General features: G+C 39.0%; 2 protein-coding genes across 4 annotated transcripts; both read right to left on the bottom strand.

Annotated features, from left to right (window-relative positions):
* Positions 1–11246: 11246 nt before the first annotated feature.
* LOC120542690 (structural maintenance of chromosomes protein 5-like) lies at positions 11247–12704 on the bottom strand. The gene is made up of 4 exons (XM_039775303.1): positions 12388–12704; positions 11995–12039; positions 11729–11789; positions 11247–11636 (listed from the first exon to the last, which is right to left on the bottom strand). The coding sequence occupies exons 2-4, from the start codon at positions 12036–12038 to the stop codon at positions 11358–11360; spliced, it is 384 nt and encodes a 127-aa protein (XP_039631237.1). The 5' UTR covers position 12039; positions 12388–12704; the 3' UTR covers positions 11247–11357.
* Positions 12705–38029: 25325 nt separating this feature from the next.
* nucb1 (nucleobindin 1) lies at positions 38030–121085 on the bottom strand. 3 transcript variants are annotated; one of them, XM_039774562.1, is made up of 13 exons: positions 120933–121085; positions 108603–108729; positions 108414–108521; positions 108012–108144; positions 107825–107928; positions 107560–107745; positions 107290–107380; positions 72874–72932; positions 72670–72762; positions 41017–41106; positions 40718–40888; positions 40480–40582; positions 38030–38819 (listed from the first exon to the last, which is right to left on the bottom strand). In XM_039774562.1, the coding sequence occupies exons 2-13, from the start codon at positions 108726–108728 to the stop codon at positions 38731–38733; spliced, it is 1353 nt and encodes a 450-aa protein (XP_039630496.1). In that variant the 5' UTR covers position 108729; positions 120933–121085; the 3' UTR covers positions 38030–38730. The 3 variants fall into 3 exon arrangements, with proteins under 3 accessions (XP_039630496.1, XP_039630495.1, XP_039630494.1); XM_039774561.1 differs by lacking the exon at positions 120933–121085 and adding an exon at positions 120254–120356; XM_039774560.1 differs by lacking the exon at positions 120933–121085 and adding an exon at positions 119614–119698.
* Between the last annotated feature and the right edge of the window lie 23094 nt (positions 121086–144179).

The following is a 144179-nucleotide window of genomic DNA, read 5'->3' as shown; positions in this document are numbered from 1 at the left end:
ATAAAAAGCAAAGCAACATTTGAGAAAAGAAATGTTGGGACCAGACACTCTAAAATACAGGCAGGGTCTAAAATACTCACAACCTTCTACATATTTAATAGAATCTTGAAATCAATTCTATGTAAGACAGGAAGCCAGTGTAATGAGACCAAGACAGTTTTCAGAAGAAAAAAAAAAAACTGAAAGGCCAATACCTCGTGATCACTTGGCAAAGACACAGCAGATCAGAGCAGTGATTGAGATGGAGGATTCTAGAAGTGCCGGGCAGGAGGGGTAGCCACTACTTCAACATGGCACACATCTCTCCATCCTTCTTCTTTAACTGCTGCCCCATAACACGACCGGACTCATCTACTTCAGTGTAACTGTTAAAAACATAAACACAGTAGATATTCACTCACAGAGTTCAAACATTAATAAAGTGTACCCTTACTTCTTATTCTGCCTTCTTTCTTGGTTCACCTGTAGATCAATTATTACCAAAGTAAACCATCACAAAAGATAAAGTTCTGCTTAGAGTAAAGTCTAACTAATAATATTTTTTTTTAATTACTGTGGTTTATTGTTGGATTTTGAAAGAACCCCAATTTAACTGTCATTATATGTAGCATCATTTTTTTCCTTTTACATTACACAAACAGTAGACATTGTGTTATAATCTGTATATCTGAACTTCTAATGTGATGTGCTCAGGTGTCGGTACTTACATGAAAACATTTTGTTTTTCTCTCCTGCCATAGTTTTGTTTTAAGTTAAAATTAATTCTCAGCTCTTTTAAATTTCCAACAACAAAAACACAGTAACTTAAGAAAATAAAAGTTATTTTGCAAAACAGATCAATATCCCTGTTTAGTGACTGCTGAGACTGATGAGCCTCAGTCTCTGTGTTTGTGAGGATTCACACTCTGAGGCTTTCCTGTCTAAAATTAAAAAGCCATGTTAGTTACTGGACAGAGTGAGCAGACATACAGTACAGTATTCAAGGCAGCAAAATATTACCAATCAAACAATAAATATGGGGAGGCTTTGCAGGAATTGTGCACAAATTACTTCTGAAACTGGAAGCCTCAGTAGTCTTACCTGTAGAAATAGCAAATTTAACATGAACTGCACATCATCTCGAACTGGAAATCTTAAAAGCAGAAGAAAAGAACAACCAGTTGTGTCTCAGAATTCAGGTACACTGGCATCTGTTCAGCCACATGGAAGGCTGGTTACCACCGGGCATCCTGTAGGGTCAAGAAAAAAAATACAATAAAGGGGCATTGTACTTCTAACTGCAGCAATAAGAATTAAGTTCTCTCTAAGGAGCAAGGCTCCTCCATTATATTCAGTTAAATGTATGTATGTGTACTTCTATAAGCTTATAACACATGACAACAGCAAGTGCCCAGCCTGTCACTGTGCCACACCAGACGCACACCACACTTCTCTGATGGCTTTGGATATAAATTTTAAAATTGCCTGTTTTCAACCATGCATTTTTTTCTACTAAATAAGGTTAAAGAAATCCATTAACAATTTGTAATGCTATTATCTGCATCCTGCTTTCTTGTAATAACTTAGTTGTTGCTACGCTTGTATGTAATATATCCTTCATCGTTGTATTTTATTAACTTGATTATGGAAAAACTATTGCATTGATGTAATCTGATATCAACATAATAAAAAATACCGATGGCTTTGGAGGGTACACTTTACACCGGTCGAGTGTCAGTCGTGCTCTCCTAATTCTATTCCTGATTCGACACCTCGATTACATTGTTTTGCTTAACAATTAGCATGCTGTTCGCTCTTTAAGCTAAAAAATGTGGACAAATGATAAAAGAAACACACCACCAAATGCTAATTGGATGTTACGAAATAAATGACATACATGTATTAATCCATAAACCCAAACATGGAAAATGCTGTGATTTTTACGATTAAATCACGAGATTACGATGCCCGATTTGTTCTGCGCATGTCTAATGTTTTACGACACACGTCACTCGTCAGGTTTGAATTGCACTTGCGAGTCATTTTTGTGTTGACGTTTATCTCTGTCTGTAAGTGGACTTCTTACTGGAAAAGATGACAACTTTTGAATTGTATATATGTATAAAGTCTTGGAAGAATATTTGTCGACTGAAAATTTTAACTCCATTCGAATGAAAATGGAGCGAAATGAAATGCGACGTATGTCTGTGAACCTTTTAGTTGCTATACGACATTCGTAATCTCGTGGTTTAAATGTGAAAGTCGCAGCATTTTCCGTATTTGGGTTAATGGATGCATTTAATTTATTTCGCAAGACCCTATTAACATTTGGTGGTGTGTTTCTTTTAACATTTGTTCACATTTTTCATCTTATAGAGTGAACGGCATGCTAATAATCAAGCAAAACTATATAATCGAGGTGTCAAATTAGGAATAGAATTAGGAGTGCACGTCTGACACTCGACGGGTGTAAAGTGTGCCCACCAAAGCCATCAGTATTTTTTATTATGTTGATATCAGATTACATTGTTACAATAGTTTTTCCATAATAAAGTTAACAAATATATAATAATGAAGGCTAAATTACATACAAGAGTAGCAACAGCTAAGTTATTACAAGAAAGTGAGATGCAGATAATAGCGTTACAAATTGTTAATGAAGCAGATCAGAATCTTACACGTTTTAATTATTTTAGTGTGTTTTCCGCTTTTAAAAGCTATTTCTAGCATATTAATGTCCATACAGAAAGATGTAACAGAGGGTCTAACGTTCTGTACTTTACACTTCTGAATATGAAATTTATGAAGCAAGGAAACCACAGTTACTCCATTTTCTAACATTTAGTCTTCAAAATTGTGTACAGTATAAGAACAATAATTAAACAGTGAGATATTGGTTTGTCATTCAAGAAAGTAACAGAACTAAATCTTTCTAAAACATTTTGGAATAGGAGTAAAAATAAAAGAAATCTGAGGGAATTGTTTTTCATTTGTACATAAACTACATTTTGGCGATATATTAATGTCATACTTATGAATTTGTTAGTTGGGTACTATTTATTCATAATTTTGAAATGGATTTCTTTAACCTTGTTTGGTAGAAAAAAATTCTATGGCAAAAAACAGGCAATTTTAAAATTTATATCCAAAGCCATCAGAGAAGTGTGGTGTGCGTCTGATGTGTCACTATGACAGGCTGGGCACCAGCTGTTGTCATTTGTCATTGGCATATCATTTAAGCTGTTGGTTTAGGAGGAGTACACACACATTTTGCTGAATATATTGGAGAAGGCTTGCTCCTTAGAAATAACTTCTTTCTTATTACTGCAGTTAGAAAAACAATGCTCCTTCATAGTATTTTTTTTCTTGACCCTACAGGATGCCCGGTGGTAACCAGCCTTCCAAGTGGCTGAACAGATGCCAGTGTATCCGAATTCTGAGACACAACTGGATGTCCTTTTCTTCTGCTTTTAAGAGTCCAAATTCGAGATGATGTGCAGTTCATGTTAGATTTGCTATTTCTAGAGGTAAGACTACAGAGGCTTTGTTTCAAAAGTAATTTGTGCACAATTTCTGCAAAGCCTCCCCATATTTATTATTTGATCTGTAATATTTTGCTGCCTTGAATACTGTACTGGGGCAGCATGGTGGCGCAGGGGTAGCGCTGCTGCCTCGCAGTTAGGAGACCCGGGTTCGCTTCCTGGGTTCTGCCTGTGTGGAGTTTGCATGTTGTGTGTCTGAGTGGGTTTCCTCTGGGCGCTCCGGTTTCCTCCCATAGTCCAAAGACATGCAGGTTAGGTGGATTGGCGATTCTAAATTGTGCTTGGTGTGTGGGTCTGTTTGTGTGTGTCCTGTGGTGGGTTGGCACCCTGCCCAGGATTGGTTCCTGCCTTGTGCCCTGTGTTGGCTGGGATTGGCTCCAGCAGACCCCCGTGACCCTGTGCTCGGATTCAGCGGATTGGAAAATGGATGGATGGATGGAATATTGTACTGTATGTCTGCTCACTCTGTCCAGTAACTAACACACCTTTTTAATTTTAGACAGGAAAGCCTCAGAGTGTGAATCCTCGCAAACACAGAGACTGACGTGCATCAGTCCTAACAGTCACTGAACAGGGATATTGTTCTATTTTGCAAAATAACATTTATTTTCTTAAGTTACTGTGCTTTTGTTGTCGGATTTTGAAAGAGTTGAGACTTAATTTTAACTTAAAACAAAACTAAGGTAGGAGAGAAAAACAGAAGATGTTTTCATGTAAGTACCGACACCTGAGCACATCACATTAGAATTTCAGATATACAGATTATAACACAATGTCTACTGTATGTGTAATGTAAAGGGAAAAAAATTATGCTACATATAATGATAGTTAAATTGGGGTTCTTTCAACATCCAACAAAAAACCACAGTAATTAAAAAAAAATATTAATTAGACTTTACTCTAAGCAGAACTTTATCTTTTGTGATGGTTTACTTCAGTAATAATTGATCTACAGGTGAACCAAGGAAGGAGGCAGAACAAGAAGTAAGGGTACACTTTATTAATGTTTGAACTCTGTGAGTGAATATCTACTGTGTTTATGTTTTTAACAGTTACACTGAAGTAGAAGAGTCCGGTTGTGTTATGGGGCAGCAGTTCAACAAGAAGGACGGAGAGATGTGTGCCATTTTGAAGTAGTGGCTACCCCTCCTGCCCGGCACTTCTAGAATCCTCCATCTCAATCACTGCTCTGATCTGCTGTGTCTTTGCCAAGTGATCACAAGGTATTGGCCTTTTTGTCTCGGTCACATTACACTGACTGCCTGTCTCACATAGAATTGATTTCAAGGTTCTATTAAATAATTAGAAGGCTGTGAGTATTTTAGACCCTGCCTGTATTCTGGAGTGTCTGGTCCCAACATCTCTTTTCTAAAGCGTTGCTTTGCTTTTTATTCCAAGATCAACCATAAAAACTGGCAGCTTTCTGTACTCTGGAATGCTTTGCCAATAGAGGACTGCCAGGCTACAAATATCAAGCATTTTGAAAAACTTCAATAAGCCCACTTTTCTAATTTGGCTTTTTCTTAATTACTTTCATTGGTTGTAATAGTTTAGAAATGGTACTGTGTACATTTTGTAAGCTCTGCACTGGGCACTAACCTCTGTGGTTTTTCTCTGTTGTTTTTTTCCATTTTATTGCAATGGTGCCCCCTCCGTCTCCAACGTCTGTTAAATCAACTCTAACTGCCTGTGACAGAAGAAAAGTTCACAAGAAATCCTGAAATGGAATTCTGATTGGAGTGAGACGGCCACAATTATGTATGCGGTGATGTGCAAATGGGGTCTGCATGGGCTATGGCTTGGGACCCCCAGAGGTTTATTATCTCCAGTATCCTTGAAGGCTGCAAGTTTGTCTTTGTCCCCAGCAATTTGACCAGGCAGTATATTTATTAGAAAGGACAAGGACCCCTCCATTTGCTTCTTATTTACTTTTATAATACCTTCCATTTTCTTTGTAAGTGTATATTTGTGTAGAGCAATTTGAGCTACACTTGTAAGCAAAGGTGATGTAAAAATATTATTAGTGAACAAATATTAAAGGACAGATCAGGAAAAATATCAGTTTAAATAGAACACATTTTTTATGGAATATTGCTGGATAATAACTCTGACTCTGAGTAGCATCTTGTTCAAAAAGCTAAAATAGCATTTTTCCTTTTTTATCAAATTTAGTGATTCACTTTTATTGTGTTCAAAACCTTGGCTAACATTTTTTTAAATACTAAGGTAAAAATCTGTAAATATATTTGTGTTCTCCGTCCCTAATAGTTTTTAACACCACCCCTTGTTTGCCATTTTCATTGTAGTTGTGTTCTAGTTAAATGCATTTACCATTTATACATCTTTGTGATTACTGAATTTTCTACTCATAATATACATACAGTATATATACATATAAATATGGGTGTGTATAATTTTTTTTTGAGAACGTTTGTTCACAATCTTTTACTTTTATTTTTAAAAATACCATTTATTTCTTCAATAAAAGATGTATGAATAAGTGTATTGTATTTCCTTTTTTTAAAGTTATAAAAATGAACTGGCTCTGTATCAATATGGGTGAATAAAACCATTCACATGAGATGAGGAGTCTGCACACAAACAGGGAGTGCATCACGTTAACAATGCATTCTGTCCTAAATGATGGCGCACATGCTTTTTTATATTTCCTAAAGGCTAATGTGTCTCAATTTGCTCATTAATGTATTTTAGTGAGAATGATTATAAACATATTACCCATGTTCATTTCCCATGTAGATATGTAACGTTTGGTGAGAATAAATAAAAAGTAACAACACATATAATAGTTATGTTGCATTGTTTATGATTAACAAAATTCAGTTTATCTGAAAATGTTCTACTTATACAGTCGATTTATTCCACTTCTGAAGGTGTACATTGTCGGTATTCTCCATTGCATTTGCCCCCGAGTGTAACGTGTGCAAGTGCAAGTGCAACTGAGGGGTGGCAGACGAGCTCACGTGATGGGTAAAAAGGGATACTGACCCTGATGCCGAGGCTCTTGTCATGAATATTCTCATCTTGTGCGTTTTCTCATTCTTGCCAGTTTACTATTATTATTGGACACGTATGTAGAGGTGTCTTATTTTATGTCTATGAAAGGAAGGGCGGTAAAGCCTTGAATGAAACTGAGTGTTGATGCTTTGGGTAACAAGACAGATTAAGGAGCAGGAAACTTTAAATGTGACAGTGACTGCAGGGATTGTGTAACTGCGGTTTAAGAATACAGAAACGACAAAAGCTTAGTCTTTCAATAATTCTATTTACATCAATGATTTACTATTGTGTTGCAATTTGGAAGATTACTTATTTACCCCCCAGCGCAGCCTTTGATAAGATGCATTCAGAAGAAAAGGATGTTGCTGACAAAGTCAGGTGCTTTTTTGAAAGTTTGAGTCTAGCTGTGCTTATTCAGGTGCTCCTTCTTGTCAGTACTTGAGTGATCTTTATGTTCACCTCAGGATGAATTCGCAAAGTTTCTTTACAACTTTTTTGTCTCATTAACAGCAGAAATCCCGAGGCTTTCCTAAAATTGCAGAAGACACCATTGATGGCACTGATTCTGTTTTAAAGACAGTTGTGATTAGTTATGCAGCACACGCTTTTACTCACATTGCTTTTTGGAAATCAATAATACAAATCAGCTATAGATCTGGGAATCACTGAATAGTAAAAACATTTAATGAGGAGTGTCTTGCGCATATATACTGGTGTAATGACCAGAGGCCTCATGTATAAACGGTGCGTACGCACAGACATGTTGTGTAAGAACTTTTCCACGTTCAAATCGTGATGTATAAAACCTACACTTGGCGTAAAGCCGCGCACTTTTCCACGGTACCTCATGCCTTGTCGTACGCAAGTTCTCCGCTCGGTTTTGCAGACTGGTGGCACCCAGCGTCAAAGCAATGGTAGTGTTCCTGTGTGGTTACTCTTTATTTTCCTGACGCGGCTTTATAAATACACTGAAACTAACCACATATTGTTTATTAGTGTAACGCATCTGATTGTAATTAACTTGTAACAATATAATGGTCCAGGGAATAGCCATAGTATTCCAAATACCATAACTGCTTTAGCGTTGTTACTCTAACTGCACCTTCTTCTTGTTTCAGCTGCTCCCATTAGGAGTTGCCACAGCGGATCATCTTTTTCCATATTACTCTCACTGCACCACTCGGAGTATTTATATTACTGTATCTGAGTGTGAATCACAGCAGCAGCTGATCGGAAAGAGAATTATCAGTATACAGCTTCAAGGACACGCTGTCTCAGCCACGGCAAAACGTTTCAAAGCCTTTCCTGTACGGACCTCGCGGTTCAGAAACAGTTTCATCCCAAGAACTATAAACGCACTCAATCAATTGCTCCTTGTAGAACTGTTTGTACTTATAAGTACAATTACCCCACTGTAAACTTGCACTACAGTTATAATATCGCACAACCTGAGCCACTTTATAAAGCGCGTATTTACATATGATGACAATATCATTTTTAAGGTGAAATGCAGGAAAATATGTTTATTATATTATACAGATAAAACTTTAACTTCATTTAAATAATCTATATTCTTCACTGGGACTGGCATGAAGGATAGAATAATTAAACATGTACTACGAAGATATTTCAATGTTCCTTAAACGTTTTGAAGAATCGGCGCTCTAAGCTTACAGATGGCTTAACTTCTATTACAGAGCTGATTGTGTGGCAATCGGTTACTTGGAGAAAGAAAAGCAAGGACTGCAAGAGCGGCCATGCCAATATATCTATACTAATAAAAGGCAAAGCCCGCCCTCCCTCCCTCCCTCCCTCCCTCCCTCCCTCACTCACTCACTCACTCACTCACTCACTCACTCACTCACTCACTCACTCACTCACTTACTCACTTACTTACTTACTTACTTAATTACTTACTTAATTCTCCAACTTCCCATGTAGGTAGAAGGCTGAAATGTGGCAGGCTCATTCCTTACAGCTAACTTACAAAAGTTGGGCAGGTTTCATTTCGAAATTCTACGCCTAATGGTCATAACTGGAAGGTATTTTTCTCCATTAACTGTAATGGAGTTGAGCTGGAAAGACGTGGGGGGCGGAGTTTCGTGTGACATCATCACGCCTCCCATGTAATCACGTGAACTGACTGTCAACGCAGTGCGTAGAAACGCAGGAAGACCTCCAAAAAGCGCTTAAGAAAACATGCATTATATAATTGAGAAGGCAGTGAAACAATAAGAAGCGAGCGAGTGACATATACTACCATATTCATGAGTGCTGCTACCTCGGAAAGAAACCAAGGTGTAAACCTAAACTTTAAATTAAGTTCATAGACAGGCTACCGCTGGTGTTTCACATGCCCACAGGTAATGCAGGATACAAGTTTAATGAGAGGACGCAGGATATAAATGAGAGTTTTGATCACTTTGTAACTAAGTTAAAATTGTAGGTGAAGGGGTGTGCTTATGCAAATTCCGAGAGACTGTGTTTGTGGGGATTGACAGTTAAGGCGGTGGGGAGTCACGTCATCATCTCCCTCCCATTCATCTCATTTCGCTCTGAGCTGAGCTCACGGCTAACGCCGTCTTCCGAAGCAACTTCGTCAGACTGCCACCAAATACTCACAGAAAAATCCACAAGTTAATACACACGCTGTCTCTAGAGTTTCTCCACACTGAATCCTCCAGGCACTACTTACAAAAGGTCACATTGACAATCGTGTTACGTTATTTTTAAAATGTTTCCTTTCTTAGCACAAGCACAGCTGAGAAGCTTCGATGCATGTGCTCCATAACGCGTTTAAAAATAATGCATTTAATCACACTTTGCATTACAAGCAAAGGGGAGCTTTGTCAATGCATGATTTCCTGGTACACCGATTACATTGATCAGCATCCCGATTCATTTTACCCTCGCACCACCTTAGTTTGAGAAGAAGTATGAAAAAATATGAGGTTAACACAGAAAAACAGATCACCAATTCAAGCTTTATGAATAATCGATTCACCATCAATAATTGTTTTGGTAAAGCCATCCTCCTTCCATTTTATAATTTTTCCGCCACTAGCCAAGATTAAATGAACGGTAAAAAGTAAGAGCAAAGCGAGGGTGACTTATTTAGGCAGGCATATATATGACAGCAACACTCATGATAATGTCAATCATGTTATGTTATTATTAAAATGTTTCCTTTTCTTTTCATTACTTCTTTAACACACTACTTCTCCGCTGGGGCGGTATTTTGCTATATATATAATATATGAATGACCTCCAAAGAGCGCTGAGACTTTTGATATCATGAACGTGTCTGCAAAACTGGGGTCTCCTGCCCAGCAAAAGTCGAGCAGCCAGCGCGCGTGCATAGCTGTGCTGGCCTTTGAGACGCTGACTGCGCTTCTGCCTTAAGTCAAAGTGAGCACTTTTAATTTTTTTCATCCTCCCCTGCGCTATAGCCCAGACAAGTGCAAACACGGGACCCCTTTTCTACACCACGGCAAAATAATATTAAGGCGATTCACACTTTCTTTTGCACGATATCGATTATGAGGTCCTCAGCTCGGATTATGAAGACACGCACACGAGTGGAGGACTGACAGTGCCATCACAGCCGATTAATGGCAGGGACATCTCACCAGTCTACACAAGACCCATCGCGACTGTCCCCAAAAGGCGATCATAACGCCAGCGAACACATCTCTATACTATATAAAAGAAAAAGGCAACTTTCCTTTCTTTACACCTTTTTTCCTTTTATCCCAAACTAAAGCCTTTCTCTCTTAACACTGCAGAGGACACAAAACTAATTTTCTTTAAATGCCGGTAAGGCACATTACCAGAGGCACAAATTTGAACGTTCACATAGAAAATGTAATTTCAATGTACCTGTACTTCTTAAAACGTTAATGTTTTACTGTTTAATAACTTATAGACTATAATTTATTATTTTTGTGTTGATTCAACAGTCCAATCTACAGAGGAACCAATGATGGTACCTGTAGTGTGTATGCATAGTGAGTGTGTTTGTGTGTCTCACTGAGTGAACTGTACAGATATTACAGTATTGTGTAGAAAATGAAAATATTCACTTCTGCTTGATAAACACACAGAATGTGATCTGAGGGTAAAGAGTAAACAGGTTATTTACATTTCTTGTTTAAAATAAAGTGACCATCTGATTTAAAAAAAAAAGTCCCTCAATAGTACATACGTAGAAAAAATGTAATCATAAGTTGAGATTCAACACAATTATATTTCAAGCTTCTCAAAGAGAAATTAAAATACGGTTTGTAAACTACTGTATTTGTGAAGGACTGAAGTGTGAGGCGATCTAAAACTATCATTGAATGTATTTCAGTAATGTGTGTTGTGTAGTGTAGAAAACCACAATATTACATTATTGCACAGCAGCATCTTCATAATGCCCAAGACCTCAAATCTTTCACTGCTGTACCAAAATAATGTTCTGTCCTCCAAGGAAACCCTCAAAAAAACACTACATTATTTCCAAAAGGAGACATTTTTACTAATTTTTGTGTTTGTTCTGTGATGAAATATTTTTTAAAATTATTTTAAAAGAGCCTTTAGATAGCACTAAGTGGGCTTAAAAAATACTAACATAAGTAAATAGAACGAATATCAATATTTTAAAATGAGCAGCAGACCCAAAAAAAGACTTGTAGTTAAATTGTTTATTTTCAAAAACTACCCACCATCAAAGGAAAACAGAAAAATCAAAGTATTATAAACTGAAATCAACAGAGCATTAACGCACAATACAATACAAGTAACAATCAGTGTAGCAACAGACAATAATTATACTGATTAATTATATATGTAGTTTACTTTAAGTTTCATTTTATCCCGACATTCCTGAGTGAAAAGTTCCATATCATCCCTAAACTGAAAAATAAATAAAAAGGGTTCTTTTGCCAAAATTAAATCTTCAGTTTCGACTGCATCGATGATGTCCTGGAGAGCTCGGCTTTGGTCCTCCTCCTCCATCTCCAGAAAATGGGGCTCAGACACGGCACCTCTGAACAACTGTCTATGTTGGCGCAACCATTTTACTGCAGTGTGGAGGTCCTTTTTTATTCGTGGTTCCTTTAGATAAAGACCACAAAGAGAATTAAACAAAACATGTATTTCTACATGCCTATTTAAATAATATTAGATATTACATATATACTTTGTACCTCCTCACTGCTCTGGGTCTCATTCACACTCTTCAGTGCCCCTTTAGTGAACGCCTTTGTCCTGTAAGAAATATTCACACGTTTGCCACACAGAGAGAGAGAGAGAGAGAGAGACCTTCCAACAGCAAAATACTCCAATAGAATGAAGCACCACCACCTCCTGATCAAGGATAAATCACACTGACATGCAGAGAGGGTAAAAACAAAGAACATTAAAACCAGTAACAGATATTAACAAATAATCAGAGACATAAGTGAAAGCTTACAGCTGTGAAGTCAAATGGCGTATCCAAGACAAGATGCAGAGCATACTGTGGAGCACACAAAAGAATTATTTCAAATTAATATTTAATCTGCATACAGTACAGTGAACACTCTGCTTATTGCAATTTATTTATAGTGGTTCTTTGGTGGTTGAAAAAGCATTCTGTTTGTGTTTACAAACAAGTAAGTGATTTTCAAAGTCACTTCTCCTAAATATTGTAGTCTGGCAGTAGGGCAGTGATAATGCTGTGATGGCCTGCAGTCTAAACCACATCTGTGGATGGCGAAACCTTAAATGTGTAACAGTATAAATTGTTATAATGTAGAATACCGAGTTAAAAGTATATGTACCAGTACTGCACATACATTAAAAATAAACTCTCAAATGAACTTACCTTCATGGAGAACTGCCTTCTTGAAATGACTCTTCAAATTTTTTTTTTTAATTTTTCCAGTTTGGAGGACTTAAAAACTACCACTACAAAAAGGACAATGGAACAAGGTGCACCATCTGTTGCATTGAGTCAGCAGTGATCCTGACTCTCCCAGTTGAATAGTTATGTGTTTCTATAAAAATGACAAAAAAGGAGGATGGCTTTAGCAAGTTTAAATTCTGTATCTACAGTAATCACTCACAATACTAAACAACTGTTTTGATCAAGCAATCAAATTTGAATATTTTATGCATTTTACAATTAGTATTGTCACAAAGCAACTTTAAATATTTCCAGGCCATAAACCTGGAGACAAAAATCTTGGTGTCAGTACCAGATTATTATTGAACAAAATAAAAAATGGTCTGTTTTGTTTTACACAAATTAAAAATAATATAGCAAGTTTAAAAAGAAAAGACAAATAGGAATGTAGTTTTATTGTACATTTTACTTATTGGACTGACTAAACAAATATATTTTTATCCTAGATTTGAAGGCTGACAGACTGTCAGAATCTCATACCACTTTGGGAGGGTTGTTCCTAAAACAGTATGCTTTACAAAGTACTGTTTTATTTCCAGCTACAGAGTTTTTTATTCTAGAGACAACACGATATCCCACTTCCTGTAAGAGTGACTGTAAGGAATTAAAAGGTAACTCAAATATTGAGATCCTTAACTATGCAAAGTGATACAGGTGATCACCAGTACCTAATAATTCAATACGAAGTAACACAAAATTTGCAGACAGAAATTGTAAAGAAAGCATAACAGAGGTGATATATACTGTTCACATTTCCTGGCTCTTGTAAGCTCTTCAGCCACTGTATTTTGAATTAAATTAGGTCTGTTATCTGCCACAAAGCCTTACGGTGATCCATGTAGAAGTAATAAAAGCATGGATATGTTATTTAGCATCATGGAATGCTAACATAATCTAAGTTTTGCAATATTTCTTAAGTAAAATGAAGGCTACTCTAGATACATGTTTAGTATGTGTATCAAATGAAAGATCATCATTTTCACTGTAGATATACCCAAGTTTAGAATTAGTGTATTGTGAGTGATAGAGGTGCCATCTACAGATATGTTACATTCAGATTGACATTTTTAGCAGCTTTTGAAACAATGACTAGCACTTCTGTTTTGTTACAATTCAACAAATGAAAATTTCAAGGAATCTACTTTCTAACAGGCAACCCTCTATTTTTGAACACTGAGATGGTTCATGTAGTTGATCAAATGAATATCATGGTCTATAATATCAAATGTGGCACTTACTGTAGATGGAATACTATCGGCCTAAAAATGCAACCTTGGTCAGTGGAGAGCAAATCATTGAATACTTTGACTAAAGCAGTACCTGAGTAAAAATGTTACAAGAGATTACTTTTATTTGCATAAACATAGAGAACTGCTTACCTACACCTTTCTCTAAATTTTTAGAAATACAAGAAAGATTAGAAAAACGGTCTATAATTTGATAGATCACAATTTTTTTTTTTTTTACCTTAAGAGGTTATTAGCCAGTATAAATAATGTAGGTACATATACAAGATTTAAAAATTAATTTATAATACTTAAATGTGGCTTACTAAAGAGAAAGTGAAAGATCTTTCACAAATGTAGTAAGAAAATGAAGGAAGATTTAGACTTGTTAACTAATGCACCAAATTCTGAACATTCAATCTGGGCAAAGGATTTTAATTTCTCAGCTTTCTTAAAAGCAACATCATTTGACACTACTTCACCGGCTAAATAAGAAAACATAATTTATTATAAAGTGGTGTAGAATTTTGAAGCTTATCCCTAGATTACTTTCTCATTAACCGAACAGGAATATGTCTATTGTTTCATTTTCATTAAAAAGTCCCGCCCACCTCTGAAAAAAGAAAAGAATTAAAAGTTAAATAAACACTACGTTAACATTCGTTAGGAAATGAATGGATGGATGGATGGCTGGATTAATACAATTTATAAAATATATAACAAACAATAAAACGGAACTTAAAAGATCTTAATTTAAGTTAAATATCGTCTTAAAGTACTGGCAATTTTCCATTCATCAAGAACGGAATGACTGAACTTTGTGCAAAATGCATTTTTATCGTATTTTGATGACAATGCAACATTAAGTGTCGATTTCCACAGTTTTTATGAGGCAAACCACCGTAACCAGTGTTGCAGTCATTAACAATTAGCTCGCCAGCCAAAGATTACATACATGTAAACGTGACGTTAACTTTTCAAACTGTTTTGAATGTAGTTTTAGAATTATAGTTAAGAATAACAGTAACAATAACAATAATAATAATGATAACAATACTGTGTTGTTTTCTGTCATATTTTGTTTGTGCTTGAAAATGCTGCGCTTGTGCTAAAAACTGAGACTTGTTGTGTTCGATAAAAGGAGGTGTTGTGTTCGCCTTGCCTAGAGATGGTAACGTTACTTCCAGGTCTAAAACTGTGGCTCTACAACTGCGGGTCTGAAACTGCAATGACATATGGTGCTGTGGCTCTGCAAGTGGATGCTTCTCCTTCTCATGGGCTCACCACCTATGGGGGGGCCAAGGAGGTCGGGTGCAGTGTGAGTTGGGTGGTTGCCGAAGTCGGGGACCTTGGTGGTCCGATCCTCGACTACAGAAGCTGGCTCTTGGGACATGGAATCTCACCTCTCTGCAGGGGAAGGAGCCTGAGCTAGTGCGCGAGGTCAAGAGGTTCCGGCTAGATATAGTCGGGTTCACCTCACCGCACAGCTTGGACTCTGGAACCAATCTCCTTGAGAGGTGCTGGACTCTCTACCACTCTGGAGTTGCCACCGGTGAGAGGCGCAAGCGAGTGTGGGCATACTTATTGCCCCCCAGCTTGGAGCCTGTACATTGGGGTTTACCCCAGTGGACGAGAAGGTAGCCTCCCTCCGCCTTCGGGTGGGGGGGACGGGTCCTGACTGTTGTTTGTGCATATGCGCCGAACAGCAGTTTGGAGTACCCACCCTTTTTGGAGTCCCTGGAGGAGGTGCTAGAGGGCATACCTTCTGGGGACTCCCTCGTACTGGTGGGAGACTTTAATGCTTACGTGGGCAATGACAGTGAGACCTGGAAGGGCGTGATTGGGAGGAATGGCCCCCCCGATCTGAACCCGAGTGGTGTTTTGTTATTGGACTTCTGTGCTCGTCACGGATTGTCCATAACGAACACCATGTTCAAGCATAGGGGTGTTCATATATGCACTTGATACCAGAACACCCTAGGCCTCAGTTCAATGATTGACTTTGTGGTTGTGTCTTTGGACTTGTGGCCACATGTCTTGGACACTTGGGTGAAGAGAGGGGCGGAGCTGTCAACTGATCACCACCTGGGGGAGGATGCTGGTTAGGCCTGGTAGACCCAAACGTTTTGTGAGGGTCTGTTGGGAACGTCTGGCAGAGTACTCTGTCAGAAGTAGCTTCAACTCCCACCTCCAGCAGAATTTTCGACCACATCCCGAGGGAGGTGGGGGACATTGAGTCCGAATGGGCCATGTTCCGTGCCTCTATTGTTGAGGCGGCTGACCGGAGCTGTGGCCGTAAGATGGTTGGTGCCTGTCGTGGCGGCAATCCCCGAACCCGTTGGTGGAGACCGGCAGTGAGGGATGCCCTCAAGCTAAAGAAGGAGTCCTACCGGACCCTTTTATCCTGTGGGACTCTGGAGGCAGCTAATAGGTACTGACGGCCAAGTGGAATGCGGCTTCGGTGGTTGCTGAGGCAAAATCTCGGGCATGGGAAGAGTTTGGGGAGGCCATGAAGAACAACTTTTTGACAGCTTCGAGGAGATTCTGGTCCACCGTCCAGCGTCTCAGGAGGGGGAAGCTGTGCAGCATCAACACTGTATATAGTGGGGATGGTGCGCTGCTGACCTCGACTTGGGATGTTGTGGGTCGGTGGGGGGAGTAATTCGAAGGCCTCCTCAATCCCACTAACATGCCTTACAATGAGGAAGCAGAGCCTGGGGACTCGGAGGTGGGCTCCCCCATCTCTGGGACTGAGGTCACCGAGGTGGTCAAAAAAACTCCTTGGTGGCAGGGCCCCGGGGGTGGATGAGATACAGTGGCTCTGGATGTTGAAGGACGGTCTTGGTTGACACATCTCTGCAACATCGCATGGACATCGGGGACAGTGCCTCTGGATTGGCAGACCAGGGTGGTGGTCCCCCACTTTAAAAAGGAGGACCAGAGGGTGTGTTCCAACTACAGAAGGATTACACACCTCAGCCTCCCTGGAAAAGTCTATTCGGGGGTTCTGGAGAGGAGGGTCCGTCGGATAGTGAAACCTCTGATTCAGGAGGAACAGTGTGGTTTTCGTCCTGGTCGCGGAACAGTGGACCAGCTCTACAACCTTAGCAGAATCCTGGAGGGTTCATGGGAGTTTGCCCAACTAGTCTACATGTGTTTTGTGGACTTGGAAAAGGCATTCGACCGTGTCCCTCGGGGAATACTGTGGGGCGTGCTCGGGAGTATGGGGTACCGGACCCCCTGATAAGAGCTGTTCGGTCCCTGTACAACCAGTGTCAGAGCTTGGTCCGCATTGCCGGCAGTAAGTCGAGCCCGTTTCCAGTGAGAGTTGGACTCCACCAGGGTTGCCCTTTGTCACCGATTCTGCTCATAACTTTTATGGACAGAATTTCTAGGTGCAGCCAGGGTGTTGAGGGGGTCCGGTTTAATGGATTCAGGATTGGGTCACTGCTTTTTGCAGATGATGTTGTCCTGTTTGCTTCATCAGGCCGTGATCTTCAGCTCTCTCTGGATCGGTTCGCAGCTGAGTGTGAAGAGGCTGGGATGAGAATCAGCACCTCCAAATCCAAGACCATGGTCCTCAGCCGGAAAAGGGTGGAATGCCCTCTCAGGGTTGGGGGAGAGATCCTGCCCCAAGTGGAGGAGTTCAAGTATCTCGGGGTCTTGTTCACGAGTGAGGGAAGAATGCAGCGTGAGATCGACAGGCGGATCGGTGTGGTGTCTGCACTGTTGCGGGCTCTGCATCGGTCTGTCGTGGTTAAAAAGGAGCTGAGCCATAAGGCAAAGCTCTCAATTTACCAGTCGATCTACGTTCCTACCCTCACCCATGGTCATGAGCTATGAGTAGTGACTGAAAGAACGAGATCGCGAATACAAGCGTCTGAAATGAGTTTCCTCCACAGGGTGTCTGGTCTTTCCCTTAAAGATAGGGTGAGAAGCTCAGTCATCCGGGAGGGGCTCAGAGTAGAGCCGCTGCTCTTCCGCATTGAGAGGAGTCAGATGAGGTGGCTTGGGCATCTGATCAGGATGCCTCTTAGACGCCTCACTGGTGAGGTGTTCCGGGCATGTCCAACTGGGAGAAGACCCTGGGGAAGACCTAGGACATGCTGGAGGGACTATGTCTCCCGGCTGGTCAGGGAACACCTTGGGATTCTCCCGGAAGAGCTAGACGAAGTGGCCGGGGAGAGGGAAGTCTGGGCCTCTCTGCTCAAGCTGCTGCCCCTGCGACCCAACCTCAGATAAGCGGAAGAGGATGGATGGATGGATGGAATTCAAGATTTCATTATTTATAGCTAATATTGTTAACAAGTGGTCGCTGTTTTTGCCTGTTGTATACAATCTATCTAGTGCCTTTCACATCTATTGCCACTCTCACTGCCCGCTTGCCTGCGTGCAGCATGTGTCAATTGATATATGATTTAATGTATTTCTTTTTGACATAATTCTCTGAGTTGTAAAATACATATGCATTATAGTATATAAAACAAAACTATTCTATAGTTAATACAGTTATCTATCTGTCTAGTGCCTTCTCTGTCTGCCTATTATATAGTGCCTTTCCTGTTGATATCTGTTGTACAGAGCCTTCTCTATCTGTCTATCTAGTGTTTTTCAAGTCTATCTGTACTCTCATTGCCTGCTTGCCTACCTGCAACGTCTGATGATTAATTGCAGAGATTAAAAAAAATGTATATTTGTGTGATACTGTTATCTGTCTGTTGCCTTGTCTGTCTGCTATTATACAATGAATTCCCTGTCTGCCTATTATATAAGTGCCTTCCCTATCTATTCATTTATCTAGTGCCTTTCACATGTGAATGTACTCTTACTGCCTGCTTGCCTTTCTGCAGCATCAGTCATATACTGCCTTTCACATCTATCTATTTATTATATAGTGCCTTTCACATCTATTTATCTGTATGTCTGTTTATTTATATATCTAGTGACTTCTCTGTCTGTCTGTTATGCAGTGCTCTGTCTGTGTATGTCTTATGGATTTTAAAAATATCAGTTATAAAGACACCTGTTCATGTTAATTGCAGTCTCAAATGTTAAAAATATTTTAAAAGGAGCATCCCACATGAAAATACAATGATCTGACTGACTGACAGTGCATAACGTTTTATGTGGTTAAAAAGAAAAAACAACACTTTCTCCCCAGCGGGGAATCGAACTCTTGCCTCAGAGGAGCAACGGGCCTGCTGTGCACTGATTGGCTGAGCAGTCTGTGTCAACTATCCGCAACTGGCCCCCGCGCAGTTAACCAGAAATAATAAACTGACTGCAGGGGTTACTTTCCGTACGTCGCTTAAATCATCCGAGATCAGATGCCTCATCTTGGATGACTTAATGCCGGTGAAGCTCATCCAGGATAAGTCGGTTTTTCAAACGCAGCCGTGTAGTAGATTAGTCTAGCTGGATCTAATCATCCGAGATGAATGCGCGCGCGCGCCCGCGCTGATCGAAAAGCCAATACTGTATATAGTCTTTGATAGGCTGCAACAAAATGACTAAAGAACGGGCGCATTTTTTTTCACACAAGCTGTTCGTGTGTGTGTTACTCGAAGGATTTCAAAGTTTTAATATGCACAAGGGGTAACACTGCAAAAGCAGCCCAAACCAGAAAAGACGGCTGGCAAAAAGTGGCCGACAGATGAAACGCGTGTGCATTGAAAGCAGAGTTTCATTTCCTATGTGTCAGATTAATTATCATTTAATATGTCATAATTCCAGATCAAACGTCAGCACAAGGAGAACATGGGGACAGGTTAAAGTGAAGTACAAGAATATACTTCAAACTAGTAAATACTGATATATAACTATTTAAAGAATTGTTGACAAAGAATCATATATAATATAAAAAAAATTAATTTTAAAGCTAATAAGAAGGCATACAAGCAAAAAACAGGTGGAGGTCCACGCGGTCCAGACCTAATCCCTGCAGAAGAGTTGGCTCTCTAGCAAAATGCCCATCGCCCTGTTTCTGAGGGTATTCCAGGGGGAAGCTCCTCCTCAGAAACAGTGGCAGGATGCAGTGGTCACTTCATTTCAGGTAAAGGATGGTCATTGCATATATTTGTCCTCAATGTATGCTATAGGTAGGTTCCATATAGCCCTCTTTTTTGTTGGGTCAGTTGCAGTGAATGTCATATCCCTAGAACTTGTGTCTGACCAACGAGATGTTGACGGAGGTCAAATATTTGATGAAGACGCTGTATCTGATTATTCATCAGGAGGAGAGATACATTTTCCAAATAATGTTTGATCAAACTCCACTCTGATCAGTCCCATGTGCCCCAATCACATTTGGAAATCCTGGGTAATGAGAATGGTAGGCGGATTGTGAGATTCTTTACGGAATTGTGTGTGTGTTTTGCCTGTGTACCTGCAATGGCATGAAACACCTCTTTTACTGCACACGCAGGTATCCAGGAAACACTATGACAACCCGAAGGAAATATTTCAGAGCCAAACAGAGTTTATGAATTGCCTGGCAAACTGCACTTTTAGATAGATTTTCCGCATAGCCTACAGTATATAAAAAAAAGTGCCGCTTGCAAAAAACCTCAAAGCAATGCATACTGTTTGTGTGGTTGTGAGAGCCCGACTACGCCTAGTTTGACTTCGAATATAAGGTGCTAATAAATCAGGGTACAATATTCCCACCCGGCTAAAGCGGTATCTTTCGAAAATAATTTCATCCGGGAACAATAAAGGGTCTTGCCAATCGCACAAAACCCTCAAGCATTGAGGGTTGCCATGGCGACTGAAAATAGATATTAAAAAAGCAACTACAGCTGAAGCGGTAATTTGGGACGTAAACCCAACTTCAGGCCATTTTGAATAATAGTCAATTAGTGTGAAGGCAAAGCGACAGTCTGCAGGTACGATTTCAAACGGCCCTATCACATCAATGGCAACTTTCTGCCATGGCCCGTCTGGCTAAGGTACGGGTTGTAACGGCACAGCACACACCTTTGCGGTCTTATCATTGGATTGGCAAGGCTGACAGGACTTGATTGCTGTCGTGACAAGATCATCCATTTTCGGCCACCAGTACAGGTCACGAAGCCTCTGTTTTGTGCGGACAATTCCTTGATGACCCTCGTGTGCTAGGTCCACAATTACCTGTCGCAATTTAACCGGCACAACTAATCGATCCGATCCTCTGAATACAAAATCATCTATAACAAATGGTTCGTGCCGTATGCGAAAGTACGGTACAAGCTCATTTAGTACAAGTGAAATATTTGCAGGCCATCCAGAATAAATATACGATCCCGTACGGCACTCAGTTCTGGGCATGATGCAGAAGCAGCTTCGAATTCTGCATGGCTTACTGCCTTCACGGCCGAGGACAGATGGGCAACATACTCCGGCTCTAATTCAGATGGCACATTTGGAGCAGTTATAGGGAGTCCGCAGTCGAATTTTGCGCTCCCGGGCAATACAACACGTCATAATTAAAGCAAAGGAGACGTGCCGACCATCGGGCAATATGCAAACCAGTTCTCCCCATACCTTTCGTAGTAAGAAGTGATGTGAGGGCCTGGGCCCTCATGTATAACGCCGTGCATAGAACTCGCACTATGACATGGCGTAAGCACAAAAGCCAAAATGTGCTTACGCACAGAAAAATCCAGATGCAGGAATCTGTGCGTACTCCAACTTCCACGTTCTTCCGCTACATAAATCCCAATCAGCGTGAAAAGCAACGCTCGTGCACGCGCTTTATGTAATGCCCCAACTCCTCCCAGAATTACGCCTCTTTGAATATGCAAATAAATATAAATCGCCCTTAAGCTCAGCCTTATATGAAAAGACAATGGGAAAAGCACGGGGGAAAATATAAGAATTTCAGTGAATACCAAGTGGAGGCAAAGGAAAAACATACTATTTGTTCAAATAAACCGTGGTATAATCAACAAAAGGAAGTTGATCGAGTGACATAGCGTGTTGGAGAAACTTGAAAGCTCACATTCACAAAATCGCACAGTGCCAGAAATAAAAAAGAAGTCACATATCAAAGTCGCCGTGAAAAGGCGAGTTGTAGCCCACTGTCTGAGTGTCATATGAAAGCTTATTAGGTACAGAGAAAAAAGGCACACAGTGGGGAAAAAGCACGAAATGTCAACTTCAATCTCGACATTTCCACTTTAATCACGTAGTTTATTTTGTCATTAAAGTAGAACATCATAAACTTCATCTTAAAATCGTTTAATTAACCAGTTTCTCAAATCACATCGTAATTAAAGTAGCACGTTAAATGCTTTGTTTTGTATTTGATCTTGTATGTGCTCTGTGTGTGTGAATTACTACTTGCTTCTTAAACCGGCTCTCTTCCTCCAACTGGACACAGAATCCATTACATTCATGATATTACAGTTCTCTGAATAACTAAAATACTGAGATGTATACGTGATATCATTTTCATGATGATAGGAGTTAAAGCATGTTATTAAACATGAGTTTCACGGCACATTGATTGTGTGCGACCTTCGATTAAATAATTTATTGCAGCAGTACTCAGGGGCGGCTCTAGGCTTGTGGTGGCACTGGGCAGAGGAAGAATCGGTGGCTCCTTCGCCCGCCAATGTCAGTAAGGTAGCTTATGCACGGTGGATGGCCACGCCCATTGCAGACACTGCATAGCCGCCTCGTGCTCATGACACAAGCATTTAACTTTTGCTGAAATTTGTCGCTACGTTTTTAGCTGGGTTGTTATTTTCTCTTTCTGTTTTATATTCAATATATATTGGTGTAGCCGCCACTGCAGTCCTTGCTTTTCTTTCCCCAAATACTCAATCAGAATTGGGGAGCGCCGATTCTTCAAAACGTTTAAGGAACATTGAAATATCTTTGTAGTACCTGTTTAATTATTCTATCCTTCACGACACTCCCAGTGAAGAATATAGATTATTTAAATGAAGTTAAAGTTTTATCTGTATAATATAATAAACATATTTTGCTGCATTTCATCTTAAAAATGATATCGTCATCATATGTAAATACGCGCTTTATAAAGTGGCTCAGGTTGTGCGATATTATAACTGTGTAGTGCAAGTTTACAGTGGGGTGATTGTACTTATAAGTACAAACTGTTCTACAAGGAGCAATTGATTGAGTGCGTTTATAGTTCTTGGGATGAAACTGTTTCTGAACCGCGAGGTCCGTACAAGAAAGGCTTTGAAACGTTTTGCCATGGCTGAGACAGCGTGTACTTGAAGCTGTATACCAATAATTCTCTTTCCGATCAGCTGCTGCTGTGATTCACACTCAGATACAGTGATATAAATACTCTGAGTGGTGCAGTGAGAGTAATATGGAAAAAGATGATACGCTGTGGCAACTCCTAACGGGAGCAGTTGAAAGAAGAAGGTGCAGTGATTGTAACAACACTAAAGCAGTTATGGTATTTTGGAATACTATGGCTATTCCCTGGACAATTATATTGTTACAAGTTAATTACAATCAGATGCGTTACACTAATAAACAATATGCGGTTAGTTTCAGTGTATTTATAAAGCCGCGTCAGGAAAATAAAGAGTAACCACACAGGAACACTACCATTGCTTTGACACTGGGTGCCGCCAGTCTGTAAAACCGAGCGGAGAACTTGCAAACGACAAGGTATGAGGTACCGTGGAAAAGTGCTTGGCTTTACGCCAAGTGTAGGTTTTATACATCACGATTTGAACGTAGAAAAGTTCTTACGCAACATTTCTGTGCGTACGCACCGTTTATACATGAGGCCCCAGGACTGGTCAGAATTAATTCCTTGACCCTATAGAAGCTACGCTGTGCGTCCTCTGTGAAGTCAAAGTTGGATTGCCCACGTAAGCAAGCACGCATAGGTTCTACTATCGTGCCGTAATGCGGTATAAACTTTGCATGCCATGATTTTAGCCGTAAAAATGAACGTTACAGCTGAAGCATCTGTGGGAAGGGGTGCGTTAAGGAAGGCATCTATATGCTCTGTGTCAGACGAAATACCTTCCGCAGAAATGACATGCCCCAAAAAACGAAGGGAGGTCTGCTTGAAATGACATTTATCCTTGTTTAATTGTAGCCCTGTCTTCTCCAAGCATTCTAAAACAGCTGAGAGGTGACGATCATGTTCAGCAGCCGTGGATCCATAGATAATAATATCATCAAGGTAATTCTGGACACCTGGAAGATGACAGAGAAGTTTTGACAGTAACTTTTGAAACGCGGCTGGAGCGGACGCCAGCCCAAAGGGAACACGGCAAAAAGAATACAAAATATCATCCATCCATCCATCCATCACCGATTCCATCTAATCTGGTAATTCTTGACATGAAACCGGTCCAAAGTAGGGCCCACTCTCTACTCGTGTAAGAGCACTTGATGGTACACGTTTGCAAGATCTATAGTGGAGAAGACAGTAGCACCTCGTAATTGAGACAGCAGTTCCTCAATATGTGGCATTGGAAAAGAATCAACAATAACTGCCTTGTGAGGCTCACGAAGGTCCACACATAAGCGTATGCCACCAGTTTTCTTTTGTGTGACTACTATTGGTGATACCCACGGAGAAGCATCCACTGACTCAATAATTCCTGCATCTAGCAAGTGGCGCAGTTCAGCAGAAACAGCAGTCCGTACCGATATTGGCAAGCGCCTCAATCTCTGCTGCACCGGTGAAACTTCTGGCCGGATTCTTACCTTATGTACAAACCTTTTTGCACATCCTAGGCCTCTAAATGGAGTGGAAGACAACTGTAGCACTGGGGCTGGTGGGGCAAGTAGCCTACTGTATTACCTTCGATGTGCAATTTCAAAGATGTAACTAACTCCATGCCTAGTAAAGGGGCACCGGTTTCCACGATGAAGAAAGTAGCCGGTACCATGACAGCTCCACATGAAACTCGGGCTTGGAGGCATACTGTGACCGGTAGTTCAGTTTTGGAATAACAGAGCAGGTGTACGGGAGGTGCAGATAAATTACAAGTACCATATTACCGGTTACATAACCCGCTGGGTAAAATGGATACAGATGAGCCCGTGTCTACGTGGAGACGCATCGAATACGATTTAGAAGCGTTTGCTTTAATTATAACCAACATGAAATTTTTCCAGGCCGGTTTGTACCATCATTCACACACAAAATGGTAGTTTCTGGAATCTCAATACCTCGAACTCGGCCGCCAGGATCCCCGCTTGGTTTTTAGCAGCTTCAATTTGCGAAGCGAGCATCACCGCTTTTTCAAGAGTTAGGTCATGTTCAAATAATAACTTCTCGCGGACACGTGGACAGGCTGCCTTTTCTACCAACTGGTCCCGTAACATTTCATCAGTTTTATCTTTAAAGTCGCAGGTAGATACAAGATCTCGTAATGCAGAAATATACTGAGCCACAGTTTCGTCATGTCGTTGGGCTCTACTACGAAATTTATGGCGTTCAACAACCACATTGCACTTGGGCAGAAAATGCGCTTTCAAAGCTGCTACGGCCTACGTGTATGTGTTACCTGTATTTGGTAATGTATTGAAAAGTCTGTGTCCTTCAGTGCCCAAACAGTGCAGAATCAACGCTTGTTTCCTGGCTTCTGTCCAGTTGCCTCCATCTGCCCGAATAACAAGCAAATAATTTTCAAATATTTTCATCCACGTATCAAACGGAAGCGTGGGCTCTCCTGGACAGGGAAGAAAAGCAGCTGGTAGTGGAACAGTAGAGGCGTCCATCATTGCTTAGAAACTTTCTCGTCGCCAATTTTGTTATAAATTGATTAGTACACAAAGAAATCTCCAAATACCTTCTTTATTATTGAAAAGCCTCTCTCATACAATCTCCTTCCGGGAACTCTTCCCCATCCCTCGCCCAGTTCTATTTATTAAATTTATTAAAAATAAAAAAACTGAGAAATCACATGTACATAAGTATTCACAGCCTTTGCTCAATATTTTGTCGATACACCTTTGGCAGCAATTACAGCCTCAAGTCTTTTTGAATATGATGCCACAAGCTTGGCACACCTATCCTTGGCCAGTTTCGCCCATTCCTCTTTGCAGCACCTCTCAAGCTCCATCAGGTTGGATGGGAAGCATCGGTGCACAGCCATTTTAAGATCTTTCCAGAGATGTTCAATCGGATTCAAGTCTAGGCTCTGGCTGGGCCACTCAAAGATATTCACAGAGTTGTCCTGAAGCCACTCCTTTGATATCTTGGCTGTGTGCTTAGGGTCATTGTCCTGCTGAAAGATGAACCGTCACCCCAGTCTGAGGTTGAGAGCACCCTGGAGCAGGCTTTCATCCAGGATGTCTCTGTACATCGCTGCAGTCATCTTTCCCTTTATCCTGACTAGTCTCCCAGTTCCTGCTGCTGAAAAACATCCGCACAGCATGATGCTGCCACCACCATGCTTCACTGTAGGGATGGTATTGGCCTGGTGATGAGCGGTGCCTGCTTTCCTCCAAATGTGACGCCTGGCATTCATACCAAAGAGTTCAATCTTTGTCTCTTCAGACCAGAGAATTTTGTTTCTCATGGTCTGAGAATCCTTCAGGTGTCTTTTGGCAAACTCCAGACGGGCTGCCATGTGCCTTTTACTAAGGAGTGGCTTCCGTCTGGCCACTCTACCGTACAGGCCTGATTGGTGAATTGCTGCAGAGATGGTTGTCCTTCTGGAAGGTTCTCCTCTCTCCACAGAGGACCTCTGGAGCTCTGACAGAGTGACCATCAGGTTCTTGGTCACCTCCCGGACTAAGGCCCTTCTCCACCGATCGCTCAGGTTAGATGGCCGGCCAGCTCTAGGAAGAGTCCTGGTGGTTTCAAACTTCTTCCACTTACGGATGATGGAGCCCACTGTGCTCATTGGGACCTTCAAAGCAGCAGAACTTTTTCTGTAACCTTCCCCAGATTTGTGCCTCGAGATAATCCTGCCTTGGAGGTCTACAGACAATTCCTTTGACTTCTTGCTTGGTTTGTGCTCTGACATGAACTGTCAACTGTGGGACCTTATATAGAAAGGTGAGTGCCTTTCCAAATCATGTCCAATCAACTGAATTTACCACAGGTGGACTCCAATTAAGCTGCAGAATCATCTCAAGGATGATCAGGGGAAACACGATGCACCTGAGCTCAATTCTGAGCTTCATGGCAAAGGCTGTGAATACTTATGTACATGAGCTTTCTCAGTTTATTTTTAATAAATTTGCAAAAATCTCAAGTAAACTTTTTTTTCACGTTGTCATTATGAGGTGTTGTGTGTAGAATTCTGAGGAAAAAAATGAATTTAATTCATTTTGGAATAAGGCTGTAACATAACAAAATGTGGCAAAAGTGATGCGCTGTGAATAATTTCTGGATGAACTGTATGGACGCATTCTGCTGGCATTTTATTCACTCCCAGCTACTCCCAGTATAAGCTTGCAGTCAGCTACTTATTCACACAGCTTTTGCAAAGCAGCTTCTTATTTTATTATAACAGCAAGGCAAAATATTCTACATTGTGTACATTAATCGGCATCATTACAGACTGATCCATTATTTGAAAAAATAAATATTCCACATTTTGGTCCTGCACGGGTCAAAATTGTTAAACTCTAATTTAACAAATGAATCTGTCCTAGACAAGTTTAATTATTCCAATGTCACAAAACTATTAAAATTAAGGTGGCCCAACATCATTTAATACTTTACAGTGCCCTTTAAATATCACAGTAAATTCCATTTATCTGATATTGAAGTGGGAATACATTGTCAGTTTCACCCTGATACTCGCACTGGGCAGAGCAAAACTCCATTGCATCTTAAAAAAACGCATCTGTCTTTTCACAAAACTGTGAAAGGTAAGGTGGCCCAATATGATGTAACTGACCCATGCAGGTCCTAAATGTTAAATGTTTAGCTTTTCAAAGAATTGACACGTTTACTCAATTAATATACACGTTATAGCTGTGCAAGCATTGCGGTTAGGGCTTTGCACTTTCAACTCTTTGTTCGTGGGTTCAAGTCCCGAGTCTGACACTGTGTGACCCTGAGCAATGTCTGTGTGGCGCGGTGCGGGGTCGCCGGGCATAATAAATCTAACTAGTAGTAACTAAATGTTATGTTGCATAAAGACGTCAATCGTAAATGTTGAATATTTTGCCTTTAGAATAAGTAACAATTTTGCAAATACTGTGTGAACAAGTACAGCTGTGGGTTGCAAGCAAACATGTAGATAGGAAATAATAGGAAGACGGCCGAATACGTACCTAACTTCAGCCTTGCATTCATTACAGACTCAAGGGTAGATTCTGTTAAATAGTAATAACTACCACCAAGTCCTTTCGCAAACGTATTGTGCAGAAAAAAATATACAGTGCCGTTTAAACGCAGATGTGTCTCCTAGACACATCTCTTTACACTCCATGACTCTACCGGCCTTTGAGTTCCTGTTTCTTGCCCCGCCCATTTCAACTGAAGATCACGTGAACAACCAATATAGTTCATACGCGAAACCGACAAAGTGCACTCATACAACCAATAGAGTTCAAGCGCAAAATCGACAGGTTACCCACATGAAACCAGTATAAGACGTGCATGAAACCAATATAGTGCATACGCAAATCCATTGTTAGACCGACACAGAACACAAGCCAATATATTTCATACGCAAACCGATAACATTCAACCGACAACCAATGCAGTTCACTCGCAAACCAATAACAAACGTACTGGAACCAGTGATATACACACGCAAATCAATATAGTTTATATGCAAACCAGTGGTATGCATGTACAAAGGGATATAGTTCACGCACAAACCGATAATATACGGACACGAACCAATATAGTGCATATGAATGAAACCAGTATTGTACGCAGCCAAACCATTTAAGTATGCACGCAAACCGATAGTAAATATTCATAAACCAATAGTGTTCACACGTAAACCAATAGATTACACACAGAAATATATGATTTATGGCCTATTTGGCCCCTCATACATCACTACCCTTCGTTGTATCTTATTAATGACAATTAAAAATGAGCAGAGCAGACACGCTGGCGAACAACTGAATAATCAAAGTCTGTAAGTAATTTAGCATCAGACTAATTAGTAAATAATGGATTAATTAAACAATTAGAACACATAGAAAAGTAGAATAAAATAAAGATGAAAATATTTCTAAAAAGAAAAAAATACATTATTCCCATATAACTGCTTGGTACATTTTAATATATCTATATATTATATATCTATCTATCTATCTATATCTATATATATATATATATATATATATATTTTTAGCAAACTTAGTTTCTAATTTCTATATTGTTCCCAAAACACAGAACTTGGGAAATAACATCACTTAATTAGCCCAGAAGTCCAATTAAAAAAAGCTGGTGGGAACAAAAACCTGCAGCCACAGTGTGCCCCCAGGAGCGAGGTTGGGTAACACTGCTCTAAACAGTGATTTCTTTACAGGAGGATACTGTTTTTATTTAAGAAGCTTTTTTTTTTTTTAATACATTAAATTGCCTTTGAGTTTAACCCTGTCGTACCAGAACTGTATTTTTCTGGGCTTTAATACACTGTGTATTATAATAGAGTTCCTTTTACCTCAGTAACTGGTTTTTCAGTAAGGAATTCCAACAGGACTGTACTATTCCTTTTAACAGAAACTGTTTTTGTAATCTCACATTAAGTGGCCTTTAGTTATACTTGGTCGTATCAGAACTGTTATTTCAGGCTTTAAAAAACATGCAGTTAAGTACCTTCAGCTAAGCAGTTGTTCTTTCAACAAGTAATTGCTACTCATGTAAACAGTGATTTCCTAGCTGGAGGGTACTATTCTCACTATTTGTAAGTTGTTTTACAAGTAATGTTATGAGGTTCGTTGTGCTATATGCAATTGTTCTAGTCTACAATGTACATGCCTGAAATACACAATAAAGTGGAATATGGTCAATTTAGTTATGTAGCTCTTCTGTACAAAAAGAAATTGCTCTAAGCAGTTACTTCCTGGTAGGAAAAGAACTTTTTCTAGTATTAGAAAGTGGTTTTACATTTTATACTCAATTGTACATTTTTACTGGCTTGAAGTACACTATACAGTTCAATACAATATCTTTAAACATGCAGCTGGTTCTTTAGTAAGGAAATGCTCTAAACAGTGATTTCTCAGGAGGACACATGTATACGAAATCTGAGTTATATTCAATTATACTAAATCTGTGTTTATAGGCTTGAAATATGCTATACAGTTAAAAACAGTAGGTTTAGTCATGCAATTTGAGTTTCAGTATGCAGTTGCTCTAAACAGAGACTTCCTAATTGTAAAGACATATCTCTATTATTAGAAGTTTGTTTTGTAATGATAATTAAGAGGTCATGAAGTTATATTCAATTATACCAAAACTGCATTTACATGTCTGAAAAACAACTGACAGAGCGATACATTACCTTTGTCATGTAGCTAGCATTTAAGCAAGTAATTGCATTCAACAGTGATTTCCTAGCAGGAGCATACTATTTCTTCTAACAGAAATTGCTTTTGTAATAATACATCAAGTGACCTGAATTGTACCAAACCTGCATTTACAGTATAGGCTTGAAATACTCTACACTGTGCAGTAGAGTACATTTAGCCATGTACCTGATCTTTCAGTAAGAAATTGCTCTAAACCAGGGGTGGCAAACTCCAGGCCTGGAGAGCCGCAGTGGCTACAGGTTTTCATCCTAAACCTTTTCCTAATCAGTGACCAGTTTTCACTGCTATTTAACTTTTTTCCCCATCACTTTAGAAGAGTTCAACCCTCTGAATTGATTCCTTTCTTCATTAAATGACAGCCAAGCAGAAATGAGATGTGAAATGAGCTAACAGATAACCAGCTAAACTGGTTCAAACTCCACCAATTTCATTCCAATCACCTTATTAATGAAAAGCTAATTCTTGTTGTTAATTAAACCCGTTATTTAATTCTGTGGCTTGTTGCTGCTCTCATTCTTTCACAGCGCACATTCCGAAAACTGTTTTCTGTTCTTTCTAAGAGCACCGTCAAAATGTTTTGGTGACCTGAGAGATCAACCTTACCAAGACCATCACCTCTCTTTAATTTCAAATATTGTGTAATGGGCACAGGGGAGCTGGTCATGTGGTGGCTTGTTTTGTGTCTCATAATTGTTTGGCTGCTAATTAAAGAAAAAGAAACAACTATGGGGCCTGAGTCAAGTTAATTAAAAGAAGTAATCAGCAGCAAAAAACGGTCACTAATTAAGAAGATGGTAAGAATGAAAACCTACAGCCACTGGGGCTCTCCAGGATTGGAGTTTGCCAACCCTGCTCTAAACTTTCTAGATTTCTAGTATTTAATCATGTTTCAGTCTAGTAAATAATACTAGACTTGTGTTTATCAGTTTAAAATACACTACACTGAGCAAAAGAGTTCCTTTACCCATGCAGCTGGTCTTTCAACAAGGAATTGCTCTAAAATGATTTCCTAGAAGGAGGGTACCATTTTTACTATTAGACAGTGGTTTTACAATAATACATTAAGAGGCTGTTGAGGTACAGTGGGAACGGAAAGTATTCAGACCCCCTTCAGTTTTTCACTCTTTGTTATATTGCAGCCATTTGCTAAAATCATTTAAATTAATTTTTTCCTCATTAATGTACACACAGCACCCCATATTGACAGACAAAAAAAGAATTTTTGAAATTGTTGCAGATTTATTAAAAAAGAAAAACTGAAATATCACATGGTCCTAAGTATTCAGGCCCTTTGCTCAGTATTTAGTAGAAGCACCCTTTTGAGCTAATACAGCCATAAGTCTTTTGGGAAAGATGCAACAAGTTTTTCACACCTGGATTTGGGGATCCTCTGCCATTCCTCCTTGCAGATCCTTTCCAGTTCTGTCAGGTTGGATGGTAAACGTTGGTGGACAGCCATTTTTAGGTCTCTCCAGAGATGCTCAATTGGGTTTAAGTCAGGGCTCTGGCTGAGCCATTCAAGAACAGTCACAGAGTTGTTGTGAAGCCACTCCTTCGTTATTTTAGCTGTGTGCTTAGGGTCATTGTCTTGTTGGAAGGTAAACCTTCGGCCCAGTCTGAGGTCCTTAGCACTCTGGAGAAGGTTTTTGTCCAGGATATCCCTGTACTTGGCCGCATTCATCTTTCCCTCGATTTGCAACCAGTCATTCTGTCCCTGCAGCTGAAAAACACCCCCACAGCATGATGTTGCCACCGCCATGCGGGACTGTATTGGACAAGTGATGAGCAGTGCCTGGTTGTCTCCACACATACCGCTTAGAATTAAGGCCAAAAAGTTCTATCTTGGTCTCATCAGACCAGAGAATCTTATTTCTCACAATCTCAGAGTCCTTCAGGTGTCTTTTAGCAAACTCCATGTGGGCTGTCATGTGTCTTGCACTGAGGAGAGGCTTCCGACAGGCCACTCTGCCATAAAGCCCTGACTGGTGGAGGGCTGCAGTGATGGTTGACTTTCTACAACTTTCTTCCATCTCCTGACTGCATCTCTGGAGCTCAGCCAAAGTGATCTTTGGGTTCTTCTTTACCTCTCTCACCAAGGCTCTTCTTCCCCGGTAGCTCAGCTTGGCTGGGCGGCCAGATCTAGGAAGGGTTCTGGTCGTCCCAAACGTCTTCCATTTAAGGATTATAGAGGCCACTGTGCTCTTGGGAACCTTAAGTGCAGCAGAAATTTTTTTGTAACCTTGGCCAGATCTGTGCCTTGCCACAATTCTGTCTCTGAGCTCTTCAGGCAGTTCCTTTGACCTCATGATTCTCATTTGCTCTGACATGCATTGTGAGCTGTAAGGTCTTATATAGACAGGTGTGTGGCTTTCCTAATCAAGTCCAATCAGTATAATCAAACACAGCTGGACTCAAATGAAGGTGATCTCAAGGATGATCAGAAGAAATGGAAAGCACTTGAGTTAAATATATGAGTGTCACAGCAAAGGGTCTGAATACTTAGGACCATGTGATATTTCAGTTTTTCTTTTTTAATAAATCTGCAACAATTTCAAAATTTCTTTTTTTTTGTCTGTCAATATGGGGTGCTGTGTGTACATTAATGAGGGAAAAAATCAATTTAAATGATTTTAGCAAATGGCTGCAATATAACAAAGAGTGAAAAATTGAAGGGGGTCTGAATACTTTCCGTACCCACTGTATATGCATTTGTATTAAACTAGTGTGTACAGTCCTGAAATTCACTACAAATTGAAGTGTAGTATCTTTAATAAGTAGCTACAGTTTTAGTACCATTAACTCAGTAACTGGTTTTCAATGACGAAATGTCCTAAACCTATACTATGTATTTATTTATTAAACATTTTAGCATATTTCAAAGTTTTTTGTGAATGATGTAATAAACCAACAAAAGCCAATCAAAAGAAATAATAGTATTTTTACATACCCATCAATATCTTTTTTCAAATAAATCAGAAGTTTTCATGTTGTCAGCTCTCTTTCATTATTAAAATATGCAATTTGCACGTGTTTATCCCGGAGGCAAGCAGCGCATCACAGCCGAGTTAGTCTGCATACATCAAATAACAAACCTATGTTGAGTCACATACAGTGAAAGGCTCATTACTGTTAGATAGCTGAGGTTCAGACCATTCCAATGATGTATAGTTATTTATGAATGGTCACTTGTACTAAAGACACTGATGTGCATAAATGGCAACGAATATAATGCCTATGTAACAGATCATCTTCATAAACTATTATACATTGTTACGAACAAAGCTTTGAGTACGATTGAAATGAAAATGTATGTATGTACTTAGTCCAGATGTGAAATGCATGAAAAAAGCAAAATCCATCCATTATCCAACCCGCTATATCCTAACTACAGGGTCATGGGGGTCTGCTGGAGCCAATCCCTGCCAACACAGGGCGCAAGGCAGGAAACAAACCCCGGGCAGGGCGCCAGCCCACCACAGAAAAGCAAAAACAACAACAAAAATAAATAAACAATGCACTGATCTTCTGTAGGGCAACTGCAACAGACAGCATGAGATGATGGAGTAACTGCAGCTCAGAAACCCTAATTATTGTACAAAATGCAAGCTTCTTCTGTGTCTACTAGTAAACGAAATTGTTTAAAGGACTGGCACGAAAAATAATTTTGTAGTTAAAGGTTTGAATGAGCAAATAGTTATATGTACAGTATATAGTTACAAATTATTTACTTGTTGCTTCAGAATGAAGTGTGTGTATGTATAATTTTTTTTTTAAGTATATAACTACAACTGAAATACGTCTTTTGAGAAATTGTTTAGGTTCAAGAAACTAGATGTTTCAAAAATAAAAAAGGGGACACCTTGTGCCAAACAGTATAACTTTACAATTCTATGGAATATGACTACAGCTGAGAGAATGGATCACAATAAAAACTTGATTCCTGGCTTGTGCATCATAAAAGGTCTTGGTTATAGGCTATAAAATGCAGTTTTTCTTGAGAGAAATCAATAAAAATTTTGCATGTTATATTTAGTTGATATTGGTGTAAATAATATTTTTTTAAATATTATAAATACATCATTTTAAAAATCAGAAGTGTTTTACTCACTACTCTTCGGTCATTTGCTGTTCCTTTATTACAATAAAAGAGTAATGGCTGATTATTTTTGAGTATGTACTCAATGTCAAACCCCTTAGTGCATAAGCAGTTAATGCATATTTGAAATGTACCATATCTAAAGTTCAAATAAAATACTTACAATTATTTGACAAAATTAAGTTCCTTTACAATCCACTGGTAACATTTAAACTAATGCTTCTGTTACTATTAAAGTTCTGTAGTCACAATAGTAGCCTCCATAGCGTTAGTCCTGAGCATTACTTGGGCTGTGAAAACCGTGCTAAAAGCATTAGACCTGAGTGACATATGGGCAACTGTACAGATCTGTGTTGCGTAAGCGTTAGAACCAAGAATTACTCTGGCTGTAAAAGTGCTGTCAGTGCTGCCGTACTTTGGAGAAATTATGTCTAAATGCAGATTTTTTTAGTAAATATGAAATATCTGCACTTGACCAACAATGAAGACTTTGGTGAGAATACCCATCCAGCACCCAAACTGAAAAAAATTTGGGAGATATACCAGGCCATTGTAGCAAAACTTCAGAGCTTTACATTCTGGACTGTGATGTCAGCAATGATGAAAATCTCATGGCTTATAAGGGCAGACTGTCAGGGATACAGTACATTGCGTCAAAAAGAGCAGGATTTGGCATAAAGTTTGACAAGCTTTATGAATCTAAAACAGGATACATTTAGAATTTGGTTCTGTGCACATGGAAAGGAACAATGTTTGATCTTAAATACAATCAGTCATCTGTGCTGACTTTGATATACTGTATGCTCTGCTAGATCAAGGTTACTGTGTGACCATGGACAATTTTTATACTTCGCCAGAGCTATTTCACATCTTGTTGCAAAGAAAGACTGATGCACATGGAACAGCGGGTCCCAACTGTCATGGGATATCTGAAGACTTTGGGAGAGCCAAATTACAGCAAGGTGTGCTAGTAGCTTGGTGAAAGGGCAAAGTGCTTGCGCTGAACTGGAAAGGCAAGAAAGACGTTTGTCTTCTTAGCACTGTACATAATGCAGCTATGGTCACTGTACAGGAAGAAGGCAACAAGCAGTTTATGAAGTGTTGTGTTGTGGTTGACTACAATAGCACGATGGGAGGCACAGATCAAGAATCAACTTTCAATCCCATTATGTGGGGGCAACAAAAGGAGCAATGCATTTTGAATGCATTTGTCTTATACAAACAAAAAGCTGCCGATACTGTATCTCATGCAAACTTTACATGCCAGCTTGTAGAACATATCATTGCCACACATCTACTATCCACACTACCGCTAAAGAGACGCGGTTGACCCAGCAAGTCTCGAATCAATCCAGAGCGTCTTATTGGAAGACATGTTATTGATTATATACCTCCAACAGGAAAAAAATAGAATCCAACTCGTACCTGTGCAGTGTGCTGTTCAAAAACTGATAAATCTGGAGATAAAATTCAAAAAGAAACACGCTAATATTGTCCCGACTGTGATGCTGGATTGTGGCTTTTAGCCTGGCTTAAGATTTAAGATTTAACACACAGGACTGATTTTGAGATTATGTACTGTTTTGGCATCATTAGTAGTAGTATTATTACTGTTCATTTCATATTATTTTTATTCATCATTACTATTACAGTAGACCCCTGCAAAGTCATGGTTCAGGGTTCGCGGATTCAGTTGTTCGCAAATTTTTTTTTAGAACCTAACTATTAATTTTTAGCAGAAAGCGCAAATATCCTCCGCAATTTTTTATGGCAGTTCTGAGCTGTGGAAAGAACAGGAAGCAACCACTGAGGAAAATGCGGTTTGGGATGGTGAAAGTACAGTAGCTAATTCGAGAGTGTTACTCATTTCTCCTTGCTGATGATTGGCTGCTGCTTTGTGACACGTCTCCAGCTGAGTGTCCTTGTGTTTTCCATTTTGTTATTCTTAAACGCACACGATGTCGTTGAATCGCCCTGCACCTTCTAAGGCTTCTGGAACTGAGCCTAAACGTCAGAAGAAGTTTAAAACACTCCAGGAGAAGGATGAACTACAGGATTTCCTCTGGGAACTAAAAAGTTATGCTGCAGTAGCGCGCCACTATGGCATTAATGAAAGCACTGTATGCTACATAAAGAAGAACGAAGCAGCGATCTGGAGTACCGTATCTAAGTTTCTGTGATAGTGCAGAAAAGGTAACGACCGTAAGGAATAAAAATATCGCGAGCATGGAATCTGCCTTGGTATTGTGGATCACTGATTGCAGGAAGAACATCCCCTTGGACAGTAACATCATCCATGAGAAAGCATGAAAATTTCACCAGCAGTTCGCTATAGGAGACAATGTAGCAACTTCCTATCACAATGTTCCTGAAACCTATGAAGAAAAGCCAGCACAAAACCCCACCAGAAGAGACCCGCACAAAGATACGACTCCTCCTGAAGAAGAGGCGCCACCCGAGGAGTTTTACATCCTGTGCATTGTTCTGCACAGCTACTTCATCATCATCAATATCATTCATCATTGGTGAGTACCCGTACATTTGACTGTATTTTAATTAAATGAAATTATGTATTTACTCTACTTATAACAAAGAAAACTACAGCGCATTCCAAAGAAAACTTGCTTGCATGAATTACAGTACGTATAGCAGTAACATCTGTATTTTACATTCTAGCACCACGGGAGACATAACAGTACAGTACAGTACAGTACAGTATACGGGTTTACCTTTACATTGTTTTTAGGTAATGTATTAAGGTAATTTTTTAAGGAATGTATTAATTTATTAAGTTGAGTTTGTAAGGAAATTAAAGTGCTTTGGGGTAATACTGTATTTAGGGTTGAAAATATATAAAAATAGGCATTTAAAAGGCATTTTTCAACCACATCCAAAAGTCGCGTTTTTTCACAATTTGCGGGTGCTCTAAGAACGTAACCCCCGCGAATTCTGGGGGTGTATTGTATTATTTGTATCATTATTATACTTTTGAGATTTAATAAACATGTCATTTTTCATGCCTTAAAATGCAATGCTTTTACATGTTTTTTGGAATAAAATGCAATTGTAAGGAGGCTAACTAAAAAGATCTGACATCAGAAATTGTATTGAACCCAAAGCAGTATGCTTCTTGTCAAGCTTTACTATATTCAAGCCACAGTGAAATTTCGGGTTCTGTTGCCAGAATGGAATCTTGCTGTAGATCAATAGTAAGAAATGTTTTGTAAGCTCTTTTATAATGTCTTAACTTACTCTAATTATCTTTTATATGCCACACCATCTAAACCAACTACTCAACCACTCAATCAATCATTTTTTAATTTCACTTATACAATACAGAGTTACAAGATGCTGTACTCTTTCCTGCCAGAATGAGGTACAAGTTAAGAATTATCTTTAAAAGAGAATGATAGTTCATCAAAGCCTGTATTCATACATAGAAACACTTCCTCATTGTTTCATTCATCCACCCCCAGCAAGTTAAGAGTTGACAAGTCCTTGGGACACAAGTGTAAAGACAAACAATAAACACTTCATGCAAAGTCAAAAATCAAATTAAGGTTTTTGTTGCTCTGAAAAAGCAACATTAGCCTCCGCACTAACATAATAATAAAAAAAACTACATAAAAACAACTTTACAGTCATGTTTGAGGGAGCATTTCTTAACTTACAGTGATGGAAAATGCAGAAATTAACAGTGCTGGAGAAGTTCAACCAATGAAAGAATATTGCATAACTACAATACAAACACCAAAGGTTGCATAAATGTAAAAAATGACTGCATGTTAATTCAAAATTTGTTGTTAGTTTCTTTATTAAGACAGCAATGCTGTACTTCATTTAATTATTTTTAACCTTAACAAAGGCATACGACAGTTTGTAAAATTGCAGCAAGTATTGTTTAAAGTGCTGGCAACAATGCCATAAAAAAGTACAATTTAAAAATAAATAAATCTTCTTCAAATCAAAACACATAGTTAAATAGAGGTTTTGCCTTTTTAAAAAAAAAAATCGGTTCTGCTTGCACATATGGATCATATTGGTTGCCAGTGCTAAAATCTTTCCCTCCTTAGTGGGATGGCTGAGCAAACCTCATAAAACAGATATTCCTGGAAAAATGTATCTGATTCAAAACACACTGTAGTAAAACAGGCAGGCCACAATCCATATTAAATTCAATTTCTGGATCACTGATAAAAAGGTGGCCATGGATCAACTGCAAGTAATTTATACCAAAGAAAATGTTAATTGTGGAAACACAGAAGTCCACAGAAAAATAAATCAAATGATAACTTTTGGACTAGACAAAGTTTTACTAAAAGCAAAATGCGAGAATCTTTCAAACAAAGTCATTATTCCAAAAAAGAAACAGAAAAAAGCATGTCTTTAGAAATTAATAGTAATGAAAATTAAGTAAAGAGTGTCCATTCAACAATAAAATGCTATGGGAAAGGAGAGTGAGAGAGACAATGGAAAACATAGCAAGGACTATTATCCCTAAGATGCTTGATCAGGCTGATTTCTTGGGGGCTCAGTGGGAGGTAGTGTTTCTGTTTGAAGGTGTGTTTGTTCAATTTTTTCTTTTTCTGGAAAGGAAACAAAAATGAAATTAATATTTTGGTGTACTGTCCTAAATGCACTAGTAAACAAGGACTAAGCAGAAGTAGAATAGATTTCTAATTTTAATCCTACATTACTTGTTTTAAACAAACATTTTAAAATATATAGTTTGAAAAGTTAGGTAAATTCCAGCAAGCTTGCAAAGAACAATCACTAAATACTAATCAGCTACTCAAAACTTAAATTCAGCCATCAGTATTACAGCTATATATGCAAAACAATTCTGTTCTTACAGAAATGTATTGTTTCTACATTGTTATATTTGACCAAATAATATTTTAATGCACAATTTTGTTAAACATGGCAATGAGGGAATGCAAATTAAAACAAATGAATGTTAATGCCAGGCAACATCCAATATTTACATTAAATATTCAAAAAATTAAATGGTCCAATTAAAATTGGACAGATTCAGAATGGGGGTGGGGTATTGCTTTTGGGTAATATAAAATATAATACATTTCTCTAGTGAACTTTAAATTGTATAAAAGATAACTATATTATTTTTACCTACATGCAAATCAAATGCTGAACAATAAGAAAGTGTACTTTTGACTTATTTTGTGTTTTGATAATGAAACACTGTGTTTGAAGACCATTGCAATGTGTGTTATAAAGAAGACGACGATGACAACCATCTTAGAAGCTTTTCAACATTTTAGAGACTGTCAAGCCGTTTCTCTAAGAACACCCCCTTAGGTTTTCTACATATAAATTCATGTTGCAACTGTCTACTGGCACTGCCAATATGATATTATAAATAAGCTTTTTCTACCAACACCAGAAATAGTACACTCAGGTGTGCAGCTTTACACAAAGAATCATTTTTTGCTCTTCAGCTCAAAAGTCCTAGATATGTATATTAAATAACAATAATGAAAGCATTTAACATGTTTAGGGAAATTTTAAAAATCAGATTCTTTAAAATTTCATCTTTTTTTTCAGAGGAAATTAATTTCTGTAGTATGTAAAACGTGAATGCATTTTGACATGAGAGGAAACCCTCTGAAATGTTTAAGCTGCTTTTACAAAATATATGCTTACCATGCTTTTCTTAATTATTCAAAATTATCAAAATCTCCATTCCTGACTCATTTAAAAATTACCATACACAAAAAATGGGAGAGGCAACTAATGGCTCATTTTGCAAACAAACAAAATGCATGTGTTCTGCTTTTTATGCCAGATCCAGCAGATATTTCCTCACTTAAAAAGTGCTTTGAACCTAGTCTGACCGGCAACCAAATGGAGACAATGAAATATCATGGATCAGACCAAATTTCCTTATATCTCACTAATAGAGGTGTTGCATTTGTGGCCAGCGTGTGTGTGTGTGTTATATATATATATATATATATATACTGCCTTTTTTGCAGAAATGCCAGTGCAGAAGAATTGTCTTTACCTTTTAACCACTTTTTCATAAAATTGTTGTGTGTGTATGTATTTTATACATAATTATTCAAACATACATATTTTCTATATTAGGTACATTTTAGCTACTTCTTAACTACCTGTGCTCATGCACATTGGACTTACTGCTGTCCGCTAAGTTAATACTTGACAGGATAACACTACAGTATAAAGATTATCTTTTAAATATATATGCAAATAAAACCTAATGACCTGGCTGTTTGTCTCCCACAAATTGCAGCTCTTCTTGAGGACCTGATGGAGGTTGCTCCTGTACCTGTGGAGCTTTCTGTCGTTGTGCCATCTGCATTACTGCCTAAGAAAAGACATTGGTTTAAAAGAAGCATACATGGGTAAGATAAATGGTAAATTAATGTAAATATAAATTAAGCACTACAAACTATAAAAAAATATATACTTTTATTAAAAATTATTATTATTATTTATTTACCTGCTGGTACTCTTTCTTTTGCTCCTGCAGCTCTCTCTCCCGTTGTTTTAGGTCCTCATGTTCTTTCCAAAGTTGCTCCGCTCTCTTTCCAAGCTCTGCCTCCTGAACAGCAAGATCTGCCTCAAACTGCCTAAGTTCCTGCTCAGTGTATGCAGGCTTCTCATCTAATGTCTATATTGGAAACACAAGATCAATCAATGTGTTAGAAAATTAAGTACGTTCAAAAAGAGAAAAAGCAACAACCTCACACAATTTATGGCAAATTTACATATTTAATATTAATATTTAGATATACACACCTCCCAGCCTGCAGTATTAGAAAAATCTTTTCTCTCCGTTGACTTCAGAAACTCCTGCAAACTAACAAGTCGATCATGATTTGTGTCTACCTGCAGGAAAAGAAATGAACTGATCATTTTAGACCTGTTCCCAACTGAATAGTTAATGTATACATCTATTTTAGACATTCCTGGTGATGTGATTGTGATCTACAATCTGCCACACATAAGCAAAATGCTATTTACTTTTTATGGTAAATGATATTCCAATTATTAGTGTACTATACTGTATCTGGCAGACAATTTAGGGCGTATCCTTGTGTTTTTAATTTCACTAGGAATGTGGATGTAACATCAGATTATAATATTCATAACCTTTGTAAAAATATTTTTCTGTGACATATGAATATGTCAAATTATCAGAAAAGACTACTGATTACTGTATATCAAATTATCAGAAAAGACTCTACTCCCCCACTATTGCACATATACTTTATTTTCCTAATATAACACATATACACACTTTAAACTAGATGGAATGGCAAATAAAGGAATTCCAATCTAATTACGTAAAATACTATATGGACCGTAACAGCAAGAGCTCACATTATAGCACATAACCTAAAAGCTATGCATACTTTGATTTTAAGATTTTATGAATACTATCATTGCATTTTCCAACAACTTCAACTTATTTTTTGTACAATGCTCTTCACTGAGTGATGGTACAGAGTTATGTGAACAGTTTTCGGTTAACATACAATTATAGACTACAGTGATCCCCCGCTATATCGCGGTACAGCTATTGCACCCTCGCTACATCGCGGAGTTATTACTATTATTATTACTAGGGTGCGCCGCCCACTGCTCGCTTCGCTCGCCCACCCCCAGGTTTGCTTTACTGGATAAACAATTTAAAGAGATTGTCATTTGCATATTCTCCCCGTGTCTGCGTGGGTTTTCTCCGGGTATTCCGGTTTCCTCCCACAGTCCAAAGACACGCAGATGCATGGTGATTCTAAATTGTCCCTAGTGTGTGCTTGATGTGTGGGTGTGAGTGTGTGCACCCTGCCTGGGGTCTGTTTCCTGCCTTACACCCTGTGTTGGCTGGAATTGGCTCCAGCAGACCCCCGTGACCCTGTAGTTAGGATATAGCAGGTTGGATAATGGATGGATGGATGTTATTTTCATGGGAATTTTTACATATGCATTATTTTAATTTTTACTTTAAAACTTTTCTAAAAACAATATTTGTTCTTTATTTCCTGCCCCGGGCGAGGTTAAATCTTTCTTGCCAGACTTATAACGCTGTTCACGTTGTGGGGGGCGAGGTGGGTGGGTCTGAACGCATGTTAAGGAGATGCGATTGGTTCAGCTGCTGTCTTGCTGCTGGCCAGCTGTGTGTTCTGCTTGTCGTGCTTTGCGTTAATCACTTAAAAGCATGTACAGCAGCTGTCTTTTTGCCATTTCGTGTCTCTGCCACTAGCGTTCTGAAGGAGGGAGTGAGCTTAATGCACGCTAAGGAGAACCGCTCAGATCATTTGCTGGCTTGCTGCAGCTGCAGTGTTCTTCTTGTTGTTGTTTTAAGATCTGGGAGCACCTGAACTGTGTCTGCCAAAATCATTCTAACAAGTGCTAGGTTAGATGTCAGTGAACTGGTTTTAAATTGTTTGTAAGTAGGGTGTGACATGTAAAAGTCACTGTATCTTGGGTTTTGCTTCCTAAGGTTGTAATGTCTAGTCTTGCATGTCATCAAAGTGTCTCTCCGAGATGATCTGGTCTCGATTGCTTCGCTCAACCCCATCTGGAGGTGCACTACGCTCCTGCCACTTCGCGTCTCACCCGCTCACGTTGTGAAAGGGGGGAGATGAACGCACGCTAAGGGGAAGCAGACGGATCAGCTACTGGCTTTGTGCTGCTTTTGTCAAGATGCCTGTTCTGCTTCTCACTCTGTGCATCGATCATTTACAAGCCTGTACAGCAGCTGTCCTTCTGTCTCATTGCCTTGTCTTGCGTGACATTAAAATGTCTCTTGCGGGATGTCAAATTGTCTTCCAAGAAGATCAAGCTTTTTCTCCCTGCCAAGATTTTTTTTTTATGATAAATATGTTACTCATATCCTTAGTGTTACTCATATCCACATATCATGTGTTTAACTAAAAAATGTTTATTTATATGGTCTTTCTATATCGCGGATTTTTTAACTATCGCTGATGGGTCTGGAACGTAACTAATGCGATAGGCGGGGGGTCACTTTTTACCAATTACTAAATACAGAATGAAGACCATTTTCTGCTACTACACTCTTCATGTACTCAATGATATTTCAGAAGTGCACTACCTAAGAACATTACACAATTATGCCACTGTTACTATGAACTTTAGCAAACATGTCTACAACTTTGTGTGTGGTTATCATTAAAGGAAAGAAAATACATAAGTAAGAGCAAAACTCATTTACAACTATACTACGTTATCTGAGCAAGTATAATCATGTCAGCTTCACACAGATTTTCATTAAATTTTGCATCTCACTGATACATCAATGGAATTGATAAAATAATCCTGAATTAAGACAGCAATATCCATGTAACTCATTAAAATGGGATCAATATAAAATGCCTGTTTTATTACGTTTCAATAAAAAGTTGTTTTGATGTCATCCTTAATCTCCTACAGAAGCAACAGTCAAGTCATTTTGTGTAGACAGTGTAGGAAAGACAGACAAACTGACATTATCCATTCTGTTGCTATGGCTAGAATGCAAATCCTAGCTTAAAAGACAGGACCAGACACTCTTATTGTCCGTCTCAGTCCGCATGGTGGAACCCCCTCATTGGAATTCAGCTTTGCACCTTATCTGATAAGACAATTAATACCCAAATTCTGAAAAAAGGACCATAACTCTAGATCTGACAACATTGAGGGAGATAGCTTTGCACCAATGTTTAGCCAAAAGAATGGACTTATTGGAAGGCCTCTATTCCTTCCTTTAAAAATACCAACCACACCTTAAGTAACTGCTTTTCTAATAAAACTATGGCACAGTCTAATCAATTTTGTTAGACCATTGCCAGAACCCATAGCTGATAGGGTGTGGGTTCAACCAAGCTTGAAGCAAACCCTTTACTCCAGAGGGCAACTTTGCTGAACCGGATGGGTGGAATATCTATCTATATTGGGAGTTTGGACGGGGATGCCATTACTCCAATCTTTCTGAGATTCAGCAAGTGCATGAGCCAGATAGACAGATTGTATGTAAATCAACTGTTTGCCTTGCTAACAATGGGGGCTGACTGATCAACAGGAAACCCAGCAGGCATAACTTTGCTATCAGCCAAGGACACTGTGTATAAAATCCTCAAAAGAGAAACTGTAGAACCAACCGCAACCAGCAGGTGCTACAAAGGAAAAGATGGAGCCATGCACCAAAACAAAGAAAGTGCGCAGAAAATTCTTTCCTTGTCTGGAGAAAGTTGACCAGGAATGGAGAAAAACATTGCTCACCTTAAACCTTATGTATTACTTTGACTCCAAAAACTATTAATTGTAATTTTATGGATAGGACCAAGCCAACTAATGTATTATGGAATTGGTTTCACTGTAAGGTAATAGCCTTGTGAAGGATAAGTTCTAGCAGTTTCTTGTCCTTCCATTTCACTTGCATAGGGCACAAGCCTCTTTCCAGATTAGGTGAAAAAAAGTGCTACGGCTAGGCACTACATGGCTACAGTGCTGCCTATCTAGATGACATTGTCATCTACTCCAGCACAGCACAGAATGTTCAGAAGGTTATTACCTTACTATTCAAAGCCAGTCTCAACAAATACGAAGAAATATTTCTTTGGATTGACAAAGGTCAAATATTTAGGGTATTTAGTAGGAGGAGGAAATTAAGAGTGTTCCAAAATCATCACCATTCTGAACTGACCTTTCTGGAAAAACAAAAAGCAAATAAAAGCTTTCTTAGGGTTAACGCCTCACTTCTCTGAAAGAGCTATGCCCTTGATCAACATCACAAAAAGCAGGCTACAAAATGACTCTTGAAAAACCGGAGACTGCATTTTTTGATCTGGTATTGTTATTCCATGATTTGTCTTTGCCTTTTATACTCTGTGCTATAGCGGGCCCACAGCACAGATAAAGTGGCTCTTTTTAATAAAAAAATAAATAATTGGCTGGTTCATTCATGAAGCTGCGGGGAGTTGTTAGAGTATCTGGGGCAAGACGCACCTGCCCATGAGGGTGCGGTCTGTCTCAGTTGCTTCATTGGCTTTCTGTGGTGCGAGATTGAGATGCTGCACCAATGGAGGCATACTGTATGAAGCAGCGCTGGTATGAGATCAGAAGGAAAAAAGACAAGAGACAAGAATAGAATGGAGGTTAAAGGGGGAGAGAGAGAGAAGGCATGAAGCAAAAGGAGCTGGAGCTGGAGCATGTGAGCAAACGAGCTCAAGATTGGGAGCAGAGGCAGACAGCTGTGTGGAGAGCCCTTTAAGGGAGCTGATGGCTAATGTCCAGGGGCTCCTGTAGAGAATCGCTCCAGCTAAGTGAATCAGGGAGTTGGAATGACCAGGTGGTGCAGACGGCTCACTGTAGAAGTCTAGGAAGGCAGTGGGAGACAGAGGTTCAGATTAGGAGCCCCAATGTGAGTGCCATGGCCTTATTTTACTTACATAAGGTTGTCCTGAGTAAAACTAAGCCATTGCACATAAAAAACGAAGACACTGCGATAAAATATGAAACCACACACTTAGGAATGTGGGACTGAATTAATAATATACATCTGCAATTGCTATTAAATTATTTTGTTAGGTAAGTTACACAATGGATTTCTCTACACCATGGAATACTCCATGAAAAAATGGAATATTCTACGAAAAATGCAATGTCTTACTTTGCACAAAAAAGAACTGATCTGTAAATTATTTAATTAATCAACTGGAAATTGCCTCTGAGAAACAAAAGAGGGCTAGGACTCCCCTGTCATATGTGAAGTTTGCTGCATTTTCCCTAGAAGTGGGCTTTTCGTGTTCATTGTTCAACGAGTTTGATTATCAAAGGTTGCTTCAAGAGAAAGGCATTTATGAAACAACATACAGAACATGTTGACAGTGGCACCAGCACCCATACAAGCTACCTTGGCAAAACAATTCAAAATGACTTAATTCCTTAAGTGAGAAAGTAAATGGGCATACAGTGAGTGACATCAAGCAGTCCAAATATTACTCGATTATTTTGTATTACATACCTGATGTTAGCCAAGTACCCAAGATTAAAGAGTATTCTATCAGATTCATTCCAGGAACAGAGACAACAGGAGAAATTTTGTCTTCTCCTGCCCTGGACAGACTAGAAGAACTAAATATTTCCTTTGATGATTGCAGAGCAACTATATGATAACATGAAGGGGAAGGATAAAGGTTTTCAGACCAGACTTCTTCTTCTTCCTCCTTGGCTAATCTAATTAGGGGTTGCCATAGCAGATAATTTTTTCCATACCTTCCTCTACTCTGCATCTTGCTCTGTCACACCCACCACCTGTGTGTATTCTCTCACCACATCCATAAACCTCTTAGGCCATTCTCTTTTCCTCTTGCCTGGCAGATATATTCTTAGCATCCTTTTCCCAATATACCCAGCATCTCTCCTCTGCACATGTCCAAAACGCAATCTTGATTCTCCGACTTTTATCTCCAAACTGTCCAACCTGAGCTGCCCCTCTAATATACTTGCTCCTAATCCTATACATTTTCATCACATCCAAGGCAAATCTTAGCATCTTCAACTCTTTCCACCTCCAATTCTGCAGACTGCTGCTGCAAAAAAAACCTGAATTCTCTTTGTGCCATGTGCTGCCCGCACCCTAAATTTAGTGGTAGCAGGTGCAGCCAGAGGCCCAGGAGATTAACATTGCTTTCTTTGGGCATTTTTAAAAGCTTTACAACTTCTTTTTATCTGCACCTCAAATGTGAACTATCTTGATTTGTTCATTTTCTAATGCTTATCCAGGACTGGGTTCTGGGAGCAACAGTCTTAGCAGTGAGGTCCACCACCCAAAGGATGGACAGGGGCCAGTGTGCGATATAACCTGAAACTATCTTGATGAAACATGCAACATCACAGCATATGTTTGCATTGTGCTAGTTGAGGTGCCAAAGCAAAACCTTATTTAGGGCCCCAAAATGGTTAGAGTAAGCCCCTCATGTAGTTATAGTAGAGGGAAGAAGCTGGCTGGTATTTCCTGTGGGTGAAACCTTTTTTTTTTTTTTTTGAGGAATAAAAAAAATAAAAAGAAAAGAAAGGGACTTAGGACATATAAGGAAGAACACTGAGGAGTGCAAAAAGAAAAGTTCCATGTAAGTGATGTGAAGAGAAGGAGAATGTAAAACAAATTACAAGAAAACTATAGAAAAGAAATAAGTTTTTTTTTGCCACTTTTCCTAATGGACAATAAAATATATGTCTTTGTATTACTAGGAAGGATTCAACAGTATCAGTTTGCAAAATGTGGACAGCTTTCTCATTTTGTAACCCCCCGAATAGTTAAGTGATTTAATGAGGAACTATTTGAACAAATCATAAATCGTCCACGAGTTTAAAAAAATCAAGGTTTCATTTTGTGCCATATTGCCCAGCCCTAAACAAAAATTGAAGACCTGTTCTTTTTAATCAAATTCTCAAACAGAAGTTGGGACACTGGTGCAAATTGTTTGCTTCACCTTGCAAGGCTTAATTAATTAAGTTAATTGCTGTAGAACATCTGTAGATTGTAACCTATTAATTGTGCCCTGAAGAAGGCCCATTTGTAGCATTGAGTAATTTCCCTCTTTTCCATTTTTGCTGACCTAAACTTTAAATTTAACACTAGAATCACTGAAGCCTAAAACTCATAATCCTGGGCCACCTTAAATTCCTTTGCACCTCTCCATTAGCGTCTTTTGTTTTGTAAATGTGTCAATCAACACAAGCAGCTTGTTATCCCATCCCCCCAACGCCGCAAAAAAGGGCAAAACGTTCTTCCAGCTAGAGTCTGGTTTATCTCTGTGTGAGGTGCCTGGAGTTGTATATAGAGTAAATAATATACCGTTATTTGGAATACATGCATTTCAAGCGCGTTCTGTTTCAACAATGATTTATGTAAATGTAGGATGACAGGAAATGCAAGAAATGTTTTTGCATGTTATAATACTAATAACATTTTGACATGATTTGAGTCTGTAACAGCTGGTGTAAATTTATGGTACTTATTCTTTTTGTTTTTTAATTCAGTTTTATTCTCTCAGTCATGTTCATGCTCCCCCCAATCTGACACTGTTATTTTCAAATAAAGACGTGCTATAACAGAGGTGAATTCAGATGAGGATGAGCAGGGCATGCCGAGCTTACCGAGGTATCATGCAAAGTTCTGTTTGTGATGGTCTTTACCTAAAAAACATGTATATGTTACTTATATAAAAAAACATATTGAATGTTATTTACCTATTTATCTTGATTTATTTACTTATCTTCCTACAGTGTAAAGTCACAAGTAGACCACAAAGTTTCCTGTGTTTGATCGACACGGGCATGCTCACAAAGTACATGTGTAATGCAACGAAAAGTGCGACAGAATCTTCTACCTGCTGCTATAGATTCTTCAGTATGAGAGCGACTCTCCACGCTAGTGTTTAGATCTAGCACTGCCATGCTGATACTCCAGTACGCAAGTAATGGTAAGAGAATGCAGTCACTTCAGTATGCGAGTAATGGTACGAGAATGCAGTCAGACTTTTTTTTTTTCATATCTAAAAACTAGAATGGCAAATTGCTTGTGTACTATAGTGACTATAGCTGCAGATGAAAATTCCATTTTACTTTATGGTGCCAAGCACAGTTGTGCTGCGGTTCAGCAGTCTATTAGCCAACGAAAATACTGTGAAGAACCTGTCTTTTGTTACAGTCCTGCCTTTGTGCTGTCTGATAGCGGTCACGGGACATTGTATCTTTGATTGCCGGTACAACAAATAGTTCTGATCAGGCATCAACCACAAAATCAGCTGTGGTCATCGCTGCTCTTAAAGAATGGAGATAAACAGCATTAACTCAGAGGGTGAGAAGCAAGTTTGTTGTACCACGTGAATGTCACTGAGGGAATAAAACTGAATAATAAAAAAAGTGCTAACTTTTACAAGAAGCCAAAATTTACACCAGATGTTACAGACTCAAATCAAATGTATGTTTTTACTATATTATAGTAATAACAATAATAGCAGCTCACTTACTTTAGTTATATTCTTGAATAAAAGCGCACGTGTTTATTTGATTTTTGGACTAAAGTCTTCACGTCATTATTAGCATAACAATGAAAAAGTTTCTGTTTTAGGTATGTGTTCAGCATTTCTTGTCTCGCATTTCCTTTCATCCTACACTTACCCAGATCTTTGAAGACACAGAACACACATGAAATGCATGTATTCCAAATAATGATATACTGTATTATTTACCCTATACAACTCCAGGCCCCTCACACGTAAATAAGAAGTCTTGGCTTGAGCTGGGAGAACGTTTTGCCCGAGTTGAACTGCATCAAGGATGGGGGAAATGGGATAGCAGGCTGCTTGTGCTGATTGACACATTTGCAAAACAAAATATGTTAATGCAGAGGTGCAAAGAAATTTAAGGAGGGCTGAGCTTATGAGTGCTTTCATAGGTTTAAGTGATTCTAGTGTTAAACCTCTGGCAATTTACTGCTTAGCTTTTTACCACTTTAGATCATTCACTGTATTTCAACTGATAGAACATGTGGAAAAATGGAGGTGTTCTAAAACATGACTGGTAATGTATTATGAGTCATATTTATCTTAATGTAAAAGCACAATTTTGTAACAGTGCATCCTTTTGGTAAATTTGACAAAGTAAATACTTTTTGGCTTCAATTTGCTTAACTGTTGGTTCAAGAGAAGTACAGATCAAACAACCCCCTTTTAAAAATGATCTCAACCATGGCCTCCAGTGTCCTAAGCTGATGACATATGTATATTTTCCATAAACACAACAGAATGGTAGTCCCTAAAAGAATATCATTTCGATGACTCAGTGTGTTAAACCAGCTATGACATAAAATTGATCTAATTTCCTCAACAATTTGCACTGTTCTCACCTTGTCCACTTCTAATTGTGTAAATATGTTTGTTAAAATTTTCCCTTTTGTAAATCTCATTAATATGCTTCTGTAAGTTTTCCATAACTTTAAGGGGTTCCAGAGATGGCATGTAAACACTATAAATAACTGCTTTCCAATGCTGCATCTGTTTCTAAATTAAAGCAACAGTTTGATTCTCCTCTACCCAATAAATACTAGTTTAACCATTTTTACAAAATGCACCTTGCCCCATATTCTGTCTGAAATTCAATAGTACCATAGTGGCAATACAGGCAGCGGTTATGTAACCAATTTATATTTCCAATGATTTTTCTTCTGTACAATGTTAAATACCAGACCAAACCAGAGCAGACATAGAGAAGTCCTCATACAAACAAAACCATTTTCTCATTCATCATACATGCAAACCTCCACAAAGTCAGCCTACTGGTTTATTTAAGCTGTGGTCTGTGCTAAGCTCCCATCATTGTTTTCCCACTAAAAGTAAGTAGTAATCTGCGTTAAACATTAGGTATCAATCCTCCCCTTGCCAGTACTACTGTCATTAATGCAAGACACTTGCCCCCTGTTGAACTTCATGTGAACTGCAAGGGTTGTAAGCCAAGCTGCACTTTCTAATTCACAACTGTACTCACAGCCACTTTCTGCATAAGGTACTCCATTCCTGATTGTGTTATACTGTACTACTAACTACTTGGGTCCCAAAAAGCCATAATACAGATTATTATCTCTCTACGTCCACCAACAGTTGCTAGTTTGAACAATGGCCATAAGTGCCCCAATTCTGAAAGCACTGTTAAACACCAGCCCATAAGCTTTATTTAATTCTCTGGTAGCAGAGCAAATATAAAAGGACTATGCATCCTTTTTTATGAAACTCCCAACAACACAATGCCATCAACAGTGCCCTTCATAGTGTTTGGGAAAACAAACATTTTCCTTGATTTACCCCTCTGCTTCAGTTTAAAATTACAAAGCAAACAATTCAGATGAGATTAAAGTGCACACTGCAGACTTTAATATACGGGTATTTTAGTCACACCATGTAAAAATGACAACACTTTCTATACACTGTCCCCCCATTTCAAGGCACCATAATGTTTGGGTCAACAGGTGTCACAGTTGTGTGTATTACTAAAGTGTGTTTCATTGTTTCATCAGTGTAGCCATTAATTATACCTAGACTTGTTTCTACCCTTTGGAGTCAAAGAAGCCAATACAAGGCTAATAAACAAGCATAAAACCATTAGAGGCATCAGTAAAACCCTAGGATTACCTTAATCAACTGTCTAGAGTATCACTAAGAAGAAAGAACTCAGTAATCACAAAGGGACTGGCTGGCCAAGGAAGACCTCCACTAAATGACAGAAAAAACCTCAATATGGTGAAGAAAAAGCCCCAAACACCTGTCTGACAGATCAGAAACAATCTTCAAGAGGCAGATGTGTATGTGTCAGAGACTACTATCCACAGAAGACTTCATGAACATTAATACATATGCCATTCTGCAAGATGCAAATCACTAGTTAGCCACAAAAACAGGATGGACAGGTATGCGAAAAAGCACTTAAAATATCCTACAGAATTCTGGAAAAATGTCTTGTGGATAGACAAGACAAAGATGAACCTATATCAGATTGATGGCAAGAAAAAATTGTGGAGACAAAAAGGAACTGCCCAATATCTGAAGTACACTGCCACATCTGTTAAACATGGTTCTGGGGCTGTTATGGCGTAGGCATGTATGGCTGCCACAGGTACTGGCATAATTCTGTCTTCACTGATGATGTAACTGCTGATGGCAGTCGCACAATGAATTCTGAGGTATACAGAAATATCTCATCTGCTCAAGTTCAAGTAAATGCCTCAAAACTCAATGGATGGTGCTTCATCCTACAAGATAAGGCAACACAGGTGTTTTACAAAGCTAACAAATTGAAAAATCTCGAACGGCCAAGTCAGTCACTCGATTTAAATCCAAATGAGTATGACTTCCATATGCTGAAGAGGACACTTAAAGGAACAAGCCTCCAAAACAAGCAGGAGCTGAACATGGCTAAATCAAAGGCTTGGCACAGCATCACCAGAAAAGATACTCAGCACCTGAAGATGTCTGTGAATCTCAGACTTCAAGCAGTCATTGCATGCAAGGGATATGCACCAAAGTACTAAATATGACTGGTTAAACATACCTATCATTGCTATGTCTGAAACATTATGGCACCCTGAAATTGGGGACCATGTAGAAAAAGTGATGTAAACTCTACATGGTATGACTGAAATGTACGCAAATACCCTTAAATTCTGCAACTGGAACAATCTAGATGAGAACAGTCCACTCAGCAAATAAAGCTCACCAGTCCTATCCACTTATTTCTCTCTATTATAATAAAAAAATCCTGGGACAACAGAAGACTTTTTAGCCTGGGATGAGACGTGACTTTTTCAGAGAGATACTTTCACATCCTGCAAGATGATACTTTGTGCCAAGAGATTTAACCACGCCCAGGGCTGGAAATAACAGACAAAGAGTAGATGACAAAGTAGAAAATTGTAAAGAATTCAAAAATGTTGGCGCGATACACATGCAGAGCAGGTTATAGATAATGAAAGTACTTAAATTCGAAAGTCTCAAAAAATTATAGTAAAGATCGCAATAGCTTAAACAAATGGAAATTATTGCTCAGTTAAATAACAGAACAGCGAAAAGAGATTGAATATATTGTTCAGATTTAAACTTTAAGTCAGAGACTTGTAGATCGTCTAATTCGTGTTGCCATCAGGGAAAAATAGTGTTTCTTCTCAATGAAGAGGCATATCCACGATAATTATTGTTTGGTGAAAGTGAAATCAACATATGTGAGTGTCAGAGATGCAAAGTGTCTTTAAACTGTGAAGCAGACAGATAAGTCAAGAAAAACCATGTCTTTGTCCTAAACATTATGAAGGGCACTGAACACAGTGAGAAACTTCAAGCCATCCTAGAACTATGCAGTTGGCTAGGTGTCTTGCTACAAGACCATGGCACACACATACAAAGTGTATGAAGATACCCTTTTGGCAACATTTGGGAGGTATACTGTCTGACAAAACTCTGAAACCAATCAAGTCCCCCAGGAAAGCAAACTGATCTTGGCTGTTCTGTTCTAATAGAACAGGAAAACATTTGCTAGGTTAATTACTGTATTCCACCTCAACTACATTTATAATGTCAAGTACTGTTGCTGCCAAAGGTGTTGCCTTTCTGACCAAAGCTTGGTAATCCACTGTGATGCTCCAAGAGGCATTTTGTTTATTTACTGGCCATACTGGAGAATTAAAAGGGTTTGTGGCAGGCCTGATGACCCCTACTCCCAGTAACTCCTGCACTGTTCACCTATTTTCTTCTTTTCCCCGGCAACTACTGTAGTACTGTTCAGCACAGAGTATTTGATCTGGTTCAGGAAAGGCCAGCAGCATCCACTTGCAAGCTTTATTTCCATCCTTTTTTACTGAAATGAGTTCCAAATCTCCTACTCCAAAACAAAATGTACCCAATTCTGTTCGAAATGTCCTTTTAAAATGTCTACGCACAGAATGTACTCATTAATGGTAGAAAACACCTGCCTTTATCAGACTGAGCCACATCTTTCTAGTAGGCCAGTGGTTTTCTGGCCAGGTCTCACACCTTGAGCTCTTACTGAAAGTAATAATCCTTAATCTGATCTAAATATATTACTAAGTCCGATACTATACTACTATGTTCTCTCAGCATAGTTAGCAGTGTGTATTTTTTATATACTAGCTGTGCTATAAAAAGCCCGGGGTCCTACAAACGATTAAAGGCACTGGTGGTGGTAATCCAACTCCACAAAGTGGCGGTGTATACTAGCGCCTCTTCTCTTCCTCCCTCTACAGACCAGATGACTGACAACCTGACCACCTCTGACATCACTTCTGGTGTCTGTCCCCGTCACTTCCTGCCTGTTTTGCACTTAACAAAGTGCTGTCATAGTTTCCAATCTAGTATGAGAAAATATACAGGGGTGTGGTGTCGCCCCAACTCTTTTTTTTTTCTTTGTCATCCTTTACAATGCAAACTGAAAATTACTCACTTATATGATATCCAGACATTACTCATATCATTCACACAACCAAAAACCTGAAGCAACAGTAAAACTAATACATAAAAAAGCAAACAAACACTATCAGAAAAAATCTATCAAGATTTCACACATGCTGCAAGGGGCATAAAATAATTTTACTATTTTAAACAATTGACAATGCTCTAAAGAAGCAAACACTATTTATTGTCATTTGCAGTACAGTGATCCCTCACTATATCGCGCTTCGACTTTCGCGGCTTCACTCCATCGCGGTTTTTAAATGTAAGCATATCTAAATATATATCATGGAATTTTTCGCTCGTTCGTGGATTTCTGCAGACAATGTGTCTTTTAATTTATGGTACATGCTTCCTCAGTTTGTTTGCCCAGTTGATTTCATACAAGGGACGCTATTGGCGGATGGCTTAGAAGCTACCCAATCAGAGCATGTATTACGTATTAAATAAAACTACTCAATGATATACGATATGCTTCACGCGCGGTGCTTGATTGTTTGCTTTTCTCTGTCTCTCTTACTCTCTCTCTGCCTGACGGAGGGGGTGTGAGCAGAGGGGCTGTTTGCCTAGAGGATACGGACGCTCCTCTAAAAAATGCCTCTTTATCACGGTGCTTCTGCATACTTAAAAGCCCAAAAGCACGTATTGATTTTTTGATTGTTTGCTTTTCTCTCGCTCTCACTCTCTCTCTGACATTCTCTGCTCCTGACACACATTCTTTGAAGAGGGAGATATGTTTGCATTCTTTTAATTGTGAGAAAGAACTGTCATCTCTGTCTTGTCATGGAGCACAGTTTAAGCTTTTGACTAAATGGTGTCTAGAGGGCTCTAATAATGTTAACAGTGTGGGAGAGTTTATAAGGGCTTAAAATATATAAAAATAACCATACAAACATATGGTTTCTACTTCGCGGATTTTCATCTATCGTGGGGGGTTCTGGAACGCAACCCCCGCAATCGAGGAGGGATTACTGTACCTCCATTAAACATGAAAGGACTTTTACCTGGTTAACTCTTGATCTTGGTCTTGGTCTTTGAGGGCTAAGAGTATTTTCTATGCAGGTCATTTGGGAATAAAAGCATACTGTACTTTAATTTCTCAGGCAAAATATGCTAAAGGAAAGAAGTTAAAGAGCAAGGAAAAGTGAATGCTTCTGTGCAATCAGATTTTACCTTATGTCTCAAAGTGCCTCAATTAGCAAGCATTTATTGACTCTTGTGAAAAACTTTGAAAAGGGCTTTACAGATTCTAAAACAAACCAGTGTTATGTGATGCTCAACAGCCTTCTTCATCTTCTAAGCAGTAAGATGATTTTCTTATAAATTCCATTGTGTGGAATAATTGAGACAAATTAAAAAAAAATGCTTTCTGGCAAACAGTTTAATGTGTGTGATAATTGTATTGATCTGAGATGTTATTTCTGTCTAAATATATAATTTCAAATTTTGTTCAGTTTCAAGTGCAATATTTACAAAATCAAGTGAATAAAAGCTCAGACATAGTTAGGAAAACCCTTTGTGGTTTCCCATTCTGTTTTTTACCCAAAAATATCATTGTATTTGTTTGAGCAGTAAACAATTTATTATGTTGCAGGAAATGAGTATGGAGAAGATTTGCTTAACCTAAAAACACTCTTATTTAAATTAATCTGGAACTTAAATTTGGTCCTTGCATTAAAAAGGGAAATACTAGAACCTAAACATTTTCAATTAAGCAAATACAGACCCCCGTGACCCTGTAGTTAGGATATAGCGGGTTGGATAATGGATGGATAATTTGTGGATTATATTTTGCTAAACAGAGAATATGTTGTTAAAATAGTATTTCAGTTATTGTATCTCAGCAATTACAAAATCCACTATATAAACTGGGCATGGGCATGGGAAACCGTTACAGACAAAGTCATAGGATTTAAAGGTCATGTAATTTCCTAACTTGCTTAATCTATTAGACCACTGTGTTTCTGGAACCTGTCCCAACCAGCATATACTACCAGTCAAAAGCTTTAGAACAACTCAGTTTTTCCAGTTATTCTTTAGTACTAGGTTGTTGTACTGTGTTAGCCATTATTTTTAGTTAGCCAATAAAAGGTGTCATTTTGCTTGGCTTTTCTCTCCAGTTATTCTTCAAATTTATTAGTTGAAATGCAATGAATGACCTAAAATGGTGAAAAAGTAACCAGTAAACTGCAAGAGCATTAAATTTAAAGTTTATATGTTAGTAAACACTGAAAAATAAGGAAATATCAGAATTTTAAAAAATGAGCCTTCTTCAGGGAACAACTAATAGGCTACAACACACAGATGTTATGCAGCAATTAAAGCAAATTAAGCCTTGCAAGTTAAAGCAAACAATTTGCACAAGTGTCTGTTGGTTACTTAAAAACCCTCTGTCTTAAAGCAGAGTTGGAACAGACGGTGTTACTAAACCCTCTGAAGTATTACTTGCACAATACTCCAGTGATAACTGCAAAAAAAAAAAAAAGGGCAATTAACAAATTAAATAAGACAGAGCATTATTACCCTTAGATGTGTAGGCCTTTCATCTACAGATATTGTAAAAAATATTAAAGTGTCGATGATTATGGGGTCCTACATAATCCAAATGCAATTAGAAACTGAAAGGAAACCATTATCACACTAATGCAGTATTATTTGAAGACTTAACAGCATCAGATCGGATGTAAATTTATGCTCACAAAGTTAGTTAGGGTAAGATCAGGAGTTGAGGGAGGGTGTGAACGTGAGTGTTCTTGGCTCACCTTGCACAGGAACTTTGTTGTGACTTCTTACAAGAAAAGACAATGGAAAAAGAGGATACAACATCGTCAAGCTTCTGTTACAAGACCACTGCTTCTCTCAGGAAAGCAAACCTTCTGTCGGGTGCCCCTTTAATGTAATCGGAACCACAGCATAGAGAGAAGTGTGCACATTGCAACAGGTACACATGTCATAAATGTAGGAAGGACAGTCCTTAGGAGTGTGGGAACTTTTAACATTTGAATTTGATGATTGCATATAGTGCAGAAATGACCTCTCTGTACTATTATTTCCTCTGCATGTCCTAGAGTACAAAAGAAACACCACCATGCACCAAAATGTGGAGACTAGGCAAGATCGGGGATGACACAAAAAACATGGTCACTGATTACAACCGCAAAAAGGTATGCAAATGAATATGAATAATGTTGCCACATTTTCTGAAATTTATTATACAGGTCATAAAATTAATTATTCCAAATATCATATATACCTATGTCTCTGTCTTTGTCAGTGCGGCTTTGACATGATTGACCATAAGGTGCATACTAATTCAGCGTGAGCAGGAACACTCAATAAAACAAAATAAAAAAAAGTGACAATGAGACACCAAGATAGCATGATTCACCAGTCTTTGTTTGTCAGCTTTTATCCCTCCAGATCAGAGACTTTCCAATTTCATTGTCTTTTTATTGGATAATATTAACAATTAAATTAACAGCAGCTCACTACTCAAAACTGTAAATTTGTGAGGCGGCCACTTCTTGATTACAAATTTTGCACCGCGGAAGTGGTCATACCCTAACCTATTTATATTCTTGAATAAATGAGCACTTGTTTTGTCATACCTGTACCTTTTGTGAAAGTGTTTATTTTATGTTTGGGCTTCAGTCTTCATACATTATACATTTCATGTCAAAATTTTGTCGTTAGTACTATAACATGAAAAAAGCTTGTGTTAGGTATGTGTTCAACATTTCTTGTATTTCCTGTCATTCTACATTTACATACATCTTTGCAGACATGGAACAAACATGAAATGCACGTGTTCCAAATAACGATATATTATTTACCCTATATAACTCCAGGCACCTCACACCCAGATAAGCAAGACTTGAGCTAGGAGAACTTTTTGCCCTTTCTGTGGCACTGGGCTGATGGGATAGCAGGCTGCTTGTGCTGATCATCACATTTACAAAACAAACAACGCTAATGGAGAGGTGCGAAGGAATATAAGGTCACGTGGAATTCTGAGTTTTTTCGTATGCTTCAGGGAATCTAGTGTTAAGAAAGCTAACAGAATATTGGGTTACACAGCACAATGTGTACAGTACAAGTCAAAGGAGGTTATATTGAATTAGTATGGGAGAACTGTGTAAACCATTGAAGAAAGTCCAGAGGAGAATGACTAGGCTAAGTCCAAGACCGCAGGGGATAAATTATCACTAAGGCTAAAACAGCTGAGCCTTTTCAGTTTAAGCATAAACGAGATACAACAAGAACAAGAACACAAGGGTACAATTATAAACTTAAGGGTAAATTTCACACGGATATTAGAAAGCTTTTATTCACACAAAGAAGCATAGACACATGGAATAAGTTAGCAAGTAGTGTGGTAGACACTAGGACATGAGACCTTCAGAATTTGACATAATATTATTTTGGAGGAATTAAAAGGATAGGACTGGAAAGCTTTGTTGGGCTAAATAGCCTGTTCTCATCTATATATTTCTAATATACAACACTTGTGTTTGCATTAAGCAACCCAACTGTGACAATGGCATATTGGCTACTTCATGTGCGAGCCATTTCAGCATTGTATGTTGATTTCTATCATTATCAGCCAATCAACTACCTATTTTTTATCTTATAAGCTTTATTTAGTCAATTATAAGACTAAATATTAAAATCTAAATGCATTTAAACACTTTTGGAAACTGACCTGGGGCAGTATCAGCATCGTCCAAACTAGCATGCCTTGCGTGCCCATGTCAGAGCCATGTTTTGTATCCATCTTACTTCATATAGATTAATTGGTAACAATTTTTTTTCTATTTTGCTTCTAAATTTCTGCAAGAAAACTTTTGTAGCAATAACAGATTGGTAAATGCTTTCCCAGGCCACAAATAGCATTAAAGTGCCTTGGACACAGGAACAGGAGGAAGTACTGAATGGTTGTATTACTGGGGTGCAAGAGTTATTTAAAAAAATAAATTCTGCTCCTGAAAACCTTTGTTTTTGGTTGCCATTAAGGAGCTATGTAGGAATATTTAAAGCTTTTTTTTGTTTTAGAACATTTTTTTTCCCCCTCGCACAACAGTAAACGTAGTATTTGGAAAGTATTTCGGAAAAGTTCCTTTTAAAAGTAGAGTGTTTGAAAACATTTTAGGAAAAGTTCCTTGTTACTTGCACTTATTTTGTTATTGGTATTCAAAATTAGTGTCAGCAAGGAGAAGTGGTAGCTATAACTGACAAGTTTACAAGTAAATAACCGGTGTTGTGGTCACGAACTGTTTAACAATAATTTGTTAGTGGGGAAAAGTTAAGGCATATAAAGAATAATTAGATAGAGCACCATATAGCACTTGTAAGGTTAAGCATTAATGCTAGTGGAAAAATGAAGGCACATATGTTTACCAATAGGTAAATCACTGATTTGTAACTGGTAATGAGAAGGGCTTAGCACGTAGCGTAGACAGGTGAAAGTGTCAGCAGGAACAGACAAAGCAAATAACTAAATAAGTTGCAACTGTTATATTAAATAAGTTAACCTTCTTAGTAAGAAGGAGTACTATATAATATGTTCTTCTGGATAGAACAGTTCTTAGCGGTAAGGAATGTAGTGCAAATAGGAGGTAGATAAAGGATGTTTAAAGGGTTCATTAATAATATAATGTTCAAAAGTTGTAAGCAGAGAGCTCCAATGAAATTAGTAATTAGTAATAAGTCAAGCACAAATTAGTAAAATAGACATAGTTTTTCAGAAGCGTAAGGGGCCAGAAGTAGTAAAATAACCTTTTGTTCTTTGATCTAAGTAAATAAGTCGCATTCAATATTCAGTAAGTGAGTCTTCTTGGTAAGAAAGGGTATAGAGTGTAAAATGTTCTGCTGGATAGAACAGTTCTTAGTGGCAAGGAATTTAGAGTAAATAAGAGGGAGATAGTAACAGTGTAAGAGAGCTCCAATTTAAGTAAGTAATAAGAGAAGCAAAAATTAGTAAAACAAGGAGAGTATTACAGAAGCTTAAGGGGCTAGAAGTACTAAAATTGCTGATTTTGTTCTTTGATGTATTCTTTTTTTAGTTTTATAATTTTAAATCATTTGCACTAAATTAAAATGGAAGTTTGAGGAATGTTAGCAATCCAAAACCAAATGTTAGTACTGAGGGCAGTGCAAATCAAGTCCTCTTGGATGTTGGACTATTTGGAGAATAACTTGGAGGAGATGCCAACTGATCTCGCACCTCAAGCTCAGGTTCGCAGAACTGAAGGAGTAGTTGGTTGGTCTGCGTTATAATATAGAATTGGCAAACATGGCCTAGGTGTTCTTTAGAGAGATGGTGTGCACACCTATACAGTAGGTGGATCACAGTCATAAGGTGCAAGGCTAAGGGTGCACACTGTCCAGGGGCATCAACCCCAGAACTGGAAGTGTCAAACTGTTTTCAGGTCAATACAGAACTAGACGTTGTCTCTGGAGATTCTGAGGTGGTAGGCCGCCATGAGGAGCCCCAACAGGCCACCTCAAATACAGTCCCCAGAAAGAGAGAAGTTGTACAGTGGGGGGTTCAATCATTATTGTTATTAAAGTGTACGTCAGCTCCAGAGACAGGAGGTCTTGGACGGTGTGTTGCTTTTCGAGTGCACAGATGGGAGATCTCCCTGGAAGGGTTGACAGGCTCCTCCTGGCCAGAGAAGGTTGAATTCAGTTATCATTGTTCACGTAAGAAAAGTGATATCCAAAATGCAAAATCCAAGTGCAATCCAAATTGAAAGAATTGTAGCAGGCTGAGGTGCAGAACTGACAAGGTAGTGTTCTCTGTAGTTGTATTTGTGTCACTCGCCAGTCCAGGCAAGACTGAGGAGAATAGTTAGTGTTGGACAGAAGGAAGGGTTTACATTTATGGGGATTGGGACTCCTATTGGGACAAGTGGTTTGGGGAGTGAAAGACAGGCAAGATTTAATACTGTACATGAAGGTATGAGCAATAGTGTAATAGTGGAAAAAATAAAACAAGGGAGATGGACCTGTATGTAGCTGAGCATAATTAAGATATTATAGTGACAACATACATCTGGCTGAAAAACAAAGAATGAGAAAAGTATAACAGATACATTTTTAGGAAGGATAGACAGAACATAAAATGAAGAGGGGTTGCTATTTATATCAAACAGAGTTTAAATGCATCCCTTCTTCAGTTGGATGATGAGCTATACAGTGGGTACGGTAAGTATTCAGACCCCCTTAAATTTTTCACACTTTGTTATATTGCAGCCATTTGCTAAAATCATTTAATTTTTTTCCTCATTAATGTACACACAGCACCCTATATTGACAGACCCAAAAAAAAAATTTTTGAAATTGTTGCAGATTTATTAAAAAAGAAAAACTGAAATATCACATGGTCCTAAGTATTCAGACCCTTTGCTCAGTATTTAGTAGAAGCACCCTTTTGAGCTAATACAGCCATGAGTGTTCTTGGGAAAGATGCAACAAGTTTTTCACACCTGGATTTGGGGATCCTCTGCCATTCCTCCTTGCAGATCCTCTCCAGTTCTGTCAGGTTGGATGGTAAACGTTGGTGGACACCCATTTTTAGGTCTCTCCAGAGATGCTCAATTGGGTTTAAGTCAGGGCTCTGGCTGGGCCATTCAAGAACAGTCACAGAGTTGTTGTGAAGCCACTCCTTCGTTATTTTAGCTGTGTGCTTAGGGTCATTGTCTTGTTGGAAGGTAAACCATTGGCCCAGTCTGAGGTCCTTAGCACTCTGGAGAAGATTTTTGTCCAGGATATCCCTGTACTTGGCCGCATTCATCTTTCCCTCAATTGCAACCAGTCGTCCTGTCCCTGCAGCTGAAAAACACCCCCACAGCATGATGCTGCCACCGCCACGCTTCACTGTGGGGACTGTATTGGACTAGTGATGAGCAGTGCCTGGTTGTCTCCACACATACCGATTAGAATTAAGGCCAAAATGTTCCATCTTGGAGTTTGCTTAAAGACACCTGAAGGACTCTGAGATGGTAAGAAATAAGATTCTCTGGTCTGATGAGACCAAGATAGAACTTTTATGAAAAGAATATCATCAAACATATATATGTAGGTTTTAAAATATGCCTGAATTAAAGTGTGACATAAAAATCATATACATATATATACATACATATATACATACATATATATACATATATATACATACATATACATACATATATATATATATATATATATACATATATATACACATACATACATATATATATATATATATATACACACATACATACATATATATATATACATATATACATATATATATATATACATATATATATATATATATATATATATATACATATATATATACATATATATATACATATATATATATATATATATATATATATATATATATATATATATATATATATATATATATATATATATATATATATATATATATATATATATATATATATATATATATATATATATATATATATAGTGGAGGAAATAATTATTTGACCCCTCACTGATTTTGTAAGTTTGTCCAATGACAAAGAAATGAAAAGTCTCAGAACAGTATCATTTCAATGGTAGGTTTATTTCAACAGTGGCAGATTGCACATCAAAAGGAAAATCGAAAAAATAACTTTAAATAAAAGATAGAAATTGATTTGCATTTCATTGAGGGAAATAAGTTTTGAACCCCTACCAACCATTAAGAGTTCTGGCTCCCACAGAGTGGTTAGACACTTCTACTCAATTAGTCACCCTCATTAAGGACACCTGTCTTAACTAGTCACCTGTATAAAAGACACCTGTCCACAGAATCAATCAATCAAGCAGACTCCACACTCTACAACATGGGAAAGACCAAAGAGCTGTCCAAGGATGTCAGAGACAAAATTGTAGACCTGCACAAGGCTGGAATGGGCTACAAAACCATTAGCAAGAAGCTGGGAGAGAAGGTGACAACTGTTGGTGCGATTGTTCAAAATGGAAGGAGCACAAAATGACCATCAATCGACCTCGCTCTGGGGCTCCACGCAAGATCTCACCTCGTGGGGTGTCAATGGTTCTGAGAAAGGTGAAAAGAATCCTAGAACTACACGGGAGGAGTTAGTTAATGACCTCAAATTAGCAGGGACCACAGTCACCAAGAAAACCATTGGAAACACATTACACGCAATGGATTAAAATCCTGCAGGGCTCGCAAGGTCCCCTGCTCAAGAAGGCACATGTGCAGGCCCGTCTGAAGTTTGCCAATGAACACCTGAATGATTCAGAGAGTGACTGGGAGAAGGTGCTGTGGTCTGATGAGACCAAAATAGAGCTCTTTGGCATTAACTCAACTCGCTGTGTTTGGAGGAAGAAAAATGCTGCCTATGACCCCAAAACACCGTCCCCACCGTCAAGCATGGGGTGGAAACATTTTGCTTTGGGGTGTTTTTCTGCTAAGGGCACAGGACAACTTAATCGCATTAACGGAAAATGGACGGAGCCATGTATCGTGAAATCCTGAGCGACAATCTCCTTCCCTCTGCCAGGAAACTGAAAATGGGTCGTGGATGGGTGTTCCAGCACGACAATGACCCAAAACATACAGCAAAGGCAACAAAGGAGTGGCTCAAGAAGAAGCACATTAAGGTCATGGAGTGGCCTAGTCAGTCTCCGGACCTTAATCCAATAGAAAACCTATGGAGGGAGCTCAAGCTCAGAGTAGCACAGAGACAGCCTCGAAACCTTAGGGATTTAGAGATGATCTGCAAAGAGGAGTGGACCAACATTCCTCCTAAAATGTGCAAACTTGGTCATCAATTACAAGAAACGTTTGACCTCTGTGCTTGCAAACAAGGGTTTTTCCACTAAGTATTAAGTCTTTTTGTTAGAGGGTTCAAAACTTATTTCCCTCAATGAAATGCAAATCAATTTCTATCTTTTATTTAAAGTTATTTTTCGATTTTCCTTTTGATGTGCAATCTGCCACTGTTGAAATAAACCTACCATTGAAATGATACTGTTCTGAGACTTTTCATTTCTTTGTCATTGGACAAACTTACAAAATCAGTGAGGGGTCAAATAATTATTTCCTCCACTGTATATACATATATATACACACATATATATACATATATATATATACATATATACACATATATATATATATATATATATATATATATATATATATATATATATATATATATATATATATATATATATATATATATATATATATACATATATATACACATATATACACATATATACATACACATACATTCATACACTCAGTGATGCCCTGGTCCAGAACGCCATCTGTCATCTCATTAGAAGCATGCACCGATGTTGTCAGGCATGTATACAAGAACACAGGGGCCATACAAAGTGCTGCGTACAATTTTGAGTTGCTGCAATTAAATTTTGGCAAAATGGACTAGCCTGCCACATAATTTTTTCACTCTGATTTTTGGGGCGTCTTTGAATTCAGGGCTCTGTAGGTTGATCATTTTCATTTCCATCAAACGATGTGGCATCCTTTCGTTCCTAACACATTACCCAGTCTATATCAGTATAGATATCCAGGAGGATTTCTTTTTCCCATTGAGATCTGATGTGTTCCTTTAATTTTTAAGCAGTTTATATATATATATATATATATATATATATATATATATATATATATATATATATATATATATATATTATTGAGCATTGTTTCTGACCATATCCATCCCTTCATGACCACCATGTACCCATCCTCTGATGGCTACTTCCAGAGCAGGATAATGCACCATGTCACAAAGCTCGAACCATTTCAAATTGGTTTCTTGAACATGACAATGAGTTCACTGTACTAAAATGGACCCCACAGTCACCAGATCTCAACCCAATAGAGCATCTTTGGGATGTGGTGGAACGGGAGCTTCATGCCCTGGATGTGCATCCCACAAATCTCCATTAACTGCAAGATGCTATCCTATCAATATGGGCCAACATTTCTAAAGAATGCTTTCAGCACCTTGTTGAATCAATGCCACGTAGAATTAAGGCAGTTCTGAAGGCGAAAGGGGGACACCGTATTAGTATGGTGTTCCTAATAATACTTTAGGTGAGTGTATATACATCTAATATATGTGTATATATATTAATCTGGTCAGTTAAGTAGCAAAGGGGTTGTTAATCAGTTGCAGCTCCTTTGGTGTTAATGAAATTAACAACAGGTGCACTAGAGGGGCAACAATGAGACAACACCTAAAACAGGAATGGTTTAACAGGTGGAGGCCACTGGCATCTTTCCCTCCTCATCTTTTCTGACTGTTTTTTCACTAGTTTTGCCTTTGGCTACGATCAGTGTCACTACTGGTAGCATGAGGCGATACCAGAACACCACAGAAGTTGCACAGGTAGTCCAACTTCTCCAGGATGGCACATCAATATGTGCCATTGCCAGAAGGTTTGCTATGTCTCCCAGCACAGTCTCAAGGGCATGGAGGTGATCCAAGGCGATAGGCAGTTACTCTAGGAGAGTTGGACAGGGCTGTAGAAGGTCCTTAACCCATCACCAGGACCGGTATCTACTCCTTTGGGCAAGGAGGAACAGGATGAGCACTGCCAGAGCCCAACAAAATAACCTCCAGCAGGCCACTGGTGTGAATGTCTCTAATCAAACAATCAGAGACAGACTTCATGTGGGTGGCCTCTAGTGGGCCCTGTACTCACTGCCCAGCACCGTGGAGCTCGACTGGCATTTGCTATAAAATATCAGAATTGGCAGGTCCACCACTGACATCCTGTGCTTTTCACAGATGAGAGCAGATTCACCCTGAGCCTATGTGAGCCCAAGGGTCTGGAGAAGCCGTGGAGAATGTTATGCTGCCTGTAACATTGTTCATCATGACTGGTTTGGTGGTGGGTCAGTGATGGTCTGGGGACGCACAGACCTCTACAGGCTAGACAACAGCACCTTGACTGCCATTAGGTATTGGAATGACATCCTTGGACCCACTGTCAGACCTGTGCTGGTGTGGTGGATCCTGAGTTCCTCCTGGTGCATGATAATGCCCGGCCTCATGCAGCAAGAGTATGCAGGAAGCTCCTGGAGGATGAAGGAATTGTTACCATTGACTGGCACCCAGGCTCGCCTGACCTAAATCCAATAGGACACCTCTGGGACATTATGTTTCGGTCTATCCAACACCACCAGGTTGCACCTCAGACTGTCCAGGAGCTCAGCGATGAACTGGTTCAGATCTGGGAGGAGATCCCTCAGGACATCATCCGTCATCTCATTAGGAACGTGCCCCGACGTTGTCAGGCATGCATACAAGCACGTGGAAACCCATACAAACTACTGAGTATGATTTTGAGTTGCTGCAATGAAATTTTGGCAAAATGGACTAGCCTGCCACATCATTTTTTCACTTTGATTTTTAGAGCGTCTTTGAATTATTCCTCTGTAGGTTGATATTTTTCATTTCTGTCAAGTGATGTGGCATCCTTTCGTTCCTAACACATTACACAGTCCACACCAGTATTGATATCCAGCATGACTTTTTCCCATTTGGATCTGATGTGTTTTAAAAGTGTTCCTTAAATTTTTCTGAGCAGTTTATATATATTAGATATATGTACATTGTGAGTTCGGCCCTCCGGTTGTAATATGACCAAGCTGTGCGCTGAGCATACTCTTAAGCATGCAACGTACAGCTGGCCATGTGAACAGTAATCTTGTTTCAAATCTCACAGCTTGGATTGCTGCTGTCATAATCAGTTTGAGTTTCATGGTTTGTTTCAATTACGAGTAGTAATAGTAATACGACAGTATTTGTAGGACTTGTGTTGAAATGACATTCGGCATCTGTAAAGCGTTGTAAGTATACAACCAGTTTCATCGATAACTTCACATCCAGTCTTTGAGAGTTTAAACAAACATTCATAAACATCAAAGTGTCCACTACTAAAATCGTCACCTGTGAATCTAAGATTTTTAAGAGGCATTGGCGGTTGTCCAAAGGTGTAAAATATTTGGCCATTTCGGTACACTTGAAAGCGACAACCGAACAATTCAGCGGCAGCCATCAACTCACATGCAGATGCATAGGTGAAGGGCTTAATCATTTCACTCTTATAGTGCTCCTGTGTAGTATAATTATCTCCTGTACCGTCATCAGGCAACACCTTGAACCTGTCCCAGTCATTCAATACATAAGACGCAATGTTTCTCCAGATATCAAGAGTGAGCCTGATATGGCCGTGCAATATGTAACAAAGAGAATGGAAAAGATAAGAGACAGTTCTTTGATCAATGGTGATCACCTCGATAGACATGTTAATGTGGGTACGGTTGGAATGATAAAGGAAATGCGTACCTGAACAATATAAAGTAAGTCTAAAATACCTACACAATAACTATAATCGTAATAAATGAACAATAAAACAGCGGATAAGCCGTGGATTAAATAAACAGGCTGTAGTTATCAGCAGGGAGACGTGAATCCCGTGGCGAAGCAAGGAAGGGAATGTAGAGACTGGAGCGACGGACGGCCTTATATAGGCAGGCAGCCAACAACGTGGGAGGCGTTGGGATGGGGGACCCAATGCCGCCTCACACGGTGACTGAGCTGCAGGCTATGGACGTATATATGTACATAAGTAGGATTCAGTTAGCGTTGGGAACCCGCGTACCAAATTTCTTGAAGATGGGCCCATAAGTAACAAAGACTGTTGAAAAGTTCAATATGGCGGCTGACAGTGGCGTCATACCACTGAAATAAGTACGTACATTGGTTTCGGTTAGCGCAGGGAAGCTGCCTACCAAATTTCATGAAGATGGGGCCATAAATAAGAAAGTTCAACATGGCAGACGTTGTTGACCATTATGACCGTTACGCGTAGAATTTCAAAATGAAACCTGCTTAACTTTGGTAAGTAAGCTGTAAGGAATGAGCATGCCAAATTTCAGCCTTCTACCTACACGGGAAGTTGGAGAATTAGTGACGTTGGAAAGTTCAATATGGCGGCTAACAGTGGCGTCATACCACCAAAATAAGTATGTACATTGGTTTCAGTAAGCGCAGGGAAGCCGCCTACCAAATTTCATGAAGATCGGGCCATAAATAAGAAAGTTCAACATGGCGGACGTTGTTGACTGTTATTGACCGTTATGACCGTTACGTGTAGAATTTCGAAATGAAACCTGCTTAACTTTTGTAAGTAAGCTGTAAGGAATAAGCCTACCAAATTTAAGCCTTCTAGCTACATAGGAAGTTGGAGAATTAGTGATGAGTCAGTGAGTGAGTCAGTGAGGGCTTTGCCTTTTATTAGTATAGATTAAGAAGGCTTACATAATGTTAGCTACATACCATAATGTGAAGAGTACAAATCCAAGAAGGTTATGGTCAAGCTTTCTTATCTTGAGTACTGTGCGCTGTTTTGGTCTCCAGATTACAAAAAATACAAAGAAGTACTTGAAAAAGTCTAGAAAAGAGTGAGTGACCAGGTTGATTCCCAGGACTGCAGAGCATGAGTTATAAGGAAAGATTAAAACAGCTGAACCTTTTCAGCTTAAGCAAAAAGAGATTAAGACGTGATTAAAGTGTTTACATTTCTAAAGGAATTTAGTATAATGGACTAAGACTGTTTAAAATTAGTTCATCAAAAATATGAGGACACAATTGAGGGTAAATTTCACACTAACATTATAAGTTTTTCTTCACACACAAGAACATAGACACATGAAGTAATTTAACCAAGTAATGTCGTAGAGAATAATATTTTAAGGACTTTCAAAACTAGATGTTATTTTTGAAAAATTAAGTGGACAAGATTGTTCTAATATTCTAACTTGTGATGCCTACTTTACTAATATTCAAAACATGTTACATATCTGGATCAAATTTATCTGGATTACATCTACACATGGCTTTAAAATACATCTTCATGGTCAGACAGACTCCCCACATGCAGCAATTCAGGGTTTAGGAGTTGGTATTGTTTCTCTATGAAGCACAGCACTACAAACATGTAATTAGACTGGCTGCATCTAAAGATGTATCAAAAAAAATGAAAAGGTGACATGCCTTCTTGACATGCCACACTGCTCTAAAGAATTTTATGCCAAATATGTGGCAGTCACATGAAGTACATAGTAACTTGATTTTAAACATGCCACTCACATGTTCACTTTTTAAAGCTGTGTAGGTGTCAGGGGTGGCCACCCTTCCATGGCTTGCCTGACTGCTGCCACAGTACTTCATGATGTTTTCTGTCTTTTATGTTTACTATGTATGAGGGGAGAAAACACATTTGCATTTCCACTCATGTTAAATCTGTTTAAATGCTGATACAAATCCTCCAGGACTAAATCGAATGTCACCAACAATTACTTCTTCATTATAAAAACTGCATTTGTTTTTTTTATTTTCAGAAATACTTAATCATATTATGTTAAATTTGAAAAATAAAAATTAAGCCAAATAAGTAAATATCAAAACTATTTCAAGCAACAAACACTGTATTTTGGTAATTAGTGCTTATTATTTATCTCTAGAATGGCCTACTCCTTTTATGTTATAACGAAGAAATAAGAAAAAAAAAGACTTATTTAATAAGAACACATGGTTTTTGAAATGGATTATTAATTTAGCATTTTGCTTTATAAAACACAGGGAGTGTAACAGCAATAGCTGCAAATATGCTTTTGTTAATAAATTTAAGGACACAAGAACCTTTGTCAAGGCTGGTGCAAAAGTATAAGAGGGTAAGTAGAAGAAAATAAATATTATGTCCTTTGTAGGACTGTCGTGATCATGGCATTTTATCGGTCGATTAATCGTCACACAAAATATTGCTGTTAATAATTTAATTGCCTTCTTCTGTTTATTTAATAACACTATTACAGCGCAAGTCTAATCATAACTTAATAATGCACATATAACTAATGAAGAAGAGCAATTTATTAACATTAAATGCTGGAGCAAATAAATAAAAACTGCATTTTCTGTTTGCCTTTTAAGTTTTGTAAACAAAAATAGTACAGGGCAGGACATACAGTAAGTAACAACCAACCGACCATAATCAAAATAAACAATTACTATGGCCAAAACAGACCATATCCCTGTCATCCAACAGCTAATACTACTCCTCATTGGCTAGGTAGATTTCAAGCAAAGAACACTAAAATATTTACCTTACCTTGTTTAAAGCAACATCTCACAGGGGTCAAAATGTTGCCAGCAATACTGAACATTCTCTCAGAGTCAGTACTTGTTCCAAAAATGTACACACATTATCTAGCTAACTTCACTATCAAAGAGAACCTTGCATACTCTTTAATGTACCGAGTAAGGTAATGCAATACTTATTTTCTTGAAGGAAAAATACCTGCTTTACTTAAGAAAAAAAAAAAAAAAGTATTGCGTTACTGCATTACTATGGAATGGAAGATTATTCCTGCCACTCCCACAGAATTAAAAAACTGCATTATTTTGCTGAAATATTGCCTTTGTTTTGCAAAGATGTTGCCTGCTGTTGTCAGAGTAAAGCCTGGTTTATGCTTCCGTATGAAGCTTGCATAAGTTCAGCACCAAAACTATTCTTGTATACTTAATGCAGTCTGTTCAACTAGCGAGTTGATATTCTTCTAGTCAGCAAGTGACAGTATTTGGTCAATCTCACATTCCTAACAACATCACAGCAGAGGAGGTCAGATTTTGCTGATGGAAGAACAGTTGAGCTATTATTACAGACTTTATGAGGTAAAAAAGAAGGTGGAGTGTACCAAAAGTGGTAATGGGACGGCAAGTATAATACTCTCATGAGTTGGTGACCTACATGATGATGGGATGCACTTCAAATATTTTTTCATGTCTACCTTGTGCTTTGATGACCCACATTCAACCCTTTATTCATCACTTTGAACCCATGAAACTAGCCTCTCCTCAAAATTCACCACTCTAGAAAACCAAGAGCATACAAGTGGTGGCATGTTGCCATGCAAAAGTGCAGCTAGTGAGGACATTTCAAGTCATAAAGTATTGAATAAAATTTATAAGAATACATATTTATCCTGCATGTGCAATGGGGAAAATGTAATCCACCCAGTTTAGGGTAACAGGGAAACCGCGAAAATTGCAACAACACTGGGTATAAGCCAAGAAGCTAATGTGCTTTAGCAGATGGCTAGAACACATGATCGCAGGGCATTCTAGTACTCTGTCTGCATTTCCCAGCCCACCCGATGAAGAAGCTGCTTTTAATAGTCCGCCCCCTCAGAGAGCTCTCTGCTACCTGTGGAGATCCTGACCTAGGTTAGACACAAGCTTAATAAAACACAAGAACATAACATTTGGCTTTGTTTCTAGTTAGCTTAATTAAAGTTCTTGGGTTTAGAATTTTTAGGAAATTTGCAGTTTTTTCATACAAAAGAAAAAGTAGTAATGCAAACGTAATGCACGGTTTGTAAAGCATTTCATTATACTGTATGTTAATTAACTAGGCAATGTATTTAGTTACTTTTTAAGTAAAGAGTAAGGTAATTAAGTTACTTTTAAAACTAATGCTCCTCAACACTGAGCATTAAATGAGTGCCAGTCAAAAATTACATGGTGGAAAACTACACAGAAATAGTGACAGTTCTGTTTCATCCAGCTACTTCTATACAAATATGGAAAATAATTGCTGTCATTTCAAATAATCACAATCAGGTGATTAAGTAAAAATTGAGAAAAGCCTAGGCTTCTGTAGGGGAGCACTCACATATTCTCATTATACAGTGAAAGAGGAATAAAGGTTAAGAATCACTGGTGTAGAAGAAGGCAGCAGAAAAGATGGTTGGATGATCTGAAAAAAGATCTAAGGAGAATGGGAGTTCAGAGATGGAGATGGAAAGCATAAAACAAAGAATACTGAAGAAATGTTACTCTGGAGGCTACAGTCCTACATGGGCTATTACGGTGAGGACAGAAAGAGTAACCTTTTTCAGTACTAAATGGGTTTTGATCTTCATTTTGTTATTCATTCTGTCTTCTGGCACATTTTTACAATGAAAACATGAAGATTTAATTTTCATTTGTATATTTACGTTCCATGTTTACACTACCTATTGTATTTAAAACTTTTGTTAATACAATATTTTGTATTATTTTGCATAGTGCCAGACAAAAATGGAAAGCTGAATTTGTAGTGAATCAGAAGACAAACTGTGTGATGATAGGGTAATTAATGTTATATGACCCATTAAGTCCATTGTCCAATTTATTGTCTTGTTTTCAGAGAAACTCTTACTCGCTTATCTGACTCACACACACTCCAACTCTGACTTTCTAAAGTACAAAAAGGCACATTCTAGACTTTTAGATACATAAGCAAGAACATTCATGATAGAGTAACAATTATAAGTAAAATGCAATACCAAATACAATCAGGCACTCAGTTGACTCACATTTTTCATGACATGCTCTCTCATTCTTAATCTCTCTTCCTCCATTTCCATCATATCATCTTCTTCATTTTTGGGGTCATATACTTTCTCCAGCTGGAGAAAAGAAAGATGTAGACAACGATTACAATTGTGCAAAGACAGGCAAAGTGTAAGAAGAATGAACCAGGTGAAAAACATCAGAAATTTCAAAGACATAACAATCACCTCTTTGGTGAACAATGCCTCCATTTCTTGTTCATCCAAAACACCATCACCATTAGTATCTGCAGAGATAAACTAAGTGTTATACAAGAAAATATTTTGAGCTTGAAACTCTAGACTGGAGTAATTACAAAACACAACATGAACATCAGTTTTTGAAAAATGTCTGTACCATACACCAGAAACAACATAAACAATTAAAAAAATTTCAAGTGTGTCCTTTTATCCTGCATTTCAATGAATCCACCCAGTGAGCACATTTCAAGTATTTAATTTTACAAAGCCAAATGAGTATTTAACTAAATTTGTAAACAATGAACAACTTTAAACTGCTTCTCTTTTTCTTCAGTTATGACAATAGCAAAACAGCAATATAATTGAAAAAGAACATGTGCAACACAGACTATTGACTGTTTGAGAATAATCAAATTAAATAATGAAAACAACTTTAAAATCTAGTAACATTGATGTCTTTAAACAACTAATACGCACAGTCTCTCACACTTCCAGTAGTGTGAAGGAAAGAAAATACTACAATATACTTGAACAATCAGTCTTGAAAATGCATTTGGTCCTCAAGAAGTGGATACAAGTGGTTGATATAGTGAATGATGGGTCATGCTTAGTAATAAATAGGATAATACATATTTCGGTTGCATACAATGGCAAAGATATACCAGAGGTTTTGGTTGTTGTCGCCCTTGGCAATGCTGATGTAAACTAGAAAGCATGACTAGCTATCCTGCACATATGATTTCTCTACCATAGTTATATTAACACAGTCATGACAATGGCCTGAAGAGTGTGCTTTTAACACTCATAACACATTCTTCTAACATTATCATTACCTACCCTCTATCACACTACTTGGTAACTTCTTCCATGTGTCTATGGTTCTTTGTGTGAAGAAAAACTTTGTATTATTTGTGCAAAATCTACCCTTAAACAAGCTTCCAACTGTGTCTCTGTTTTCTGGTTGATGACATTTTAAAGTAACAATCTCCATCCACTGTACTAATTTTTTTCATAATTTTGAACACTTCAATCATATCATCACTTAACCTTCTTAGCGTTGCATTTTATTCCAAAAAACATGTAAAAAGCATTGCATTTTTTTGGCATGAAAAATTACATTTTTATCAAATCTCAAAAGTATAATAATGATAAATAGTAATAGTAAAGATGAATAAAAATAATAATGAAAGAAACTATAACAAAGACAATAACAACAGTAATGATAATACTACTAATGATGCCAAAACAGTATATAATCTCAAAATGAGTCCTTTGTGAGGTAAATCTTAAAGCATGGTAAAAGACACAATCCAGTGTCAGTCGGGACAATAATAGTGCGTTTCTTTTTGGATTTTTTGTCCAGATTTATCAGTTTTTAAACAGCACACTACACAGGTACAAGTTGGATTCTGTTTTTTTTCTGTTGGAGGTTTATGATCATTAAAATAACATGCTCTGGATTTATTCTCGATGTGCTGGGTCGACCCTGTTTCTTTAGTGGTAGTGTGGACAGTGGATGTGCAGCAATAATTTGTTCTACAAGCTAGCATGTAAAGTTTGCAAGAGATACAGTTTCACCAGCTTTTTTTTTGTATAACATGAACGATTCCAAATGCACTGTTCCAACAGATGACAATATATCATTTAGTAGTATTTCTTTTGTTGCCACAGTATAATGGGATAGAAAGTCAATTGTTGATCCACGTGATTTACGGAGCCCATCATGCTATTGTAGTCAACCACAACACAAGGCTTTGTAACCTGCTTGTTGCCTTTTGCCTGTACAGTGACTATAGCTGCATTATGTACAGTGCTAAGAAGAAAAAAACCTTAATTGTCCTTTAATTTCTGTGGAAGCAGTTTGCCCTTTTGCCAAGCTACTAGTGCACCTCACTGTAATTTAGCTCTGCCAAAGTCTTGAGGCAAGCCTGACGACGCACTGTTCCATATGCGTTAAGTCTTTCTTTGCTGCAAGATGTCAAAAAGCTCTAGTGAACTATAAAAATTGTCTATGATTACACAGTAACCTTGATCTAGCAGAGCATTTACCAAAGTTGGCACAAATTATGTAGCAACGCTATACTGATTGTACTCCCTTTCCCTGTGTACAAAACTGAATTCCAAATGTATCCCATTTTAGATTCACAAAGCTCGTAAAACTTTATGCCAAATCTTGTTCTTTTTGACGAGATGTACTATATCCATGACCGTTTGCCCTTATAAGCTGTGAGACTTTCGTTGATCCCAACATAGTGGTCTCCCAAATTTTCTTTATTTTGGGTGCTGGGTATTCTCATCAAAGTCTTAATTGTTGGTAAAGTGTGGATAATTCATAACTAGTGAAAACCTGCACTTAAGATATAATTTCTCCAAAGAATGGCAGCACTGACAGCACTTTTACAGCCCGAGTGATTCTCGGTTCTAACGCTTGCATAAGACACATCTGTACAGTTGCCCGAGTGATACTTGGGACTAACCCTTTTAGCACAGTTTTCACAACCCAAGTAACGCTTGGGTCCAACACTAAGGAGGTTAATCTCATTTTGTTTAAACTGAAAAGTTTCAGCTATTTTATTCTTTCCTCATAACCCATCCCCTACAGGCCTAAAATCAGTCTAGTTGCTCTTCTAATGACTTTTTCTAGTGCTTCTATGGAGACCAAAGCTGTATACAGTACTCCAGGTGGGGCCTCATCAGTGCATTACAAAGCTTCACCATAACCTGCTTAGACTTGTACTCTACATATTGTGCTGTATAGCCTAACTTTCTGTTAGCCTTCTTAATGAGGTCTGAACACTGTCAAGAAGTACATCATGATAAGTCCACTACAATTTTTAAATCCTTCTCATTAAGTGTACTTTCAAATTTCAGACCTCCCACTGTGAATCCTAAAGACATCACGAAGGGCAACCAGCCTTAAAAATCGCGGCTCTAATTCCCCTTGATGCTACACTAAGGAAAGCAAGAGTGCCCTCACCTGCCTATTTCAAAAAGAAAAAGTTATCAAACCTAGATGAACCATAGAAGATAAGGCAGTGACAGAGAAAAATAGAAAATAAGTTTAAGGGCTTGGAATATTTGGGGTATTAAGGGAAAATCAGGCAAGTGCTGAGAAGAAGGAGAGTAGATGTGTACGGTGTACAGAAGATGTGGAAAGGTAAAGGTACAAGAATGAATAGTGAAAATGGTGGAAGGTAGAAGTTTATTCTGTCAGGACATAATGTTGGGAGTTATGTGTTAGAAAAAAAGGGCAGACAAAGTGGTAAAGTTGAAGTGGGTGAATGAACATGCAGTTGTTACAAGGAGTATTTAAAAATGACCGATGAATAAAGTCTCAGTATATGCTGCTCCACTAGTTGGCAAAAAATGATGAACAGAAAGATGAGTTTTGGGACAACTTAATGCAGCTGACATGTGGGCTGCCTTGGGGGACGGTGACAGTAATATTTGTGAATTTGAACCAAATGTTGGAAGTAGTGACAATTTTTTGAGGTAGTACATGGGAACATTAACATCAGTAACTGGAATATATAGGCTGAGAGTATTCTGGAACTGGTAATGTAGTGGAAACAGTTACAGTGGTGTGAAAAACTATTTGCCCCCTTCCTGATTTCTTATTCTTTTGCATGTTTGTCACACAAAATGTTTCTGATCATCAAACACATTTAACCATTAGTCAAATATAACACAAGTAAACACAAAATGCAGTTTTTAAATGATGGTTTTATTATTTAGGAGAAAAAAAAATCCAAACCTACATGGCCCTGTGTGAAAAAGTAATTGCCCCCTTGTTAAAAAATAACCTAACTGTGGTGTATCACACCTGAGTTCGATTTCTGTAGCCACCCCCAGGCCTGATTACTGCCACACCTGTTTCAATCAAGAAATCACTTAAATAGGAGCTGCCTGACACAGAGAAGTAGACCAAAGAGACGACTCATCCGAGAGGTCACAAAAGACCCCAGGACAACGTCTAAAGAACTGCAGGCCTCACTTGCCTCAATTAAGGTCAGTGTTCACGACTCCACCATAAGAAAGAGACGGGGCAAAAACGGCCTGCATGGCAGATTTCCAAGACGCAAACCACTGTTAAGCAAAAAGAACATTAGGGCTCGTCTCAATTTTGCTAAGAAACATCTCAATGATTGCCAAGACTTTTGGGAAAATACCTTGTGGACTGATGAGACAAAAGTTGAACTTTTTGGAAGGCAAATGTCCCATTACATCTGGCGTTAAAGGAACACAGCATTTCAGAAAAAGAACATCATACCAACAGTAAAATATGGTGGTGGTAGTGTGATGGTCTGGGGTTGTTTTGCTGCTTCAGGACCTGGAAGGCTTGCTGTGATAGATGGAACCAAGATTCTACTGTCTACCAAAAAATCCTGAAGGAGAATGTCCGGCCATCTGTTTGTCAACTCAAGCGGAAGCGATCTTGGGTGCTGCAACAGGACAATGACCCAAAACACACCAGCAAATCCACCTCTGAATGGCTGAAGAAAAACAAAATGAAGACTTTGGAGTGGCCTAGTCAAAGTCCTGAACTGAATCCAATTGAGATGCTATGGCATGACCTTAAAAAGGCGGTTCATGCTAGAAAACCCTCAAATGAAGCTGAATTACAATAATTCTGCAAAGATGAGTGGGCCAAAATTCCTCCAGAGCGCTGTAAAAGACTCATTGCAAGTTATCGCAAACGCTTGATTGCAGTTATTGCTGCTAAGGGTGGCCCAACCAGTTATTAGGTTCAGGACGCAACTACTTTATCACACAGGGCCATGTAGGTTTGGATTTTTTTTCTCCCTAAATAATAAAAACCATCATTTAAAAACTGCATTTTGTGTTTACTTGTGTTATATTTGACTAATAGTTAAATGTGTTTGATGATCAGAAACATTTTGCGTGACAAACATGCAAAAGAATAAAAAAATCAGGAAGGGGGCAAATAGTTTTTCACACCACTGTATATGCAACAACAAATTTATGAAGGGGGAAACAAAATCGTGACATATGAATCTGGTGGCAAGAAATACTGTTTGCGACATTGTGAAAAATGTGAAAATGATCCTTAAAGATGGCTGGCCATAGGACATCTTTTACTTGTAATACAAGGCATGAAGAGTAAGTATGTCCTAGGTCTCAAGATTTGGAAATCGAAGTACAGTAGTAGAGTGTAAAACATTATATGAAGAAATATTGGAAGCAAGAGCAAATGAAGTATCAGAATAATCAGATGTGCATGGTAAGTGATGAAAAATGCCTGGTTGAAAACAAAAAGCAGTAACCTCTGCAAGAGAACCACCTTTTCCCACCCTCTCAAAACATACATAGTTTTTAATACCTGGAAAACATCTGGGATTAAATCACTTAGAGATCTGTACATAGACAATGTTTTTGCATCCTACAAACAACTACACTCCAAATTTAACTTGCCAGCAACACATTCCTTTCACTACCTTTAAATTAGAAACTGTTAAACAGAACCTGTCCAATTTTCCTCACCTCCCACTTACCTCTATACTGGAAAAAATATAGCTCAGTCTCGAGGAATCAGACAGCATTTCTGTAATATATAAAACTATTTTACAGTCCCTCCCTTTCAAAGATCCAAGAAAAAAGTGGGAAAAGGATCTCCTACTCAATATTTCAGAAAAGGAGTGGAAAATAGCAATACACAGAATTAACTCGAGCTCCATGTGCACAAAGCATAGAATTATTCAACTTAAAATTATATATCGAGCGCATCTCTCTATTTTAAAATTGTCCAAAATGTTTCCAGGGAAAGATCCAGCCTGCGAACGCTACAATCAAGCTCCAGCCTCACTTGTTCACATATTTTGGGCCTGCACCAAATTAACATCATTTTGGACCAAAATCTAAATGCCTTTCAGACAGCTGGGATGTAACAATCCCTCCTAATCCACTAACAACTGTGTTTGGTGTACTTCTAGACAGTCTTAACGTGAAGGACAAACAAACTATAATTGCCTTTACTACACTATTGGCACATAGAATAGGTGAGTTAGGATTCTTCCAATTGAGCAAAATAAGTCTAAGTCAGTGGGTAACTGATGTTATATACCTCTCATTTGTGTGAATGTTTGCTTTTGTCAGACACAATTCATGCGCTCTCAGCACTTATAAATTGTTATATTTTCCTCATTTTAAGTCATTTATGAAAAGTCCTCAGTTTCATCCATTAAAGAAGCTTTTCTGGACAGTATTTTCATAAATACAATCTATTTGTTTCCTTTCTTTGTTGTAGTCCTTTTCTGGATAATAATTTTGTACGCTCTAGATGACACGTCAACAACTAAGCGAAGAAGGAAAGGGCTGTGGGTCGAAAATAGGCCCAAAAGCATTGGAAAGAAAATAATTAAAAAAAGAACAATAATAATCCAAGTACAAATTCGGAAAATAAGGAAAGTAATAATCTGGCCGGACCAAGAGGAATTGAAAACCTAGTAGAAGATAAAGTAGAACGTCATAAAGAAGTTCAAAAACGGTGACGTGATACACATGCAGAGCAGGTTAGACATTATGAAAGTAGTAAAATTCAAAAGTCTCAAAAAACTGATAGTAAAGATCGCATTAGCACTAAAAAACGAAAATTATTACTCGGTAAAATAACGTAACAACGAAAAGAGATCGAACATATGGACATAGGTGGATATGACAAAAGTATGTTGATAATGTTCGGTTTTCAAGTTTAAGTCAGATATTTGTAGATCGTCTAATTTGTGTTGCAATCAGGGAAAAGTAGTGTTTTTTTCCCCCAAAGAAGAGGCAAATCCGCAAGAATTAAAAGATTTGTTGTTTGGTGAAAGTGAAATCTACGTCCACAACTATCTCATTTTACACAAAATTTATCTGCAGAACACAGACAAAGAAGTTTTCTTGGATTTCTATATGAACCCGAAAGATCGCAGTCGCATTTACAATAAACCAACATGTGACGACCAAAAAAACTAAACAATGTGAGCGATAATAGTTTCGAAAGACGGATATATCAAAGACAGAGTTGATATTCGTGTTAATCCAAAAGCAAAGCAAGATTAGTCGTTTCAGTCTAATAATTTGCCTCATTCTGATCCTTTACTCTTTCCTTTGCTTTTCCCTGGTGGCGAAACAGGATGGTCGTACAATATGAAACACATTAATTCGGATAAACAAATAACACCCACACAATATTTTGGGTCAAAATTAGCGATACATCCCAATGTATTTAAACCCACTTCAGCCATCTCAATGTCTAGCGCAACATTACATTATTAATTTGTATCAAAAAGTCGAAGCTAATTGTCTCCTTTATTAAATCGAATGAAGCAAAACTTAGAATGGAACTTATGCAAGGTCTCATTGATTACGTTCAAAATTCAAATATCAATAGTTCCGACAAATTCAAAGTAGGTAAAGCAGTAAGATTACCATCATCATATTAAGGTAGTCCAAGAGCATTGCAACAGTTATATCATGATGCAATGGCAATATCCCGAACTATTGGTTGGCCAGATTTATTTATTACAATGACTTGCAATCCGCAGTGGCCAAAAATTCATTGATTCTTGAGAAGAATGCCACCGGCTACTTCGCCTCTACATATTCCGACTTTCGTAAGTAGATTGTTTTACCAGAAAGTCTTAGTTTTATTGAAATAACTTGAATCTGTGTTTGGTCAAATCACAGCATACATTTACACAATCGAATTTCAAAAACGGAGTTTGCCTCACATGCATTTATTAACTGCTGATGATACAGATCAATTTGTCTGTGCTGAAATTCCATACACAGAAACCTATCCTAAATTATGGTACAAAGTCATTAAATATTATTTACAGGTAATTCCCAGGTTATGGACACCCAACCTACGAACGGGACTACAGCTGTGACGCATGCGCCCAAGTAACTGCCGCTCCGTCATCTTTGGCCTGGACGGAGGCTGGAGGGGGGCGATTTTAGTGTAGTGTTCCTCAGGCGGCAAGAGGTTTCACTGCCCGCCCACCAAACACAGCTGCCCATTCATTCTCGGTGAACGGCTGGTAATGCAGCATGTGGTGACCCGGTTGTGGCTGAATCAAGGCCATTGAGGGTGAAGGGGGCGACAGGGGGGGTAGCATTGTAGAATGCCTCGGATGACTGCGTGCTGAATGGGAGGGGTGGTGCGGCAGACACTGCAGGCAGCAAACTGTAGTGGAAATGACTGTGAGTTGGGCTGGTGATGAACCGCCCCTCGCTGCCCCCATTCATTCTCAATAGCAAGCCTGCTTGTACTGTTATGCACATAGCAGAAGTTTTCTCTTGTCAGTACAGGGTGGTCCAGATCTAATTATGCAGATCCAGATTGTCTGGATGACTTTGATTTATGCAGGGATGATTCCAGTTCGGCGTGAATATGATTCTTCATGTCGTCAGATTTTCTATGTAATAAACTGAATGAGTTATAGCGTAATGAAAATTGCAAAATTAGAGCTGGACCACCCTATACATCAGACGTGTTGATGTCTGGTGCCTTCCTGCTGTGATTTATATATATATAACTGTGATTTGTGAACTGTGTATATATATATATATATATATATATATATTATATTATATAATTGGACATGTGCAGCAAAAGGGCAGAGGAGGGATGACTAAAAAGATAAACCAAAACATAAGTGGAGGGTTGAAGCTAAAGAAGATGTGATTAGAGGTGTCCGATAATATGAAAAAAAAAAAGGGTCTCTCCTTAAAGAGCCCATGACTGCGGCAAGCAGAGGAAAAAAAAAAGAAAAAACAACCGGCTGTCCTGAGCAAACAAGGAAAATTGCCATTAAACAGGTGATGATGATGGTTCCAAAAACTTTATTGTAGCAATTGTCCTAAAAACTATTTAACTATTCATATTTAATACCAAGCTTTGACCTACTCTTCCACACACTCTCCTGGTCTGCCACAGCAGTGATTCTAAAGCACTGGTGCTCCTCTAATCTGAAGTTGGGAGCTAAAACAGGACAACTACTCATGTCATGGGTCCTATCTCATGTGCTTGAGTGTTGAAGTAACACCTTCTATTTTGAATGACGTCTTGAGACTGTACATGCCATCTCTATACAGTAACAAAGTAGGTATGTGTATTTTCCTTGGAAAACCTGGAGTTACTTTCCTGTCTCTCAAGTAACTCTCTGACCCAGGCTTGACAAAACCTGTACAAAAAACCGCGCTTCTTAAATTGCTAAAAATATTTTATTTGAAAGTAAGACATTACAAGTGACCTTTTTTTTAAAAGAAATACAGGTATGAAATCAGAATGAAAATGAGGCGTTACACTATTTTTTTCCGCTGCAAAGAAAACTTTGAGAAGCGCTATGAAATATGAACTGTACAGTATCTGCATATAACACAACTACCATGCAGAGACACTCAGTGGAGCACTGACTCAGAATTCAACTGTTTGTATGATGTTGCCTCTAAACTCTTATCAAGCCTTGCAGCAACTACCCGAGACTGGAAATTTCACAACAGACTGAACACTTTCTTTTGGTCTAACAAGAAAGAGACTATGCGAAAGTGTAGGCACAGAATGAAGTATTTTTTGCATTGTACTATTATCTTCGCTGACCATTTTTGGTCGAAAAGATGTTCGTTATACAGTAATCCCTCCTCGATCGTGGGGGTTGCGTTCCAGAACCCTCCGCGATAGATAAAAATCCGCGAAGTAGAAACCATATGTTTGTATGGTTATTTTTTATATATTTTAAGCCCTTATAAACTCTCCCACACTGTTAACATTATTAGAGCCGTCTAGACATGAAATAACACTATTTAGTCAAAAGCTTAAACTGTGCTCAATGACAAGACAGAGATGACAGTTCTTTCTCACAATTAAAAGAATGCAAACATACCTTCCTCTTCAAAGAGTGCGTGTCAGGAGCAGAGAATGTCAGACAGAGAGAGCGCGCGACAGAAAAGCAAACAATCAAAAAATCAATATGTGCTTTTGGGCTTTTAAGTAGGCCGAAGCACCGCGATAAAGCGGCATTTTTTAGAGGAGTGTCCGTATCTTCTAAGCAAACGGCTTCTGTGCAAACAGCCCCTCTGCTCACACCCCCTCCGTCAGGCGCAGAGAATGTCAGAGAGGGTGAGAGAGAGAGAAAAGCAAACAATCAAGCACCGCGCACGAAGCATATCTTATATCACTGAGGAGTTTTAGTTAATATGTAATACATGCTCTGATTGGGTAGCTTGTAAGCCATCCGCCAATAGCGTCCCTTGTATGAAATCAACTGGACAAACAAATTGAGGAAGCATGTACCATAAATTAAAAAGACCCATTGTCCACAGAAATCCGCGAACCAGTGAAAAATCCGTGATATATATTTAGATAAGCTTACATTTAAAATCCACGATAGAGTGAAGCTGCGAAAGTCAAAACGCGATATAGTGAGGGATTACTGTACTGAAATTTACATTTTATTAAAACAAAATAAGTTAAACATTATGTTATATGAAGGTTTGTCCGGGCCAATAAAAAGTATTTGTTATTATGAAAATTGTTACTTCAGTATTCACTAGAACAGTATTTGACCTATATATTATTCAGGTTAACTCTTGGTCATATTTTAGTTCCCAGTTTATTATTTATTTTTCAAAGTCACACAGCATATTTCTGAAGGTATTTTGTGAAAGTATTTAGTAATACTAGGGTTGAGGGGGATGGGTTGGTGTTTTCTTTTGGAAATGCATTATTTGCTGTTGCAAGTGATAATGTTAGTTTCTTCTGCTGCAGATATTATTTCTTAAAGTACTTCTGCTGGGGAATGAGGGTCTAGAGCCTAAGTGAATTGTTTAGGTGCTCTTTGACTGAATTTCCAGTGGGAGAAATGTGCAACATAATGGCAGTGCTTTGTGTTCTGTTTCTTTCTTAGTTTACTTTCATTGTCTTTTTTCGTATATATCTCTTTCTCTACCTCAGTGGCTGAGCTGGACAATAACTCATGGAATGCTGGTGGCTTTGGAATAAATATCAAGAGAAAAAGTATCCCTGATTACCTGTGGAGGAAAAAGTGGATGTTGATTTTTTGGTAAGCATCCAAATTATTAAACATAAATGCTGTTGGATTTGCCAACAAGCAATATTTTATTGTTTTTGTTTATTCTCTGTAATCTTTTAGTTTCAAGATTTCTGTTAAGGTAAAGAAGAAAGGGGATTGACAAAGTCACTTTGGGTGTGAATGCACATGCACTTGCATCATACTACTCAAACAACTTGCTCTACTTGTATATTTGCCTCTAATTGAATATTTTTTTGTTCCATAATACTTCTGCTATGGCTTTCTCCTTATTTTTCATTTCTCAACATTCACACTAAAGAATTCCTGATAATTTTACTTCTCAATCTTTGGTTTGAGTCCTTCCTAACAGAAGTTTTGAGTCTTTCACTGGCCATTCATCTCTGAGCAACATGCCATTTTTCATTTGCTCCTATTTCAAATATGCTCTTCTCACTGGAGGTTTAACACCACTTTGCTTCAATCCTCAGATTTCCACAAACAGCATTTCTGCTCCATTCTGAACTGAAACAAAAGTACTAAGTAACTGAAACAAAAGTACTAAGTATAAAAATACTTTGCATTCCTAGCTTAGTACTACTACTTTTAGATCATCACAGATGTTTCACTTATAGCTGCTGTACTTTATATGTATACTTATAGACAGGAAATCACAAAAATATGTGATTGCAACCAAACAGTTACAACACGATCGAAACATTACAGGAAAATGTAAAATGTAAGGTTTGCAATTAGCAGGCCAAAATCTGTAAGGTACAACCAAAAGTATTCAGGATACAAAATCTTCATTGTCCAGTGTAATCGGAAGTTTAGCAGTATGCTTTAAAAATGCAAGCATAAAAAGGTATGGCTACTGTGTTCATCTTCCAAAAAAAAAAAAAAAAAAATTTTATGTATGCCTCCTTTCAAATAACACAAACAAAAGAACTACGTATGCAAGAACACAAATCAAAATGATAACATGACAGAAGAAGCAATTTTGTGAATTAATACCTTTAATGTGATCATTTTTCCTTAATTTTCATATCTGCTGATTTAAACACCAACACCTACTATACCAATGCCTATAAAACAAAAGTATTCATCCCTTTGAAAGTTTTCAGATTTTGTTCTTATACTACATTGAATCACACTCTACTTGATACATCTTTTTTACTAAAATAAAAGAATAAAAAGACTATTTGATTTTAATTTGAAACCAGATTAAATCAATTTTCACCGATCTTCTCTCTCTCTATATCTCTATCGATATATATATATATATATATCTATATATATATATATATATATATATATATATATATATATATCTATATATACAGTGGGTACGGAAAGTATTCAGACCCCCTTCAATTTTTCACTCTTTGTAATATTGCAGTCATTTGCTAAAATCATTTAATTTTTTCCCTCATTAATGTACACACAGCACCGCATATTGACAGAGAAAAAATGAATTTTTGAAATTGTTGCAGATTTATTAAAAAAGAAAAACTGAAATATCACATGGTCCTAAGTATTCAGACCCTTTCCTCAGTATTTAGTAGAAGCACCCTTTTGAGCTAATACAGCCATGAGTGTTCTTGGGAAAGATGCAACAAGTTTTTCACACCTGGATTTGGGGATCCTCTGCCATTTCTCCTTGCAGATCCTCTCCAGTTCTGTCAGGTTGGATGGTAAGCATTGGTGGACAGCCATTTTTAGGTCTCTCCAGAGATGCTCAATTGGGTTTAAGTCAGGGCTCTGGCTGGGCCATTCAAGAACAGTCACAGAGTTGTTGTGAAGCCACTCCTTCGTTAGTTTAGCTGTGTGCTTAGGGTCATTGTCTTGTTGGAAGGTAAACCTTTGGCCCAGTCTGAGGTCCTTAGCACTCTGGAGAAGGTTTTTGTCCAGGATATCCCTGTACTTGGCCGCATTCATCTTTCCCTCGATTGCAACCAGTCGTCCTGTCCCTGCAGCTGAAAAACACCCCCACAGCATGATGCTGCCACCGTCATGCTTCACTGTGGGGACTGTATTGGACAAGTGATGAGCAGTGCCTGGTTGTCTCCACACATACCGCTTAGAATTAAGGCCAAAATGTTCTATCTTGGAGTTTGCTAAGAGACACCTGAAGGACTCTGAAATGGTGAGAAATAAGATTCTCTGGTCTGATGAGACCAAGATAGTACTTTTTGGCCTTAATTCTAAGAGGTATGTGTGGAGACAACCAGGCACTGCTCATCACTTGTCCAATACAGCCCCCACAGTGAAGCATGACGGTAGCAGCATCATACTGTGGGGGTGTTTTTCAGCTGCAGGGACAGAATGACTGGTTGCAATCGAGGGAAAGATGAATGCGGCCAAGTACAGGGATATCCTGGACAAAAACCTTCTCCAGAGTGCTAAGGACCTCAGACTGGGCTGAAGGTTTACCTTCCAACAAGACAATGACCCTAAACACACAGCTAAAATAGGCTTCACAACAACTCTGTGACTGTTCTTGAACGGCCCAGCCAGAGCCCTGACTTAAAACCAATGGAGAATCTCTGGAGAGACCTAAAAATGGGTGTCCACCAACGTTTACCATCCAACCTGATCGAACTGGAGAGGATCTGCAAGGAAGAATGGCAGAGGATCCCCAAATCCAGGTGTGAAAAACTTGTTACATCTTTCCCAAGAAGACTCATGGCTGTATTAGCTCAAAAGGGTGCTTCTACTAAATACTGAGCGAAGGGTCTGAATACTTCGGACCATCGTGTTACGTTATTTTTGAAATGTTTCCTTTTCTTCTCGATTCATTTTACCCTCGCACCCCCTTGGTTTGAGAAGAAGTATGAAAAAATATGAGGTTAACACAGAAAAACAGATCACCAATTCAAGCTTTATGAATAATCGATTCACCATCAATAATTATTTTGGTAAAGCCATACTCAGTGTAATCCTCCTTGCATTTTATAATTTTTCCGCCACTAGCCATGATTAAATGAATGGTAAAAAAGTAAGAGTGAAGCAAGGGCGACTTATTCAGGCAGGCATATATGAGACAGCAACACTCATGACAATGTCAATCATGTTACGTTATGATTAAAATGTTTCCTTTTCTTTTTCATTACTTCTTTAACACACTACTTCTCCGCTGCGAGGCGCAGGTATTTTGAGATATATATATATATATATATATATATATATATATATATATATATATATATATATATATATATATATATATATATATGAATGACCTCAAAAGAGTGCTGAGACTTTTGATCACATGGACAAGTCTGCAAAAAATGGGGTCTCTTGCCCAGCGAAAGTTGAGCAGCCGGCGCGCGCGCATAGCTGTGCCGGCCTTTGAGGCGCTGACTGCGCTTCTGCCTTAAGTCAAAGTGAGCACTTTTAATTTTTTTCATCCTCCCCCTGAGCTATAGCTCAGACAAGTGCAAACACGTGACCCCTTTTCTACACTGCGGCGAACTAATATTAAGGCGATTCACACTTTCTTTTGCACGTATACGATTATGAGATCGTCAGCTCGGATTATGAAGACACGCACAGGAGTGGAGGACCGACAGTGCTATCACAGCCGATTAATGGCAGGGACGTCTCACCAGTCTACACAAGACCCACCGCGACTGTCCCCAAAAGGCACTCATATCGTCAGCGAACACATCTCTCTATACTATATAAAAGAAAAAGGCAAGTTTCCTTTCCTTACACCTTTTTTCCTTTTATCCCAAACCAAAGCCTTTCTCTCTTAACACTGCAGAGGACACAAAACAAATTTTCTTTAACTGCTGGTAATGCCGGTAAGACACATTACCAGAGGCAGAAATTTGGGCGTTCACATAGAAAATGTAATTTCTGTACCACAGCCGTCGTGTAGCGCCTTTCAAAAGGGATCAATTTTTTAAACTTTTTATTAAGAAGAAAATTTTACCTTTTTAAACGGAGGGAAAATATGCCAATAATTATTTGTTAAGGATCTCTTTGTATACCATGTTGTCAGTTCGGCCCTCCGGTTGTAACATAACCAAGCTGTGTGCTGAGCTTACTCTTGAGCATGCAACATACAGTTGGCCATGTGAACAGTAATCTTGTCTCATAACGGTCAACAACGTCCGCCATGTTCAACTTTCTTATTTACAGCCCCATCTTCACGAAATTTGGTAGGTGGCTTCCCTGAGCTAACCGAAACCAATGTACTTACTTATATCGTTGGTATGACACCACTGTCGGCCGCCACATTGAACTTTCCAATGTCACTAATTCTCCAACTTCCCGTGTAGGTAGAAGGCTGAAATTTGGCAGGCTCATTCCTTACAGCTTACTTACAAAAGTTAAGCAGGTTTCATTTCGAAATTCTACGCGCAATGGTCATAACGGTCAACAACGTCCGCCATGTTGAACTTTCTTATTTATGGCCCAATCTTCTCGAAATTTGGTAGGCGGCTTCCCTGAACTAACCGAAACCAATGTACGTACTTATTTCGGTGGTATGATGCCACTGTCGGCCGCCATATTGAACTTTTCAACAGTCTTGGTTACTTATGGGCCCATCTTGACGAAATTTGGTACACGGGTTCCCAACGCTAACTGAATTCTACTTACATACATATATACGTCCATAGCCTGCAGCTCGGTCACCATGTGAGGCGACGTTGGGCCCCCCATCCCAACGCCTCCCACGATGTTGGCTGGCTGCCTGCCTATATAAGGCTGTCCGTCGCTCCAGTCTCTACATTCCCTTCCTTGCTTCGCCACGGGATTCACGTCTCCCTACTGATAACTACAGCCTTTTTGTTTAATCCACAGCTTCTCCACTGTTTTATTGTTTGTTTATTACAATTATAGTTATTGTATAGGTATTTTACACTTACTTTACATTGTTCAGGTACCCATTTCCTTTATCATTCCAACCCCCATTACCATGTCTATCGAGATGATCACTATCGATCAAAGAACTACCACTTACTGAGTGGTTTCCATGCCCGGAGATGGCACCTGCCTTTTCCATTCTCTTTGTTACATATTGCACGGCCATATCAGGCTCACTCTTGATATCCGGAGGAACATTGTGTCTTATGTATTAAATGACTGGGACAGGTTCAAGGTGTGGACTGATGACGGTACAGGAGATAATTATACTACACAGGAGCACTAGAAGAGTGAAATGCTTAAGCCCTTCACCTATGGTTCTATATGTGAGTTGATGGCTGCCGCTGAATTGTTCGGTTGTCGCCTTAAAGTGTACCGAAATGGACAAATATTTTACACCTTTCGACAACCGCCAATGCCTCTTAAACATCTTAGATTCACAGGTGACGATTTCAGTAGTGGACACTCTGATGTTTATGAATGTTTAAACTCTCAAAAGCTGGATGTGATTTTATCGATGAAACTGGTTGCGTGCTTACAACGCTTGACAGATGCCGAATGTCACTTCAACACAAGTCTTACAAATACTGTCGTAATTGAAACAAACCATGAAACTTAAACCGATTATGACAGCAGCAATCCAAGCTGTGAGATTTGAAGCAAGATTACTGTTCACATGGCCAACTGTACGTTACATGCTCAAGAGTAAGCTCAGCGCACAGCTTGGTCATATTACAACTGGAGGGCCGAACTCACAATGTGGTATACAAAGAGATCCTTAACAAATAATTATTGGCATATTTTCCCTCAGTTTAAAAAGGTTTAATTTTCTTCGTAATAAAAATTTTAATGCAGTACTTCACCGCTGCGAAGCGCGGGTATTTTGCTAGTCTATATCTATATCTCTATCTAGAGATATTTTAAAACCTACATATATATGTTTGATATCATTCTTTTCAGAATTTATCGAACTTGTGATATTATTAGATTTTCAGATTCTTATTCTGTTTTTAAAATTATAACCTAAAAAATATCAAGAACTCAATTCACGCAAAATGACAATTTGTGGCAACAAACTTAACCATGCCCAGGGCCGGAAATAAAAGACAAAGAGTAGGACAGATGCAGATCATGCGGCATGGCAGCAGCAGCTGATCGAGCAAAGAGGAAGTTAAAAAAATATATATATATTAATTTCTCATTGTATCACCATTTAAGATGGAGTTCCAGAGGAGTGACTGCATCTCCTTGGGGTGCATTCAGCCCCCGTCTTTACAACACAAGCGGCAGAGACACCCCCTAGTTACAGATATATAACATAAAATAACTGATTGTGCAAATATTTATTCCTGTCCAATCAGTATTTAGCAGATGAACTCTGGCAGCAACTACAGCTTGAAGTTTATTTCCTGCAATTTTTTTTCCTTATTCTAATTTGCAAAACTACTAAAGTTCTGTCAGGTTGCATGGGGTTTGTGAATGAACTACCCTTATTAAGTCCAGCCACAAAATCTCAATGGGATTAAAATCTGGACTCGACTCGGCCACCAGTCCACAACCACTAGACGGTTTATGCATGCACTTTGAATTTTTTTTTCAGCACTTGCATGCACCTCACTTCTCATTCAACCCAAGCAGACAAACTTGGCTTTGTGGTACATGCAAACTATATGTTTGACTTAGACAAGTTCCAGTCTGTCCCACTCAACATGTGCCATAGCTGCACTGAACTACATGTCTGTCTCGGACAAGATACGATCTGTACTGGCTCACTTGGCTGACAATTGTGCAAGTCCACCAATATAGTAAAACTGCTAGTGACTCTACTGGATTTTTTTTTTTTGTCCCGAAGACCACATGCTGCTAGTATTAACATGTGTTTAAGCCATTCCTGAGCGGCTTTGGCTTTATGCCTGGCTAAAAAACAAATCTTCTTCGAAGGTACAGTGTTTCTTGCAGACTGTATCAGATTTTACTCCAAGATTTCCTTGTATTCTACTGCATTATTTTGTACTCTACTCTCATAAGCCATAAGGTGTGAATGGTTTTTTTTGAAGAATGTGCAGTGTTCAAAACATGACATTCCTTATTACAGCCAAAAAGCTCAATTTTGGTTTCATCAGACCATAGAACCTTCTTCCAACTAATTTCTGAGTCTCTCATATACCTTCTGGCAAACCCTATCCAAAACGCCATGTACATTTATAAATGACTAATAAATTAATTTAACTGAATATTTTCTTCTATCCATCCCTTAACCTGTTCTTTTCAATCAACGTTTCACAGGGTTTCTTGGAGTGCTCTTTGGTCTTTACTGTGTAGGCTAGATCCTGATACTGAATTCACCACAAGTAAAACAATCCAGATACAGGTGCATTTATCCTGTAATCAACTTAATTGAGATCATAAATACAGAAAGTATGACAGTGCAGCATAACATGGTGGTGATGGACTGGGAGATCAGAAAGTGATGAGGATAAAAAGAGGAAGGGCTTAAGAACAGGTTTACTGAGGAAGTTTTAAATGAAGTGCAGTCATTTGAGAGTGTTGAAGAATGATGAGAGAAGAACTGCAAAGCTGTATTAACAGCAGGTGAACATGTGTAAGGTAGGACAAACAGACATGGTGGTGAAATAGAGAGGTGCAGGATGCGATAAAGGCTAAGGAGGAGGCAAAATGGTACCAATCAGGGAAGGAGGTAGACAGAGAAATGTATAGGCAGACAAACAAGGAGGCAAACAGAAAGGTTTATATATGATATTTGTTAGTTTAGAGAAAGCTTATGATAGAATGCCACGTCTGGAGGTGCATGAGAGAGAAAGGAGTACCAGAGAAGTGTGTGAGGATTGTTCAGGATATGTAGGAGAGTGTAATGACTCGGGTTAAAAGCAGTGTTGGGGTAACAGACAAGATCCCAGTTTGAAAAGGTCTGCACCAGGAATCTTCTTTATGTGCGCACGTCTTTGATCTGGTTATGGATGTGTTAAGTCATGGGATAAAAGACCAATCCTCTTGGTGCATGTATTTTTCTGATGACATTGTGTTGGGTAGCACCAGAAAAGAAGTGGAGAGGAAGTTGGAAGAATACAGAAGGGCTTTGGAAGATAGACAGTTGAGGATAAACAGGAATAAGACAGAATATATGATGTTTAATGATGATCAGGATTCAGAAGTTAGCCTGCAGGGAGAACTATTAAAAAGAGTGGATAAATTTAAATATCTAGGACCAGTGGCAGACCAAGATGAAAAAATAGATGCAGATAACCCATAGAGTGCAGTGTGGATTGAACAATTGGAATAAGGTATCAGGAGTATTTTTGTTATTGAAGAATTGAGGCAAAGGTTAAAAGGTAAGATTTTGTAAGACTCTAGTAAGACCAGTAATGATATATGAGCTGAGACATGGGCAGTAAAAGAGAAGTCAGATGTGGCAAAAATGAGAATGTTGAAATGGATGTGTGGAGATAAAAAAAGAACAGAATTAAGAAATGAGACAGATGTACAAAGAAAGTGGGAAAGATACTTAAGAAAGTGCAGAAAAGTAGGTTGAAGTGGTATAGACATGTGATGAGGGCAGACAATGAATATATGGAGTAAAAGAGTGATGGGAATGGACGTACAGGAGAAGAGAAAGGGAGGGAGGCCAAAGTGGAAATGGACAGAAACTAAAAGAAGGTTTCAAGGAAAAGTCTGGTGAGGAGGTGCAGGACCAAGCAGTTTGAAGAAGGTTGCTCAAACACATCAACCCCACATAGAAGTGGGAAAAGATGACAAGAACAATAGTTATGAAATACTGTTGATCAATGTGTAAAAAATGTTAAATACAATGTGATTCAATGTTGTACAACAATAACATGGAGAAAATTTATAAGGTGGGTGAGGATACTTCTTACAGGCATTGTATTTCTACTTATTTTAAATAAAAGCATGATGTACTGCAGTTATGAATATCAGGGTGATGGATTTTACTTTCAGATTGTCTTGACTAAAATTTTAAATAACATTTTACCTAACCCAAGAGCACCAGGACCTAATGCAAAAAACTAGGGCTTCAACTAAGAACTATTTTGCTAATCAGTTCGTCGATTATTATTTGATTACTCTGGTGTTTAGATTTTTTTGCACAATGCTTTCTTTCATAACAAATGTACAAAAATGGTCAAAAAAAGCCTTGCTTCTAATTTTAAGGTCAACCTTAACACTTTAAAGGTTACTGTCAACATCAAGGGATATAAGCTAAAACCATTGTTAAGTGTCAACAAAAGTTCTGTATAGTCTATTGTTTGATCTTTATTTACTCTAATAGATTGCAGCAAAGAACAAGTGATAAACTTGAGTGTTGTGTATTTGAAAGCCTCCTTTTTCTTTACAGAAATCAAATATATACCAGCCATCACTATAATCTTAAGAAATATTGTGCAATGAAAGTTTTGCATATTATTGACAACTTGGATTATGCATTATTTATTTATTTGTTTAAGGATGCAAAAAACCAAAACAAAATAAAAAATAAACTGAGTTAACACTGAGAGTGCTAGTGGATTATCCACAACTGTAAGTGAATTTAAGTGGTGTGGACTATGCCCGGCAGTTTATCCCAACCAAGTCCCCCAAGCCGCCAGATGGAGCCCTCCCTGCAGTATGGAGGTGCCCCAAAGACCAGCAGGGAGTCATGGGACATGTAGTTTTTATACAAGACCCTGCTGGACACCACAGGGGCCGCAAGAGGGAGCTGCAGGGAGGACCGAAGACTTCTTCGTGCTCTGGGGTGAAAAGAAAGGACTTGCACCTGACCCGGAAGTGATTGAGAGTCACATTGGCGGGGATTGGAACGCTTCCAGGTCAGGGTATTTAAAAGGACTGTGGGGGCTCCCAGACGGGGAGCTAAGCTGGGTGGGAGGAGGGTAATGCGTCTGGGAGTGGAGGATTGATTTATTGTGATTTGTTATTGGTTATCTATGAATAGTGTGGAGTGGAGGGTGCTTGGTGCACGTAACTCTTATAATAAAAAGAATAATCGTAGCATTTTTACCTGGTGTTTGGCGTGGTACCTGAGGGTTCAAGGGAGCACTAGCGCCCCCTACTGCTACAGTGGATATGCTTTTATTTTTTCCCCTTCTGATATCCTCCACATCCTGGTTGTGCTACTAAACCAAGTGAGATCACATATCTTGGAATGCACAGATTTCTTACCAGGAGTGAAGCTGAAAATGAGCACAAACTTTGAGTTCTTTGTTTTTCGACCATCCACCTTTTACAAATATCCTCTGTCTCAATCATATCTGAAAATGTGATTGACGATACTTTTGGTCAACATAGTTATATTTGTAATACATAACTGGGGAACTAATTGAGAACAACACTTGTTGGCAACTATTCTCATTATTGACTACTATCAATGTTGATCAGCTGTTTTTAGTATAAACAATGTGTTTTTTTTTGCTTTACTTAGGAACAGGTAAACTATTCATTAGGGTACTTACTACCGTTTTAGATGACTTATTAAATTATTCTGTTTATATTATTGTACCTACGCTACACACACATACATGATTTGCAGCTTAATATTCACAAAGGTTACTCAAATGTGACCTTTGCTTTGTTTTCATTCAACAAATAGATTTGCATTATGAGAATTCAGCTTCAAACACAATTGCTCAAACTTAAACTTTTGTATACTCACAAGTTCACACTGACATAACCTCCTAAACAACAACTGTTGCTCTGCTCTGAAAGTAAGCACATAATCCTTTAACTACTGAATGCCTGTTTCAGAGATACAAACAACCACAAAGCTCTTTTATTAAAGCTAAATTAATGGTATGGATTCAGATGCACAATATGCGAGTTGCTTTGTTAGAAATAAGTGCTTCAATACAAATAAATTCCAAGTCAACCTGAAGATGACTATAGTAACTGATGTTAAAATCTTTCTGCCCTTTCTGATTGTTTAACCAAACTACACTTTGATCCCAATTTACTCGTAATAAATATCACCATAGTTCAGGTATCCTATCTAAGCCAAAAATAGTGTTTCATATTAGGAAATGCAATATATTCACCCCATATCAGTCTAGACCAGTGATGGCGAACCATTTAGAAACCAAGTGCCCAAACTGCAATCCAAAACCCACTTATTTATCGCAAAGTGCCAACATGGCAATTTAACCCGAATACCACCTAAAACTGAACACCAGCATAACCAAGGAGCTGGTGGTGGGTTTTAGGAGGGCCAGGCCCCTCATGGACCCCGTGATCATCAGAGGCGAGTGTGTGCAGAGGGTACAGACCTATAAATACCTGGGAGTGCAGCTGAATGGTAAATTGGACTGGACTGCCAATACTGATGCTCTGTCTGTCTATCTACTGAGCTTTTAGTTTAGAAAAGCAACTCATACATTAGCATCTTTTGTCTTAAAAGAAAAACATAACAGAGCTTTCAATGATACAAACAACTTTTTGTTGAAAGGTTAAAGTTTGCATTCGGTATGCTTTTGAACAATTAATGTGCTTTTTGCTGTTGTATGTATGCTGATAATTTGTCTCACCTTGGCTCATACTTTGTAAGTTTGAGAGCAACACATGCAGCACTCAGGTCATCTGTTAGTCTGTTTCTGGTGTCAGATTTGATTTAATTCAGAGCTGAAAACAGCTGCGCACAAGCATAAGATGTTACAAACAAAGTAAGGAAAGCAATCTCAAGTGCCTTCATTGACTTAAGATTATTTGGCAGAGAATTCCACACTTTAAGGATTTCATTATATATTACGGGGTCGTGGATCAGGTGTGGCGATTAGCAACTCCCGGCAATAATTACAGATGCGGACGACTCCTCACCTGTGCGCTTAAGCGAGGACTGCCCGCATCACAAAGCTCCCGAAACCGCTCCGCCACTCTACCATAACCCCCTTTAATTATCTGTTAAAACTGGCCTTTTCAATTTTGAGCTGTGGACCCGCTATACCACATCCCCTCCTACCCTACCACGGGATTCACAGACTCAAAAGGCTGCAGTCCGTGCCGCACCCTCAAGCAGCATGTGTGCCGCCCGCCTTACCCCAGACAGGAGAGGAAGGAAGCTCCCATTGGGCTGCTGGGCAGAGGGGCGGGTGATGTGAGAAAAGTCCTCCGGCGCGCGTGAAGGGAGTAGCCCGGCCCCACATTCCTCTGGCTTTATAGTAACGAACTCTGTGCTCGGGCGACGGCGCGTGCCCACTGAGAGGGCTCCGAGTGCCCCCTTTGGAACGCATGCCATAGGTTCGCCACCACTGGTCTAGACTATATGAGTGCCCTTAGTCTTACTCAAAGCTTAGCTCAATAACCAATCTTTGCGTTTTCTTTATACACGAGAAATCAAAAAAACATTCTTTCAATAGAAAAAATATGAAGTGGCAAAATGACAAATGATACCAAATATTTTTTTTTTTAAATATAAGGCGGCAAATTAAAAAAAAAAAAAAACTTTCTTGGTACATTGTCCTGTCATACAATCTACATGTTATAGTGGTAACAGGTATAATTTCAAAGCGGAGTCTGCTTACCTACACTCAAGTCTTCAACACACTATGTTAACTGAAATCTGGAAACTGCATGGAAAACTATTAGAATGAGAAAGCTTTGTGCATCCTTCGCCATCTACTGGTGGCTACAAAAACTGCAATACATAAATGACTCCGGCAGCAAAGTAGGAATAGAAAGGGGTTGTCGAGGTGTGATTACTAAGGATGCCACAATACCATATTTTTTTGTATGCAATACAACTACCAGTGAAATTTCATAATACTAAATACAAATTCTGTACCATGGAAATAACAGAAATGCCACTCAATGTTTTTTTTTTTCAAAAATTCCATTATTAATATTGTGTATTTTTCTAGAACAGAATATACATTACAGTAACAGTATTAATAGCTTTAAAAAAGAGGTATATCCGTCAACTTACTCAACTATCACTTAAGTAAACTAGTATTCACATTCACAACTATAACAATACAATGCAGGGCCTAAATTTTAATGTGTGTAACAAGTGCGGGGCAGGTGACAGGTTATCATCTTGGGGCTATTGGACAGCGAGGAGGGCGCGGGGACAGCTGGGTCTAAGAAGACAGGCAGCAGAAACTTTTAAAAGGAGAAACCAGCAAGATGCAATAATGTCTAATTGTTCTTACTCTCCTCACCCATTTGGATAACCCATGGTTCATCTTGGATTTCTGTTCCAGTCTGGATTTGTGCTCAGTCTTGTGCCTGCCTATTTGTGCGAGTTGTACAGTTTGGTTAACGTCTTCATCTGAGGGAGCGCTCCCAATCACCTCATCCTGCACTACACCAGGAAAAGGGCAGAACAAACTTTCCATTCCTTTTAGCGAACCGTTCGCAGGATTTTTTCACTCTCCATTCATTTTCAACTGCCTCTGATATACTGAACTGTGTTTGACATTGTCGTGTTTATTGTTGCATTATAATTTGTCATTTCCATAGGGGAGTTGTGAGGGTTAACTGTTTATTTTCTGTTTAAATTTCTATTTGAGTTAATACACATAATTATCATTGATTTAATCTGCTGTTCAACTGTGTCTCTGTGAGTGAGTGAGAGTCAGGGCCAAGTTTGGGTGTGCTCCTGGGGTCTCTACAAAAAAATAAATAAATCGCCATCCTTTTGATGGTGTGAATCTTAGAAGCACTGTGACCACTACAGATTCTAATGAGCCAGAATCAATGTACACATTGTTCTAGCTCCTGTCTTCACAGGGCACAGTGCAGGGTGTGCAGCGCCTGTAAGTAAATATGACTGTGAATTCACAGACTCAAATCAAATGTACGTTTTTATTACATAGTAGTAATAATAATAGCAGCTCACTAATCAAAACGGGGAGAACCAGGGCTCGAACCCACAAGCTCTTGATTACAGAGCAGCAGTTCTTACCTCTACACCAGCTAAACAGACACGCCTGTATTCTGTCAAATGATATTTGGACTTGGCTTTTTACTCATTGACAGCAACATGTAATCTGAATGACTTCCTTTTCTTTGGCCATGTTCTTAAATAAAAGCTCACTTGTTTTGTTATACATTTTGTGAAAGTGTTCATTTGATATTTGGACTTCAGTCTTCACATGTTTGACTCCTTCTGGTCAGCATTTTATCAATTATTAGTATAACGAAAAAAGTTTGTTTTAGTTATGTGTTCAACATTTCTAGCTTTGCATTTCCTGTCATCCTACATTCACCCAGATCATTGTAGACATTTGAAATGTATGTATTCCAAATAATGATATATCATTTACCCAATACAATTCCAGGCACCTCACACCCAGATAAAGAGACTTGAGCTGGGAGAACTTCAGCTGCGTCAATGTGGGATGGGACAGCAGGCTACTTGCTGCCCCTGCTGGTTGACACATTTACAAAACAAACATGCTGATGAAGAGGTGTGAGGGAATTTAAGGTGGCCCGGCATTACAACTTTTTTTCGTAGGCTTCAGGGATTCTAGTGTTAAGTGGACATGAACAAGAAACAGATATCTCAATGTGTCCTTGATGCATGTGACCCATGGGTGCCCGCTACTCTGAGGGAGGTTGTAAAATAGGTGGACGAGTTGGTGAAGTTGGGGTCCACAATGGAGAAGAACTGGGCAGCCATTGGGGTTAGTGGGTTTTGTAAGGGTGCCACACAAGGGAAAGTCTCAGTGGAACCTTGTGCCAATGTCACCTTGGTGCAAACCACCTTGCCCCTCTTAGTAGTGCTTGTACAAATGAGAGGTGTCAAGGGAGAGGCAGTCATAGATACAGATACAGCTTGTGGGGAAAAAAATACAAGTACCTCATGGGCAACACAGGTAAAGTGCAGAAGAAAAATTCTTTCTCACTCATGAAAAGGGCACATGGGGCAAAGGGTAAAAACCCTTTGAGGCACTCTTTACATGAGACACACTGGGAGACTGAACCATATGTCTCAGTATACTGCCACCTGTCAATGCCTTTATTATTAGGAATGGACCCACTAATGTCAGTAGGGCTTACCATCTACCTGAAGGGCTGGAGTACGAGTTGCCAGGGGTTGATGTCCATCAGTTCAGGAGGAAGGCTCAGAGTTATCCGTTCTATACTAACTTGCTTTATTACCTCACACAAGACATTGTCGAGTATACCTCAGTAGAGGATCCAATTCTTGAACAGTCGGAACTCGTTTAGCCACTGCTTAGGAGGTGGCAACTCGGTATTGTCAGACTGATGTGGTTTGTTATCACATCCACACAGTTGGTCAAGTCCCTGTGCACCACAGGGATTATAGAGTGTCCCCTCTGAAAAGAGGAACAATCAAGGAATGGGTCGACCAGATGTTGCCGGAAGGGTTGAATTGTGCCTTCCATCTCACTGTGGGCTAGTCGTGCGGTGCTTTTGCGAAAGCCCAACAGAACCTACCAATTCTGCACTGATAATAGGGAGCTCAATAAGAAGACTCTTCATGCATAACTCAAGTCACTTGTTCACAAAATCTTAAGAGACTTTGCATGGAGCAGGTCCCTGGACCTAAAGTCCAGGTATTTGCAGATAAGGATTTTGGAGGATAGCATCACAAAGACAACTGTCATCACCTCACAGGGGCTGTTCTAATTTCCAGTGATGCCCTTTAGATTGAAAAATGCAGGTCCTCCAGGGGCTCATTGAAACAGTTTCGCATACATCAATGACATCATTGTGTTCTACCCATCTGTGCAATAATATCTCAATGACCTTGACACCATCTTCCAGTAACTACACAAGGTTCATCTCAAAATCAATACTAGTAAGTGTAGATTTCTCCAAGACCAGCTTACCTTCCTTGGACGTACTGTGTCAGCAAACAGGGTCCTGAAGAAAGTTAAGCCCATCATGGACTACCTTGCACACCATGAGGTAAAAAGTCTCCAGTGCTTCCTGGGGATGGCGGAGTTTTTCCAAAAGTTAATTCAAGGGTTAGCTGACATCGCAGCTCCATTTTTCTAAGTGCTGAGGTAGGAATCCCCTTGGAAGTGGTTGCAAGTGTGCTGGGACTCTTTTGAAGCACTGAAGAAGCCCTTGTCATTGCCACCAGTCCCGGCACAGCCAGATCCGACATTGTCATTCCAGTTTCACATAGACACGAGTGATCCCAGGCTCAGTGCCTTCCTCTCCCAAATTGATAAGGGGAAGAAAGAGTCGTGGTGTATGCCTCATGGTCAACGAAGGACGCCAAGTAAAATTAATCCACCACCAAAAAACAAATGCCTTGCTGTCGTGTGGGCTGTTGAGAAGTGGCGTCATTTTCTGGAGGGGACAAATTTTGAAGTCTACATGGGCCACTGGGCTCTGATCTGGCCATTTAATTATTTGAAGGCCACATTTAAGCTAACCTGGTGGGTCTTGTGCCTCCAACAGTTTATATTCAAGGTGTGCTATTATAAGGGCTGAACTAATGTCTTGCCCGATGCATTGTCCAGTGTGCATGGGCCAGCACCCGTGGTATGTGCGGTATCAGTCTCTAACCCTTGACATAATCTTCCTCTGAACATGCAGGACATTTTCCAATCATAGGTCACTAGTCCTGTATGTAAGGGATTGAGAGAGGGCTTTGGGGACAGGCCTGACTACATACATTATAAGGAAGTTCTATGCAGTGTATCACTGTGTGCCCACGAAGGATCTGAGATTAACATTATCAATTGGTAGTGCCCAAAATACACAAATCAAAGTTCCTACAATACTATGACAGTCCAACTGCTTGACATCTTGGACGTACCAAGATGTTATTTAAAATCTTGGAGGTGGCATGGTAGCCAATTGCTCACAAAGATGTCTGGTCCCATGTTCATACATGTACCACCTGTCAGCAATACAACACACCACCTCCCTTCTGGACAGCTTCAACCAGTGACCATCACCTCACTCAGGAACTGCATAGGGGTGGACCTAATGGGACCATTCCCCACCAGTAAAGATCGGAAGACATACCTGATGATGGTGCTGTTCCCACTGACTAACACCACAGTGAAGAAGATCTGCTCCATCCTGAAGGATGAGATATTCATCTGATTGGGGGCACGTAAGAATATTATAATACACAGTTTACATGTCTCAGAGTTTGCACATTTGTCGACACTGGGGGTTTGTCAACCTGAAGACAATGACATAACACCCACCAATTAAATTTGCACGGAGTAGGTGACCACCATCAGGAGTGGACTATGTGGCTGCGTTAACTCCTGCTTGCATTGAACATGGTGGTACATGAGGTTACAGATGAGACCACTGTATTGTTAGCTTTAGGCAGACAGCTTACTGGTCCTCTAGAAATGATACTCTGTCAGAATCCAACCAAAGCAGATGCAGCTATTCATGATCAACTTCAGACCATCCATTATATTTCACAACAGTTGAAGGAGAGGATATTGGCACCCCAGTTAGCCATGGGTAATTAATCAAAACAGACATTCAGAACCTCTCATCGGCGAAATCTTGCTCATGTCAGTTATTTGTATTGTTTTTTTGGTTTTTTTTAATTCTATTAGTACTTTTTTTAATTCTGTTAATAGTTTTCCCACTGTGTGCTCATATGCTGTCCCCTTAAAAACATACTACAGTGTGTGTTATCACGTGACTCCGCCCCGTCCAGTCTGCGACTGGGGAGCAACATGGAGGAGAACTCCAAGCAACTCTTACCAAAGACACATTTTGGTTTCAGTGTAGACAAGCGAACAAAAAGAAGTTAAATGTAAACACGGCAGAAAAACAGTTTCAGGGACCAAAGGTCATCAATCTGTTTCAACTCTTGGAGCACAATTATGTTATCAAATCTGAACAAGTTCCTCCAAAATGCAGCTTTCAATACTACAAGCATTTACAAATGCTATGCAATACAAAAAAGATTCAAGAAGATGTAAAGAAATAACTGACACCACTTCCTATCACATTGAAAAGGAAGGCTACCATAGCTAGATTGGAGCAAACTTCATTAAAACCCTTCACAGAAAACTCACTGTGCCAACGTGAACATATTTTTCCCTAACTGCGGTGGCCAACATGTACAAAACATGTTGTATGTAGCTGCTGAACTGAAACCTGTTCAGCACTTTGCAGACACATCTGATCTCTGGTTAAGTATGGCGGTGGATGGAAGCTGCGTAACAGATGCCTTGAGAGGGCATATTTTCCAGTTAATCACAAGTCAGAGATGACTGAATAAGGCCTGACAATGCTTTCTGTGTGGTACCTAACAGAAAAAAAACCCATCATGGCCATTGGGACAGATAATGCCACTAATTTTGCCAAAGATGCAGAGCTCAATGGATAGACATGGTAGCAATGTCTTGGACACAGGCTAGACCTGGCAATCGGTAAGTTCACATCATCTTAACAGACATACAGTTAGGTCCATAAATATTTGGACAGAGACAATTTTTTTCTAATTTTTGGTTCTGTACATTACCAGAATGAATTTTAAATGAAACAACTCAGATGCAGTTGAAGTGCAGACTTTCAGCTTTAATTCAGTGGGTTGAACAAAAAGATTGCATAAAAACGTGAGGCAACTAAAGCATATTTTTTAACACAATCCAATTTCAGGGGCTGAAAAGTATTTGGACAATTGACTCAAAGGCTACTTCATGGGCAGGTGTAGGCAAGTCCGCGGTTATGTCATTATCAATTAAGCAGATAAAAAGCCTGGACTTGGTTTGAGGGGTGGTGCTTGCATGTGGAAGATTTTGCTGTGAACAGACAGCATGCGATCAAAGGAGCTCTCTATGCAGGTGAAAGAAGCCATCCTTAAGTTGCGAAAACATAAAAAACCCATCCGAGAAATTGCTACAATATTACGAGTGGCAAAATCTATAGTTTGGTACATCCTGACAAAGAAAGCAAGCACTGTTGAACTCAGCAACGCAAAAAGATCTGGACATCCACGGAAGACAACAGTGGTGGATGATCACAGAATCATTTCCATGCTGAAGAGAAACCCCTTCACAACAATCAACCAAGTGAACAACACTCTCCAGGAGGTAGGCGTATCTATATCCAAGTCTACCATAAAGAGAAGACTACATGAAAGTAAATACAGAGGGTGCACTGCAATGTGCAAGCCACTCATAAGCCTCAAGAATAGAAAGGCTAGATTGGACTTTGCTAAAGAACATCTAAAAAAGCCAGCACAGTTCTAGAAAAACACTCTTTGGACAGATGAAACCAAGATCAACCTCTACCAGAATTATGGCAAGAAAAAAGTATGGAGAAGGCGTGGAACAGCTCATTATCCAAAGCATACCATATCATCTGTAAAACACAGTGGAGGCAGTGTTATGGCTTGGGCGTGCATGGCTGCCAGTGGCACTGGGGCACTATTGTTTATTGATAATGCGACACAGGGCAGAAGCAACCGAATGAATTCTGAGGTGTTCAGAGACATACTGTCTGCTCAAATACAGCTAAATGCAGTCAAACTGATTGTGCAGCATTTCATGATACAGATGGACAATAACCCAAAACATACAGCCAAAGAAACCCAGGAGTTTATTAAAGCAAAGAAGTGGAAAATTCTTGAATGGCCAAGTCAGTCATCTGATCTTAACCAATTTGAGCATGCATTTCACTTGTTGAAGACTAAACTTCGGACAGAAAGGCCCACAAACAAACAACAACTGAAAGCCACTGCAGTAAAGGCCTGGCAGAGCATTAAAAAGGAGGAAACCCAGCATCTGGTGCTGTCCACGAGTTCAAGACTTCAGGCTGTCATTGACAACAAAGGGTTTTCAACCAAGTATTAGAAATGAACAGTTTATTTCCAGTTACTGTATTTAATTTGTCCCATTACTTTTGAGCCCCTGAAATAAAGGGATTGTGTTAAAAAATGCTTTAGTTGCCTCATATTTTTATGCAATCTTTTTGTTCAACCCACTGAAGTAAAGCTGAAAGTCTGCACTTCAACTGCATCCGAGTTGTTTTATTTAAAATTCACTGTGGTAATGTACAGAACCAAAATTAGAAAAAAGTTGTCTCTGTCCAAATATTTATGGGCCTAACTAACACTACAATATTTAGTAATCTAAATGGGGATATCTGGGTGGTGACTATCTGCTGTCAAATGATAAATGTCTACATATTTTTATATGTCTTATTCATTTTTAAATTCTCCTTTCCCTTTCTGTTCCGTTGTTGTTAAGAACTTTGCTGCATATCTTTAAAAAAGGTTCTATATAAATGCAATTTTATTCAGCACATTAAATAAATACAATGACAACAAAAAACTGTTCATATAGATGCTTTCTTAATGTTACAATGTGCTTGATATTAGAATGTTACAATGTGAATTTCACATTACAATGTAACAAACACAATGAGTCATCATTAGAGTAGAAAAGTGTTACTAATCTGATATTGTTTGAACAGTTTAGAAGAGGTGTTTCTCCTCTTTTATTAATTGTTCCTGAACTATAGAGTGTAAGATATTCAGATATATGTGAAATCATTAATATAATAATTTTTAATTTTTAATGTGTATTTTATTTCAGAAAATGTAATGAAAGGTCAACATGTGGAGTCGGTAATGAGGGTAAGCAAAAACAGTTTTTTTCCTGCAGTTGGGGAAAAAAGGCATTAGTGAAGGCATAAGATAATGTTTGTTTACACGAGATTCCAGTTATTTTGCACTTTGTATATTTAAATATTTTAAATATTGCCAAGAGATGCAAGTTATACTCTACTTTTGACATGGTTTATTTAAAACATTGTTCGTTTACAAGAGATTCAAGTTATTTTATACTTTTCACAAGGCAATACTTAAAATAATTTATTTTGTATGCAAGAAATGCAAGTTATTTATTTTCTACTTTTTTACGGAACTTTTTACATTAAAACTAAAATATGACCTTTTTCAAGACATTTCATTTCAATCGATGGGTGCTTTGATTTCCGTTCTTCAATATATTCAATAAATTATTCATTTCTGTGTGTTTCCTTCAATTATTTTAAAAACAGTAATGGCACACTGCACAGTAATGCACAGTAAATACACTTGACTGGAGCATTCATAGTTTTCATACTCTTTCTTTCTCTGTATGTTTAGCATTCGCTAACTTAGAGGTTGATGTGTTTGCGGCCTCCTGAGAAGCTCTTCTTTTCTCCACCCTAGCAACTCGCTTCTTCTCTTCTTTCGTCGGCATCTTTTCACATTAAAACTGATTAAGTCAGTTTTTGTGTTGCAATTACTTAGTACGTTTTCCTTAACTTTTCGTTTAAGTCGGAACTTAAATCTTCAATCTGCTTCAAGAATGACTTAAGAAATGAAGAGGAAGGGGAAGTGACAGCGAAGGTGGTAGGGATGAGATTGGCGCCCTGCTGCCGAGAGTTGATTCTACAATAATAAAAAGAGGAATAACCTTGGAGGTCAATCCTCACCCCAAAAGTGGACAGTAGACTCACATAGTATATGTGTACCAAATTTCAGGTCAATAGGTCAAACAGTTTGCGAGCTACAGATGATTTAAAATCCTGGACAGACAAACGAACAGCCACGGGTATTAAATATAAAGATCACAAAGATATGCAGTCTTTCTTTAGAAAAAAAAGACCAGGTTTAGTAGATGAGCATATTTACAGTACAAACCTTGTCAGTGAACTAAGAGGGTTAAAAAAATAAATCAAATAAAATCATTCATTAATTGTAATCGAGGTAAAATGTTCAATTGATTGGGATACTGATTTGTGGTGACATCATACAGCCTTAATCCCAGTCCAGACAATCTCAGTCATACAATCTAAGACATAAGCCTGCTCAGTTCTTGGTTGGTGAGAATCTCTGAATCACGACTCATCCCCTCTCCTATGCCTCTGATAAAACAACCACTAAACTGGCTCTTAAGAGGTTTGGCCCCACCACCATAACACAGAAAGAAAAAAAGCCTGTTGAGTTATTCAGCCGAATGGGGATTGCCAGGGACCCAAAAGGCAGACACTGTAAATATAGTCAACTTCAAGCCTTGGTTTGACCACACGCAATGACCTGGGGGTTACTTATTTATTTTGTTCTGAGCTGTTGCTATATCTTTCACTTGGCTATTGTAAGTCACATTGAGTGAATATAGCTGGATAAAAATTTTTTTGTGTGTCTTCATTTCAGGCTGCAAAGCAACAATATGTGAATATTTTGAAGGGGGTGATTGTTTTAACTGATAGATGCATTATATTTCCAAATGTGCCTATCCAAATGAATGACATAAATTTAACATTTGTAGATTTGTATTGAGCAATGATGTAAGCCATTTTGCCACTCCTGCTATGGCATTTTCACAGTGTTTTGTGCTTCAAAAGCACTACATACTTATTATTTTCGTATCAATAAATGGAGCAGCTCATTTCATTGCCATTGTAGACAAGCCAAAAAAGGCACTTCATCTGAAACTTTCCTCAACTGTGGTTACTACGGTCACTGTGAACCTATTTGCATAACGATGGATACATGCAAAGTTTCGATAGTGTCTGGCCCCTTGACCCAACTGTATAAACCAGATAATACATGGATGGATTCTTAAAAACAGATATCCATAGAGATGCTTAATGCAATCAAAGAATGAATGAGAAGCCACCATTAATCTCATCATTATACTGTCTCCTCTCACAACTTTGCGACACTGAATGATTAAATCTCATATCTAATGTGTCACATCATTGCCCTCTTATAGCACATATGACTGTATTTCTGGATTAACTCAATAATTTGACCAAAGTGGAATAATTAAAGCCTTTGTGTGTGTGTGTGTGTGTGTGTATATGTGTTTTTTTTTTGTTTAATATTAGGCATGATCTATACAGTCACAAGTTGAAATTCCACTTGCCTCAAACACAAAGCATTTATGGACTTGACTTCTGTCATTTTTCTTTTTGTCATTTATTGACGCAGTGCGCCATTGTAATATGTAGTATTAACATGTTTTTCTCATGTATTATCATGCCTTCTAGAGTAATTTGAGTACTTGAAAGTACTACTGATGCTGTAATATAGCTGTTAGCACTATGTTTTGGGAACCGTGGTATGGTCCTGGTACTAAAGTGTTGGTCCTTGTGACATCCCTAGTGATTACAATACAAATGACGCCCATATTGTTTTTGATTCACAACAAAAAAAATCTCCAAAAGTGCATAAAGTACCCAATTACAGCAAACAGAACACAATTCTGAAAAACAACGCTGCAGGATTACACTGTAACTAGCCAAGTTTCAGGTTGTATCAATCTAACACATGTAAGGGTGACATTGACAGTTTTTGCATTTCATTTGCTTTTTCAATATTTGTTGCAAATTCATTTGCAATTTTATCACCTTTTAAATAGAATATTGGTGACATTAGTGGCAATAAGTTTCATAATGATTTATTTTTGTTAAATCATAAATGATAGCTAATAAACTTACATTTTAGGCCACTCTATTAACTGCTACTTTTTGTTTTTCTATAGATATGATGTGACCTACAGTAAATAGCATTACAACTCACCATGCAGCTTGAAGAATGTTTTGGGGTTAAATTCTTTCGGGTCAAGACCATCTGTTTCCTCCCAGACTTCTTGAAGTTGATCCCGACTACCCTGCATAACACAGACATACACGGGAAAAAAAAAAAAAAGGTTACATAATCATTTTTTTTTTATACAGAGATGTTTTTATACTGGCTTAGCTGCACAGCATTAAATATAGTGGTAGAAAAAAAAAAAACCCTAATTTTTGTATAATTTCTAAGCTGCTTCCCCAGATTCCCCATTCTCACAGGCACATTAACTTTGGGATGCTCCTTGTGTTTTTGTTTCATTTCCTCCAGTCTCCTTTCTTCCTTCTCTCTCTTTTCCTCATCAAGAGACTTTAAGTATTCCCTTCTTTCATGCTCCTTTAGCATCTCATATCGCTTGAATTCCTCATGTCTGGCAGCATCATAACTCTCAAGATCACGTGTTGCCTATGAACCAAAAACACATCGTAAAAAGGTAATGTTTAAATCTTACTAATCTATGAACTCCTAATCCATTTTCACCTACTGCCTTAATTAGCATCTCCAAGTCACGAGCCTCAAAAGTATGCTGGTTCTGTTGATCAAGATGCTCAAACTGTTTTAATAGACTTGTATGGTCAATCTGTACATCTAAAAAGAAAAAAAAAATGAAACAATTGATAAAGAACAAACAAAGAAGGCTGACAAAAAATGACAAAGATAAAATATTGTACTTTGATCAGTTGTGGCATCCATTTTGGCTTTAATGAGCATTCGCAAGCGGGAGACTTCCTGTCTTTTTAATTCATCAAGTTTCGTCCTGACATGGTGACTAACAAAGTCAAGCTCCTTACTTAGTTTCCCACTCTACAGTAATTAAGAAAAAAAAATGTAAAAGCTTGAGAAGGAAGCACAAAAAAACCCCAAAAAAACTAATTCAATGCAATAATTATAACAAATGTAAAAACTATCCTTACTTTTAACCAGCATAATTTATAAAAAGCAATTCACATGAAAGTTTAATATTATATGAATATCAGTATTAAGTTAATAGGAAACTATAGAAAAACAAATAAGTATTAAAAGCAACAGCACATTTAGGACATAAACACTATGTGATCGATTCTGTTCTTCACCTTGATATCATCTGCATTGGCGGCCTGGAGCTTTTCTCGAAAATGCGTGTCTGTCTCTAGAACATCAATTACCTCACGAAGGTAACGGTCATAGTACAGGCCTGTGTCCTAGAAAACAGAACACACAGAAGACATCCTGAAGAGTGTAAAATAAGAGTACAGTGAAGGTAGCTGAAAAATGTCAATTACCAGTGAGTCTTCCTCCTTGTCTTCTACATTGTTTTGTTCTTCTGGGATTTTTACATTTCTGTCAACTGGAACTGACCTTGTAACCGCAAACAAAGTTGAAACCAACAGAAGCCTTCCAGATAACATCCTGGATGTAAAAAAGAACAAATGGTTCATTTCAGATATCAAAATGTGTTACTATTATATACAATGATGAAATAGAAACCTTCGACTTACTAAATCTGATCACAGGGACATTCACTGCATTTCCAGGAAACTTTTTTTTTCTCCTTGCAGGTTATTAAAGTGGTAACTCTCCATAGATTAATGTACAATACCATTGAAATTGCTTTTACTTGTATCATCCAATTGATACAGGTTTTGTGTGACACATGCCCCTTGTAAAGTTTTAAGTTGTATGCATGTCTTATTTTACTTCAATTCTTACATTAAGTAACTTGTGTCTGCTATGCCATTGTACCATTGTCGTTGCATGTTTCTACACCAGTACAACTATGAAAAATACATTGTATTGTTAAGACATAGTTACAACCAAAATAAACACATGGATGCCTTTCATTCCTTAAAGACCCCACGACTATGCTTGTAGTTAGGCATTAAACATTCAGTCTGAAATAAAAAGAAACTTAGTTATATTACACAACCTTTTCATACCACTAACCTCTGAAACTCTGTAGTGCAACAAATTCCAAAAAACTGTTCACTCTGTACAGATTTGGATTGGCCATTGGGAGAGGTGGGATTTTTCTCAGTGGACCACTAGCTGCCATTGGCCATTGCAAAGTATGAAATAAGAATGTAAATAAAAACAACCAATTAAAAAAAAAAAAGTGTATCAACACTTCCTACTACTTCAACTGGAATAGCCAGTGATGAGTTCACATATGACCATCTGCATGGTCTGTCCATAACTGAAGAACAAGTGAAGAGGCAATTGATGAAGAACAAGTGAAGAGGCAATTGAGTAAGCTACACACAGAAAGAGCCACCGGACCATATGAGTTAATTCTCAAATTCGTAAGGCCTACGTTGTGATATACTCTGTTCAGGCTGTCCCCAAGTCCCCAGAAAGTGGCACTGCTGGAAAAAATAGGCTACACTGTTCCTGTTCCAAGTAAGTCAGGTGCTCCTTCACCTAATAACTACAGACTAGTGCCACTTCCATCTCATAGCATGAAGATTTTTGGCTGGACCTGGACTATAAGTCCTCTTGTGCCAGACCATCTGGACCAACTGTAGTTTGCCCATCAGACAAAGACTAGCGTGGAGGACACAATTATCTATCTGCTACACAAGGCTTATTCATATCTGGACAAAGCTGTAAGGATTATGTTTTTTATTTCCCAATGCAGATGGATGAGTCTATGGTGTCCTGGAAAATGCAGTACTCGTCTGGCAGTCCACAGTTTGAGAGACTCGAGGACTGTTTCAATGATTATGGACCAAAGCAACACTGAAGCACCACAAGGAATAGTCCTATCTCCTTTGCGTTTCACTCTGTACATCTCAGACTAATTAAACATAATACAGGATGTAACTTGCAGAAATTCTCAGATGATTCTGCACTTATGGGATGTACCAGATAGGGGGCATAAGACAGACTATAGAAGTCTGGCAATGAATCTTGTTTCTTGGTGCAGAAAGAATTGTCTGCAACTTAAAATCACCAAAAGCAAGGAAATGGTTACTGGTTTTCGCCACATGAAAGAGCATACACACCTGCTCAATATTCAGGGAGCAGATGTAGAGGTACTTGGGTGTACACATAGGTTGACTGTCTGAATTAGTCTCATAACGCAGAGGAACTATATATAAAGAGGCATAGAAGACTGCATTCCTTTAAATTGGGCAGTGACATCCTACATATATTGCAAAACTCTGATGACCAGTGTGATTTTGTACACTGTGGTGTGTTGGGTCAATAATGTCACTTCAAGAGAATCTAGAATTAAAACTGTAAGCATTTGCCGTTATAAATAACAAAGCACATCTTTGTAGGACAACATCCTCACCATATTCAATACCTGTTGTTAAAACCATCAAAATGTGCCTATTCACACACCAAAACCTGCTTATACATTATCTGGTGCTGCTTGTGAAAAGGAGCAGGACTCAAGATGTGCGATAGCAGTATCTAGGGATGAGGCCAGTAGAGCTGGCCCCCTATTTCATGAACAACAAAAATGGAGTAGCTGCTAGTGGCTCCCTTATAAATAACCTTACCAATGCAGTACTCTCGAGCGTGAGATATAACCTCCCAAATTCAATTAAGAATATAAGATATTTGCTAAACATCATGAAACTATTCAGTCCATCAGACTCCTTTGGTTAAATAACAGCTATGTTGTTCCAAACCCTCATTGAGACACTTTTCAGAATTTGGCAAATTGACAGCTTTATCCAGGAGCTTAGGGTTCATTAATGGGACCATTTCTGTTTTTCGCTTCATGTTTCCATTTGGAACTACCATTAGAAAATATTACTTTTTACTCATATGTAGATAACACGCAAATTACACCTTTCTTTTAAACCAAATGATATTTCTCCAATGCTGTCCTTAATTGTGTCAGTGAGTTAAAGCAGTGGATGAATGAGAACTACTTGTCTCTGAATACAGAAAAAACAGAAATATTAGTTGTTAAAGGGAATGATGCAGACTGCAACAACATTCCTCCAATCTTTAACGCAATTGGAATCACCATTAGTTTTCTAGCATGTCATTTAAAATACACATAACAAAATCATCCAAAACATCTTATTCCATTTTAAAAATTATGGAAGATTAAGACGCATTACAAATATGCAGGATACTGAGAAATGCATTGCAGTAGTCAGTCCTACAAGAAATACATACAGGAACGAGTTATTCACTGGCTGTTCTAATCGCTCTTTATGCAGCTTTCAGTTAATTCAATATGCTGCTGCAAGAATTGCTATACAAACCAGAAAATATTAACACATAACTCCAGTTCTTATGTCTTTAAAATGGGTCCTAGTTAAGCTTAGGGATGATTTCAAACTCCTTCATTCAACATAAAAAGAATTAAATGGCCAAGGCCCTGCTTACTTATCTAAACTTGTCCTTACTTACAAACCAGAAAATACAGTAAGATCTCAAGATGCAAGCCAACTTAAAAGTTCAAAGATTAATAAAATAACAGTGGGATGTTGAGCTTTTAGTTACAGGGCCTGGAAACTGTGGAATGATCTGCCTGCTGATATAAGACTTGACCCTTCAATCTCATCTTTTAAATCCAGAATGAAGACTTCCTACTTTAGTCTAGCATACCCTGACTATAGCAGCTGACTAGCTGAGCACACTGCATTTCTTCTTTGTTAGTCATTTGTACAGAAATAAAATATTTTAAAATGAACACTAACTGTTATAACTGTTATTGTAACCATATGGCTTGGAAGTCTATATATTCCACAAGACATTTTGTGTGATTGTTTCAAATCAAGTCCGATGGACTAACTTATAAATATAAGGGATCTTCCGGGTTAGCAATTAAGTTAAAAAGAAAAGAAAAAAATACCATTTAAAATCATATGAGCTTTGTTTCAGTTTGTCCTGTGTAGTATTGACAGAAAATGCTTTTTTTTCCCCCTCACTCTAAACTTTAGGTTGTTTCCGTGTGGAAGCATCCAACCGCTGGTAATATATAGCAACTTCTCCTGAAAAGAGCTGTCAGTGATAGTGTCCCTATGGGCAGTTAAGTGGTACTTCCTTTACCTAAAGTGCTTATTCACTCAAGACTACACTAAACACAGACTATCTACGTTTGCATTTCTGTTTACCAAAGTTGAGGATTGCCAGCCAAAGTGTGCCCACAAGGCAACTGGGGAATCATCTACACTCATATAGTGTGGTTTCACCCGTGACTACGCTATACACAGAGCACAATAAGGATGTCTCCTCTCACTTCTATTGACCTGGAATTAATGAGTTCCTAAATTCCCAGGCGAGAAACCACAGGAAGAATGGAAGTGAAGGCAAACAGTTGTTCTACGCAGTATAATCTAACTATAAGAAAAAAAATGTATCCAGAAGTACTACATAAAGTATATAACCTAAACTCTGGCAGCTGCAGCATTTTTAAGATGATCTTCATTCTCTGTTCAGCTGCCACATTTCTTTGTTACACAGACTCTCCAGTGACAGACTCATAGCAGCTTATGTCATTTTCAGATGGAAAAAGAAGACAATACTCTCAACTGGTTATTATCTGGTTTGAACATTCTGTCTAATACGCATCAGCATCCTGTTTGTGCCGATTCATGTCGCCTTGTTATTCTTGCACCAAACAAAATTTTAAAAACACTCAATTAATACAATACACCATTTGAATCACTAAACCTTTTGTCAAGCAGAAAAACAAAATTAATGGTTAAACTATAACCAAATCAAACAAGAATGCTAAAACCAAGTGAAGCAACTCTAGTGGTATCAGTTCAGCATTTCAGTCTATGCAACAAAGTCCACATAATCTCCCACATTGGTGAGCCTCCATCATTAAAATGGTAAGGAATACATTAATGAAAGTTGTGGACCACTGGGCTAGTTACTTCGAGCAGTTGTTCGAAGCTGGTCCTCCAGCTAGGACCCTGGATATCTCTGGGTTCACGGTCCTTGAGGCTGATCCTCTAATTACCTGTGAACCACCCAATCTCACGGAGATTGTACAGGTGGTGAACCAGCTGAGAAGAGGAAAGGCTGCAGGGATCTGTGGTATCCGGAGTGAACTTCTCCAGGCAGGTGGTAAGGTGTCCTCCTGGCATTGCAAGCAATCTTTGCTTCCATTTGGGAGACTGGCATCATCCCAACTGACTGAAAAATGGGACTTGTCATCCCTATCTGGAAAGGGAAGGGTGATCACCTGGATTGCGGCAACTACAGGGGGATAACACTGCTCACCTTGATAGGGTCATCCTCAATAGGATCCGTGATCACTTGCTCACCTACCAGAGACCAGAACAGTCTAGTTTTACACCCAAGAACTCTACCATCGACCGCATCCTGGCACTGAGGGTTCTCATGGAGCGCAAACGTGAATATTGGCAGAGTTTCTTTGCAGCCTTTGTCGATTTTCAGAAAGCGTTTGATTCAGTTGATCGAGCTGCCCTGTGGGACATCTTGAAAGTTCATGGGATCCCCTCAAGGTTGCTAGATATCATGGCCAGCCTATATACTGGTACCGTAACTGCTGTGCAGAGTGAAGGCAGAACCTCTGTGTTTTTCCCCAGTTGATTCTGGGGTTCGTCAGGGGTGTGTTCTTGCTCCTACTCTGTTCAATGCTTGTATGGACTGGGTGTTGCACAAGGTTGTGGGGTCCAGCAGCTGTGGGGCATCTGTTGGTGAAGAAAAATTTACGGATGTTGACTTTGCTGATGATGCTGTGATCTTCACGGAGTCAATGTAGGCTCTGATAGGGGCGTCTGAGAGACTGAGTGAGAAGTCCGAGTGTCTGGGCTTATGAGTGTCCTGGATAAAAAACAAGACCCAGGCCTTTAATGACCTCTTGGGCACAGCCATCAGCAGTGTGTCTATCTGAGGAGAGAGTGTCAACCTTGTCAAGAGGTTTATTTACCTTGGTAGTGACATTCATGTCTCTGGTGACTCTTCCTATGAAGTCAGTAGATGGACTGGGAGAGCATGGAGGGTCATGTGGTCACTGGAAAGGGGTGTGTGGTGGTCACTGGAAAGGGGTGTGTGGTGCTCCCGATATCTATGCAAAAGGACGAAGGTCCAAGTGGTTGCGAGAGATGGATGCTATCCAGTGACCTGAGACGAAGAATGGACTCCTTTGGCACTGTGTCTCTCCGGAAAATCCTTGGGTACCATTGGTTTGACTTTGTGTCAAATGAGCGGTTGCTCATGGAGATCAGAATGAGGCACATTACATGCATTGTGAGGGAGCATCAGTGGTGGCACTACGGCCATGTGGCGCGTTTCCCCAAGGGTGATCCGGCTCATAAGATCCTCGTTGTTGGTGATCCAGGTGGCTGGACCAGGCCAAGGGGTTGCCCATGTAATACCTGGTTGCGGCAGATAGAGGGTCATTTCCGGTGGGTGGGACTGGACCATGTGTCTGCCTGTGGGGTTGGCAACCGGGATCCCAAGCTGTTTCGTCGTGTAGTGGGTGTGGCAACGCACTGTACCAGCGCATGCTCCCCAACTTGACTTGTGCATAATTACGAGAGTTAAATACTACCGTCACACAAGTCATGGCATGAATCATTTTGTGTTATCTTTTTCATTCTGTTTTATTTACATAAATAGATTTAAAACTGGCTCTCAGAGTATGTATTTATGTTAAGAGTTTATGAATAAGCTCTTACTCTGGAATTCGTTTGTTCAAACTTGTTAGTGACTTGTAATCCATGTATATTGTTTGTGTACATCTGGTGCTTCAAAGTACACACACTGATCAGATCTACTTACACATGGACAGCTTAGGACAGCACTCCCAAACTGTTTTCCACTGAACTGTTCTGAGAAAACGTTATTGTTAGAATTCATTTAAAAAAAGAAATTGAAAAAGTATATGATTTTTTGTGTAAATTGTATATGTACAGACACACACCATACCATTCCATGTCCTAAGCCCACTTAATCATGAGCAGGGTATATATATATGTTGCGCTTTACTTAATTTTGCATCATTTTTATTTTACGTTTTGGCAGTTGGGTAATCTTTAAATCCATTATGAATCCTTAAATAGACATTCGTTTTTTTCCTTTTTTTTTTTTTTAAATTCAGTGTCTTCATTTCAACAATATCCGTAAAAACCTTTTTAATAATGTAAAAACAGAAATACAATGTTAATTGTGTGATTTGAACTGGCTTCATAATTATGAAATTACTTCAGTAACAGTAAAGAATACAGTATGCTTAACTCGAAATTATACTTGATTCCTCACAAAAATATTTATTTTGATATTTTCTGTATTTCTAAATATTACTGTTTAAAAACCGACTACAAATTTGTGGCTGAAAAAAGCGTAACTTTAGAGCAAGAACCAAGTAGTTCCAATTGTACATCTACAGTTGATAAGTAACAAATACAGCCACTTTCTCCCTTACAGGCAAAGAAAAACAATTGCCATCTTTTATTCCTCAAAAATCCACAGTGGAAAAAAAAAAAAATAGGATACAACTAATAACAGGAAATAACAAAAGTATGATCACAGTTATTTGAATTTTGGGTTTATGTGTGACAGAAATAAAGATTTCCCTGATGCACAGTGAGTACTATATAATAAAATACTGACAACAGTTCTTTGGCTCCAACTAAACTTTGCACTTGGAAACCAACCATGCTGAATACAAACACAAAGATAGTACCTTCCAATGAGTCCTGATTGCTATTAAAAACATAAAATTTCAATACTACACTTGTTGAAACTGACAATGAAAATGCACTTACTGGCAAAGCTCACATTATTGAAGAAACATTATTAAGTCTTGTGCAAAAGATATTGCTTAAATAGTTGCAGTACAACTGCCAAATACTGCTGCATGCCACATGAACTCTTTCTGATGACGTAGGAAAAAAATGCTAATATGGTAAATAAAACTATGCAGTGAATGGTCATTGCAAATGGGACAAATCCACTGATGTTTCAGGAGTTGCCATTTTAAAGTATATGATATCCAGTGATCCTCCACCTATTGCGAAAGTTACGTTCCAGACCCATCAGCGAAAGGTGAAAATCCGTGATATAGAAAGACCATATAAACATTTTTTTTTTATAGTTTAAGCCTTAAAATACCCCTCCCACACGCTTTAAACACATGTAAACTTATTAAAACACATTTTGTAAACACATACGATATGTGGATGTCGGGCTAAGGATATAAGTAACATCTCTTTATTAAAAAAAAAAAAAAAATCTTGGCAGGGAGATGAGGCCTGAGCCTGATCTTCTCGGAAGACAATTTGACGTCCTGCGAGAGATACTTTAACATTACGCAAGACAAGGCAGCGAGACAGAAGGACAGCTGCTGTACAGGCTTTTAAATGATTGACGCACCTGACTGACGCACATAAATGATCGATGCGCCTGACTGACGCACAGAGTGACAAGCAGAACACGCACTTTGACAGAAGCAGCACCAAGCCAGTAGCTGATCCATTCACTTCTCCTTAGCATGCATTCAGCTCTCCCCCTTCAGAACATGAGTGGGAGCTATGTAAAGTGGAAGGAGCGAAACGCGCTCCGGGGGTTGAGCAAAGCAATCGAGACCAGATCATCTCGGAGAGACACTTTGACGACATGCGAGACTAGACATTACAACCTTAGGAAGCCAAACCTGCGAGACTGTGACTTTTGCACGTCATACCCTACTTACAAACAATTTAACAGACAGCTAACCTAGCAGTTGTTGGAATGCTTTTGGTAGACACATTTCTGGTGCTCCCAGCTCTTAAAACAACAACAAGCAAAACACGTAGCTCACCAGCAGCAGCAAGCCAGCAGATGATCCGAGCGCATACTCTAGCGTGCATTCAGCCCTCACCCCTCCCCACTACAGAACGCTGGCGGCAGGGACGCGAAGTGGCAAAAGGACAGCTGCTGTACAGGCTTTTAAATGATTGACACAAAGTGCAACAAGCAGAACACGAAGCTGGCCAGCAGCAAGACAGCAGCTGAACCAATCGCATCTCTTTAGCGTGCGTTCAGACCCCCCCTTCACAACGCGAGCAATCCCATGGCAAAGAGATTTAATCATGCCCGGGGCAGTATATAAAGGACAATTTTTTTTTTTTACAAAAGTTTTAAAGTAAAAATGAAAATAATGCATATGTAACAATTCCCATGAAAATAACAATCTCTTTAAATTGTTTATCCGGTAAACCAAACCCGGGGATGGGCGAGCGAAGCGAGCAGGTGGCAGAGCCCCCTAGTAGTAATAATAATAATAATAATAAATCTGAAATATAGTGGGGACGCGATAGCTGAACCGCGATAGAGCGGGAGATCACTGCACATTTAATAGTAGTACTGAAGAGGGTATATGTTTTATGCAACTCTCTGTAAAAACACGACCACTGAGGAAGATCTATTCAACTGCACTGACAAGTTCATTCCAAAGCATGAAGTTAGCAGGGTTAAATTTGTTGATGCTTATACTGATAGTTCTCAAGTAATGGTCGGAAACATGAAAATTTTAATTTATTTATAGAGCACATTTTATGCTGTAGCCAAAGTACTTTAAAACATACAATGAACATAAACAAAATAGAAATAAATTTCAATAAAATGCAGACTCCTATGACCCTGTAGTTAGGATATAGCGGGTTGGATAATGGATGGATGGATAAAATGAAATACAGCCAGCGTTGAGTTAAAGAAAAGAAAGGAGATGACTAAGAGTAGGACAACCATCAGTATCAGTGAAGGTCACTGAAAGCTAGAGAATAGGCGTGGGTCTTCAATCTAGTTTTAAACAGTTCAACTGAAGGCGACTCCTTAATGTAATGAGGTAAAGAGTTCCACAGATGAGGTGCAACAGCTGCAAAAGCCTTGTCCCCCTTAGTTTTACACTTAGTGTGAGGGACCATAAGAGACAACTGACCGGTAGATCTAAGCTCTCTGGATGGCTGGTATAAAACACACAATTCAGACAAATAGGCATACTCATGCAATGATTTAAAAATTAGCAACAAAATTTTAAAGTCAATTCTGAAACTAACAGGAAGCCAGTGTAAAGAAGAAAATATGGGAGAAACAGAATCAAACTTTCTTGCGCCAACCAAAAAACGGGCAGCAGCAACCTGCGTATCATGAATTTGCTGATCAAAGAACACAAAGAGTTACAGTAATCAAGCCAAGAAAAGATAAAGGCATGAGTAGCTTTTGCAAAATCCCTTGGAGATAAAAAGGTTTGACCTTAGCTAAAAGACAAACCTGGAAAAAGCAACTCTTTACTGCAGAGTTAATCTCTTTTTCAAAAGAGAGGTTACTGTCAAAAATGACACCAAGAATATGGACCTGAAGTTTGCAAAAGTCAGCGAAAGAGCTGAAAAGTTCAAAACCATGGGGGTCTGCTGGAGCCAACCCCAGCCAACACAGGGCACAAGGCAGGAACCAATCCCGGGCAGGGTGCCAACCCACCGCAGGACACACACAAACACACAAGGGCCAATTTAGAATCGCCAATCCACCTAACCTGCATGTCTTTGGACTGTAGGAGGAAACCCACGCAGACACGGGGAGAACATGCAAACTCCACGCAGGGAGGACCCGGGAAGCGAACCCGGGTCTCCTAACTGCGAGGCAGCAGCGCTACCACTGGGCCACCATGCTGCCCATCAGCATAACAGTGAAGAGAAATATTAAACTTCCTGAAAATAGCTCCTATAGGATGAAGAAAATAAAATAGCACCCAAAATGGATCCCTGAGGAATGCCACATTTAACAGGTGCAGTAGATGAGAAACAAGACTTGAAAGACATTGAAAAGTGTCTATCAGGAAAATCTATAGAGAAACATTTTGAACTACATGGTTAACTACTGGTCTTCTTTACTTCAATAAACTCGGGACAGAATTTCGTATGCTGTTTAACAAATTCTTATTGGCTAATGAGGCATATGTTTCTGGTAGATTCTCCCAAGCCCCAAAAGTTAACTGAGATTAACCTGCCATGACAAGGAAAGAATGTGATAATTTTTACTTCAAAAGGATAAATTTTCATTCATAAGAAACTGGAATTCCAGATATATTCAGTTGAACAAAATCATTTTGATGGCTTCTCCACATTAATTTTTGATAGAAACAAAATCCACAAAAATGTTTCTAGTGAAACTTTACACTTAAGTGACTTGCAGTTATCACTATTGCAACATTTTCCCAAACCCACTAATTCTAACTGTTGGGTTTGAAAATCATTTATAAATACAGCTTAGCCAGTCGGCTTCAATCCAAACAATTACAAAAGCCTAACTGCTTTAATCAGTGACTGAATTGAAAGAGATGTATAACGAACTTTAAATAATCTTGGGTACCTTGCAAGCCTGAACTTTCGTATTATGCTGAAACAAAAACAAAGCACAAGAATATACATGTTACTACACCTGATAGGAGGATTTATCTTTCCAACATGTACCCGATACTGAAAGAATCTGTGACTCTTGAAATTAGAAACGCCGACCTAATTAAAAACCGTCTTTTACTTATCTTCGAAAATGTTATATGCTTGAGTATATTAGGTATTACAATGCTGGAATAACTACAATTTATATTTTTCCTATAATTCCTCTATAATATTATTGTTTTGATTTCTCTTAAATAATCACTTGAGTATCCGTGAAAACTGGGAAACGCTGCCTTAGTGTATAGAGTCAATGTCCAGTGAATCACCAAAATTCGTAAATTTCCGGTAAAATCTAGTATCCTAATCCAATCCTACATTTGAAGGATCATTAAAACGGGTATGACAAACGAATCCTGCGTGAGGGGATTAAGTTCACGTTGCTTCTTTCATTTAACCTCTCGCGTCTGTAACGTGGAAGCAAATACGCACAATTTTAAACATAAACCGGACAATGCTGATGTACTCTCCACTTAGTTACCTCGTAAAATGCGCTTAAAATGTCACAACACAAAAATCTGTTTTATCTAGGAACATAAAAAGTATAATTTTACCTGCTTAACAATTACCGTCCAACACGTACCAAACAACTGTACTTTAATAAACAGTTTCCGGCTGCTAACGTCGCAGAAAGACGTCATAAAAGAGCGTCTTTCTCCGGCAATGCTGCGTTTCAAGAAACTTTATTGCTATTAATTTCACATACAATCGTTTCGATTTATGCATTTGAAATCTTAACGATGACAGGAGATAGAAGCTGGCAGCAATTATTATATTATGTAAGTATTTAAATGAGAAAGAGGCAGCGGAGAGTCGTGGTAGAGTATTACTATTTGGGGGTGCTGTTGACAAAAATCAGTGTAAACTAAAATACAATAAATAAAAATTCAGATCAAAATTACGTAATCCTTCATTATCATGTTATTTCGTCAAAGGATGAGGATTCGAATTCGCGTTTTAAGATCTTAGGCCTATTGTAAAAGACGCCTTAAAAGCCATATTCGAGCGAAATTAAATATAGGCCTACAACAGGAGGTCGGGGTAATGTCAGTAACTTTTCAATAACTTCGTGTTGACGTCTCGGTTTAAATTACCTTTAACTTTTATGTACAGAAAATCCGTAAAAAATAACTCCAGGATAAAGTATTCCCGAGCGTATTGACATATCTCAAACTTTGTTCCGCTGTTACACGTAATTTATTTTCTAAAGTAGGTGGTTGCTAGGCTGCTTACCTTGGAGTTGTTCTTATAAGTAGTGGGTGCTAATACTGTCCGAATTGACGATACGCATACATTAACTACGGGGAAAGGCTGATACAGAGTACTAGTGATGGGCAGAGTTTAGCCTAGCGAAGCACTTAAACATCTGATGCAATTGTGACTGAAATCGTGTCAATGCATCGAAGAATTTGACACGCGACTCGAATTTGACACGTGACGTCTCCTGTCCATTTGTAATTCTTGTGTCCCTTCCAACGGCAACAAATAATAACTACAGAAACACCGGTTAACTCGCCATGTACTTTTTACACAATAACGGACGTGAGATACCAACACTTCCTTTTTCCCTCAAGGCAAAGCACACAGCATTTCTCTATGCAAACTTGGGTATTAACATTGCTACTTAAAAAAAGGTAAGGTACATCACAGTACTAACGTTACACAGGGTGGGAAGAATGTCCAATAGCGTCTGTTAAACTTTTTTATTTTTCTTTGCTACAGACCGGAGACGAAGAGATAGGGTTGTCTGCGGCTTCCAATGTCTCATGTCTTAAAACAATATAACAAACGTAGGCAGTCGGAATGTACCATAAGACAGGCAAGAGTTTTAATTAAACAAAATAAAACTCTTTGCTTACAGAGCCCTGGCACTTTTAATGAATATTCCCTTTTTACATTCATTATTATAGCTTGCATTTTTAGTATTAGTAATAGCCCTTTTCTCTAGATTGCATTTAGTCAAAATTAGTGGTGTGGAGCTCAAAATTACTGATTTTATATTGGTAATATTTTGTGGAGCTCAAAATTAATGAGTTCGCTACAAAGAATAATATGTAGTCATAGTCAAATCTGTCACAAGCTCTGGTTGTGCTGTCCTGTGGCTTGAGTGACTAAGGTGGTTGCTTTTCATATTCTGTGTGTAGTACAAATGTAGATTCAAGCCTGAATAAAGAGTTGCATAATTTACAAAACAAAAAAATCACACATGATATATTTAAAACTAAAATTGACAAATAATTTTGGCAGATACTGTGGAAGGATCAAAACTGTTTCTGGAATCATTCCCGCTATAGAATAGCAATCAAAAATGCAATGAATAAATCTGCTTGGCAAGAACCTATGTTAAAACAATTTTTCTGTGGCCAAAAACAACCGCAACACTGTCTAGTTGTATTATGTATATGTAACTAAAAGCAGGAAAATGAGCAGAAGAGCCAGTTGTCCTGCAATATTGCTTGTCTACTAACCTATCTGAGTGGAGGCAAAGATGACAGGACTACTAGACAGTCCACTAAATGTCACCAATGACAAAGCAGATGAAGCTATCCAGAGGAGAACACTCAGAATGACTCTGGTACTAATTTTAGCAATGAATCCAAGAATGAGGTTTGTGATGTCACTGGGCCAAACGTACTGGTGAAATTTACTGATTGTGTGTCATGTTTGTACCTGCTTGATAGCAGAAGAACAACTTGCAGTCCACCACAATACCTCATCCCCAGACAAGATGGCAATGATAGGTGGGACAGCCAGTCTACGTGTGAAAACCTTAAGTCCCTATTTGTGGATAATGGTCACGTGTTCAATCCCGGTGACCTTTAAGATAAACATAATGGCAACCGGAGTAATGACCTTCAGGTACTGGATTATGTCTTCAGAAAACCACAAAGGAAAAGGGTTGTAGTGAGTGCTTCATCCCCTTCCCTCTCCATTAATGAGTGTGGTTGGGATTCGTGTCTAGAATCTGGCACCAAACAGTTGTCAGTGAATCAGACTGGTCAAAGTAACAACCAACCACACTAAACCTCCTGGGAGTCATCTCAGGACTCAGTTTGAGCATTCATAGAATGCATCAAGGTCGACCAACTCGAAAAGAGCAGATGGAAATACCAGAAACTCTACCCAACAGCAGCCAAACCAATCTGAGTGACAAATCAACCTACAAGAATTAAACTGACTGTTCCAGCTAATCCAGACATTGCTGTCAGTTTTAACCTCTTTTGGTACAGTCTTATGGGAGATTAAGAATATAGCAAAAGTCTTGATGGAAACGGTGGAAAACTACATACAATAACACTGGATTAGTCTGTTATCAACATTAGATTTGGCTGAACAAGTTGGGAAAGTTTTGAATCGGTTGAGGCTTTCCCCAACGGGCCGACACATTGAAACACGACTGACAAGTCTGTTGAGGACTGCTTGTCCATCGCAGAGGCAACCACAGGTTCACAGTGCTGCACAAGTTCCCAGCGTCAAAGAGGCAACTGCAAGCTCACTGCCTCCGCGCACAACGCATATGTCTCCTGATGGGTGATACAGGGAACATTATAAATTGGCCACTGACTTGGCCCTGATACTGCCCACTTGTCTGTGTGTAGTAGAGTGGTAGCCCCCGCTGCAATAAATACCTTGCTTTTCCTGTTTCAAGTTGAATAAAGCTGCTTTTCCTGAAGTCCTTAGGTTTAGTCTCATCTTTTGGGTGCAAGGCAGCGAATCACGCGTCACAAAGTAAATAAGTACTTACAAGTGAGATTACAAGTAAGTAATCTTTGTACAGTAAAGCAGTTCTAGGGTGTTGTACCGTGTTAGCCATTATGAATTTAGTGAGAAGTCAAGCAAAGTGACAACTTTTATTGGCTAACTAAAAAGATTACAATATGCAAGCTTTTGAGGCAACTCAGACCCCTTCTTCAGGCAAGATGTAATACAGAAACTGGAGTTCCCTGTGTTTATATACACTCTAAGATGGATACCGTACAACATTGGGTAACCTTTAAGTGAGACATCTTAAATGTAAAAAATGAACAGACCTCTTCAGGCTAAGAGTCATTTAGCAAGAGAGGAGAACAATGTATAGTCTTTGAATAACTGTCCAACAAAATCTTTTAAAGTTTTTGAAGAGTTTTTCAATACAATGTGGGTCTGTAGACAGGTTGCCTGTGTCAGTCCAAGTGATGCAAACAATCCTCATATATGGTGTGGCATCCGGCCGGGACGCCCAGGAGGACCGGAGGAGGGCTTGTACCTCCTCCAGACAGCAAGGGGGCGACCGCCCTGGTTATGTTGGGGGCCACGGGTAGAGGGCTTGGAAGCCCAGCCCTACAGGGGCCCATGGACACCGCCAGGCGGAGCCCCGGTGCCTGTAGAAGTCTGGAGCCCAGCACTTCTGCCACCAGGAAGTGCTGGGGGGAAGAAGACAGGGGACACCCGGAGGGCTTCCGGGTGCGCAGCCGGCACTTCCACCACACTGGGGCGTGTCTTCGGAGGAATGCCGGGAAGCAGCTGGAGCCCATCCGGGTTCCTATTTAAGGGGCCGCCTCCCTTTAGTCGAGAGCGGAAGTCGGGTGGAAGAGAGACGGAGCTGGAGAAAGGACTGGAGGCGGCCAGGAGAAAGGCACAAAGGACTGTGAGGCCTGGACATTGGGGGAACGGTGCAAGAGGCACTGGAGAGTGCACAAACTGTAAATATTGTGAATAAAGGGTGTGTTGGGTGAACTAATGATGTCCGTCTGTCTGTGTCCGGGTTCAAGTTCACACTGGCCATAAAACTCTTGTCTTTATTTAAACCATGTTGTAATGTGTTCAATTTTAGCACGAACTTAACTTCCCATTCTTTTCTCTCTTGCTGTGTTCTGAAGTTGCCCATAAGCACTGTGACTTTAAAGTCCCTCGCCCAATGTCCTTGGCTGTTGAAATGGGCTGCTACAGGAACATCTGTGTTGCCACACTTAATGTGGAACCTGTGTAAATTCATTCTCTGGCACAGTACTTGTCCAGTTTTTCCCACATAGAGTGCATTGTCAAGACATTTCATACAGAGAATTAGGTAGACCACATTAGATGATCTGCAGGAAAATTACCCATTTATACGATGGTCTAGTCGGCAGTGTGGTATAACTACATGGTCTGTATTATAAAAGCGAACACACGTTTTACATCTTTTCTGTAGACAGGGAGTTGTGCCATTTTCTGTTGGTTCACTTAGGGACTTTAGACAATTAGTTGCTGCAGGTTTAGCGGTTGCCTGTATTCCGGGAGGGGAGATTCTGGAAATACATTTTTCTGCATTTCATCATTATTTAGAATTGGCTGAAGTTCTTTTATAATTTTTCAAAGTGCTTCAAGATGTGGGTTATAGGTGACAACAAGCGGAATGTAGTTCTTGTTGTCTTTGTTTTTATATTTTAGAAGGTTGTCTGTGGGTATGGCAGTAGTTCTTATTTGAATGTCTATTGTTTTGGGGTTATAACCTTGTCTAATGAAATCTTGTCTAAGCTCCTGCAGTTGGTTATGCTGGTCTGTTGAGTCTGAGTAAATTCGGTTGTATCGTATTACTTGGCTGAAAATAATGGAGCGCCTTATATGCTTAGGTAGGAAGCTATCACTTCTCAGGTAGGTCCGTCTGTCTGTTAGCTTGTGAAAATCAGAAGTTAAAAGGCAGTTATCTTTCAGTTCAATGGTAGTATCAAGTTAGTTGACTTCTAGTAATTCGGCTTCAGCTTTATGTTGGGGTGGAAATAATTACATTCATTATGAAAATGACGAAGGTAAATGATAAAGCTAGGATTAATAATCTACTGTCTGATCTATTTGTTTTAAAATACGGGTTTTTTTATCAGCATATATTCTCATATTCTTATATTCTTATTATTATTATTACTTACTTATTACTTATCATTACTTAGTATTACTAGGGCTAAATGTTTATGTTTTATTGTGCTTAATTACGTTTTCCTCCTCTTTTTTTCTTTTCTAATTATTTCATGTGTACCCTAAATGAGACTGTTCAATATCATACCCTTGGTTTACTGTTATTGCTATTACTGCATTAAGACTTGTTATGCTTGTTTTGGACACATCTTTAACACCATCACCTGGGTTTATTATCTGGGGATATCATCTTAATGCACTAAAATTGATGAAGATTATATGTATGTATGTATGTATGTATGTATATATATGTATATGTATATATATATATATGTATATATATATATATATGTATATATTAAGTGCAAAATTCTTTTTTTTTCTTTTTCCTCTTTTAAAGACTATATTGGTAACAGATATCTCTATCTTTTAACCTTAAAGCGCCACTGCATGGGGGCTTGATGTGCTTTGGGCGTGCTCTGTCTCTGGGTATGTCAGAGGACTGGGACTGCATGAAGTGGGTTTTAGCCTCACCTGGGGAGGCAAAAGGGAGGGTGGGGGTTAAGGGGAAGAGAAAGAGAGCAGGCTTGATCTATATCTAATCTATCATCTCAATCTTTATAACTATAACTATCAACGTAATAATAAGCTGCATGGCAACAACTCTTGGGGAATAGGAAATTAAGACCTAAACTATTTCACTTCCAGTTAAGACTATAAATGACACCAAAAACTCAGAATCAGTGTCTCCATGATGGGACAGTTAACTTCGTAAGCTGGAATGTTAAAGGCCTGAATCACGAATTAAAGAGAAAGAAAGTACTTTCTCACCTAACAGGTCTAAATGCTAAAATAGTATTTTTACAGGAAACCCACTTACTAAGTAAGGATCAGTTCCGGCTGCAAAAGACTGGACTGGCCAAATGTTCCATTCTAGTTTTACAAAGAAAACTAGAGGGGTGGGAATTCTCATACATAGAACAGTACCATTTGTAGCATCAGATGTAGTATTGGATCCTGAAGGGAGATATGTGATGGTCATGGGAGACTTATCTAACTGTAAAATGATTTTGATAAATGTTTATGCACCTAATGTTGATGATAAGGAATTTATACAAAATTTATTTGCATCCATTCCCAATCTGAACACTCATAAACTTATAATGGCTGGGGACTTTAATTGTGTTCTAAATCCACTTTTAGATAAGACTTCCTCCACAGGGGAACGCAACTAACACCGCAAAGATAATTACAAAGTTTATAACTGATCACAACTTATCAGATCCCTGGAGGTTTTTAAACCCAAATTCAAGAACATATTCTTTCTACTCACCAGTACATCATTGCTACTCAAGGATTGATTACTTCTTTATAGATAATAACTTCTTGCCTAAGATTAAATCTTGTAAATACGATGCTATTGTTATTTCAGACCATGCTCCGATGATCTTGGAGCTGAAATTACTAAGCCCCATACACTCACCCCCAGATGGCCTCAATCCGCTTCTATTAGCTGACGAGAATTGTACTGAATTTATATCCAAACAAATTGAATTCTTTCTAGAGACAAATACATCCCCTGAGATCTCTGCAGGAATACTCTGGGAAACTCTTAAGGCCTTCTTAAGAGGACAGATTATCTCATATCTTTCCCACAGAAATAAATCCGAAGCGAAGAAAGTAGCAGAGATAAAAAGCGAAATTACTAAAATAGATGAAGAACATGCCAGACTACCAAGCGAGACTCTACATAAGAGGAGGCAGGCTCTACATTCAGAATTAAACCTCTTGACAACTAAAGAAACCGAACAACTAATTTACAAATCCAGACATCATTATTATGAACATGGAGAGAAAGCTAATAAGCTTTTAGCGCAACAAATTCACAAGCAAGATGTGCATAGCGCAATCTCGGTAATTACTAACACGAATGGAGATAAAATCATCGAACACAAAAATATAATGTACACTTTTAGAGACTACTATAAATCCCTATATACTACTGAGTTTAAAGAAGACAATATACAATCTAATGCATTTCTGGATAAATTACAGATACCACAAATTGACGCTTTTAGTGTGGAGGAACTCGATAAACCTCTGTCATTATCAGAATTACTGGATGCTATAAAGTCACTCCAAGGTGGAAAAGCAGCAGGCCCTGACGGCTACCCTGCAGAGTTTTACAAGAAATTCTCCGCTCAGCTAGCTCCCTCCTATTAGCAACATTTACAGAAGCCAGAGATAACCAATCTCTTCCACAAACCTTTCGCCAAGCACTAATCACTGTCTTTCCAAAACAAAATAAGGACTTATTACAATGTGCATCATACAGACCAATTTCACTTCTGAATAACGACGTTAAAATACTCTCTAAAATCATAGCTAGAAGGATGGAGAAAGTGCTCCCTCGTAATATCACAAGACCAAACTGGATTTATTAGGGGCCGACACTTATCTTCAAATCTTGACGCCTGTTTAATGTAATATACTCACCAACTAAATCAAACACCCCAGAAATATTATTATCATTGGATGCAGAAAAGCATTCGACATGATTGAATGGAAATACCTTTTACTATTTTGGAGAAGTTTGGGTTTGGCCCGAACATTTGTGCATGGATTAAATTACTGTATACTAACCCAGAAGCTTCAGTTTGCATCAATAACATTTGCTCAGACTACTTTAAACTAGAACGTGGCACAAGACAAGGATGCCCTTTGTCACCACTGCTGTTTGCAATTGCCATTGAACCACTGGCAATACATTGTCGAAATACTGATCAGATAAAGGGGATTAGCAGAGAAGGACTGGAACAGAAAATCTCATTATATGCAGATGACATGGTACTGTATATATCGGACCCAGAAAATTCTGTGCCTGCAGTCTTAGCAGCACTCACAGAATTTCAAAAGCTCTCTGGTCTCAGAATTAATCTGAATAAAAGTGTACTCTTTCCGTGAATTCAAGCATATAATATTAGATTAGACACCCTTCCTTTTATCATTGCAGAACAGTTTAAATACCTCGGGGTAAACATCACAAGTAAACATAAAGCTCTTTATCAACAAAATTTTCGTCTGCATGGAAAAAATTAAACAAGACTTGCATAGATGGTCAACCCTTCATCTCACACTAGCTGGAAGAATTAACACTGTTAAGATGAATATTCTTCCTAAGCTCCTTTTTATTTCAAAACATACCAATATACATTAATAAATCGTTCTTTAAGCAATTAGATTCAACAATAACCTCATTTATTTGGAATTCTAAACATCCACGCATCAAAAGAGCGACCCTACAAAGACAAAAGGCAGAAGGCGGCATGGCTCTACCTAACTTCCAGTTTTATTACTGGGCGCAAATATACAGTCGATAAGAACCTGGACACAAATAGAAGAACATACACAGGCATGGACCGCAATAGAAGTAAAATCCTGCAGTACTTCTTTGTATTCCTTGCTTTGTGCTCCAATAAACACACGTTATCGGCAATACACTAATAACCCAATTGTGCTCCACTCACTTAGAATCTGGAACCAATGTAGAAAGCATTTTAAGACGGAGAAGCTTCTTTCTGTGGCACCCCTGCAAAAGAACCACCTCTTTCAACCCTCACAAACATATGCAGTTTTAATATCTGGAAAAATTTGGAATTAACTTGCTTAGAGATCTTTATATAGACAACGTCTTTGCATCCTATGAACAATTACATTCCAAATTTAACATTCCAGCTACAAATTTCTTTCACTATCTTCAAATCAGGAACTTTGTTAAACAGAACCTTCCAGATTTTCCTCATCTTGCACCCTCATCCACGCTGGAAAAATTATTGCTCAATTTCAAGGAGTTAGACTCCATCTCTACAATATATAAAATCCTTTTACAATCCCTTCCTTTCAAAGATCCAAGAGGACACTGGGAAAATGACCTCTCAATTAATATATCAGAAAAGGAGTGGAAAGTAGCAATGCAGAGAATTCACTCAAGCTCCATATGCAAAGCATACAATTATACAACTCAAAATTATATATCGAGCACATCTGTCTCGACTAAAACTCTCCAAAATGTTTCCAGGGCATGATCCAACCTGCGAACGTTGCAACCAAGCCCCAGCCTCACTAGGTCACATGTTCTGGGCCTGCACCAAATTAACATTATTCTGGACAAAATTTTTAATTACCTCTCAGACAGTCTTGGACTCACAATCCCTCCTAACCCATTAACAGCTGTGTTTGGGGTTCTTCCAGAGGGTCTTAAAGTGGAGAAAGACAAACAAATTGTGATTGCATTCACTACACTGTTGGCACGCAGACTTATTCTGATAAACTGGAAGAACCCAAACTCTCCTCTTTTAAGTCAGTGGGAAACTGATGTGTTATATTATTTAAAATTGGAAAAATCAAATACTCAGTTAGAGGATCTGTGCAGACTTTTTTCAAAACATGGCAGGATCTAATCAGTAATATTTTGAAATGAGTTTATAAAGCACAGAGAATTTGTTGATTTAGGTATTTTTAAAGCCTTAAATTTTACACCATTTGGCTTGCTCTCTCTCTCAAGGGTGGGGATCGATCTGTTCTTAGCATAATTTTTTTTGTAAAACTTGATTGCTATGTATTGATTGTAATAAAATTAATAAATAAAAAAAAAAAAAAAAAAGAAAATGACGAAGGTCCTTCTCACTGGCAGTCCAGATTATGAAGATGTCATCTATGTAATGGAGATACAACATTGGTTTTAAGAGGCACGTTGAAATAAAATCTTCCTCCAATTTTACCATAAATTAGTTTGCATAGTGAGGTGCAAACCAACAGCCCATTGCAGTCCCCATTTGTTGCAAGCAGAAGTCTTTTCCAAATGAGAATAAATTATGTGTCAGAGTGAATTTTATCACGTGTATAACTGACTGTGGGTAAATCATATTGTTTGAGGTACGTTTCATCATGAGGGATGTTTTTGTAAAGTGCCTCAACATCCATTGTGGCCAGAAAGGTTCCCTCAGGTAAGGGACGTATAGAAAACAGTTTTTTTTAAAGAAATCAGTGCTGTCCTGGATGTAGCTGGTTCTATTGTGGACAAGGGGTTTAAGGATATGCTCCACCCAAACTGAAACGTTTTCTGTAAGGGATACAATTCCTGAGATTATAGGCCTTCCTGGGTTCCCTTCTTTGTGGATTTTAGGAAGCATGTAGAAGTAACCCATTTTGGGGGTCTCAGGTATTAAACTGTTTACATGATCTCTGATGTCAAGAGGAAAGCTAATTACCATTTTTTTTAGTTTCTTCTTGTAGAGATCTGTGGAGTCTTCCAGTAGTTCGTAATAATGCATAGTGTCGGACAATTGCCTTTGTGCCTCCAGTATATAGTCTGTTGTGTTCATGATAACCCCCTTTGTCTGCTGGTATGTATAGTATGTATATAAACACAGGAAACTCCGGTTTCTGTATTGCATCTTGCCTGAAGAAGGGTCTGAGTTGCCACGAAAGCTTGCATATAGTAATCTTTTTAGTTAGCCAGTAAAAGGTGTCATTTTGCTTGACTTCTCACTACAGTACAACAGAAAGGAACCCAATACAGTGAGGGAATTGCAGACCACTTGTTCCAACAATGATGTCATATTTATTAGAATGCCTTTCCATACCTGAGATTGCTGCTCAGACTGGAAGTCAGAATAGACAAAGAAACTGGAATGTAAAATGATGGGATTCCATATATGCATGAAGGAAACTGAGTAGCTGCCATTAAACTCCCAGTACTTGGGCTTTCCATCAGAGAAACAACTACTTGGCAGCACTCAAGACAGGTAAGAAAGATGGAACGCAGAACAAATAGTATTTGTTTATCAGTGCCAGCATCTGAGTCATTCAGCCTCCTACAAAACCAAGTGCTATGCTTAATGTCAAAAAAGGGGTATAGACAGTACGGGGCTTTGTTTGTAATTCATAGTGCATCCCAGACTGTTTATATACTGCAGAGTAAGAAGCAGAGCCATGCTTGAAACTCAAGTACAAGAGTCCTTAGGATCAGATTGTCCTGCTGCTTCTGCCTTAAGGAGCCCAGAATGCATAACTGCATGAGTAGCATCATCAGAACAGAAGGCCTAGCAATGCTTTCCCTTCCTGCTTCTCCACACGCAAGGCAAAATGGCAGGTGAAAGAGATCTGGTGCTATTACTACCAAGAGTGGGGACACGGCTGGAAACGTTGCCGTTGCTGCGTTTTTTCCAAAATTACCGAAGTTCAGCAGCTCTAGCATAAAAATGGGATTCAACAAAAGCCTGACATGCTGAAATGATTCCACGGACAAAATATCTTTGTTTATAAAAGTTTTAGTTAAAATTCAAAGTAAAACATCCATCCATCCATTATCCAACCTGCTATTTCCTAACTATTCAAAGTAAAACATCCATCCATCCATTATCCAACCAATTATAACCTAACTACAGGGTCACTGGGGTCTGCTGGAGCCAATCCCAGCCCATACAGGACGCAAGGCAGGAAACAATCCCGGGGCAGGGCGCGCACACACACTGGACAATTTAGAATCGCCAATGCACCTAACCTGCATGTCTTTGGACTGTGGGAGGAAACTGGAGTACCCGGAGGAAACCCACACAGACACGGGGAGAACATGTAAACTCCATGCAGGGAGGACCCGGGAAGCGAACAAAGATGCAAGTTTGGAGCTAGACATACTGGCATTCTGGTAGGGTCAGATCGAGGAACGATACCTGGCTAGAATGCCAGTATGATAGAAGAACCAGGGAAGACAACTGGTCATGGCTACAAGCACCCCTAATATGATAGATTGCAGCTCCACTGGGCGGCACTACCTGTATGGACACCCACAAGGCATGCTGGGAATTGTGGTCCCATGAGTCAGCCTTGTTGGGTTCTGAAGGTGCCACTAGAGGGTGCTGTGAGAGTCTGTGATCCCTAATTTTGGGGACTTCCACTTGACCTGGAAATGTTTCCATCGAGAGTGAGGAGAAGAAAATAGTGGTAAAGAACCAACTTATAACAACCTTATTGTAAGGTACTCTTGTTAATAACCCTGTTTTATTTGAAGCCTGGAATGGTGTAGTGTGGTTGTGTTTGGGATTTGGGGTGCTGCAATGCCCCCTATTGGTCATCCCTGACATATGCAGTAGAAATAAAGTGCAGTTTGAAGCACCAAGCTAATATGCATATTTTAAAGAAAGATTTGTGACGCATCAACACATTCAAAGCCATTGTGCTGAAAATTGTTGTGAGTCTACCAAACCTTTTAGCGATATATTGTAATTTGTATTGACTTTACACACACAGTTGATATACTGCAGCTCAGTGACACACTGAAACGACAACTCAGGTAGTTATTAATCTATACTAATAAAAGGCAAAGCCCTCACTGACTGACTGACTCACTGACTCACTCACTGACTCATCACTAATTCTCCAAAATCCCATGTGGCTAGAAGGCTGAAATTTGGCAGGCTCATTCCTTACAGCTTACTTACAAAAGTTGGGCAGGTTTCATTTCGAAATTCTACGCGTAATGGTCATAACTGGAAGCTATTTTTCTCCATATAATGTAATGGAGTTGGATGGCCGTGGGGTGCGGAGTTTCGCGTGACATCATCACGCCTCCTACGTAATTACGTAGAGAACAAGGAAGACCTCCAAACAGCGCTGAATAAAAAACGCCATTTCACAATTGAGAAGGCAGAAAAAGATTATGAAGCAAGTGATGCATACAAGCGTATTCATAAATACAAGCATATTCATAAGTACAGCTACTGCGAAAACAAAGCACGGCGTGAACCGTAAGTTTATATTAAGTTTATAGACACACTCCCGCAGCCGTTTGTCATGCCTATGACGAATGATGGTATTCCCGACATACAAGTTTACTGAGAAGACACGAGGTATAAACGAGACTTTGGATCACTTTGTAACGGAGTTAAAATTGCTGTAGCAAGAAACTTTTAAGTGCCGGGTCTTAGCTAACATTAAATAAGCACATCCTCCAAATACGAGCCTGATTACAAGAAATAATGATGATCAAATCCTTGATGACAGCAACACTCACAAAACAATTACTGTATATTGACAATCATGTTACGTTATTTTTAAAATGTTCCCTTTTCTTTTTCATAACTTCTTTAACACACTACTTCTCCGCTGCGAAACGCGGGTATATACAGTACAGGCCAAAAGTTTGGATACACCTCCTCATTCAATGTGTTTTCTTTATTTTCATGACCATTTACATTGGTAGATTCTCACTGAAGGCATCAAAACTATGAATGAACACATGTGGAGTTATGTACTTAACAAAAAAAGGTGAAATAACTAAAAACATGTTTTATATTCTAGTTTCTTCAAAATACCCACCCTTTGCTCTGATTACTGCTTTGCACACTCTTGGCATTCTCCCGATGAGCTTCAACAGGTAGTCACCTGAAATGGTTTTCACTTCACAGGTGTGCCTTATCAGGGTTATTTAGTGGAATTTCTTGCTTAATCAATGGGGTTGGGACCAGCAGTTGTGTTGTGCAGAAGTCAGGTTAGTTGGACGATCATTTATTTTTCAACAGGACAATGACCCCTAACACACCTCCGGGCTGTGTAAGGGCTATTTGACCAAGAAGGAGAGTGATGGAGGATGTAAATGGTCATGAAAATAAAGAAACACATTGAATGAGGAGGTGTGTCCAAACTTTTGGTCTGTACTGTATATATATATATATATATATATATATATATATATATATATATATATATATATATATATATATATATATACTCCGTTCTACATACTCTCAAATACACAAGCCACATGCAGTGGCGCAATGGTAGACGCGTCTAACGCCGACATCCGAGGTTCGATTCCCGACAGGGGATGCAGTGAGTATGTACGCGCGCTTCCCGATTCATTTTACCCTCGCATCCCCTTGGTTTGAGACGTATGAAAAAATATGCGGTTAACGCAGAAATATATTACGTTATTTTTAAAATGTTTCCTTTTCTTAGCACAAGCACAGCTGAGAAGCTTCGATGCATGTACTCCATAACGCGTTAAAAAAAATAATAATCACACTTTCAATTCCAAGCAAAGGGGAACTTTTGTCAATGCATGATTTCCTGGTACATCGACAGTACCGCTGCTCCCTATACACAGAGTACGCAGTCTGCGTAGGGCACCAACTCCCAGGGAACACCATCCCAGCTGCTCAAAAAAATTGTTTTTATATATTATAATAATAAATTAATATTAATAATATACATATACAAATAAACAAAAATATAAACGTATATATTACATTTTACGGTGAACGCAGAGTAGGCTAAGCACACGTGATGACGCGCACGCCCTCACCTCTGTTACGGCTACCTATTTGGCCAAAAATAATAATAATTGAACAATATGCCTGCTCCTGGAAAGAGACATCAACAGTCCGGCGCCGAGAAACAAAAGAAAAAAAAAGCCCAAGATGAAGCCCGTGCATGTACCCAAATCTCTGGATTGCTCTGCGCATAGCAGTGACGCTCCCTGTAACTGTTGCCTCTGCTGAGCGAAGTTTTTCTAAAATGAAGCTCATCAAAACGTACTTGAGCTCATCTATGGCACAAGAGCGCATCAGTGGTCTGGCAATTGTCAGCATCAACTCTGAATTAGCAAAGGCTCTCATATGAAGAGCTCATTTACGACTTTGCCTCAAGAAAAAGCAGAAGTGTGCCTTTGTAAATTTTGAACTTTGGAAAGCTCCAGCAGATGACAGTGTTGATTTTATTTCAGTTTATTAATGTTTATTTTATTTATTATAAATGTTTTATTCAAAGTGTAATTTTAGTTTGTATTTTTTGCTGTAAAGCTACAATTGTAATTTATAAATGATACAATTTATTTATGTATTTACTTTTATTTGAATAAAGTTCTATTTTGGCCCCTATAGTAGGTGTTTTTTTTTATTATTTTAGTTTTACTTCCGTAATATTTGGGGGAGGGGGCACAAAAGTAAATTTCTGCTTAGGGCACCCATTTGGCCAACAACGGCCCTGTACATCGATTACATTGATGCACACTTCAGAGCTACAAAAACGTTAGAGTTGGAATAAATCGCGTTCCTACGACTGATCGGAGGAAAATTTCATTTCAAAAGACTACCCGACGGAAGCCTTGATAAAAGCATGGTTTTCAGCACACTGAAAAGCAAGCTAAATTAGATGCATTACAGAAAGCGGACTTTGTGGCTCTTACTGGGGATCATTGGACTTCCGTGACCGTTAGTAATTCTAATTACATCTAATTACAAAATGTTCAATGATCACACTGTTTTAGCCTAATGTACACAATAATTTTGGCTAAGGTTACTCAGAGTTTAAAGGTGAAGCTGGTCAAATTACCTTTTATGTTTCTGCCTTATTTTTTTAAGAAGAAAAACTGCACTTTATGTTGAATTTTTTGTTATTATTTAAAGACAATACCATTCTGAACATGTACTTAAAGTACTTAAAATACCACTTTATTTTTAAGTCTGCCCAATTTTAGCCAGAGATGATATTTTTGTTTCTGTTTTGAATTGAAATGCAGTTTAAAAGCATTTTTTTTTCAGAAATTAAAAGAGCTTGAGTTTACAATATTCATGCCCATGTCTATTATTTGATTTTGTTTAAAAAAAAACATTTGCGATTTGGGGCAAATTTTCATGTGTGATTACATACCATTAATCAAGATTAATTATTACACAGCCTCTAATTAATTAGATTAATTTTTTTAATCGAGTCCCATCCCTAATATATATATATGTAGATATATATGTAGATTTGTATATATATATATACACTCACCTAAAGGATTATTAGGAACACCTGTTCAATTTCTCATTAATGCAATTATCTAATCAACCAATCACATGGCAGTTGCTTCAATGCATTTAGGGGTGTGGTCCTGGTCAAGACAATCTCCTGAACTCCAAATTGAATGTCAGAATGGGAAAGAAAGGTGATTTAAGCAATTTTGAGCGTGGCATGGTTGTTGGTGCCAGACGGGCTGGTCTGAGTATTTCACAATCTGCTCAGTTACTAGGATTTTCAAGCACAACCATTTCTAGGGTTTACAAAGAATGGTGTGAAAAGGGAAAAACATCCAGTATGCGGCAGTCCTGTGGGCGAAAATGCCTTGTTGATGCTAGAGGTCAGAGGAGAATGGGCCGACTGATTCAAGCTGATAGAAGAGCAACTTTGACTGAAATAACCACTCGTTACAACCGAGGTATGCAGCAAAGCATTTGTGAAGCCACAACACGCACAACCTTGAGGCGGATGGGCTACAACAGCAGAAGACCCCACCGGGTAACACTCCTCTCCACTACAAATAGGAAAAAGAGGCTACAATTTGCACGAGCTCACCAAAATTGGACAGTTGAAGACTGGAAAAATGTTGCCTGGTCTGATGAATCTCGATTTCTGTTGAGACATTCAAATGGTAGAATCAGAATTTGGCGTAAACAGAATGAGAACATGGATCCATCATGCCTTGTTACCACTGTGCAGGCTGGTGGTGGTGGTGTAATGGTGTGGGGATGTTTTCTTGGCACACTTTAGGCCCCTTAGTGCCAATTGGGCATCGTTTAAATGCCACGGGCTACCTGAGCATTGTTTCTGACCATGTCCATCCCTTCATGACCACCATGTACCCATCCTCTGATGGCTACTTCCAGCAGGATAATGCACCATGTCACAAAGCTCGAATCATTTCAAATTGGTTTCTTGAACATCACAATGAGTTCACTGTACTAAAATGGCCCCCACAGTCACCAGATCTCAACCCAATAGAGCATCTTTGGGATGTGGTGGAACGGAAGCTTTGTGCCCTGGATGTGCATCCCACAAATCTCCATCAACTGCAAGATGCTATCCTATCAATATGGGCCAACATTTCTAAAGAATGCTTTCAGCACCTTGTTGAATCAATGCCACGTAGAATTAAGGCAGTTCTGAAGGCGAAAGGGGGTCAAACACCATATTGGTATGGTGTTCCTAATAATCCTTTAGGTGAGTGTATATGTATATTGTGGACTTGAACCCGGACACAGACAGGCGGACATCTTAATTTCACCCAACACACGTTTATTTTACAATTATTTACAAATTGACCACACGTGCACCCCCAGTGCCTCCAGCACCGATCCCCCAAAGTCCAGGCCACACAGTCCTTCGTGCCTCTCTCTCTTGGCCTCCTCCAGTCCTCTCTCCAGCTCTGTCCACTTCCACCCGACTTCCGCTATCGACTGAAGGGAGGCGGCCCCTTAAATAGGAACCCGGATGGGCTCCAGCTGCTTCCCGGCACTCCTCCGCAGACACACCCCAGTGTGGCGGAAGTGCCGCTGCGCCCGAAGCCGTCCGGTGTCCCCTGTCGTCTTCCCCCCAGCACTTCCTGGTGTGGCGGAAGTGCTGGGCTCCAGGGTTGTTCAGGCACCAGGGCGCCGCCTGGCGGTGGCCACGGGTCCCTACAGCACTGGGCTTCCAAGCCCATATGCCACAATATGTATATATATATATATATATATATATATATATATATATATATGTATAGGTGTATATATATGTATGTGTGTATATATATATATATATATATATATATATATATATATATATGTGTGTGTCTATATTTGTATATGTGTATATATATATGTATATATGTTGTGGTAGATAGGGGGCACTCTCGCTCCCTTGATCCCCTGTCCACGACTCCAGACACCAGGTAAAAGTCCTCAGATTGACTTTATTAAATTTCCACAGTGCACAAAGCTCACTCTCCACCACTATACTCATAAACTCACAATAATAAATTACAATAAACAATCCTCCAGCTCCCAGACGCGTTGCCACCCTTCCACCCAGCTCAGCTCGCCGTCTGGGAGCTCCCACAGTCCTTTTATATTCCCTGACCCGGAAGTGTTCTCAATCCCCAGTCCATGTGATCCTCAATCACTTCCGGGTCAGGTAAAGTTCTTTTCTTCACCCCGGAAGCCTGTCGCTCTTCCTATGACGAGCTTCCGGGTTATAGGGCCCAAATGAGTCCTCGGTCCCCCCTGCAGCACCCTCTTGCGGCCCCTGAGGTATCCAGCAGGGCTGAGGATAAAAACTACATTGTCCATGATTCCCTGCTGGTCTTCGGGGCACCTCCATACTGCAGGGAGGGCTCCATCTGGCGGCCTGGGGGTATTGGCCGGGATGATAAGCCGGCCAAATATCACAGTACTCCTCCCCCAGCGGAAAACCGTGGTTTTTCGCGGTGTGTCCCCCGAGGGATATCCTCCCCCAAGATGATCCAAAGACCGGGTCCCGTTGATATAGTTGATACTCCCGTACAAACCTAGGAGGAACAGTATAAGTATAAGCATTATGACCTCTTGCCCTCCTAGCACAACCTTTCCACTCGTGGCCCGGTCTGCGGCATTCGTAGCACAGCCGCAGTGCCCTTGGTAGTCTCTCTCGTTGGGACACGAAACACCTGGGCACTTCTTGCTCCGCCCTTGTCTCCGCTGGGGAGAATTCCCCGGCCGTCTTTGCTCTCTCATGGCCCTTTTCCACATTGTCAGGAGACCTCTGTTTTATTTGAGAAACCTCCTGTTTCGTATTGCAAGAAGAGAGCCCTTTTACTGTTTGCACCCCTTTACTTTTACCAATAATTGGTGGCAGCGTCTTTAGGGCTTCCTCACTCTGGGAGTCAGCACTGTCTAGCTGCCCCGGATCAATTAGCCCTTCCGCCGACCACTCGGTTAACGTACCGACCTCGCTTGTAGGGCACGTAGTGTACTGGCACCCGCTATTTATTAAAAGCGGGTCCGGTTTACACTGCGTCCCTCTTGTTTTATTTACGGTACGGGTTTCACATACCTGTACCGCCCTATCAAGATATATGGGAGGCTCTCCACCAAACCGCCGCACGTAATCCCTCAGCTTTTCCAACGGCGCTTTGGCTGCCACTCCCAATTCCCAGACGATCTTCTCAATGGTCGTCAGTACCTGTAAAAAACTTGCTACGGGCTCGATTAGTTTTTCGAGTTCCCGTACATCCACACGTTTAATTACTTCGGCTGGCCGAAGACTTACTTCCTCGTCTGTCTTTCTTGCCGGCCGGGAGCCAATGAGCACACCCGCTTCTGGCACATGCTCTGACGGGTCTTGTGGAGGCTTCTGGGACTTGGAGTTCTCTTCTTCACAGCTTGAGGATCGGGCCGCTTCTTTTAGCAGGCTGCGGTCTGTCTTTTTTATTATTTTTGTGACTTCCCGATCAGCCATTTCCCGACCCTCCTTACCTTTTCGTGGGGTGTGCGATGCCTCGCTCGCCTCCCCCTTCCCCTTCGGAATGCCCGAGTCCGTTCCTTCGGGCTCGAAGGCGCAAACAGCGGGACGCGGTCCTCCTCCTTCCCAGCAAGCATTGGGTTTGTTGCCGTGTCCCTCCTCGGCTACCGTTACGCGGAAGTCGACTCCTAGGCGCTCTGGCTTCGACAGGAGCAGGCCGTCGTCTTCGGGGTAGTCTTCTTTTTCCCTCAGAGCCTCCAGGTGATCATCTCCAAGGTACATGCATGGGACAAAGTGAGTAATAATAAATGGATTGTTATTAACGTTCCCAGCACGTACCTCAGAGCTCGTTGAATCCTGGAGGTTTCTCCGGACTTATAAGGCCGCTCCTTGACTCCTCCCAAGCGTCGGCCATTGCACCTAAGGCACTCCCGCTGGCGTTGTCGCTCTGCTTGCTCTTCCTCTTCCCCATTTTGGACTCGGCTTTCTTTATGAGTTCCGGCAATGCTGTGGTGATTCCTGACGCCGTTGTCTGTTCAGGGTTCGTTTCCCACAGAAATTTTTGTTTCAGGTCCTCTGCAAACGACGCTAGAGTATCCTGCCGGCTACGCCACTGTGGTAGATAGGGGGCGCTCTCGCTCCCTTGAACCCCTGTCCACGACTCCAGACACCAGGTAAAAGTCCTCAGATTGACTTTATTAAATTTCCACAGTGCACAAAGCACACTCTCCACCACTACACTCATAAACTCACAATAATAAATTACAATAAACAATCCTCCAGCTCCCAGATGCATTGCCACCCTTCCACCCAGCTCAGCTCGCTGTCTGGGAGCTCCCACAGTCCTTTTATATTCCCTGACCCGGAAGTGTTCTCAATCCCCAGTCCATGTGATCCTCAATCACTTCCGGGTCAAGTAAAAGTTCTTTTCTTCACCCCGGAAGCCCTCCCTGCAGCACCCTCTTGCGGCCCCTGAGGTATCCAGCAGGGCTGAGGATAAAAACTACATCGTCCATGATTCCCTGCTGGTCTTCGGGGCACCTCCATACTGCAGGGAGGGCTCCATCTGGCGGCCTGGAGGTATTGGCCGGCCAAATATCACAATGTATATATGTATGTATATATATATATATATATATATATGATGTGTATATATATGTTTATATGTGTGTGTGTGTGTATATATATATATATATATATATATATATATATATATATATATATATATATATATATATATATATATATATACTAATAAAAGGCAAATTCCTCACTCACTCACTCACTCACTCACTCACTCATCACTAATTCTCCAACTTCCCGTGTGGGTGGAAGGCTGAAATTTGGCAGGTTCATTCCTTACAGCTTCCTTACAAAAGTTGGGCAGGTTTTATATCGAAATTCTACGCGTAATGGTCATAACTGGAAGCTGTTTTTCTCCATTTACTGTAATGGAGATGAGCTTGAACGCCGGGGCGGAGTTTCGTGTGACATCATCACGCCTTCACGTAATCACGCAGTACATAGAAAACCAGGAAGACCTCAAAAAAGCGCTGAAGAAAACATGCATTATATAATTTAGAAGGCAGCGAAACAATAAGAAGCGGCAGTGACATATACAACCATATTTATGAGTTCTGCTACTTCGGAAACAAAGCACGATGTAAACCTACACTTTAAATTAAGTTCATAGACAGGCTGCCGCTGGCGTTTGTAATTTAATGCCTGCCCATATAAGGCCGTCCATCAGCGGCAATCCAATAGCAAACTCCCACTAAATATTCATGGGTTAAGGACTGTGCTTATGCAGAGGAAGATGAGATGGTCAGGGTGGTGTTTGGTACAAACTCAGCGAAACTGCGAGAGAAAGTTTTAAGTGCCAGGACTAAGGTAACATTAAATACAGCCATGGACATAGCACGACATGGCACCAGCACAGCTGGGAAACTTTGATGCATGTACACCGAGCGGCTCACGTGAACTGAAGCAGTGCACAGATAAAAAGCAACAGTTCCAAAGAGCTAAACAAAACCGAATTACACAATTGAAAAGGCAGCAAAAAATATGAAGCGTCTTATACATACAAGCATATTCATAAATCCAGCTACTGCGGAAACAAAGCACACGGTGGAAAAAGTCAATGTCCCGCTAAAGGAAGACAGTGTAAAAAAAAACCCCGTGCATGCAGTGTGTTGTGTCTCAGATAAAGAAGAAGACGAACTGTTTATTGATGCAGTAAGAAACGAATCGATAAATGAAACCTGTCATCTTTACAACGATTGACAAACACGGAATGTAACTTGAACACAACACATCGTACAAATACGAACCTGATTGAAAGAAATAATGATAATCAAATCCTTGATGACAGCAACACTCAGTAACACTCACAAAACAAATACTGTATATTGACAGTCATGTTACGTTATTTTTAAAATGTTCCCTTTTCTTTTCTAGCTTTTAACACACTACTTCTCGCTGATACACGGGTATATATATATATATATGTATATATATATATATATATATATATCCCGATCTACATACTCGAATAATGGATACTTTATTCGCCATCAATGATTGTTTTGGTAAAGCCATACTCAGTGTATTCATTAGATGAACGGTAAAAAAGTAAGAGCGAGGGGAGGATGACTTATTGAGGCATGCAGGCTGTAGTGCGTCAACTCTATCTGAATTAGCGATCACATTTAAAAAATATATATTTTCAAGTTCTATTTAGTCCATATGTGTCAAACTCAAGGGCGCGGGCCACATCCGCCCGGCGTGTAATTATATCCGGCCCGAGATCATTTTATATACTGTATTATTGTTATTAATGGCCCGGGTATATGAAGCACTGGTAACACAATAAACTACAGATCCCATAATGCAGCGCTTCAGCTGCCTTGCCGAACACTTACCACGTTAATCAAGTCTAGCTTATGATGCTGCAAGTTATTGCGAAGCTAGCTCACATGATGCTGAAGAGAAAAGTTGATTCTGAAAATAGAACCTTTAAAAACCGATGGGAGGCTGAGTATATGTTTACTGAACCCGTGTGTCTCATTTGTGGAGCTAATGTGGCTGTAATTACAGAATTTAATCTAAGACGGCACTATGAGACAAAACATCAGGGTAACCTGAAAGACCTGAATGCAATGCAGAAGATACAGAAAGCAGAATAATTAAATAAGAATCTGACACTTCAGCGGACGTTTTTACCCGTGCACAATCACAAAGTGATTTCAAGTAAAGCTGCTTTTATGGGAGACACAAATGCACTAGTGCAACTTGCCCCACTTTCCCTGTTGCCAAGTAATGTTGAACCAAGTCGTCACTACGGTGTTCCCAAAATACGCACTTTGCTGATAAACTGAGCGCACTGAGTTTGCACGGCGCTTTGGTGACTTTGAAGAACAAAAAAAGTCCGTCTACATGCGGCGAACCTTGTGCATGTTTGGTAGCACATATCTGTGTGAGAAGCTCTTCTCAGTGATAAAGACTAACAAAACAGCACACAGGAGTCGCCTCACTGATGAGCACCTGCAATCCATCCTGAGAATCTCCACAACACAGAACCTCACACCAAACAGAAACGAACTTGTTGCCAAAAAAAGATGCCAGGCGTCCAGCTCTAAAATGACATATGAGCAAAGACAACTGAATGATTTGATTTGTTATTGCTGAAAAGAACACATTTTATTTATATTTCCAGGTTTTGTTATGCAGCATGTTCATATTTGAATTTGTATAATTTTGACAGAATATATTTTTATGGAGAGCAAAATCTTTTGGGATATTTAAAATCTAAGTTTATTTTTTATATAAAATTACATAAGAGTAAAGAAATTTGAATGTTTGTTCTTTTAATGTTTACTGTATTTCTAACTTGTATAATTTATATATTTATGGATATATATTTTTATGGAGAGCAAAATATTATAAGTTGTTTAAGGTTTGAGTTGATTTATTCACGAATAATATTCCTGTCTGTTTTTACCATTTCTACCAAATATATTTCTGTCGACTAAATAAAAATTCCTTCTATTTAAAATTTAAATAGAACTTGAACAAATACGATAGTTCATAATATCCACGCAGACTTGCACGTAAGAGCGGGAGTTATCCGTTTTAACAAGCAGCGTATTGCACTGATACGAAATAGCTGTGTGTGTATATATGTGTGTGTATGTGTGTATGTATGTGTATATGTATAGATATGTATATATATATATGTTTGTGTGTGTGTGTAAATATATATGACAGCAATACTCATCACTCACAACAGTGACAAAACAATTACATTGACAA

The sequence above is a fragment of the Polypterus senegalus genome, chromosome 13 (assembly GCF_016835505.1).
Source record: "Polypterus senegalus isolate Bchr_013 chromosome 13, ASM1683550v1, whole genome shotgun sequence".
Classification (NCBI taxonomy): Eukaryota; Metazoa; Chordata; class Cladistia; order Polypteriformes; family Polypteridae; genus Polypterus; species Polypterus senegalus.
This window is presented reverse-complemented; position numbering and strand designations above follow the sequence as displayed.

Coding starts and splice junctions, on each gene's coding strand:
- LOC120542690 (XM_039775303.1), bottom strand. CDS start 12,038: ATGCTCTGCATCTTGTCTTGGATACGCCATTTGACTTCACAGCT. Junction 11,790..11,994: donor CGCCATTTGACTTCACAGCT/GTAAGCTTTCAC, acceptor TATTTCTTACAG/GACAAAGGCGTTCACTAAAG. Junction 11,637..11,728: donor AGACCCAGAGCAGTGAGGAG/GTACAAAGTATA, acceptor CTTTATCTAAAG/GAACCACGAATAAAAAAGGA.
- nucb1 (XM_039774560.1), bottom strand. CDS start 119,672: ATGTATATTCTTGTGCTTTGTTTTTGTTTCAGCATAATACGAAAGTTC. Junction 72,763..72,873: donor AGGCATTGTTCACCAAAGAG/GTGATTGTTATG, acceptor TCTTTTCTCCAG/CTGGAGAAAGTATATGACCC. Junction 40,583..40,717: donor AAAAGAAAGAGTACCAGCAG/GTAAATAAATAA, acceptor GTCTTTTCTTAG/GCAGTAATGCAGATGGCACA.